The sequence below is a fragment of the Salvelinus namaycush genome, unplaced genomic scaffold (assembly GCF_016432855.1).
Source record: "Salvelinus namaycush isolate Seneca unplaced genomic scaffold, SaNama_1.0 Scaffold221, whole genome shotgun sequence".
In the NCBI taxonomy this organism is placed as follows: domain Eukaryota; kingdom Metazoa; phylum Chordata; class Actinopteri; order Salmoniformes; family Salmonidae; genus Salvelinus; species Salvelinus namaycush.
This window is the reverse complement of record NW_024059020.1, coordinates 8,942-153,120: the sequence shown is the minus strand read 5'-3', so window position 1 is coordinate 153,120 and position 144,179 is coordinate 8,942. Positions and strand designations below refer to the sequence as shown.

At 41.8% G+C, this 144,179-nt stretch overlaps 2 protein-coding genes across 2 annotated transcripts; one reads left to right on the top strand and one right to left on the bottom strand.

Annotated features, from left to right (window-relative positions):
• Positions 1 to 77,709: 77,709 nt before the first annotated feature.
• On the top strand, positions 77,710 to 118,030 carry LOC120038476 (transcription factor AP-2-delta-like). Its single transcript, XM_038984208.1, has 8 exons — positions 77,710 to 77,748; positions 78,333 to 78,842; positions 82,669 to 82,729; positions 93,606 to 93,771; positions 96,608 to 96,726; positions 99,015 to 99,156; positions 99,245 to 99,358; positions 117,820 to 118,030. Exons 1-8 carry the CDS (start codon positions 77,710 to 77,712, stop codon positions 118,028 to 118,030), a joined length of 1,362 nt encoding a protein of 453 aa, XP_038840136.1.
• A 10,774-nt stretch (positions 118,031 to 128,804) lies between these two features.
• Positions 128,805 to 136,091, bottom strand: LOC120038475 (proline-rich extensin-like protein EPR1). The gene is made up of 2 exons (XM_038984207.1): positions 135,617 to 136,091; positions 128,805 to 130,369 (listed from the first exon to the last, which is right to left on the bottom strand). The coding sequence occupies exons 1-2, from the start codon at positions 136,089 to 136,091 to the stop codon at positions 128,805 to 128,807; spliced, it is 2,040 nt and encodes a 679-aa protein (XP_038840135.1).
• Positions 136,092 to 144,179: the final 8,088 nt, after the last annotated feature.

The window sequence follows — 144,179 nt, the reverse complement described above, 5'->3', positions numbered from 1 at the left end:
ATAGACCTGGAAAGTATGACAGAACTTTGCAGGCTATCTCTGCAGTAGATTGCAACTCCTCCCCCTTTGGCAGTTCTATCTTGACGGAAAGTGTTATAGTTGGGTATGGAAATCTCAGAATTTTTGGTTGCCTTCCTAAGCCAGGATTTAGACACGACAAGGACATCAGGGTTGGCAGAGTGTGCTAAAGCAGTGAGTAAAACAATCTTAGGGAGGAGGCTTCTGATGTTGACATGCATGAAACCAAGGCTTTTTCGATCACAGGAGTCAACAAATGAGGGTGCCTGGGGACATGCAGGGCCTGGGTTTACCTCCACATCACCCGAGGAACAGAGGAGTAGTAGGATGAGGGTGCGGCTAAAGGCTCTCAAAACTGGTCGCCTAGAGCGTTGGGGACAAGGAATAAAAGGAGCAGATTTATGGGCGTGGTAGAATATATTCAGGGCATAATGTGCAGACAGGGGTATGGTGGGGTGCGGGTACAGCGGAGGTAAGCCCAGGCACTGGGTGATGATAAGAGAGGTTGTATCTCTGGACATGCTGGTTATAATGGGTGAGGTCACCGCATGTGTGGGAGGTGGGACAAAGGAGGTATCAGAGGTATTAGGTGTGGAACTACGGGCTCCATTGTGAACTGAAACAATGATAACTAACCGAACAACAGTATACAAGGCATATTGATATTCGAGAGAGACATATAGTAAGGCATAAAGTAATCGCAGGTCTTGATTGGGAGAGCTAGCTAAAACAACAGGTGAGACAACAGCAGCTAGTCAGCTAACACAACAACAGCAGGTAAAATGGTGATGACTAGGCAGAGAGGGTCGGATTAACTACACACAGAGCCTGAGTTCACGGCTGGGGCCGACAGATAAACACAAATAAACAGAATGGAGTACCGTGATTAATGGACAGTCCAGCAGGCATCAGCTATGTAGCCAAGTGATCATAGTGTCCAGGGGGGAGCAGTGGATGGAGCAGGGAAGCCGTCACCACGCTAGCACGCGGCGTTTAAAGTTAGTAGCCCGGGGGTGGTCTGCTCGGTTGAGGGCACAGCGGATGGAGTATTCGTCGGCAGACCAGACATGGTGGTGCGGCGGGGCGCCGTGTCGACAGAGAATCCAAGCCAGATGGCGAAAGAGGTATTGTAGAATTTTGTTTGTTAACTGGTGCTAGCTTCGTGGCAGTGGCGTTAGGGGATAGCTTCGGTACTGGGTGCCACGGAGGGTGCAAGCTAGCTGTGAGCTAGCCAGCTGCAAGCTGTGAGCTAGCTAGCTGCTAGCTAGCTGCAAGCTAGCTGTGAGGATCAGAAGTAGTGGCTCAGGGATTACGGCAGGAATCCGGCGTTGTTGTGGAGAGACAGTCCGATGCTGGTAGATTGGCGAGTAACATCCAGGCTAAGAACAGGGCTGGTGTCTGTGCAGAAGGTAAAAGTGACTAAATAGCTTGTAGCTGATTAGCTGGTTAGCTACTGGAGGTTCTTGAATGTGTTCCAAAGTTAAAAATAATAGCGATTCCGTATCACGTTGGGTGAGGCAGGTTACCGGAAGGTATAATCGAATTAAAAATCGAAAAGAGATAGATTTTTTTTTTTTTATATATATACAAAAAATACGAAAAATACAAAAGTACACGGGAGGACGGACAAAACACGCCTACACTGCTACGCCATCTTGGATCGACTTGAGTTCTTTGGTCAGATTAGGTGAGTGTCCAAAATAGCTCCGGACATTCTGGTGAATCGATGCTACATATTCACAATGTATAACCACGGTTTGCAGCTCTAAATATGCACATTTTCGAACAAAACATAAGTGTATTGTACAACCTGATGTTATAAGACTGTCATCTGATGAAGTTGGTCAAGGTTAATGATTAATTTTATATCTTTTGCTGGTTTTTGCGAATGCTATCTATGCGGTGAATGAATGCGGTTGTGTGTTTGGCTATTGTAGTAAGCTAATATAATGCTATATTGTGTTTTCGCTGTAAAACACTTAAAAAATCAGAAATATTGGCTGGATTCACAACATTTACATTTACATTTAAGTCATTTAGCAGACGCTCTTATCCAGAGCGACTTACAAGTACATACATTCATACTTTTTTTTTTTTGTAGATGTTTATCTTTCATTTGCTGTACACCATGTATTTTTCATAAATGTTTTATGATGAGTATTTAGGTATTTCACGTTGCGCTCTGTAATTATTCTGGCTGCTTTGGTGATATTTTTGATGGTAGCTGCAATGTAAAACTATAATTTATACCTCAAATATGCACATTTTCGAACAAAACATAAATTTATTGTATAACATGTTATAAGACTGTCATCTGATGAAGTTGTTTCTTGGTTAGTGACTAATTATATCTATATTTGGTCGGTTTTGTGATAGCTACCAATGCGGTAGAAACATGGTGAAAATATGCGGTTGAGTCTTTGGCTATTGTGGTTAGCTAATAGAAATACATATTGTGTTTTCGCTGTAAAACATTTTAAAAATCGGAAATGATGGCTGGATTCACAAGATGTTTATCTTTCATTTGCTGTATTGGACTTGTGATTTCATGATATTTATATGCTATTATTTACTTGTGGCGCTATGCTAGGCTATGCTAGTCAGCTTTTACTGATGAGGATGCTCCCGGATCCGGGATGGGTGTTAAGTAAAGGTTAAATCATCCACAGCATCCTATCTGTATGTTTGGCTGTTCTTGGTCATTTGAAAGATGATGCAGCAACAATAAAAAACAGAAAACGTATGTTTATTTCCTTGTATTTTCTTCTACCAGATCTAGTGTGTTATATTCTCCTACATTCAATTCACATTTCCACAAAATTCAGAGTGTTTCCTTTCAAATGATACCAAGAATATACATATCCTTGGTTCTGGGCCTGAGCTACAGGCAGTTAGATTAGGGTATGTCTTTAGGCGGAAATTGAGAAGAAGGGGAGGTACCCCAAAGAAGTTAAAGTGGCTAGTGATACATGTTTGATCAATTTCCATTATTAAAGTGAGCTGGAGTTGAGTCAGTATGTTGGCATTAACAGTCTGATGGCTTTGAGATAGAAGCTGTTTTTCAGTCTCTCGGTCCCTGCTTTGATGCACCTGTACTGACCTCGCCTTCTGGATGATAGCGGGGTGAACAGGCAGTGGCTCGGGTGGTTGTTGTCCTTGATGATCTTTATGGCCTTCCTGTGACATCGGGTGGTGTAGGTGTCCTGGAGGGCAGGTAGTTTGCCCCCAGTGATGCGTTGTGCAGACCTCACTACCCTCTGGAGAGCCTTACGGTTGTGGGCGGAGCAGTTGCCGTACCAGGCGGTGATACAGCCCGACAGGATGCTCTCGATTGTACATCTGTAGTAGTTTGCGAGTGCTTTTGGTGACAAGCCGAATTTCTTCAGCCTCCTGAGGTTGAAGAGGCGCTGCTGCGCCTTCTTCAAAACGCTGTCTGTGTGGGTGGACCAATTCAGTTTGTCCGTGATGTGTACGCCGAGGAACTTAAAACTTACTACCCTCTCCACTACTGTCCCGTCGATGTGGATAGGGGGGTGCTCTCTCTGCTGTTTCCTGAAGTCCGCAATCATCTCCTTTGTTTTGTTGACGTTGAGTGTGAGGCTATTTTCCTGACACCACACTCCGAGGGCCCTCACCTCCTCCCTGTAGGCCGTCTCGTCGTTGTTGGTAATCAAGCCTACCACTGTAGTGTCGTCCGCAAACTTGATGATTGAGTTGGAGGCGTGCATGGCCACGCAGTCGTGGGTGAACAGGGAGTACAGGAGAGGGCTCAGAACGCACCCTTGTGGGGCCCCAGTGTTGAGGATCAACGGGGTGGAGATGTTGTTACCTACCCTCACCACCTGGGGGCGGCCCGTCAGGAAGTCCAGTACCCAGTTGCACAGGGTGGGGTCGAGACCCAGGGTCCCAAGCTTGATGACGAGTTCGGAGGGTACTATGGTGTTAAATGCTGAGCTGTAGTCGATGAACAGCATTCTCACATAGGTATTCCTCTTGTCCAGATGGGTTAGGGCAGTGTGCAGTGTGGTTGCGATTGCGTCGTCTGTGGACCTATTGGGTCGGTAAGCAAATTGGAGTGGGTCTAGGGTGTCAGGTAGGGTGATATGGTCCTTGACTAGTCTCTCAAAACACTTCATGATGACGGAAGTGAGTGCTACGGGGCTGTAGTCGTTTAGCTCAGTTACCTTAGCTTTCTTGGGAACAGGAACAATGGTGGCACTCTTGAAGCATGTGGGAACAGCAGACTGGGATAAGGATTGATTGAATATGTCCGTAAACACACCAGCCAGCTGGTCTGCGCATGCTCTGAGGATGCGGCTGGGGATACCGTCTGGGCCTGCAGCCTTGCGAGGGTTAACACGTTTAAATGTTTTACTCACGTCGGCTGCAGTGAAGGAGAGTCCGCAGGTTTTGGTAGCGGGCCGTGTCAGTGGCACTGTAGTGTCCTCAAAACGAGCAAAGAAGTTATTTAGTCTGTCTGGGAGCAAGACATCCTGGTCCGTGACGGGGCTGGTTTTCTTTTTGTAATCCGTGATTGACTGTAGACCCTGCCACATACCTCTTGCGTCTGAGCCGTTGAATTGCAACTCTACTTTGTCTCTATACTGACGCTTAGCTTGTTTGATTGCCTTGCGGAGGGAATAGCTACACTGTTTGTATTCGGTCATGGGGGGTACGACATCGCCGATGCACTTTCTAATGAACTCGCTCACCGAATCAGCGTATTCGTCAATGTTGTTGTTTGACGCAATGCAAAACATATCCCAATCCACGTGATCGAAGCAGTCTTGAAGCATGGAATCAGATTGGTCGGACCAGCGTTGAACAGACCTGAGCGCGGGGACTTCTTGTTTTAGTTTCTGTCTGTATGCTGGAAGCAACAAAATGGAGTCGTGGTCAGCTTTTCTGAAAGGAGGGTGGGGGAGGGCCTTATATGCGTCGCGGAAGTTATAATAACAATGATCCAGGGTTGTACCAGCCTTGGTTGCGCAATCGATATGCTGATAGAATTTAGGGAGTCTTGTTTTCAGATTAGCCTTGTTAAAATCCCCAGCTACAATGAATGCAGCCTCAGGATATGTGGTTTCCAGTATACATAGAGTCAAGTAAAGTATGTAGTCATGTAGTTGGTATAAAAGTTTGTATAACAGTTGGTATGTAGTTTGTATAGCAGTTGGTATCAGTTGGTATGTATTTATGTAGTTTGTGTAACAGTTGGTATGTAGTTATGTAGTTGTTATAACAGTTGGTAGAACAGTTGGTATGTAGTTATGTAGTTGGTATAACAGTTGCTATGTAGTTATGTAGTTGGTATAACAGTTGGTATGTAGTTATGTAGTTGGTATAACAGTTGGTATGTAGTCATAAACGACCTCCCGGGTGGCGCAGTGGTCTAGGGTTCACGCCCAGGCTCTGTCGCAGCCGGCCGCAACCGGGAGGTCCGTGGGGCGACGCACAATTGGCATAGCGTCGTCCGGGTTAGGGAGGGTTTGGCCGGTAGGGATACCCTTGTCTCAGTATGTAAATGTAATAAAAATGTATGCACTCTACTGTAAGTCGCTCTGGATAAGAGCGTCTGCTAAATGACTAAAATGTAAATGTAAATAAAGTTTTTATAACAGTTGGTATAACATTTGATTTATAGTGTCGTGGAAAGTCTACACATGGGACACTGATGTCGATCTTAAAGAATCATTGTTTATTAACAGTTAACTGGACGAACAACAAACGTAATCCTCCATGGTCTTTCAGGAGCTCTCCAGTCCCTTCAGATCTCTGTTGACACGTTTTATAGGCATAGTTCATAAGGTTGGTTCCGGCATGTGTCTGGCACCATCTCCAATGTTAATTTATAGGTCATATTCTGGGTGTTCTGCCAGATTACATTTTAAAGTTAGCATTAGATTTCAGCTTCTACTGTTGAAGTTGAAAGTTTACATACACTTATGTTGAAGTCATTAAAACTCATTTTTCAACCACTCCACAAATTTCTTATTCACAAACTATAGTTTTGGCAAGTCGGTTAGGACATCTACTTTGTGCATGACACAAGTAATTTTTCCAACATTTGTTTACAGACAGATTATTTCAGTTATAATTTATTGTATCACAATTCCAGTGGGTCATAAGTTTACATACCCTAAGTTGACTGTGCCTTTGAACAGCTTGGAAAATTCCAGAAAATGATGTCATGGCTTTAGAATCTTCTGATAGCCTAATAGACATAATTTGAGTCAATTGGAGGTGTACCTGTGGATGTATTTCAAGGCCTACCTTCAAACTCAGTGCCTCTTTGCTTGAAATCATAGGAAAATCAAAAGAAATCAACCAAGACCTCAGAAAAAAAAATGGACATCTCCACAAGTCTGGTTCAGCCTAGGGAGCAATTTCCAAACGCCTGAAGGTTCCACGTTCATCTGTACAAACAATAGTACGCAAGTATAAACACCATTGGACCACTCAGCTGTCATACCGCTCAGGAAGGAGACGCATTCTGTCTCCTAGAGAGGAACGTACTTTGGTGCGAAAAGTGCAAATCAATCGCAGAACAACAGCAAAGGACCTTGTGAAGATGCTGGAGGAAACGGGTACAAAGTATCTATATCCACAGTAAAATGAGTCCTACATCGACATAACATGAACGGCCGCTCAGCAAGGAAGAAGCCACTGCTCCAAAACCACCATAAAAAAGCCAGACTACGGTTTGCAACTGCACATGGGGACAAAGATCATACTTTTTGGAGAAATGTCCTCTGGTCTGATGAAATAAAAATAGAACTGTTTGGCCACAATGACCATCATTATGTTTGGAGGAAAAAGGGGGACGCTTGCAAGCCTAAAAACACCATCCCAACCGTGAAGCACGGGGGTGGCAGCATCATGTTGTGGGGGTGCTTTGCTGCAGGAGGGACTGGTGCACTTCACAAAATAGATGGCATCATGAAGTAGGAAAATGATGTGGATATATTGAATCAACACCTTAAGACATCAGTCAGGAAGTTAAAGCCTGGTCGCAAATGGGTCTTCCAAATGGACAATGACCCCAAGCATACTTCCAAAGCTGTGGCAAAATGGCTTAAGGACAACAAAGTCAAGGTATTGGAGTGGCCATCACAAAGCCCTGACCTCAATCCTATAGAACATTTGTGGGCTGAACTGAAAAAGCGTGTGCGAGCAAGGAAAACTACAAACCTGACTCAGTTACACCAGCTCTGTCAAGAGGAATAGGCCAAAATTCACCCATATTTGTGGGAAGCTTGTGGAAGGCTACCCGAAACGTTTATCCCAATTTAAACAATTGAAATGCAATGCTACCAAATACTAATGGAGTCGATGTAAACTTCTGACCCACTGGGAATGTGATGAAAGAAATAAAAGCTGAAATAAATTATTCTCTCTACTATTATTCTGACATTTCAAATTCTTAAAATAAAGTGGTAATCCTAACTGACCTAAAACAGGGATTTTTACTAGGATTAAATGTCAGGAATTATGAAAAACTGTGTTTAAATGTATTTGGCTAAGGTGTATGTAAACTTCCAACTTCAACTGTACATCAAAACACATCATTATAATAAATCATAATAAAGGTTATACTTTTGGTAATGGGAGTGAATCTTATTTCATTCATAATCATCATAATACAGCAAAAATCTACAATCGAAGTAGTAAGTTAACAATATCAATGCATAAAACCACATACACTTACAAACCCTTCATTTTGGGTTGTATAATCCAATTTCTAAAACCATGGCTTAAGAATTTGGCGTTCATATAGTTACATATGCTTCATTACACAATTAAATGTATGGATTCTGGCAATGACAGCTTTTAGCACGAGTGGCTTGTTAATGAGATATTGGTATCTCAATGCATTTCTAGTCTAAATTACTTATTACATTTCGCAGTGTGCAAACCACCGCAATCAACCTGATACCCCAAAGAAATTATTTTGGACAAGCTTAAATCCATTACGGGCATGGTTGACCATCCCCCTCACTCCCAGCACTCATTCTTCTGGAGTTTCAGTTTGTCCTCCCAATGGAACATGTTCAAAGTGGATGGCCCTTGAAAATGTCCTGATTTTTCTCTCCTGCGAAAAACTGTCCTTTACAGTCTATTATGTCTTTCCCATTTTCCTACGAGTACACCAACAGCATGAGAGAAGTTTGCCCGGGATCTCTCTCCATGCTCACTCCACGTGGACTCATGTCACTCCTGAGAGAAAAGAAATGAGAGAAATGGCAGTTGATAGCTTCGACAGGATGTTGTGTACAGGTTGCTGGCACGGACTCAGGTCTCATGGTAGAAATGGTGAAGGACCATAGTGAACATTATTTCAGTGGTTAGAGGGGGTGAGGTTCTGTTCTCGGCCAAATTATTCCTTCCGTGCATCTACTAGATAGTGTGTCAGGACTATCATTAAATGTGAAGACTGTTATTTTATCAAATCAATTCTCTAGGTGTAATTATTGTTACGTGATTAAACTAATCATGTAAACTTTAATTTACCTGGAATTTGGGGCACCACAGATTTTTTTTGAGAATCTCTATTTCCCGAATTGACTCTTCAGACATTTGCATATCTTATCGAGTACAGTCTTCTATTAATGATTATTAATCTTTACCTTCCTTTAGTCTCATTCCAAATGTCAAATTCTTGGTTATCTGCACGAACCCAAGCATAAATTATGAATCAGTGATATACAAATTGGCTTATTTATTTTTTAACTAACTTAGTCAATAGATAGATATTGGTTAGATATTGGTTACTAACACAATGCGTTGATAACATGATAGAAAGGTCCCTAGTGGGCTAAGCCGATATGACGGCTTGGTAAACAAAGGAAAGGCATGGGCACTGAGAAAGAGCGGGAGAACAGAATGGATAACTACACTCATAGAAATTGCTAATACTTTACATGAACGACCGTTCATTTGAAAATAAATTGCAATTTACATATTTACAAGTGTATGTCTTGCTGTCTCTCTCTGTGGTCGCTGGTCCATCTGCTGGAGAGAGTTGACAGAAAAGTATTTTGTTGTGTTTCCCTGATAATCAAAGTCGTAGGTGATTAGAATGGATACTTCAGAGTACCATTCCGGAATGTTCTTAGATAGATGTTAGATAGATGTTTCGGTGGTTGTTGGTATTCTCGTTCTAGGTTTACGTAATTTCTAGCTGCAGACTAATATTTTGTCGTCTAGAATTTCTCACTTATTCTGTAGTGATCGATAGTCTCAGAGTTTAACATTTTCCAACCGTGTAGCCAATGCTCCACGTGGTATGGTCTTCAGATCTTGTAGTTTTAAACAATTCCACATGTAGCTTCAGCTGCATGTTTTCTGGTCTTAGTAATTCAACCATTTGTAACCTTAGCTTACACTGTGGTTTGCGTGGTCTCGTGTGAATTGCGTCACGGGGCTCTTATACTTGTGTAGAAAAGGGCTGGTCTATGACGCTAACGTAATGTCTATGCTCACGTGGGCGTGCTTACTGCCTTGGTTAACTTTATATGAAAACCGAGATTTTCTCAATTTAGAAGGTTAACATCACATTACATCTTTTCACAAATAGTTTCATGTTTAATCACATACGTTTCACAATATTTAGATAATAACCTGACAGCTGGGAAATGTACACTTTAAGAGATACAGTTCTGTGTGTTTCCTGTCCTTCATGAGATCACCATATGAAACACACTCGTCATAACTGTCCCTTAATTGTCCATGGACAATTCCCACATTCTCAAAAATAGAAATATTGTTTAATCCACCAATTTTGGGGATTAGGATTTGAAAAAAGAGAAAATCTTTGTACCACTGTGAAATCCTCTCTCCCCAAATTGCATGTCCAAAGGGGGAGAGGGTCCCTTCCAGGAATTTAGGACCTGTCGTTAAGTCATAAAACCTTGGGGAGAGAGAGAGAGAGAGAGATTTTTATATATATATACATATATATATATATTTAGGGCATTTCTGATTCAGGAAATCCAGACAAATTATTTACTGTATGACAAATGATTCACTGTATGGCAAATTATTGTTACAACCAATATTTTAATACAAATGACTAAGACAAATGTCAAAGAGAATATCAACACAAAGTTGAAAACATTTTTTTCCCCCCAAATTGTTTTAAACTGCCCTATCATCTCACTGCAAGGTTGTAGGGTCTGGGAGTCAGAGGACTAATCCTTATGGAGAAATTCCGACCATCCATCAGACCCAATCTGGTGAGATTTGCATTGAAGCCAAAAACTAACATCACAACAACAGCAATACCCATCTTCATATAAATCTAGAGGTCGGGAAACCGTCAATCTATTTGGAGTAACATACATTTTTTCCTTTTACAGGCATGTGAAGAAAATATAGTTGCATATTTACCAAAGGGCCACAGGGGACAAATGACTCACATTGGGATTCATGCGTCCAAAAAAAGGACAATAGAGACAAGTGTCTCTCACTCAGGGACAGCGCTCTCTCTCTGTCCTTCTTGTGGTCTGAATCACTCATAGGGCTGGTGATAAATTATAACTTCTTCCTAATTATTAGTGTTTCCATATTACATTTAAATGTCACCCAATATTCTTAGCCTTTCTAGTAAGGGTGATCAGGCCTCACCAGAAAGTCAGAACAGAGGTTAGAGGTCATTCAAGCCTATTATGTGAATGTTTCTTTCCCTGTACCGCAGATATTATTTTAATATATTTATAACATTCCAAACATTTTGTGTTTCAGGTTTACATTGGGTTATTCAGTACATCTCTTATCAAGAGAATTTACATTTGTGCAAAAAAACTCTGACAATCGATTCTTCGGAAAATTTCATTAGTGTGCCCTTTAAGGTGCATCCTTTCTAACCCGTGAAAAAGCCACTAAAACCAAAAATAAAAAGACCCCACACAATAAATCAGTATTAACACCACTAGCAAATATTCAATAACAGGTCAAAACAAACAAAATGGCCATGCCTTACATACAGAAGGGAACCATATTGCAAATGTACGGTCCCTTACTAGACGTCCGCGAATGTTTCAAAAATTTGCCGACGGCGGCGGGCCGTGCACCGGGGCCAGTTCTTCCGGGAAGTCATCGAACGAAGTCTCTCGGACATTCGGTTTCCGTTTTATAAATGTTCTAATTTTGGTCATTTTTCCACTGTCCCGGTAAATTCCACCAGATGGCGAATGGAATCTTATTGCAAATGTAAAAAACATCACCATTTACAACATGGCCGTTTCTCCTAAACGGAAAAGACTTCGAACACGAAACTTGGTGAGCATAGGTTTGGACTAATGGGCTGTTAGGCCAGGAACAAGATGGCGTCGAGGCCTCAACGCTTTTTGAGTTAAGGCCATTTTTCTGGGATTAAAGGTCAAAAACAAAAATAGAGCGCTAATTTGACCGCTTCACGTCAAAGTACATGAACCTACATTGTCAGGAAAAAAAGAACCAGTCATTTGTCTTTCGTAATTTAAGAGAAATCATACAATGTACAATTGGTGATGGTCAAAGAAATGTGTTTTTCCCCCCAAAAAGTTACAGATCCAGTTGGGGCGTGTTCAGACGAACCCGTTAACTTCTTATGGCTGCAAGGGGGCAGTATTGAGTAGCTTGGATGAAAGGTGCACAGAGGTGCCCAGAGTAACCCGTTAACTTCTTATGGCTGCAAGGGCAGTATTGAGTAGCTTGGATGAAAGGTGCACAGAGGTGCCCAGAGTAAACGGCCTGCTCCTCAGTCATAGTTTCTAATATTTGCATATTATTATTAGGATAGAAAACACTCTGAAGTTTCTAAAACTGTTTGAATTATGTCTGTGAGTATAACAGAACTCATATGGCAGGCAAAAACCTGAGAAGTTCCACTTCCTGTTTGGATTTTTTCTGAGGGTGGCAGATTTTCAACCAAGCTCCCATTGAAATTACAGCGAGATATGGATGAGTTTTCACTTCCTACGGCTTCCACTAGATGTCAACAGTCAATAGAACATTGTCTGATGACTCTACTGTGAAGGGGGGCCGAAGGAGACAGGAATTAGTCACCACTGGCATCAGGTGACCATGCTTTGACCACGCGCGTTCACGTGATAGGCAGCTCCGTTCCATCGCTCATCTGAAGTCAATGTAATTCTCCGGTTGGAACGTTATTCAAGATGTATGTTAACAACATTCTAAAGATTGATTCAATACATCGTTTGACATGTTTCTACTGACTGTTACGGAACTTTTGGACATTTTGTCACGTTTTAGTGAACGCGCTTTGTGACTTTGGAATTGTTTACCAAACGCGCTAACCAAAGTAGCTAATTGGACATAAATAACGGACATTATCAAACAAATCAAGCATTTATTGTGGACCTGGGATTCCTGGGAGTGCATTCTGATGAAGATCATCAAAGGTAAGGGAATATCTATCATGTAATTTCTGGTTTCTGTTGACTCCAACATGGCGGCTAATTTGACTCTTGTTCTGAGCTCCGTCTCAGATTATTGCATGGTTTCCTTTTCCGTAAAGTTTTTTTGAAATCTGACACAGCGGTTGCATTAAGGAGAGGTATATCTATAATTCCATGTGTATAACTTGTATTATCTTCTACATTTATGATGAGTATTTCTGTTGAAATGATGTGGCTATGCACTATCACTGGATGTTTTTGGAACTAGTGAATGTAACGCGCCAATGTAAACTCCGATTTTTTTATATAAATATGAACTTTATCAAACAAAACATTCATGTATTGTGTAACATAAAGTCCTATGAGTGTCATCTGATGAGATCATCAAAGGTTAGTGATTCATTTTAGCTATATTTCTGCTTTTTGTGACTGCTATCTTTCGCTGGAAAAATGGCTGTGCTTATTGTGGTTTGGTGTGACCTAACATAATCGTTTGTAGTGCTTTTTTGAAATCGGACACTTTGGTGGGATTAACAACAAGATTACCTTTAAAATGGTATAAGAAACATGTACGTATGTCTGAGGAATTTTAATTATGAGATTTCTGTTGTTTTGAATTTGGCGCCCTGCATTTTCACTGGCTGTTGTCATATCATCCCGTTACCTGGATTGCAGCCATAAGAAGTTCTTAAATACATACATCTATGTGTGCCAGTTGCATATTATTATTATTTCTATTGTTACTTGATAAAATAGCTAGTAACCCATTATGCTCGTCAAATGTTACTTTATCTCTAGTAACCCATTATGCTCTTCATATGTTACTTTATCTCTAGTAACCCATTATGCTCTTCAAATGTTACTTTATCTCTAGTAACCCATTATGCTCTTCATATGTTACTTTATCTCTAGTAACCCATTATGCTCTTCAAATGTTACTTTATCTCTAGTAACCCATTATGCTCTTCAAATGTTACTTTATCTCTAGTAACCCATTATGCTCTTCATATGTTACTTTATCTCTAGTAACCCATTATTCTCTTCATATGTTACTTTATCTCTAGTAACCCATGAAACCTGCTTTACACTAGTGTTCTCTAGTAACAGCATATTTGGGAATAGTACTTTCTCCTTTCATATCTCCAGATACATAATAACTTTATACCATCAAACTGCACTGATGAGTCATGTTGTCTTCGTTATCTCTAATGAGTCATGTTAACCTTATTACTAATGAGACGTGTTATCATATTTTTAACTAATGAGACATGTTATCCTCTTGTCAATATAGGGGGTGCTGTTTCAACTTAGTAAAATATCGTTCTCAAATTAAACTGCCTCGTACTCAATTCTTGCTCGTACAATATGCATATTATTATTACTATTGGATAGAAAACACTCTCTAGTTTCTAAAACCGTTTGAATTATTTCTCTGAGTGAAACAGAACTCATTCTGTAGCACATTTCCTGTCAGGGAGTGAGATTTCAGAAATCGAGGTCCCTGTTCTGAGGTCAGTTTATAAGTCCCCATGTAAGCCATCGGGCTACATGCACTGCATACGTCTTCCTCTAGATGTCAGTAAGCGGGGAGAATTTGAATGGAGTGGATTGCGCAATCTGGGACCTTATATAAGACCGTGGAACGGAAGTACCGTCCTTTTCAACGGTGCGCCTGGCGCAAGAAGACATCACAATGGCGTCCTGCAAACGCTTTCGTTTTAGTAGTTCTATATCTCCGGTCATGTTTTTATTCGTTATAAGTGTTAAAGACATCATAAGGTAGTTAATTTAAACCGACTTATAGCAGTTTATAGCAGTTTATTGCGATTTTCTGGGATTTCTTTGTCATGCGCTTTCACGAGTTGGACACCTCTCCAGTTGGTGGCTAACATTAGCGGCTATTTCGACCGGACAAGAGGACATCTTTCAACCCAAAGACGATTGTTCTGGAGAAAGGACACCTTGCCCAAGATTCTGATGGAAGCTCAGCTAATAGTAAGCAGTCTTTATGCTGTTAATTCGTACTTATGTTGACAAATGTAAAATAATAATTCCGCCATGAATTATGGGGCGGTCTCGCTTTAGCGCACGCTGTATTGCGCAGTAACGTTAATTTTAAAAATCTAACTCAGCGATTGCATTAAGAACTAATTTATCTTTCATTTGCTGTCCAACTTGTATTTTTTAGTCAAGTTTATGAATAGTTTTCGATTAGAATAGGTGCCTCTCCAAGATGGCGCCGGACAGATTGCTTGAATTGTTGGCCACTATTCTCAATGATTTGTGCCGCTAAATATGCACATTTTCGAACAAACTCTATATGCATTGTGTAATATGATGTTACAGGACTGTCATCTGATGAAGAATATCAAGGTTAGTCAAAAATTATATATCTTTTGCCTGTTTGTTACGATCGCTAACCTTTGCTGCTGGTAAATGGTGTTGTGTTTCTGGCTATTGTGGTAAGCTAATATAATGCTATATTGTGTTTTCGCTGTAAAACACTTAGAAAATCTGAAATATTGGCTGGATTCACAAGATCTGTGTCTTTCATTTGCTGTGCGCTGTGTATTTTGAAGAAATGTTTTATGATGAGTAATTAGGTAATACACGATGGTCTCTGTAGTTATTCTAGTCGCTTTGGTGAGATTTGTGATGGTGGCTGCAATGGTAAACTATGATTTATACCTGAAATATGCACATTTGTCTAACAAAACATATGCTATACAATAAATAAATACAATAAATATGTTATCAGACTGTCATCTGATGAAGTTGTTTCTTGGTTAGTGGCTATTTATATCTTTATTTGGTCGAATTTGTGATAGCTACTGATGGAGTAAAAAAATGGTGGAGTAAGAAAGTGGTGTCTTTTGCTAACGTGGTTAGCTAATAGATTTACATATTGTGTCTTCCCTGTAAAACATTTTAAAAATAAGAAATGATGGCTGGATTCACAAGATGTGTATCTTTCATCTGGTGTCTTGGACTTGTGATTTAATGATATTTAGATGCTAGTATTTACTTGTGACGCTATGCTAGGCTATGCTAGTCAGCTTTTTTACTGATGGGGGTGCTCCCGGATCCGGGTTTGGGAGGAACTAGAAGTTATCCTCGTTACTAATGAGACATGTTATCCTGTGAGACATGTTACCCTCGATTGAGATCTTGAGACATGTAATCCTCTACCTGTAGATCCGACAGGCGGTGATGGACTTAGGTATTTACATCCACAAGCCCTTCCCCCATGTGCATCTTAACGATTCTAAATGCCTACAATAACAATAACACTCATGCTATTATCAGTCCTTCAGACCACGTAGACTTTTCTATTATTACATCCTATGCACCATATGTATTTTCAACAGTTCTCATGCCTCTACTTCCTATACATATACTATACATACAGTTGAAGTCGGAAGTTTACATACACTTAGGTTGGAGTCATTAAAACTTGTTTTCAACCACTCCACAAATTTCTTATTCACAAACTATAGTTTTGGCAAGTCGGTTAGGACATCTACTTTGTGCATGACACAAGAATTTTTCCAACAATTGATTACAGACAGATTATTTCACTTATAATTTATTGTATCACAATTCCAGTGGGTCAGAAGTTTACATACACTAAGTTGACTGTGCCTTTTAACAGCTTGGAAAATTCCATAAAATGATGTCATGTATACCTGTGGATGTATTTCAAGGCCTACCTTCAAACTCTGTGCCTCTTTGTTTGACATCAAAGGAAATACAAAAGAAATCAGCCAAGACCTCAGAAAAAAAATTGTAGACCAGTCTAGTTCATCCTTGGGAGAAATTTTCAAATGCCTGAAGGTACCACGTTCATCTGTACAGTACGCAAGTATAAAGACCATGGGACCAAGCAACCGTCATACCGCTCAGGAAGGAGACGCGTTCTGTCTCCTAGAGAGGAACGTACTTTGGTGCGAAAAGTGCAAATCAATCCAGAACAACAGCAAAGGACCTTGTGAAGATGCTGGAGGAAACAGGTACAAAAGTATCTATATCCACAGTAAAACGAGTCCTATATCGACATAACCTGAAAAGCCATTCAGCAAGAAAGAGGCCACTGCTCCAAAACCACCATAAAAAAGTCAGACTACGGTTTGCAACTGCACATGGGGACAAAGACCGTACTTTGTGGAGAAATGTCCTCTGGTCTGATGAAACAAAAATATAACTTTTTGGCCACAATGACCATTGTTATGTTTGGAGAAAAAAGGGGGAGGCTTGCAAACCAAAGATCACCATCCCAACCATGAAGCACAGGGGTGGCAGCATCATGTTGTGGGAGTGCTTTGCTGCAGGAGGGACTGGTGCACTTCACAAAATAGATGGCATCATGAGGTAGGAAAATTATGTGGATATATTGAAGCAACATCTTAAGACATCAGTCAGGAAGTTAAAGCCTGGTCGCAAATGGGTCTTCCAAATTGACAATGACCCAAAGCATACTTCCAAAGTTGTGGCAAAATGGCTTAAGAACAACAAAGTCAAGGTATTGGAGTGGCCATCACAAAGCCCTGACCTCAAACCTATAGAAAATTTGTGGGCAGAACTGAAAAAGCTTGTGCGAGCAAGAAGGCCTGCAAACCTGACTCAGTTACACCAGCTCTGTCAGGAGGAATGGGCCAAAATTCACCCAACTTATTGTGGGAAGCTTGTGGAAGGCTACCCGAAACGTTTGACCTAAGTTAAACAATTTTAAAGGCAATGCTACCAAATACTAATTGAGTTCATGTTATCTTCTGACCCACTGGGAATGTGATGAAAGAAATAAAAGCTGAAATAAATCGTTCACTCTAATATTATTCTGACATTTCACATTCTTAAAATGAAGTGGTGATCCTATCTGACCTAAGACAGGACATTTTTACTAGGATTAAATGTCAGGAATTGTGAAAAACTGTGTTTACATGTATTTGGCTAAGGTGTATGTAAACTTCTGACTGTATATAATAACACCTTGTGCTAGTGGTCCCAGACTAGGATGGGCGTTGGTTGACGGAACCCCTAGATAAACTTAAATCATGTTAGAGATCGGAACACTCAGATCTAACACAACTGGAAAACCAAACTCAGCTCACACAGAACTGGAAAACCAAACTCCGCTCACACAGAACTGGAAAACCAAACTCAGCTCACACAGAACTGGAAAACCAAACTCCGCTCACACAGAACTGGAAAACCAATCTCGGCTCACACAGAACTGGAAAACCAAAATCAGCTCAAACAGAACTGGGAAACCAAACTCCGCTCACACAACTGGAAAACCAAACTCCGCTCACAAAGAACTGGAAAACCAAACTCAGCTCACACAGAACTGGAAAACCAAACTCCGCTCACACAGAACTGGAAAACCAAACTCCGCTCACACAGAACTGGAAAACCAAACTCAGCTCACACAGAACTGGAAAACCAAACTCCGCTCACACAGAACTGGAAAACCAAACTCCACTCACACAGAACTGGAAAACCAATCTCGGCTCACACAGAACTGGAAAACCAAAATCAGCTCAAACAGAACTGGGAAACCAAACGCCGCTCACACAACTGGAAAACCAAACTCCGCTCACACAGAACTGGTAAACCAAACTCAGCTCACACAGAACTGGAAAACCAAACTCCGCTCACACAGAACTGGAAAACCAAACTCAGCTCACACAGAACTGGAAAACCAAACTCCGCTCACACAGAACTGGAAAACCAAACTCCGCTCACACAGAACTGGAAAACCAAACTCAGCTCACACAGAACTGGAAAACCAAACTCCGCTCACACAGAACTGGAAAACCAAACTCGGCTCACACAGAACTGGTAAACCAAACTCAGCTCACACAGAACTGGAAAACCAAACTCCGCTCACACAGAACTGGAAAACCAAACTCCGCTCACACAGAACTGGAAAACCAAACTCAGCTCACACAGAACTGGAAAACCAAACTCCGCTCACACAGAACTGGAAAACCAAACTCGGCTCACACAGAACTGGTAAACCAAACTCGGCTCACACAGAACTGTAAAACCAAACTCCGCTCACACAGAACTGGAAAACCAAACTCCACTCACACAGAACTGGAAAACCAATCTCGGCTCACACAGAACTGGAAAACCAAACTCAACTCACACAGAACTGGGAAACCAAACTCCGCTCACACAGAACTGGAAAACCAAACTCCGCTCACACAGAACTGGTAAACAAAACTCAGCTCACACAGAACTGGAAAACCAAACTCCGCTCACACAGAACTGGAAAACCAAACTCCGCTCACACAGAACTGGAAAACAAAACTCAGCTCACAGAACTGGAAAACCAAACTCCGCTCACACAGAACTGGAAAACCAAACTCCGCTCACACAGAACTGGTAAACCAAACTCCGCTCACACAGAACTGGAAAACCAAACTCCGCTCACACAGAACTGGAAAACCAAACTCCGCTCACACAGAACTGGAAAACCAAACTCCGCTCACACAGAACTGGAAAACCAAACTCCGCTCACACAGAACTGGAAAACCAAACTCCGCTCACACAGAACTGGAAAACCAAACTCCGCTCACACAGAACTGGAAAACCAAACTCAGCTCAAGCAGAACTGGATGGGGTATTTATTCACCTCTTTCTAGTCCCCTGACAGCTGTCACTAAGCTACATTTCAATTCTCACATTATTCAAATTTCAATCACCTTATTATCCAAGATTCAATCAATCACCTTATTATCCAAGATTCAATCAATCTGTTTATTATCCAAGATTCAATCAATCAGCTTATTATCCAAGATTCAATCAATCACCTTATTATCCAAGATTCAATCAAACACCTTATTATCCAAGATTTAATCAAACACCTTATTATCCAAGATTCAATCAATCTGTTTATTATCCAAGATTTAATCAATCACCTTATTATCCAAGATTCAATCAATCACCTTATTATCCAAGATTCAATCAATTTGCTTATTATCCAAGATTCAATCAATCTGCTTATTATCCAAGATTTAATCAATCACCTTATTATCCAAGATTCAATCAATCTGTTTATTATCCAAGATTTTATCAATCACCTTATTATCCAAGATTCAATCAATCTGCTTATTATCCAAGATTCAATCAATCACCTTATTATCCAAGATTCAATCAATCTGCTTATTATCCAAGATTCAATCAATCACCTTATTATCCAAGATTCAATCAATCTGCTTATTATCCAAGATTCAATCAATCTGTTTATTATCCAAGATTTAATCAATCACCTTATTATCCAAGATTCAATCAATCTGCTTATTATCCAAGATTCAATCAATCTGTTTATTATCCAAGATTTAATCAATCTGCTTATTATCCAAGATTCAATCAATCTGTTTATTATCCAAGATTCAATCAATCTGCTTATTATCCAAGATTTAATCAATCACCTTATTATCCAAGATTCAATCAATCTGCTTATTATCCAAGATTCAATCAATCACCTTATTATCCAAGATTCAATCAATCACCTTATTATCCAAGATTCAATCAATCTGCTTATTATCCAAGATTCAATCAATCTGCTTATTATCCAAGATTCAATCAAACAACTTATTATCCAAGATTCAATCAATCTGTTTATTATCCAAGATTCAATCAATCACCTTATTATCCAAGATTCAATCAATCTGCTTATTATCCAAGATTCAATCAATCTGTTTATTATCCAAGATTTAATCAAACACCTTATTATCCAAGATTCAATCAATCTGTTTATTATCCAAGATTTAATCAATCTGCTTATTATCCAAGATTCAATCAATCTGTTTATTATCCAAGATTCAATCAATCTGCTTATTATCCAAGATTCAATCAATCTGCTTATTATCCAAGATTCAATCAAACACCTTATTATCCAAGATTCAATCAATCTGTTTATTATCCAAGATTTAATCAATCTGCTTATTATCCAAGATTCAATCAATCTGTTTATTATCCAAGATTCAATCAAACACCTTATTATCCAAGATTCAATCAATCTGTTTATTATCCAAGATTCAATCAATCACTTTATTATCCAAGATTCAATCAATCTGTTTATTATCCAAGATTTAATCAATCTGCTTATTATCCAAGATTCAATCAATCTGCTTATTATCCAAGATTCAATCAAACACCTTATTATCCAAGATTCAATCAATCTGTTTATTATCCAAGATTTAATCAATCACCTTATTATCCAAGATTCAATCAATCTGTTTATTATCCAAGATTTAATCAATCTGCTTATTATCAACATTTCAATCAGCTTAACACATCCTTTCCACTCACACAACTTTCACATCCACATTCATTTAGTACTATTCCCAAACACAGACAGTAATCTCCCTTATTACCCATGTGATTCACATAGAGTACCAGTCGAAAGTTTGGACACACCTACTAATTCAAGGGTTTTTCTTTATTTGTCTATTTTCTACATTGGTGAATAACAGTGGAGACACCAAGACTATGAAATAACACATATGGAATCGTATAGTAAGTCCGAGGTGTCACTGAGTCTGAGGTGCTAAAGGAGCTTCTTAAACCCCAAAAAGACTCTTTCTTTGTTAATGCCCATATCATCACCAAGCCTGTCTCTGACCTTATTAACCTGTCTCTCCATTCTGGGGAGGTTCCCATTGCTTGGAAGGCAGCCATGGTGCGTCCTTTATTTAAAGGGTGAGATCAAGCTGATCCTAACTGTTATAGGCCAATTTCTATTTTGCCCTTTTTATCAAAAGTGTTGGAAAAACTTGTCAATAATCAACTGACTGGCTTTCTTAATGTCTATATGTATTCCCTCAGGTATGCAATATGGTTTCCACTCAGGCTATGGATGTGTCACTGCAACCTTAAAGGTCATAAATGATGTCACCATTGCACTTCATTCTAAGCAATGTGCTGCTATTTTTATTGACTTGGCCAAAGCTTTTGGTACAGTAGACCATTCCATTCTTGTGGGCCGGCTAAGGAGTATTGGTGTCTCTGAGGGGTCTTTCGCCTGCTTTGCTAACTACCTCTCTCAAAGAGTGCAGTGTATAAAGTCAGAACATCTGATATCTCAGCCACTGCCTATCACCAAGGGAGTACCCCAAGGCTCGATCCTAGGCCCCACGCTCTTCTCAATTTACATCAACAACATAGCTCAAGCAGTAGGAAGCTCCCTTATCCATTTATATGTAGATGATACAGTCTTATACTCAGCTGGCCCCTCCCCGGATTTTGTGTTAAACGCTCTACAACAAGGCTTTCTTAGCGTCCAACAAGCTTTCTCTGCCCTCAACCTTGTTCTGAACACCCCCAAAACAAAGCTTTCTTAGCGTCCAACAAGCTTTCTCTGCCCTCAACCTTGTTCTGAACACCTCCTAAACAAAGGTCATGTGGTTTGGTAAGAAGAATGCCCCTTTCCCCACCTGTGTGATTACTACCTTTGAGGGTTTAGAGCTTGAGGTAGTCACCTCATACAATTTTTGGGGAATATGGCTAGACGGTACACTCTCCTTCTTTAAGCACATATCAGAGCTGCAGGCTAAAGTTAAATCTAGACTTGGTTTCCTCTATCGTAATCACTCCTCTTTAACCACAGCTGCCAAACTAACCCTGATTCAGATTACCATTCTACCCATGCTAGATTACGGATACGGAATTTATAGATTGGCAGGTAAGGGTGCTCTCGAGCGGCTAGACGTTCTTTGTTTTCGGCCATCATATTTGCCACCAATGCTCCTTATAGGACACATCACTGCACTTTGTACCATTCTGTATACTGGTCATCTCAGTATACCCGTCGCAAGATCCACTGGTTGATGCTTTTTATAAAACCCTCTTAGGCCTCACTCCCTCCTATCTGAGATACCTACTGCAGTCCTCATCCTCCACATACAACACCTGTTCTGCCAGTCACATTCTGTTGAAGGTCCCCAAAGCACACACATCCCTGGGTCGCTCCTCTTTTCAGTTCGCTGTAGCTAGCGACTGGAAAGAGCTGCAAAAACACTCAAACTGGACAGTTTTATCTCCATATCTTCATTCAAAGACTCAATCATGGACACTCTTACTGACAGTTGTGACTGCTTCGCGTGATGTATTGTTGTCTCTACCTTCTTGCCCTTTGTGCTGTTGTCTGTGCCCAACAATGTTTGTACTAGGTTTTGTGCTGCTGCCATGTTGTGTTGCTACCATGTTGTTGTCGTGTTGTGTTGCTACAATGCTGCATTTTATGTGTTGCTGTCATGCTATGTTGTTGTCTTAGGTCTCTCTTTATGTAGTGTTGTGGTGTCTCTCTTGTCGTGATGTGTGTTTTGTCCTATATATACATATTTGATATTTTTGTCCCAGCCCCCATCCCCACAGAAGGCCTTTTGCCTTCTGGTAGGCCTTCATTGTAAAAAAAAATGTTATTAACTGACTTGCCTATGTCACGTTCCTGACCGGTTTTCTGTTATTTTGTATGTGTTTGACGGTCAGGGCGTGAGTTTGGGTGGGTAGTCTATGTTATGTGTTTCTATGTTGGTTATAGGGTGACCTGATATGGCTCTCAATTAGAGGCAGGTGGTTTTCATTTCCTCTAATTGAGAGCCATATTAAGGTAGGTGTTTTCACATTGATTGTTGTGGGTGGTTGTCTCCTGTGTCAGTGTCTGTGTATGTTACGCCACACGGGACTGTTTCGGTTTGTTTGTTCGTTCGTTCGGTTTATGTAGTCTGTTCCTGTTTCATGCGTTCTTCGTGTCATGTAAGTTCTTATGTTCAGGTGCGTCTACATCGTTTGTTGTTTTGTAGTTTGTTAAAGTGTTTTCGTGTTTTTTTCGTCTTTACTTTAATAAATCATGTCTTATCACAACGCTGCGTCTTGGTTCAATCCATGCTCCTCCTCTTCGGATGAAGAGGAAGAGGAGAATCGTTACAGCCTAGTTAAAGGAAGGTTATACACAATTAAAATAAACTAACCAAAAAAGTGTTAAACAAATCAAAATATATTTTTGACTTTAGAATCTTCAAAATAGCCACCTTTGCCTTGATGATTGCTTTGCACACTCTTGGCATTCTCTCATCCAGCTTTGCCTGGAATGCTTTTCCAACAGTCTTGAAGGAGTTCCTACATACGCTGAGCACTTGTTGGCATCTTTTCCTTCACTGTTGTTCAACTCATCCCAAACCATCTCAATTGGGTTGGGGTCGGGTGATCGTGGAGGCCAGGTTATCTGATGCAGCACTCCATCATTCTCCTTCTTGGTCAAAAAGATTTACACAGTCTGAAGGTGTGTTGGGTCAGAGTCCTGTTGAAAAACAAATGATAGTCCCACTAAGCACAAACCAGATGGGATGACGTATCGCTGCAGAATGCTGTGGTAGCCATGCTGTTTATGTGTACCTTGAAATACATCACAGACAGTGTCACCAGCAAAGCACCCCCACACCATCACACCTCCTCCTCCATGCTTCACGGTGGGAATCACACATGCAGAGATCATCCGTTCACCTACTCTGCGTCTTACAAAGACACGGTGGTTGGAACCAATAATCTCTCATCTGGACTCATCAGACCAAAGGACAGACTTCTACCGGTCTAATGTCCATTGCTCGTGTTTCTTGGCCCAAGAAAGTCTCTTCTTATTATTGGTGTCCTTTAGTAGTGGTTTCTTTGCAGCAATTCGGCCATGAAGGCCTGATTCACATAGTCTCCTCTGAACAGTTTATGTTGAGATGTGTCTGTTACTTGAACTCTGTGAAGCATTTATTTGGGCTGCAATTTCTGAAGCTGGTAACTTTAATTAATTTATCCTCTGCAGCAGAGGTAACTCTGGGTCTTCCATTCTTGTAGCAGTCCTCATGAGAGCCAGTTTCATCATAGTGCTTGATGGGTTTTGCGACTGCACTAGTAGAAACTTTCAAAGTTCTTGAAATGTTCTGCATTGACTGACATTCATGTCTTAAAGTAATGATGGACTGACGTTTCTCTTTGCTTATTTGAGCTGTTCTTGCCATAATATGGACTTGGTCTTTTACCAAATAGGGCTATCTCCTGTATATCACCCCTACCTTGTCACAACACAACTGATTTGCTCAAACGCATTACAAAGGAAAGAAATTCCACAAATTAACTTTTAACAAGGTACACCTGTTAAATGAAATGCATTCCAGGTGACTACGTCATGAAGCTGGTTGAGAGAATGCCAAGAGTGTGCAAAGCTGTCATCAAAGCAAAGGGTGGCTACTTTGAAGAATCTCAAATATAAAATATATTTTGATATGTTTAACACTTTTTTGGTTTCTATATGAAATCAAATCAAAGTTTATTTGTGACATGCGCCAAATACAACCTTATACAGTGAAATTATACTTACAGGCTCTAACCAATAGTGAAAAAAAGGTATTAGGTGAACAATAGGTAAGTAAAGAAATAAAAACAACAGTAAAAAGACAGTGAAAAACAGTAGCGAGGCTACATACAGTAGAGAGGCTATAAAAGTAGCGAGGCTACATACAGACACCGGTTAGTCAGGCTGATTGAGGTAGCATGTGCATGTAGATATGGTTAAAGTGACTATGCATATATGATGAACAGAGAGTAGCAGTAGCGTAAAGAGGGGTTGGCGGGTGGTGGAAAGCAGACACAATGCAGATAGCCCGGTTAGCCAATGTGCGGGAGCACTGGTTGGTCGGGCCAAATGAGGTAGTATGTGCATATGTACATTAATGTATAGTTAAAGTGACTGTGCATATATGATAAACAGACAGTAGCAGCAGCGTAAAAGAGGGGTTGGGGGGCACACAATGCAAATAGTCTGGGTAGCCATTTGATTACCTGTTTAGGAGTCTTATGGCTTGGGGGTAAAAACTGTTGAGAAGCCTTTTTGTCCTAGACTTGGCTCTCCGGTACCACTTGCCATGCGGTAGTAGAGAGAACATTCTATGACTGGGGTGGCTGGGGTCTTAGACAATTTTTAGGGCCCTCCTCTGACACCGCCAGGTGTAGAGGTCCTGGATGGCAGGCAGCTTAGCCCCAGTGATGTACTGGGCCGTACGCACTAAATTAAATCAAATCAAATTTATTTATATAGCCCTTCTTACATCAGCTGATATCTCAAAGTGCTGCAAAGAAACCCAGCCTAAAACCCCAAACAGCAAGCAATGCAGGTGCAGAAGCACGGTGGCTAGGAAAAACTCCCTAGAAAGGCCAAAACCAAGGAAGAAACCTAGAGAGGAACCAGGCTATGAGGGGTGGCCAGTCCTCTTCCTGCTGTGCCGGGTGGAGATTATAACAGAACATGGCCAAGATGTTCAAATGTTCATAAATGACCAGCATGGTCAAATAATGATAATCACAGTAGTTATCGAGGGTGCAGCAAGTCAGCACCTCAGGAGTAAATGTCAGTTGGCTTTTCATAGCCGATCATTAAGAGTATCTCTACCGCTCCTGCTGTCTCTAAAGAGTTGAAAACAGCAGGGCTGGAACAGGTAGCACGTCCGGTGAACAGGTCAGGGTTCCATAGCCGCAGGCAGAACAGTTGAAACTGGAGCAGCAGCACGGCCAGGTGGACTGGGGACAGCAAGGAGTCATCGTGCCAGGTAGTCCCGAGGCATGGTCCTAGGGCTCAGGTCCTCCGAGAGAGAGAAAGAAAGAGAGAAAGAGAGAATTAGAGAGAGCATACTTAAATTCACACAGACACCGGATAAGACAGTAGAAGTACTCCAGATATAACAAACTGACCCTAGCCCCCCGACACATAAACTACTGCAGCATAAATACTGGAGGCTGAGACAGGAGGGGTCAGGAGACACTGTGGCCCCATCCGATGATACCCCCGGACAGGGCCAAACAGGAAGGATATAACCCCACCCACTTTGCCAAAGCACAGCCCCCCACACCACTAGAGGGATAACTTCAACCACCAACTTACCATCCTGAGACAAGGCAGAGTATAGCCCACAAAGATCTCTGCCACGGCACAACCAAAGGGGGGGCACCAACCCAGACAGGAAGATCATGTCAGTGACTCAACCCACTCAAGTGACGCACCCCTCCTAGGGACGGCATGAAAGAGCACCAGTAAGCCAGTGACTCAGCTCCTGTAATAGGGTTAGAGGCAGAGAATCCCAGTGGAGAGAGGGGAACCGGCCAGGCAGAGACAGCAATGGCGGTTCGTTGCTCCAGAGCCTTTCCGTTCACCTTCACACTTCCGGGCTAGACAACACTCAATCATATGACCCACTGAAGAGATGAGTTCCAGTAAAGACTTAAAAGTTGAGACTGAGTCTGCGTCTCTCACATGGGTAGGCAGACCATTCCATAAAAATGGAACTCTATAGGAGAAAGCCCCGTCTCCAGCTGTTTGCTTAGAAATTCTATGTAAATTGGAAAGATAGGTAGGAGCAAGTCCATGTAATGCTTTGTAGGTTTGCAGTAAAACCTTGAAATCAGCCCTTGCCTTAACAGGAAGCCAGTGTAGGGAGGCTAGCACTGGAGTAATATGATCAAATTTTTTGGTTCTAGTCAGGATTCTAGCAGCCGTATTTAGCACTAACTGAAGTTTATTTAGTGCTTTATCCGGGTAGCCGGAAAGTAGAGCATTGCAGTAGTCTAACCTAGAAGTAACAAAAGCATGGATACATTTTTCTGCATCATTTTTGGACAGAAAGTTTCTGATTTTTGCAATGTTACGTAGATGGAAAAAAGCTGTCCTTGAAACAGTCTTGATATGTTCGTCAAAAGAGAGATCAGGGTCCAGAGTAACACCGAGGTCCTTCACAGTTTTATTTGAGACGACTTTACATACATAAGGGACATCTGAGACGGGAGCCGTATGGTCGGTGAAGAAAGTCCCATTGCAAATGTACGGTCCCTTACCTGACGTCCGGCGACGTTTCAGAAAATCGCGGACGGCGTCGGGCCGGGGGCGGCGGAGAGATCTTTCAGGAAGTCACCGAAAAAAACGTCTCGGACTTTCGGTTTCCGTTTTATAAAAATGACAAATTTTTGACTTTTTTCTGCATTCTCGAAAATTCCCACAAGAGGGAAAATAAATCATATTGCAAGCGCACGAGCACGTGGCAAACGAGCGCGGCCTTTTCTCCTAAACTGAAAATATTTCGAAGACGAAACTCGGCGAGCGTAGGTTTGGAGTAATGGGCAGTTGGCCCCGAACGAGATGGCGTCGAGACCTCGGCGCTTTTTGAGTTATGGCCATTTTTCTGGGATTAAAGGGTTAAAACGCAAGTAGGGTGCTAATTTGACCGCTTCATGTCAAAGTACATAAGCATACGGTGTCAGGAAAAAAAGAACCAGCCATTTATCTATCGTAATTTAAGAGAAATCGTACATTGACCATTTGGTGATGTTCACAAAAAGGATTTTTTTTCTCCAAAAAATTCACAGATCCAGTTGCAGTTTGTTCAGACGAACATTTTTAAAGTGGGTCTCGAAGCTCTGCGAGAATTCTGTGATTTTATGTGATTTTATGAAATAACACACACTCATTTAACCCTCTTTAAATAAGTCAGTTCTTAACATAAAGACTTAAAACTCAATATTATATAAGAGCCTACCCCAAGGAGGGTATGTGTTCACTTTCAGCTTCCTATGTCAACTGGAAGTACCTTAAAATGGTGCCATAGGGTCAGGTTTGAAGGGTAATAAGGTCAGATCTTTTCAAAACTTCACTTGTGTGATTAGACAACCCTCATGAACTGTAATCAGTCATTTTTCCCAACAGATGTCAAAGAAAAGCTCTCTCACACAAACACACACACACAAAAAGGAAGGATGGAGTGAAAAAGTACGGTGCTTAAAGACACACAAAGCCTGCAATGGCATTACTATTATCTCCAGGCCGTGCCGAGTTCAACGAGATGCCCCGCTTGACCGTAGCTCGCTCGGTCTGAGCGCAGCGACCGTTACAAGAAGACGGACACGAATGACCCTTTGACCTCAATATCAATTTTATTTGCTTTTGGGAGACAGAGAGAGAACCGTTAAGGTTAGAAGCACAATTTCACCTCAGGAACAATCCTAAGGTCCTCCCGATCTGTGCAAGCCTAACCTTGACCTTGTGGCATTAACCCTTCACAGTTAAAAGAAGGTGTTTTCATCAAACAGTTTACAATGACATGTCTCCCCATTGGAATACATTGACTGCACCTCTAAATTCAACCTGAAGCCTATGTGGGTTATGAATGTCTTATGAACCTGTCTTTGATGTCAGTCCATTAGGCCACCATGAGGTCTACCTGTGTCGATTCTAAGCTTCCTGGAGCAACCGGAAGTGGTTAAAATCACCCTAAAAGTGTTTGCAATATCCAACCTGCATTTTGAGAGAAATAGTGCATTCAACCCTATGTAAATCAGTCAATTTTTAACATACAGACTTAAAACTCAGGATTCTGTAACAACATACTCCAGTGAGTATATGTGTTTACTTTCAGCTTCCTGTGCCAACCGGAAGTGCCATAATTGGTGTCAAATGGGCTGTTTCGAAGGGTTAAAAATGTCAAATCTTTCCAAAACTTCATATGTGTGAATAGACAACCCTCCTGAACTGTAAATCAGTCATTCATCCCATCAGATTTCAATAAAAAAATTACACAACCACACAGAAATGATGGAAGGACACACTGAGGGGCTAAGAGGCAGACAGTGCATGTAGTAGTTACTTTTGTTCAAACTTTTAAAGAACCGTCAGACCTAGAGTTCTGAAACTTTACAAACCTGTTCTAGACCTCAGGTCGATTGTGCACGGTGAGTTATGTGGCTCTAGAAGGTTCTCGGACCGATAAAAAGCCTTGTGTATTTGCAATGTTTTCAATTCATTTTGAGCTCAACGAAACTGGCGACATTTAGAAAACGTCCCAGAGTCTCAAGACTAGGTGCATTGAAACCGGCTCGGCCCATAGAGACGGACCCCAACGATTCTGTCCGATTGCTCATTCAAGCACCCCGTAGCAAGGCAATGAAAAAAGTGGAATTTCAGCACCAATTAGGGTTTTGCTCGGGCACCGAATGACCTATCGAGCCGAAACTTGGGATTCGAGGTCGCCTCACATAGGGCTAAACATAATGTGAGAACTGGACCCGCAGCTAGAACATAACTACGTATTATTTGTTTTATTATGGTTTAAAGAGAAGGCGATGTGAATTTTGGCCGTTCACTTTTGCATTTCTAAAGTATTTAAGAGAATGCACATTACATTTGCAATATGATGTGATGTTTTTCACTGTTGAAGCACATTGCAAATGCACGTTACATTTGCAATATGATGTGATTTTTTTCATATTGCAAATGTAACGTGCATTCTTTAAATACTTTAGAAATACAAAAGTGAACGTCCTGATGACCTCAGGATGGCCGGGCAGTGATAGTGGTTCCTCTCCATCGCTCGTTGCGTGAAATTTCATCATGTCGATTTTGGTGATGGTACCCTCCCGTTGAAACATATTGCAAATGCACAAAAGTCGACTAGCAAGTCAACTAGCAAGTGTCAACAAAAGTCAACTAGCAAGTGTCCATCAGTCAATTGGATATTTTCAGACACCAAACTGATACCATCTGACTCCAAACTCACTTTTTCCAACTCCTTTAGAAGCCAACTATCACATATTTCAGAGCAGGCCCGAAATTCACAGCGCCTTCCATGAATGCACCAAAATAGCATTCTGAAATCACCACTAAAATGACATCACCATATTCTCCAGGCCGTGCCGAGTTCAACGGGATGCCCCGCTTGACCGTAGCTCACTCGGTCTGAGCGCAGCGACCGTTACAAGAGAACAGACCCAAATGACCCTTTGACCTCAATGTCAATTTTCTTTGATTTTGGGACACAGAGTGAGAACCGTTAAGGTTAGAAACACAATTTCACCTCAGGAATGTTCTTAAGGTCCTCCCGATCTGTGCAAGCCTAACCTTGACCTTGTGGCATTAACCCTTGACAGTTAAAAGAAGGTGTTTACATCAAACAGTTTACAATGACATTTCGCCCAATAGGAATACATTGACTGCTCCCCTAAATTCAACCTGAAGCCTATGTGGGTTATGAATGTCTTATGAACCTGTCTTTGATAACAATCCATCAGGCCACTATGAGGTCTACCTGTGTTGATTTTAAGCTACCTAGACCAACCGGAAGTGGTTAAAATCACCCTAAAAAGTGTCCAGATATACATGACTTGTAATTTTGAAAATCACTGCATTCAACCCTATGTAGATCAGTCAATTCTTAACGTATAGACTTAAAACTCAGGATTCTGTAACAGCATACCCCAATCAAGATATGTATTTACCTATAGCTTCCTGTGCCAACCGGAAGTGCCTTAAAATGGTGTCATGGGTGCTGTTTCGAAGGGTTAAAAAGGTCAGAACTTTTCAAAACTTCATTTGTGTGATTAGACAACCCTCATGAACTGTAAATCAGTCATTTCTCTAAACAGATGTCAAATAAACGCTCTCTCTCACACACAAACACACACACAAGGCAATGATGGAGTGAAAAAGTACGGTGCTTAACGACACACAAAGCCTGCAATGGCATTACTATTATCTCCAGGCCGTGCCGAGTTCAACGAGATGCCCCGCTTGACCGTAGCTCGCTCGGTCTGAGCGCAGCGACCGTTACAAGAAGATGGACACAAATTACCCTTTGACCTCAATGTCAATTTTATTTGCTTTTGGGAGACAGAGAGAGAACCGTTAAGGTTAGAAACACAATTTGACCTCAGGAATGTTCGGTCCTCCCGATCTGTGCAAGCCTATCCTTGAGCTTGTGGCATTAACCCTTAACAGTTAAAAGAAGGTGTTTACATCAAACAGTTGACAATGACATTTCGCCCCATAGGAATACATTGACTGCACCTCTAAATTCAACCTGAAGCCTATGTGGGTTATGAATGTCTTATGAACCTGTCTTTTATATCAGTCCATCAGGCCACCATGAGGTCTACCTGTGTCGATTCTAAGCTTCCTGGAGCAACCGGAAGTGGTTAAATCACCCTAAAAGTGTTTGCCATACCCAACCTGCAGTTTGAGAGAAATAGTGCATTCAACCCTATGTAAATCAGTCAATTTTTAACATACAGACATAAAACTCAGGATTCTGTAAAAGCCTACTCCAGTAATGATATGTGTTTACTTTTAGCTTCCTGTGCAAACCGGAAGTGCCTTAATTGGTGTCAAATGGGCTGTTTCAAAGGGTTAAAAATGTCAAATCTTTCCAAAACCTCATATATGTGAATAGACAACCCTCCTGAACTGTAAATCAGTCATTCATCCCATCAGATTTCAACAAAAAAAATACACACCCACACAGAAATGATGGAGGGACACACTGAGGGGCTAAGAGGCAGACAGTGCCTGTAGTAGTTACTTTTGTTCCAACTTTTAAAGAACCGTCAGACCTAGAGTTCTGAAACTTTACAAACCTGTTCTAGACCTCAGGTCGATTGTGCACGGTGAGTTATGTGGCTCTAGAAGGTTCTCGGACCAATAAAAAGCCTTGTGTATTTGCAATGTTTTCAATTCATTTTGAGCTCAACGAAACTGGCGACATTTAGAAAAGTCCCAGAGTCTCAAGACTAGGTGCATTGAAACCGGCTAGGCCCATAGAGACGGACCCCAACGATTCTGTCCGATTGCTCATTCAAGCACCCCGTAGCAAGGCATGGAAAAAAGTGGATTTTCAGCACCAATTAGGGTTTTGCTCGGGCACCGAATGACCTATCGAGCCGAAACTTGGGATTCCAGGTCGCCTCACATAGGGCTAAACATAATGTGAATATTGGACCCGCAGCTAGAACATAACTACGTATTATTTGTTTTATTATGGTTTAAATGGAAGGCGCTGTGAATTTTGGGCCTGCTCTATAATATGTGATAGTTGGCTTCTAAAGGAGTTGGTAAAAGTGAGTTTGGTGTCAGATGGTATCAGTTTGGTGTCTGAATATATCTAATTGACTGATGGACACCGACTTGCTAGTTGACTTTTGTGCATTTGCAATATGTTTCAACGGGAGGGTACCATCACCAAAAGCGACATGATGAAATTTCAAGCAACGAGCGATGGAAAGTAACCACTATCACTGCCCGGCCATCCTGAGGTCATCAGGCCGTTCACTTTTGCATTTCTAAAGTATTTAAGAGAAGGCACGTTACATTTGCAATATGATGTGATGTTTTTCACTGTTGAAGCACATTGCAAATGCACGTTAGATTTGCAATATGATGTGATGTTGAATCATATTGCAAATGTAACGTGCATTCTTTAAATACTTTAGAAATACAAAAGTGAACGTCCTGATGACCTCAGGATGGCCGGGCAGTGATAGTGGTTCCTCTCCATCGCTCGTTGTGTTAAATTTCATCATGTCGCTTTTTGTGATGGTACCCCCCTGTTGAAACATATTGCAAATGCACAAAAGTCAACTAGCAAGTCGGTGTCCATCAGTCAATTAGATATATTCAGACACCAAACTGATACCATCTGACACCAAACTCACTGTTGGTGAGTTTTTTGTATTTCTAAAGTATTTAAAGAATGCACGTTACACACAACAGTGTGTGTTACATTTGCAATATGATTCAACACATCATTCTGCAAACGTAACAGTGTGTGTTACATTTGCAATATGATTCAACACATCATATTGCAAACGTAACACTGTGTGTTATGTTTGCAATATGATTCAACACATCATATTGCAAACGTAACAGTGTGTGTTATGTTTGCAATATGATTCAACAGTGTGTTATGTTTGCAATATGATGTGATGTTTTTCACTGTTGAATCATATGCAAATGTAACGTGCATTCTTTAAATAAACCCTATGTGGGTTATGAATGTCTTATGAACCTGTCTTCAATGACAATCCATCAAGCCACTATGAGGTCTACCTGTGTTGATTCTAAGCTTCCTGGAGCAACCGGAAGTGATAAAATCACCCTAAAAGTGTTTTGCCATACCCAACCAGCAGTTTGTGATATATAGTGCATTTAACCCTGTGTAAATCAGTCAGTTCTTAACGTATAGACTTAAGACTCAGGATTCTGTAAAAGCATACCCCGATCAGGATAGGTATTTACTTATAGCTTCCTGTGCCAACCGGAAGTGCCTTAAAATGGGGTCATAGGTGCTGTTTCAAAGGGTTAAAAAAGTCAGATCTTTCCAAAACTTTAAGTGTGTGATTAGGCAACCTTCATGAACTGTAAATCAGTCATTTCTCTAAACAGATGTCAAAGAAAAGCTCACACACACACACACACACAGACACACACAGCAAGGATGGAGTCAGAAAAAAAAAAAAGTCCGAAAATATTCAGTTTTTTTTTCTGGAAAATATTTTATGTTTTTTCTTCTCGAGTCAATGGCCTGAGTGATTTAAAATTTCGTGCACCTGGTATTTTTTTGGGGTTACCAGGTGCCATGGTTGAAATTGCTTTTAGGGGGCATCCAGACTTCCATACCCGCTCTGGGAGCACTATTCTACGGCCAAAAATCAATGTGTGCTGGCCTGAGTGATTTATGGAGGTTTTCAAAAAAAGTCAGAAAATATTCTGTTTTTTCTTCTGGAATTTTTGTTTTGTTTTTTCTTCTCGAGTCAATGGGGGTCCGGCCTAAGTGATTTATGGAGGTTTCCAAAAAAAGTCAAAAAATATTCTATGTTTCATGTTTTGGGTTTACCAGGCGTCATTTTTCAAAACGGTTTTAAATGCTTTTAGGTGTCATCCAGACGTCCATGCCCGCTATGGGAGCACTATACAAATGCCCAAAACATATTCCTTAAGTACAAGTAAACATTTCAAAAAAATTATGATAAAAAATGTGACTAAAGTATTTTCATACAGTTCTCATACATGTGTAATTGACCTAAAAATCGAAAGAATTTCAAAAAACGGTCCAGAAAGCACTTTTTTAAAGGGGGTTATACGTTTTTTCCAAATTTTTGACATTTTTGACTTTTGACTTTTGACTTCCTATGAAATCACATTCCAAATGCACAAAACATATTCCTTAAGTACAAATAAACATTTATAAAAAATTATGATAATAAAATGTGACTAAAGTATTTTCATACAGTTCTTATACATGTCTAATTGACCTAAAAATCGAAATAATTTCGAAAAACGGTCCAGAAAGCACTTTTTTAAAGGGGGTGATGAGTTTTTTCCAAATTTTTGACATTTTTGACTTTTGACTTTTGACTTCCTATGAAATCACATTCCAAATGCACAAAACATATTCCTTAAGTTCAAATAAAATTTCAAAAAAAATTATGTTAATAAAATTTGACAAAATTATTTTCATACAGTTCTTACACATGTGTAATTGACATAAAACTCGAAAGAATTTCGAAAAACGGTCCAGAAAGCACTTTTTTAAGGTGGTGATAAGTTTTTGCCAAAACTTTCAAAATTTCAAAATGTTACTCTTGGGTCTTGACTTGCGTTACAATAAGCCTATGAAAAATTAGGATAGAACGCAGTCGCCCACTATAGGATTTTTGGAGTGTTACACAGCTCATTTGCAAGATGGCATTTGCCATCAACTTTGGATGAAACACCGCCAGAAATAGTGTATTTGTCCATCGTGTATATGCTGCGCCCGGTGCCAATAACTTGCCATGTTATTTTGTACAATTGGGGGGGGACTTCCCTTACAACCATCAAGATTAATTGTCAGATTCAACAGAAGATCTCTTTTTTTCTTGGGACCTAGAACAAGCATCTCTGTTTTGTCTGAGTTTAAAAGTAGAACGTTTTCAGCCATCCACTTCCTTATGTCTGAAACACAGGCTTCTAGCGAGGACAATTTTGGGGCTTCACCATGTTTCATTGAAATGTACAGCTGTGTGTTATCCGCATAGCAGTGAAAGTTAACATTATGTTTTCGAATGACATCCCCAAGAGGTAAAATATATAGTGAAAGTATACAATATTTTTTTTGATATACTCAAAGGACCATTATTAGCTTGTTTTAACCACTCCTATATAAATGATAGATTATCAGACACGCAACAAGAAGGTGTGATATCATTATTACTGAAACAGGACCCAAGTGGTATATATAAAGATCCAGTCCATTTAAAAAATTGGAGACCTCTTACACTTCAGTGTTGTGATGCAAAAATCCTAGCAAAATGCTTGGCGCATAGAATAAAAAAAGTTTTGTCAGATATTATTCATCCTAATCAGACAGGTTTTTTACATGGACGATACATTGGAGATAATATAAGGCAAGTACTGGAAACAATAGAACACTATGAAATATCGGGGACACCAGGCCTGGTTTTCATAGCTGATTTTGAAAAGGCTTTTGATAAAGTACGACTGGAGTTTATATATAAATGCCTAGAATATTTCAATTTTGGGGAATCTCTTATAAAATGGGTTAAAATTATGTATAGTAACCCTAGGTGTAAAATAGTAAATAATGGCTACATCTCAGAAAGTTTTAAACTATCTAGAGGAGTAAAACAAGGTTGTCCACTATCGGCATATCTATTTATTATTGCCATCGAAATGTTAGCTGTTAAAATTAGATCAAACATTAATATTAAGGGATTAGAAATCCAGGACCTAAAAACTAAGGTGTCATTGTACGCTGATGATTCATGTTTTCTTTTAAAACCACAACTAGAGTCTCTCCACGGCCTCTTAGAGGATCTAGATACATTTGCTATCCTCTCTGGATTAAAACCAAAATTATGATAAATGTACCATATTACGTATTGGATCACTAAAAAATACACATTTTACATTGCCATGTAGTTTACCAATTAAATGGTCTGACGGAGATGTGGACATACTCGGTATATAAATCCCAAAAGAAAGAAATGATCTCACTCCAATACATTTTTATAGAAAGTTAGCAAAAATAGATAAGATCTTGCTACCATGGAAAGGAAAATACCTGTCTATTTGTGGGAAAATCACCCTGATTAACTCTTTAATCATATCACAGTTTACCTATTTGCTTATGGTTTTGCCTACACCTAGTGACCTGCTTTTTAAATTATATGAACAAAAAATATTCCATTTTATTTGGAACGGCAAGCCAGATAAAATTAAAAGGGCCTATTTATATAACGAATATGAATTCGGAGGGCAGAAATGATTAAATATTAAAGCGTTAGACCTCTCACTAAAGGCATCAGTCATACAAAAGTTATACTTAAATCCAAACTGGTTCTCTAGTAAATTGATAAGAATGTCTCATCCTATGTTCAAGAAGGGCCTTTTTCCCTTTATTCAGATTACACCTGCTCACTTTCGGTTGTTTGAAAAGGAAATAATCTCCAAAATATCTTTATTTTTTAAACAAACCTTAGAAAGTTGGTTGCAATTTCAGTTTAATCCACCTGAAAGGACGGAACAAATAGTACAACAAATATTGTGGTTAAATTCAAATATAGTAATTGATAAAAAAAACTGTATTTATCGAAGAAATGTTTAAAAAATGTATAATTTTTGTGAATGATATCATAAATAGGACTGGTGGAGTAATGTCACACATGCAGCTAACACAGACATATGGAAATGTCTGCTCTACCCAAAATTACAACCAATTAATTGCAGCATTACCACAAAAAATGGAAGAGGCAAGTAGAAGGGGAAAAAAGTAAGGAACTTGTATGTCGGCCCTATATTAAAGAACATAAATGGTTAAAGAAAAGTGTGATAAATAAAAACATATACCAATTTAATTTAAGGACCAAAAAACTGACAGCTGTGCCATATAAATTGCAAAATAGTTGGGAAGAGATTTTTGATGTACCCATTCCATGGCACATGGTTTATGAATTGATACGCAAAACAACGCCGGATTCAAAACTTCGAATTTTTCAATTTAAATTACTGTACAAAATTCTTGCAACTAATAGAATGTTATATATATGGGGGATACAATCTTCCCAGCTCTGCAGATTCTGCTGTGAGGAGGCAGAGTCACTAGATCATTTATTTTGGTATTGTCCGTATGTAGCTCGTTTTTGGTCACAGGTCCAGGAATGGCTGAAGAATTGCAACATTTGCGTAGAACTAACGCTACAGATAGCAATACTGGGGGATTTGAAAAGCCATAGTCAATCAATCAATAATATAATAATTATTTTAGCAAAAAATTTTATTTTTAATTTACAATCCGTGGAAGCTGTGAGAATAGGAAGATTCAAATCTTTTGTGAAGCATCACAGCACAGTTGAAAAATATATGGCAAATAAAAATCCGAAATGGATGATGTTGGAAGATAGATGGGAAGGGTTGAGTGGAGCTGAAGGGTGGGACTAATAACAAGATAAACAATGTAGGGCATACGGGATTTGTGAAATGTGTATAGGGGCGGAGCTTTTGTGAAATAGCACAGTTACAAGTGGAAATCAAACTGGATGGACAACAGAAATAGAGGAAGGACTAAGAACAAACAAGAGAGAACTATTATAAAGTAGACTGTGTCTGTAAAATGTGTATAAGATGTATAAATTGAAGGTAAAAACAGAAATGTTTATCAGTTTACTCCAATTGGGGGATCGGTGGTAGGGTTTGCGGGGAATAATAATAAAGGTATATTCTTTAAAAAAGTATGTATGTCTATATAGGTATGTGTATGTATATATGTGTATATGTATGCATACGTGTATGGATATATATATTTACCCCAAAAAATATGGGGGATTGGAAATGATGCAGACGATTACATTGGAAGCAACATTCTTTCCGCAATATTAAGCTGATCCACCCCTAAAAAAAAAAGAAAAAAAAGAAGAAAAAAAGAAAAAGAAAAATATATATATATAGTGAAAACAGTAGTGGTCCTAAAACGGAACCTTGAGGAACACCGAAATGTACAGTTGATTTGTCAGAGGACAAACCATTCACAGAGACAAACTGATATCTTTCCGACAGATAAGATCTAAACCAGGCCAGAACTTGTCCGTGTAGACCAATTTGGGTTTCCAATCTCTCCAAAAGAATGTGGTGATCGATGGTATCAAAGGCAGCACTAAGATCTAGGAGCACGAGGACAGATGCAGAGCCTCGGTCTGACGCCATTAAAAGGTCATTTACCACCTTCAGAAGTGCAGTCTCAGTGCTATGATGGGGTCTAAAACCAGACTGAAGCATTTCGTATACATTGTTTGTCTTAAGGAAGGCAGTGAGTTGCTGCGCAACAGCTTTTTCTAAAATTTTTGAGAGGAATGGAAGATTCGATATAGGCAGATAGTTTTTTATATTTTCTGGGTCATGGTTTGGCTTTTTCAAGAGAGGCTTTATTACTGCCACTTTTAGTGAGTTTGGTACACATCCGGTGGATAGAGAGCCGTTTATTATGTTCAACATAGGAGGGCCAAGCACAGGCAGCAGCTCTTTCAGTAGTTTATTTGGAATAGGGTCCAGTATGCAGCTCAAGAGATATAGTACTAAAACACTTAATTGTCTCTCTTGATCCTAGGTCCTGGCAGAGTTGTGCAGACTCAGGACAGCTGAGCTTTGGAGGAATACGCAGATTTAAAGAGGAGTCCGTAATTTGCTTTCTAATGATCATGATCTTTTCCTCAAAGAAGTTCATGAATTTATTACTGCTGAAGTGAAAGCGATCCTCACTTGGGGAATGCTGCTTTTTAGTTAGCTTTGCGACAGTATAAAAAAAAAATATTGGATTGTTCTTATTTTCCTCAATTAAGTTGGAGAAATAGGATGATCGAGCAGCAGTAAGGGCTCTTCGATACTGCACGGTACTGTCTTTCCAAGCTAGTCGGAAGACTTCCAGTTTGGTGTGGCGCCATTTCCGTTCCAATTTTCTGAAAGCTTGCTTCAGAGCTTGGGTATTTTCTGTATACCAGGGAGCTAGTTTCTTATGACAAATGTTTTTCGTTTTTAGGGGTGCAACTGCATCTAGGGTATTGCGCAAGGTTAAATTGAGTTCCTCAGTTAGGTGGTTAACTGATTTTTGTCCTCTGACATCCTTGGGTAGGCAGAGGGAGCCTGGAAGGGCATCAAGGAATCTTTGTGTTGTCTGAGAATTTATAGCACGACTTTTGATGCTCCTTGGTTGGGGTCTGAGCAGATTATTTGTTGCGATTGCAAACGTAATAAAATGGTGGTCCGATAGTCCAGGATTATGAGGAAAAACATTAGATCTACAACATTTATTCCATGGGACAAAACTAGGTCCAGAGTATGACTGTGACAGTGAGTAGGTCCAGAGGCATGTTGGACAAAACCCACTGAGTCGATGATGGCTCCGAAAGCCTTTTGGAGTGAGTCTGTGGACTTTTCAATGTGAATATTAAAATCACCAAAAATTTGAATATTATCTGCTATGACTACAAGGTCCAATAGAAATTCAGGGAACTCAGTGAGGAACGCTGTATATGGCCCAGGAGGCCTGTAAACAGTAGCTATAACAAGTGATTGAGTACGCTGCATAGATTTCATGACTAGAAGCTCAAAAGACGAAAACTTCTTTTTTTTTTTTGTAAATTGAAATTTGCTATCGTAAATGTTAGCAACACCTCCGCCTTTGCGGGATGCATGGGGGATATAGTCACTAGTGTAACCAGGAGGTGAAGCCTCATTTAACACAGTAAATTCATCAGGCTTAAGCCATGTTTCAGTCAGGCCAATCACATCAAGATTATGATCAGTGATTAGTTCATTGACTATAACTGCCTTTGAAGTGAGGGATCTAACATTACGTACCCCTATTTTGAGATGTGAGGTATCACGATCTCTTTCAATAATGGCAGGAATAGAGGAGGTCTTTATCCTAGTGAGATTGCTGAGGCGAACACCGCCATGTTTAGTTTTGCCCAACCTAGGTCGAGGCACAGACACGGTCTCAATGGGGATAGCTGAGCTGACTACACTGACTGTGCTAGTGGCAGACTCCACTAAGCTGGCAGGCTGGCTAACAGCCTGCTGCCTGGCCTGCACCCTATTTCATTGTGGAGCTAGAGGAGTTAGAGCCCTGTCTATGTTGGTAGATAAGATGAGAGCACCCCTCCAGCTAGGATGGAGTCCGTCACTCCTCAGCAGGCCAGGCTTGGTCCTGTTTGTGGGTGAGTCCCAGAAAGAGGGGCAATTATCTACAAATTCTATCTTTTGGGAGGGGCAGAAAACAGTTTTCAACCAGCGATTGAGTTGTGAGACTGCTGTAGAGCTCATCACTCCCCCTAACTGGGAGGGGGCCAGAGACTCTGCTGTAGAGCTCATCACTCCCCCTAACTGGGAGGGGGCCAGAGTCAATTACTCGATGCCGACACATCTTTCTAGCTGATTTACACGCTGAAGCTATGTTGTGCTTGGTGACCTCTGACTGTTTCATCCTAACATCGTTGGTGCCGACGTGGATAACAATATCTCTATACTCTCTACACTCACCATTTTTATCCTTAGCCAGCACTATCTTCAGATTAGCCTTAACGTCGGTAGCCCTGCCCCCTGGTAAACAGTGTATGATCGCTGGATGATTCGTTTTAAGTCTAATACTGCGGGTAATGGAGTCGCCAATGACTATGGTTTTCAATTTGTCAGAGCTAATGGTGGGAAGCTTCGGCATCTCAGACCCCGTAACGGGAGGAGTAAAGACAAGAGAAGGCTCGGCCTCAGACTCCTACTCACTGCTTAATGGGGAAAACCGGTTGAAAGTTTCTGTCGGCTGAATGAGCAATACCGGTTGAGCATTCCTGCAGCATTTCCCTCCAGACGCCATGAGAAAGTTGTCCGGCTGCGGGGACTGTGCGAGGGGATTTATACTACTATCTGTACTTACTGGTGGCACAGACGCTGTTTCATCCTTTCCTACACTGAAATTACCCTTGCCTAACGATTGCGTCTGAAGCTGGGCTTGCAGCACAACTAACCTCGCCGTAAGGCGATCGTTCTCCTGTATATTATGAGTACAGAAACTGCAATTAGAAGGCATCATGTTAATGTTACTATTTAGCTTCGGTTGTTGGAGGTAAGGCAATAAATAGGCCGTAGTGGCGAAGTAATTCCAATTTAGCAAATAACTTCTTATGGCTGAAGGGGCAGTATTGAGTAGCTTGGATGAAAGGTGCACAGAGGTGTCCAGAGTAAATGGCCTGCTCCTATGTCATAGTTGCTAATATATGCATATTGTTATTAGTATTGGATAGAAAACACTCTGAAGTTTCTAAAACTGTTTGAATTATGTCTGTGAGTATCACAGAACTCATATGGCAGGCAAAAACCTGAGAAGTTCCACTTCCTGTTTGGATATTTTCTGGGGGTGCCAGATTTTCAACCAAGCTCTCATTGAAAATACAGAGAGATATGGATGGGTTTTCACTTCCTACGGCTTTCACTAGATGTCAACAGTCAATAGAACTTTGTCTGATGACTCTAATGTGAAGGGGGGCCGAAGGAGACAGGAATGAGTAATCACTTCCATGAGGTGCCCACGCATTGAACTGGCGCGTTCATGTGAGAGTGAGCTCCGTTCCATCGGTCAATTGAAGTCGATATAATTCTCCGGTTGGAACGTTATTCAAGATGTATGTTACCAACATTCTAAAGATTGATTCAGTACATCGTTTGACATGTTTCTACTGACTGTAACGGAACTTTTGGACATTTCGTCACGTTATAGGGGACACGCTTTGAGACTTTGGTTAGGTCGTTTGGTAAACAATTCGAAAGTAGCTAATTGAACATAAATAACGGACATTATCGAACAAATCAAGCATTTATTGTGGACCTGGGATTCCTAGGACTGCATTCTGATGAAGTTCATCAAAGGTAAGGAAACATTTATCATGTATTTTCTGGTTTCTGTTGAGTCCAACATGGCGGCTAATTTGGCTATTGTTCTGAGCTCCGTCTCAGATTATTGCATGGTTTATTTTTCCGTAAAGTTTTTTTGAAATCTGACACAGCGGTTGCATTAAGGAGAGGTATATCTATAATTCCATGTGTATAACTTGTATTATCATCGACATTTATGATGAGTATTTCTGTTGAAACGATGTGGCTATGCAAAATCACTTGATGTTTTTGCAACTAGTGAATCTAACGCGACAATGTAAACTCCGATTTTTTGATATAAATATATATATGTTTTATCAAACATGCATGTAACATGAAGTCCTATGAGTGTCATCTGATGAAGATAATCAAAGGTTAGTGATTAATTGTATCTATATTTCTGGTTTTTGTGAAAGCTATCTTTCGCTGTAAAAATGGCTGTGCTTATTGTGGTTTTGTGGTGACCTAACATAATCGTTTGTAGTGCTTTCACTGAAAAGCCTATTTGAAATCGGACACTTTGGTGGGATTAACAACAAGATTACCTTTAAAATGATATAAGACATATGAATGTCTGAGGAATTTTAATTATGAGATTTCTGTTTTTTGAATTTGGTGCCGTGCACTGTCACTGGCTGTTGTCATATCATCCCGGTGACGGGATTGTAGCCATAAGAAGTTAAACACTGGAGTGATAGATGTGCAGAAGATAAATGTGCAAGTAAAGCAAAGGAGCAAAAAATAATAACAGTTTGGGGATGAGGTAGTTGGATGAGCTATTTACAGATGTGGTATGTACAGGTGCAATGATCTGTGAGCTGCTCTGACAGCTGATGTTTAAAGTTAGAGAGGGAGATATGAGCTTCAGTGATTTTTGCAATTCGTTCCAGTCATTGACAGCAAAGAACTGGAAGGAAAGGCGGCCAAAGCAGGAATAGGCTCGAATTCACAGTAGCTATTACTGCAAAAAAATGCCATTCTGTTGTTTGAGGAGAGCTCCTAACAGCAAAAAGTTATTTCACCGCGATAGGTTTGATAAATTCACCTCTGAAGGTGAAATGTGTACTTACGTTCTGAAATCTTGCTCTGATTTATCATCCAAAGGGTCCCAGAGATAACATGAAGTGTCATTTTGTTAGATAAATCCTCTTCGGGCTAGGGGGCGGTATTTTCACGTCCGGATGAAAAGCGTGCCCAAAGTAAACTGCCTGCTACTCAGGCCCAGAAGCTAGGATATGCATATAATTGGTGGATTTGGATAGAAAACACTCAAAAGTTTTATCTATCTAAGTTTTTATGTCTGTGAGTATAACAGAACTTATTTGGCAGGCGAAACCCCGAGGACAAACCATCCAGGAATTTTTGTTTTGAGGTGACTGTGTTTTCAATTAGGTTTCTATGTGAATGTAGATTTCTGAGGCATCTGGTTGCAGTTCCTATGGCTTCCACTAGATGTCAACAGTCTTTAGGAATTGGTTGATGTTTTTCTTTTGAGTAATGAAGAAGTAGCCCTTTCCTTTCTGGGTGTATAGCCAAGTGGACTGTTTTGTTTGGGGCGCGTCACCTGGAGCTCGCTACACTTTCATTTTATCCGCTATTGAACACAGTTTTTCCCGTCTTAAATTTGATTAATTATTTACGTTTTAAAATACCTAAAGTTGGATTAGGAAAGTTGTTTGAAATGTTTGGACAAAGTTTACAGGTAACTTACTAGATAATTTGTAGTCATGTTGGGCGAGTTGGAACCTGTGTTTTTCTGAATCAAACGCGCCAAATAAATTGACATTTTGGAGATATAACGACAGAATTTATCGAACAAAATGACCATTTGTGATGTTTATGGGACATTTTGGAGTGCCAACAGAAGAAGATCTTCAAAGGTAAGGCATGAATTATAGCGTTATTTCTGAGTTTTGTGTCGCATCTGGCGGGTTGAAATATGATTGTCATGTGTTTGTATGATGGGGTGCTGTCCTCAGATAATCGCATGGTCTGCTTTCGCCGTAAAGCCTTTTTGAAATCTGACACGGTGGCTGGATTAACAAGAAGTTAAGCTTTAATTTGGTGTATTGCACTTGTGATTGTATGAAAGTAAAATATTTCTAATAATTTTTTTTAAATTTCGCGATCTGCAATTTCACCGGATGTTGTCGAAACGCCCTAGCCGTAACAGGATAAAATCCTTTTTCATATCCTATAAAGGTCCATATAGAATGCACGATCGATTTTGTATTTCCACTCGTTCAATTTGCAAAGAAAGGAATCTGTGAAAATCTAACCCTAAACGTTGATTCAACCAGTCAAATCACGTTCGTATTTATTCCTCAGAGATCCTAGAACGTAACCAGACTTCACTATATCATTAGGAGTGTAGTATATCCAAAAGGACACCATATTTGGTCAGAGAGCGACGCCTTCATGGCACGCTGATGACGCAGGCAGTCTTCACTTGAACGACTAACTTAGTCAAATAAGCACCAATTGGGGTCAAACAATGCTAGCTAGATAGCCAATGAGCTGGGCTTTACGGGAGTAGCCGGAAACCATGTATCTGTTGTAAAATGTAGCTACTAACCTTGTACGACAGCATGCCTTTTCATTTTGGACAAAAATGATAAGAATATTCAGTTATGAAGTTATGAAAGCTGGTTGTTTTGCAAATGTTGAACTTATAGTATGGCTACTAATACTTGGAAAGCTAAATCAAAGTCCAAGTATACAGATTTGACGACATTCTTGCAGAAAATTTTTATATGAATGGGAATGTCTCCCTCACGATTTTCCCAAATGTACCTGGGAACTTCACACTAAAAGTCTTGTAGTTCGCTCATACCTCAAGTTATTAAAACTTTGCACATGCACTGCTGCCATCTTGTGGACACTATCGGAATTACAACCAGAGTGATGGCTGGAAGTGGGACCTTTCTGTTGCTTTTCAAAGATGGTGGTAATTCTGATAGTGTCCACAAGGTGGTAAGATTTTGTCTTTGTATTTTATTCTACCAGATCTATTGTGTTATATTCTCCTACATTCAATTCACATTTCCAGAAACTTCAAAGTTTTGCCTTTCAAATGGTACCAATAATATGCATATCCTTGCTTCAGGGCCTGAGCTACAGGCAGTTAGATTTGGATATGTCATTTAGGCGAAATTTAATAGAAGGGGGCTATCCCCCTAGTTATGTAGTTAGTATGTATATTAGGTTAGTTATTTAGTTGGTATAACATTGTGTGTGTAGTTATGTAGTTGTTATAACAGTTAGTGTGTAGTTACATAGTTGGTATAAAACAGTTGGTGTATATTTATGTATCTACTTATAAAACAGTTGGTGTATATTTATGTATCTACTTGGTATAGTTATTCTTATCAGTTGGTATGGAGCTATGTCATTGGTATAACAGTTGGTATAACTTCTTATGGCTGGGGGCAGTATTGAGTAGCTTGGATGAATAAAGTGTGGATTCGGATAGAAAACACTCTGGAGTTTCTAAAACTGTTTGAATGATGTCTGTGAGTATAACAGAAGTCATATGGCAGGCAAAAACCTGAGAAAAAATCCAACCAGGAAGTGGGAAATCTGAGGTTTGTAGGTTTCAAGTCTTTGCCTATCCAATATACAGTGTCTATGGGGTCATATTGCACTTCCTAAGGCTTCCACTAGATGTCAACAGACTTTAGAACCTTGTTTGAGGCTTTTATTGTGAACGGGGAGAGAATGAGAGCTGTTTCAACCAGATGTCTGGCAGAGTGCCATGAGCTCACTCAGGCGTGCGCCCGTGAGAGGTAGCTGCGTTCCTTTTCCTTTCGAAAGACAAAGGAATTCTCCGGTTGAAACATTGTTGAAGATTTATGTTAAAAACATCCTAAAAATTGATTCTATACATCGTTTGACATGTTTCTATGTGAATCTAGAAACATGTCTTCACCGTTAACTCGGACACCTGCCAGCCTCAGCTCAGTAAATACCTGCCAGTCTGCAGAGCGCGATATCAACCCAAAGCATATCGGACTGCTTTTTCTCTACCACGGATTCCTACTGCAAGCCTTGAACCTTAACACGGGATCATTGCAATTAGCTAGCTGCAATCCGAGTGGTTACTCCTGGCTAACGTCTCTGTCCCGAAGCAAGCACCAGTTAGCCTTAACTTCTTCTGGCTGCAGGGGCAGTATTGAGTAGCTCTGATAAAAGGTGCCCATTTCAAACGGCCTCGTACTCAATTCTTGCTCGTACAATATGCATATTATTATTACTATTGGATAGAAAACACTCTCTAGTTTCTAAAACCGTTTGAATTATATCTGTGAGTAAAACAGAACTCATTTGGCACAAACTTCCTGACCAGGAAGTGGAAAGTCTGAAAACTATGCTCTGTTCTAGGTCCTGCCTATAAATGGGCATGATACGTATTAGTATACATGCACGTCATACACCTTCCCCTAGATGTCAAGAGGCAGTGAGAGAAGAAATGGAGTGTTTATCTTGGTCTGAGGTGGAATAAATCCTCTTGGAATGACGTGTCACCCATTTCCTGTTTTCAGGAAGGCGCGAGAAGGAACCGGGGATTGCCTTCTGAAAAGCTGTCGTTATAGCCTACTATCTCCGGCTTTGATTTTATTTGATACATGTCACAATATCATCGTAAAGTATGTTTTTTCAATATAGTTTTATTAGATTATTGAAATTTATTCGGGACGTTAGGCGTGTTGCGTTGTGTGCCTTTGTTCAGGAAGGAGAGCTTCGCGCCACTTGGCTAGTGCGCTTGCTAATTCAAGAGGGAAAAAGGACGTTCTAAATCCAAACAACAATTGTTCTTGACAAAGGACCTCTTGTACAACATTCTGATGGAAGATCAGCAAAAGTAGGACCCATTTTATGATGCTATTTCATATATCTGTCGAACTGTGTACTATTAGTTTTGCGCCCAGGTTTTGGGCACTCGCTCGCCATAACGTAAGCCTTATGTCGTAATGAAGTTATTTTTAGAATTCTAACACTGCGATTACATTAAGAACTAGTGTATCTATCATTTCCTATACAACATGTATTTTTTAGTAATGTTTATGAATAGTTATTTGGTCAGAATATGTGAGAGTCAGAAAAATATCCGGACGTTCTGGGAAAAAGATGCTACCTTAGCACAATGTGTAACCACTGATTTCAGCTCTAAATATGCACATTTTAGTATGTTATAAGACTGTCATCTGATGAAGTTGTTTCTTGGTTAGTTTGGTTGGTTCTTGGTTAGTTAGGTTGGCTTTGTGCATGCTACCTGTGCTGTGAAAAATGTCTGTCCTTTTTTGTATTTGGTGGTGAGCTAACATAAATATACGTGGTGTTTTCGCTGTAAAACATTTTAAAAATCGGCCATGTTGGCTGGATTCACAAGATGTTTATCTTTCAAATGCTGTATTGGACTTGTTAATGTGTGAAAGTTAAATATAAAAAATATAAAAAATAAATAAATTGAATTTCAGTGGAATGTGGGAGGAGTTCCGCTAGCGGAACGCCTCGGCCAGACAGGTTAACCTGTTGAGGATAGAGGGCGCTATTTACACTTTGGGGGAAAATCGTGCCCAATTTAAATGGCCTCGTACTCTATTCTTGCTCGTACAATATGCATATTATTATTACTATTGGATAGAAAACACTCTCTAGTTTCTAAAACCGTTTGAATTTTGTCTGTGAGTAAAACAGAACTCATTTGGCAGCACACTTTCTGACCAGGAAGTGGAAAGTCTGAAAATGATGCTCTGTTCAAGGGCCTGCCTATAAATGGGCATGATACGTATGAGTATACATGCACGTCATACACCTTCCCCTAGATGTCAAGATGAAGTGAGAGAAAAAATGAAGTGTTTATCTTGGTCTGAGGTGGAATATATCCTCTTGGCACGACGAGTCATCCATTTCCTGTTTTCTGGAGAGCGCGAAGGTGGACCTGGAATTGCCTTCTGAAAAGCCGTCGTTATAGGCGACTACTATCTCCGGCTTTGATTTTATTTGATACATGTCACAATATCATCGTAAAGTATGTTTTTTCAATATAGTTTTATTAGATTTTTGAAATTTATTCGGGACGTTAGGCGTGTTGCGTTGTTTGCCTTTGTTCAGAAAGGAGAGCTTCGAGCCACTTGGCCAGTGTGCTTGCTAATTCAAGAGGGAAAAACGATGTTCTAAATCCAAACAACGACTGTTCTGGACAAAGGACCCCTTGTCCAACATTCTGATGGAAGATCACCAAAAGTAGGACCCATTTTGTGATGCTATTTCATATATCTGTCGAACTGTATACTAGTAGTTTTGCGCCCAGAAGTGGGCACACTTTCGGCCAGACAGGCATGTTAACATCAAAAGCCTCCTCCCTAAGTGTGTTTTATTCACTGCTTTAGCACACTCCGCCAACCCAGATGTCCTAGCCATGTCTGGCTTAGGAATGCCACCAAAAATCCTGAAATTTCCATCCCCAACTACAACATTTTCTGACAAGATAGAACTACCAAAGGGGGCAGAGTTGCAATCTACTGCAGAGATAGCCTGCAGAGTTCTGTCACACTATCCAGGTCTGTGCCCCAAAAATTCGAGCTTCTAATTTTAAAAATCCACCTTTCCAGAAACAAGTCTCTCAACGTTGCCACTTATTATAGACCCCCCTCATTCCCCAGCTGTGCCCTGGACACCATATGTGAATTGATTGCCCCCCATCTATCTTCAGAGTTCGTACTGTTAGGTGACCTAAACTGGGATATGCTTAACACCCCAGCCATCCTACAATCTCAGCTAGATGCCTTCAATCTCACACAAATTATCAAGGAACCTACCAGGTACAACCCTAAATCCGTAACCATGGGCACCCTCTTAGATACCATCCAGACCAACTTGCCCTCTAAATACACCTCTGCCGTCTTCAACCAGGATCTCAGCGATCACTGCCTCATTAGCTGCGTCCGTTAAGGGTCCGTGGTCAAACGACCACCCCTCATCACTGTCAAACGCTCCCTAAAACCCTTCAGCGAGCAGGCCTTTCTAATCGACCTGACCCGGGTATCCTGGAAGGATATTGACCTCATCCCGTCAGTAGAGCATGCCTGGCTGCTCTTTAAAAGTCCTTCCCTCACCATTCAGAAATGTAGAACTAAGAACAGATATAGCCCTTGGTTCACCCCAGACTTGACTGCCCTTGACCGTCACAAAAACATCCTGTGGCGTTCTGCATTAGCATCGAATAGCTCCCGCGATATGTAACTTTTCAGGGAAGTCAGGAACCAATATACACTGGCAGTTAGGAAAGCTAAGGCTAGCTTGTTCAAACAGAAATTTGCATCCTGTAGCACTAATTCCCAAAAGTTTTGGGACACCGTGGAGTCCATGGAGAATAAAACCACCTCCTCCCAACTGCCCACTGCACTTAGGCTAGGATAAACTGTCACCAGCGATAAGTCTATGATAATCGATCATTTCAATAAGCATTTTTTTACGGCTGGCCATGCTTTACACCTGGCTACCCCAACCCCGGCCAACAGCTCTGCATCCAGTGCAGCAACTTCCCCAAGCCAGACCCCCGCCCCTGCTTCTCCTTCACCCAAATCCAGACAGCTGAGGTTCTGAAAGAGCTGCAAAATCTGGATCGCTACAAATCAGCTAGGATAGACTATCTGAATCCTCTCTTTCTAAAATGATCATCCGAAATTGTTGCAACTCCTATTACTAGCCTGTTCAACTTCTCTTTCGTATTGTCTGAGATCCCTAAAGATTGGAAAGCTGCAGCGGGCATCTCTCTCTTCAAAGGGGGAGACACACTAGACCCAAACTGTTACAGACCTATATCTATCCAAAAATAGCCTCCAACACTCTACTCAGGAAACTGGATGTAGTCTATCACAGTGCCAATTCCTTTTGTCACCAAAGCCCCATATACTACCCACCACTGCGACCTGTATGCTCTCATTGGCTGGCCCTCGTTACATGTTCGTTGCCAAACCCACTGGCTTCAGGTCATCTACAAGTCTTTGCTAGGTTAAGCCCTGCCTTATCTCAGCTCACTGGTCACCATAGCAGCACCCACCCGTAGCATGCGCTCCAGCATCTATTTTTCACTGGTCATTCCCAAAGCCAACACTTCCTTTTTCCGCCTGTCCTTCCAGTTCTCTGCTGCCAATGACTGGAACGAATTGCAAAAATCATTGAAGCTGGAGACTTATATCTCCCTCTCTAACTTAAGCATCAGTTGTCAGAGCAGCTTACCGATAACTGCACCTGTACACAGCCAATATGTAAATAGCACACCCAACTACCTCATCCCCATATTGTTATTTATCTTCTTGCTCTTTTGCACCCCAGTATCTCTACTTGCACATCATCATCTGCACATCTATCACTCCAGTATTAATGCTAAATTGTAAATAATTCACCTTTATGGCCTATCTATGTACATTTGCACACAATGTACAAAGATTTTTCTATTTTGTTATTGACTGTACGTTTGTTTATGTGTAACTCTGTGTTGTTGTTTTTGTTGCACTGCTTTGCTTTATCTTGGCCAGGTCGCAGTTGTAAATGAGAACTTGTTCTCAACTGGCCTACAGTGGGGCAAAAAAGTATTTAGTCAGCCACCAATTGTGCAAGTTCTCCCACTTAAAAAGATGAGAGAGGCCTGTAATTTTCATCATAGGTACACTTCAACTATGACAGACAAAATGAGAAAAAACATTCCAGAAAATCACATTGTAGGATTTTTTATGAATTTATTTGCAAATTATGGTGGAAAATAAGTATTTGGTCACCTACAAACAAGCAAGATTTCTGGCTCTCACAGACCTGTAACTTCTTCTTTAAGAGGCTCCTCTGTCCTCCACTCGTTACCTGTATTAATGGCACCTGTTTGAACTTGTTATCAGTATAAAAGACACCTGTCCACAACCTCAAACAGTCACACTCCAAACTCCACTATGGCCAAGACCAAAGAGCTGTCAAAGGACACCAGAAACAAAATTGTAGACCTGCACCAGGCTGGGAAGACTGAATCTGCAATGGGTAAGCAGCTTGGTTTGAAGAAATCAACTGTGGGAGCAATTATTAGGAAATGGAAGACTTACAAGTGTCACGAATCCCGCTTCCTGAGTCTGGGTTTGCCTGTGTGTCTGTCCTGGAGTGTGTTTCAGGTGTCCTGGAACGCACCCTGTCTGGTTGCCGGGCGAATTAGCTCATTGGGAGATTGATTTCACCCGCACCTGTTTCCCGTCAGTAATCTGCACACCTGTCCTGATCATCATCTCTACCCTTCAAAAGCTCTGAATTGACTTCCATTTCCTGCCGTTTCGTTAGCCATGAACAGTTTGTTGTGCCTGAGTACCAGACTCCAGTTGGATAGAATTTGTTTTGTTGTTTTCATTTACGTATTGCTTGCCTTGAACTTACCTCCGTTTGTTTTGTCTTCAGTTACTCACCTGGATCATTCACTCCATTCCCGCCTGGTTGACAGAGGATTCTGCTACTACATTGGTTTCACCTATTTCCTCTCATCTACTCACCACCGCTGCCCGCTACGCCATCTGGATATATCTACCTTTTCACATTTCACTGTAAATAAATACTCACCTTCTTCCTACGCTCCTTGTCCTGGTCTGCTTCTGGGTTCGATCTTGAAAGATCGTGACAGAACGATCCGGCCAGTAATGAACCCAGCGGACCTGGACTCCGTTTGCCATGCCATTACCCTGCAGGAGAAGAAATTGGGACAACACAATACGGCGCTACAGGAGATAGCGAGTTCGATCCAGAATTTATCTGCTAGCTTGACACAAGTCCAGGATCAGCTCAGTTTGCAGGTGATTCATTCACCACCGGTTTCACCCATCTCACCTGCCGTGTCTGAAGCGGTTCCATTTCGTGAACCCAAGGTACCGACGCCTGATAAATATGAAGGGGATTTGGGAAAATGCCGTTCGTTTCTTATGCAGTGTGGGTTAGTGTTTGATCTACAGCCCCATTCTTACGCCACTGACAAGGCTAGGATAGCCTTGGTTATTGAACTGTTGCGTGGAAGAGCTCTGGAATGGGCTTCAGCCGTTTGGGAACGACAGGGAACCTGCACGGCTTCATATCAGGAGTTCACGGGAGAGATGAGGAAGCTTTTTGATCATCCAGTCCGAGGTAAGGACGCAGCTAAACGTTTGTTCTCTCTTCGCCAAGGAGATCGCAGTGTGGCAGATTTTATGATTGAGTTCAGGACATTGGCTGTGGAGAGTGGTTGGAATGAGGAGTCACTACAAGCGGTTTTTTACAAGGGGTTGTCAGATGAACTTAAGGATGAGCTGATTTCTTATCCAGAGCCTAGTGACTTAGACAGCTTGGTCGCTTTATCTATTCGGGTTGATAATAGAGTCCGAGAGAGAAGGAGGGAGAAGCAGTGGGGTCTATCCAATCAATCTGTAACTCGGTTACCATTCGGTTCAGGAGGTGAACCAGGACGTATTGATCGTTATTCTCCACACGGGATTAGTGGAGGAGTCTTGCCACCAGATTCTGAACCAATGCAAGTGGGGCGACACGGGCTAACTAAGGAGGAGCGCCAACGTAGACGTGAGACCAATAGCTCTTTCTACTGTGGTAGATCGGGACATTACAACTCCGCTTGTCCACAGCGCCCGTTAAACTGCCCGGCTCGCTAAATTTGGGAGGAATTTTAGCGAGCCAGTTTCAATCTCTCAAGGATCTTGTCAGACCCCGTTTTCCTGCGACCCTTATGAATAAGGATCAGAGTTTTGACCTGAACGCTTTTATCGATTCAGGTGCCGATGGCAACTTTATGGATGCCGACTTGGTGGAACAGCTGGGGCTTTCCAAGGAGCAATTGCCGGAAGCCATTGAAGCAACCACTCTGAACGGCAGTAGTCTGGCACGGATCACTATGAGGACTGAACCGGTTAAGATGTTGGTGTCGGGAAATCATTCAGAGTTTATCTCTTTCTTCATTTTGTCCTCGCCCCATGTTCCTCTGGTTCTTGGTTACCCCTGGCTGAAGGAACACAATCCCTCGTTTGATTGGGTGACAGGGAAGGTAACTAGTTGGAACATTGAGTGTCATGCTAACTGCCTTAGGACTGCCTGTTCTCCTGCTGTTTCCAGTCAGGTCAGTGACTCTGCTCCTCCTGATTTGTCCCTGGTTCCAGAAACATATCACGAGTTGGGTGAGGTATTCAGTAAACAGAAGGCTCTGTCTCTTCCTCCCCACCGACCTTATGATTGTGCGATTAATCTGTTTCCTGGATCTGCCTTTCCCAAGGGACGGTTATACAGTATCTCTCGACCGGAACGTGAGGCCTTGGAGACCTACATCAAGGAGTCTCTAGCTACAGGTCTCATTCGGCCATCGTCATCACCTTTGGGAGCAGGATTTTTTTTTGTGAGCAAGAAGGATGGTTCTCTTCGACCGTGTATTGATTATCGGGGTTTGAATGAGATTACGGTTAAGAACAAGTATCCCCTGCCCTTGATGAGCTCGGCTTTCGATTCCTTACAGGGTGCTACGGTTTTTACGAAGCTTGATTTACGTAATGCTTATCATTTGGTTCGGATCAAGGAGGGGGACGAGTGGTTGACTGGGTTCAATACTCCGATGGGACATTTTGAGTACCAGGTGATGCCGTTTGGACTGACCAACGCTCCGGCGGTGTTCCAAAGTATGGTGAATGACGTTTTGAGAGATATGATTGGTATTTTTGTGTTCGTTTACCTGGATGATATCCTCATCTTCTCAAAGGAGCTTTCTAGCCACGTTCTGCATGTCAAGCAGGTCCTGCAGCGGTTATTGGAGAACCGTCTGTTCGTGAAGGCGGAGAAGTGTGATTTTCACGCCCATACAACGTCCTTCCTCGGGTACATCATATCCAGGGGAGAGATCAAGATGGACCAAGAGAAGGTTCGGGCGGTTCGGGATTGGGTCCAGCCCGGTACAAGATTGCAGCTCCAGAGATTCCTGGGGTTTGCGAATTTTTATCGGAGGTTTATCCGTGACTACAGCCGGGTGGCTGCACCTTTAACTGCCCTGACGTCTTGCACCAGAAAGTTCTGTTGGACTCCTGAGGCAGACCGAGCATTTCTGGACTTGAAGAGCCGATTCACCAACGCCCCGATTCTCTCTCAACCTGACACTTCCCGTCAGTTCGTTGTGGAAGTGGATGCTTCTGATGTGGGTGTGGGCGCCATCCTGTCCCAGCGTAGCTCCACTGACGGTAAACTCCATCCCTGCGCTTTCTACTCTGGTCGTCTTTCTCCAGCTGAAAGAAACTACGATGTGGGTAACCGGGAGCTTCTCGCTGTGAAGCTTGCCTTGGAGGAGTGGCGGCACTGGTTGGAGGGAGCGGAGCAACCGTTTGTGGTCTGGACTGACCACAAGAATCTGGCTTACGTACAATCGGCTAAACGTCTCAACGCCCGTCAGGCTAGGTGGGCCTTGTTTTTTGGACGTTTCAATTTTTCCCTGACGTTCCGACCTGGGTCTAAGAACGGGAAGGCGGACGCCCTGTCCCGGATGTTCTCTAAGACGGAGGAGAGTGGGGTCAAGACTGAGACGATTCTTCCCCAGAATGTTGTCGTGGGAGCCGTTACATGGAGGATAGAGGAGGATGTGATGGCGGCCCTTCGGACGCAGCCCGGCCCCGGTAACGGTCCACCCGGTCGGTTGTTCGTACCCGAGTCGGTCCGTTCTGCTGTCCTTCAGTGGTCCCACGCCAGCAAGATAGCTTGTCACCCTGGCGTTGCTCGGACTATGGCACTACTGCGCAGACGTTTTTGGTGGCCTGCCATGGGAGAAGATACCCGGAGGTTTGTTGCCGCATGTCCTGTTTGTGCCCAGAACAAGAGTACCAATCGGCCCAGCTCTGGGCTTCTTCACCCCCTACCTATTCCTCGGCGACCTTGGTCGCATCTGGCCCTGGATTTTGTCACGGGATTGCCCCCTTCTGTTGGGAACACGGTCATTCTGACCATTGTGGACAGATTCAGCAAGTTTGCTCATTTTGTTCCTCTCTCCAAGCTTCCATCGGCTACGGAGACGTCCGAGATCCTGGTCAGGGAGGTTTTCAGGGTTCACGGATTGCCCAGTGACATTGTGTCTGACCGTGGTCCTCAGTTTACCTCTGCTGTCTGGAAATCCTTCTGTTTGGCCATTGGAGCTACAGTCAGTCTCACTTCTGGATTTCACCCACAATCTAATGGTCAAGCGGAGAGAGCCAACCAGAAGATGGAGTCCACGCTGCGTTGTCTTGTCTCCTCTGATCCCACCTCTTGGTCATCTCAATTACCCTGGGTTGAGTATGCCCATAATACCCTTCCTTCATCTGCCACTGGGATGTCCCCCTTCCAATGCCTTTACGGATACCAACCTCCTTTGTTTCCTTCTCAGGAGAGGGATCTCTCGGTTCCCTCTGTCCAGACCCATATTCGTCGTTGCCACCGGACCTGGCATCGGGCCAGGAAGGCTCTCCTTAGAGTTTCTGACCGGTATCAGATACAGGCGAACCGTCGCCGTATTCCTGCCCCAGCTTATACGGTTGGAGATAAGGTTTGGTTGGCTACACGGGATCTTCCTCTACGGACGGAGTCAAGGAAGTTGTCACCTAAGTTCATTGGTCCGTTTGTAGTGGAGAGAATCATAAATCCTGTGGTGGTTCGACTCAAGTTGCCTGCAACACTTAGAGTGCATCCCACTTTTCATGTCTCCTGTCTCAAGCCGGTTCACCTCAGTCCTCTGTTGCCTCCTCCTCCTCGGATGATCGGAGGTGGTCCTGTCTACACGGTGCGCCGCATCATGGACTCCAGACGGCGGGGTCGAGGGTACCAGTTTCTAGTGGACTGGGAAGGATATGGTCCAGAGGAGAGGAGTTGGATTCCTCGGCGACAGATTCTGGATGACGACCTGATTCGTGACTTCTACCGACTCCATCCTGGCGCTCCAGGTAGTCCGCCCGGTGGCGTTCGTCGGAGGGGGGGTACTGTCACGAATCCCGCTTCCTGAGTCTGGGTTTGCCTGTGTGTCTGTCCTGGAGTGTGTTTCAGGTGTCCTGGAACGCACCCTGTCTGGTTGCCGGGCGAATTAGCTCATTGGGAGATTGATTTCACCCGCACCTGTTTCCCGTCAGTAATCTGCACACCTGTCCTGATCATCATCTCTACCCTTCAAAAGCTCTGACCTGACTTCCATTCCCTGCCGGATCGTTAGCCATGAACAGTATGTTGTGCCTGAGTACAAGACTCCAGTTGGATAGAATTTGTTTTGTTGTTTTCATTTACGTATTGCTTGCCTTGAACTTACCTCCGTTTGTTTTGTCTTCAGTTACTCACCTGGATCATTCACTCCATTCCCGCCTGGTTGACAGAGGATTCTGCTACTACATTAGATTCACCTATTTCCTCTCATCTACTCACCACCGCTGCCCGCTACGCCATCTGGATATATCTACCTTTTCACATTTCACTGTAAATAAATACTCCTTCTTCCTACGCTCCTTGTCCTGGTCTGCTTCTGGGTTCGATCTTGAAAGATCGTGACAACAAGACCACTGACAATCTCCCTCGATCTGGGGCTCCACGCAAGATCTCACCCCATGGGGTCAAAATGATCACAAGAACGGTGAGCAAAAATCCCAGAACCACACGGGGGGACCTAGTGAATGACCTGCAGAGAGCTGGGACCAAAGTAACAAAGCCTACCATCAGTAACACACTACGCCTTCAGGGACTCAAATCCTGCAGTGCCAGATGTGTCCCCCTGCTTAAGCCAGTACATGTCCAGGCCCGTCTGAAGTTTGCTAGAGAGCATTTGGATGATCCAGAAGAAGATTGGGAGAATGTCATATGGTCAGATGAAACCAAAATAGAACTTTTTGCTAAAAACTCAACTCGTCATGTTTGGGGGACAAAGATGCTGAGTTGCATCCAAAGAACACCATACCTACTGTGAAGCATGGGGGTGGAAACATCATGCTTTGGGGCTGTTTTTCTGCAAAGGGACCAGGACGACTGATCCGTGTAAAGGAAAGAATGAATGGGGCCATGTATCGTGAGATTTTGAGTGAAAACCTCCTTCCATCAGCAAGGGCATTGAAGATGAAACGTGGCTGGGTCTTTCAGCATGACAATGATCCCAAACACACCGCCCGGGCAACGAAGGAGTGGCTTCGTAAGAAGCATTTCAAGGTCCTGGAGTGGCCTAGCCAGTCTCCAGATCTCAACCCCATAGAAAATCTTTGGAGGGAGTTGAAAGTCCGTGTTGCCCAGCAACAGCCCCAAAACATCACTGCTCTAGAAGAGATCTGCATGGAGGAATGGGCCAAAATACCAGCAACAGTGTGTGAAAACCTTGTGAAGACTTACAGAAAACGTTTGACCTCTGTCATTGCCAACAAAGGGTATATAACAAAGTATTGAGATAAACTTTTGTTATTGACCAAATACTTATTTTCCACCATAATTTGCAAATAAATTCATTAAAAATCCTACAATGTGATTTTCTGGATTTTTTTCTTCTCATTTGTCTGTCATAGTTGAAGTGTACCTATGATGAAAATTACAGGCCTCTCTCATCTTTTTAAGTGGGAGAACTTGCACAATTGGTGGCTGACTAAATACTTTTTTGCCCCACTGTACCTGGTTAAATAAAGGTGAAATAAAATAAAATTAACATCGACGGGGCTGTATTGGAGCGGGTCGAGAGTTAAGTTCCTTAATGTCCACATCACTAACGAACTATCATGGTCCAAGCACACCAAGACAGTCATGAAGAAGGCACGACAACATATTTTCCCCCTCAGGAGACTGAAAATATTTGACATGGGTCCACAGATCCTCAAAAAGTTCTACAGCTGCACCATCGAGAGCATCCTGAACAGTTGCATCGCCGCCTGGTATGGCAACTGCTCAGCATTTGACCGTAAGGCGCTACAGAGGGCAGTGCGTACAGCCCTGTACATGTACTGGGGCCAGGCTTCCTGCCATCCAGGAACTATATAATAGGCAGTGTCAGAGGAAAGCCCATAAAATTGTCAGAGACTAACTAATAGTTGTTATAACAGTTGGTATGTAGTTAAATAGTTGTTATAACTATTGGTGTGTGGTTATGTAGTTTGTAGAACAGTTGGTATGTAGTTAAATAGTTGGTATAACCGTTGGTCTGTAGTTAAATAGTTGGTATAACTATTGGTGTGTGGTTATGTAGTTGGTATAACAGTTGCCATGTAGTTATGTAGTTGTTATAACAGTTGGTATGTATTTATGTAGTTGGTATAACAGTTGGTCTGTAGTTAAATAGTTGGTATAACAGTTGGTCTGTAGTTAAATAGTTGGTATAACTATTGGTGTGTGGTTATGTAGTTGGTATAACAGTTGGTATGTAGTTATGTAGATGGTAGAATAGTTTGATGTAGTTATGCAGCTAGTTGGTATAACAGTTGGTATGTATTTATGTAGTTGGTATAACAGTTGGTATGTATTTATGTAGTTGGTATAACAGTTGGTATGTATTTATGTAGTTGGTAGAACAGTTGCCATGTAGTTATGTAGTTGGTATAACAGTTGCTATGTATTTATGTAGTTGGTATAACAGTTGCCATGTAGTTATGTAGTTGGTATAACAGTTGGTATAACAGTTGCCATGTAGTTATGTAGTTGGTATAACAGTTGGTATGTATTTATGTAGTTGGTAGAACAGTTGGTATGTATTTATGTAGTTGGTAGAACAGTTGGTATGTATTTATGTAGTTTGTATAACAGATGCAATGTTTTTATGTAGTTGGAAAAACAGATGCAATGTATTTATGTAGTTGGTATAACAGATGGTATGTAGTTATGTAGTTGGTATAACAGTTGGTATGTATTTATGTAGTTGGTATAACAGTTGGTATGTATTTATGTAGTTGGTATAACAGTTTGTATGTATTTATGTAGTTGGCATAACAGTTGGTATAACAGTTGCCATGTAGTTATGTAGTTGGTATAACAGTTGGTCTGTAGTTATATAGTTGGTATAACAGTTGGTATAACAGTTGGTATGTATTTATGTAGTTGGTATAACAGTTGGTATGTATTTATGTAGTTAGTATAACAGTTGGTATGTAGTTATGTAGCTGGTATAACAGTTGGTATAACAGTTGGTCTGTAGTTAAATAGTTGGTATAACAGTTGGTCTGTAGTTAAATAATTGGTATAACAGTTGGTCTGTAGTTAAATAGTTGGTATAACTATTGGTGTGTGGTTATGTAGTTGGTATAACAGTTGCTATGTAGTTATGTAGTTGGTATAACAGTTGCCATTTAGTTATGTAGTTGGTAGAATAGTTTGATGTAGTTATGCAGCTAGTTGGTATAACAGTTGCTATGTATTTATGTAGTTGGTATAACAGTTGGTATGTAGTTTTGTAGTTGGTATAACAGTTGCCATGTAGTTATGTAGTTGGTATAACAGTTGCCATGTAGTTATGTAGTTGGTATAACAGTTGCCATTTATTTTTGTAGTTGGTATAACAGTTGCCATGTAGTTATGTAGTTGGTATAACATTTGGTATGTATTTATGTAGTTGGTAGAACAGTTGGTATGTATTTATGTAGTTGGTATAACAGTTGGTATGTATTTATGTAGTTGGTATAACAGTTGCCATGTAGTTATGTAGTTGGTATAAAAGTTGGTATGTAGTTATGTAGTTTGTAGAACAGTTGGTATGTATTTATGTAGTTGGTATAACAGTTGGTATGTATTTATGTAGTTGGTATAACAGTTGCCATGTATTTATGTAGTTGGTAGAACAGTTGGTATGTATTTATGTAGTTGGTATAACAGTTGCCATGTAGTTATGTAGTTGGTATAACAGTTGCCATGTAGTTATGTAGTTGGTATAACAGTTGGTATGCATTTATGTAGTTGGTATAACAGTTGGTATGTAGTTATGTAGTTGGTATAACAGTTGGTATTTAGTTATGTAGTTGGTATAACAGTTGGTATGTATTTATGTAGTTGGTATAACAGTTGGTATGTATTTATGTAGTTGGTATAACAGTTGGTATAACAGTTGGTATAACAGTTGGTATGTATTTATGTAGTTGGTATAACAGTTGGTATAACAGTTGGTATGTAGTTATGTAGTTGGTATAACAGTTGGTATAACAGTTGCTATGTATTTATGTAGTTGGTATAACAGTTGGTATGTATTTATGTAGTTGGTATAACAGTTGCTATGTATTTATGTAGTTGGTATAACAGATGGTATGTATTTATGTAGTTGGTATAACAGTTGCTATGTATTTATGTAGTTGGTATAACAGATGGTATGTAGTTATGTAGCTGGTATAACAGTTGGTATGTATTTATGTAGTTGGTATAACAGTTGGTTTGTATTTATGTAGTTGGTATAACAGTTGGTATGTATTTATGTAGTTGGTATAACAGTTGGTATGTATTTATGTAGTTGGTATAACAGTTGGTATAACAGTTGGTATAACAGTTGGTATGTATTTATGTAGTTGGTATAACAGTTGGTATAACAGTTGGTATAACAGTTGCTATGTATTTATGTAGTTGGTATAACAGTTGGTATGTATTTATGTAGTTGGTATAACAGTTGCTATGTATTTATGTAGTTGGTATAACAGATGGTATGTAGTTATGTAGCTGGTATAACAGTTGGTATGTATTTATGTAGTTGGTATAACATTCGCCATGTAGTTATGTAGTTGGTATAACAGATGGTATGTATTTATGTAGTTGGTATAACAGTTGCTATGTATTTATGTAGTTGGTATAACATTCGCCATGTAGTTATGTAGTTGGTATAACAGTTGGTATGTATTTATGTAGTTGGTATAACAGTTGGTATGTATTTATGTAGTTGGTATAACAGTTGCTATGTATTTATGTAGTTGGTATAACATTCGCCATGTAGTTATGTAGTTGGTATAACAGTTGGTATGTATTTATGTAGTTGGTATAACAGTTGGTATGTATTTATGTAGTTGGTATAACAGTTGGTATGTATTTATGTAGTTGGTTGAACAGTTGGTATGTATTTATGTAGTTGGTATAACAGTTGGTATGTATTTATGTAGTTGGTAGAACAGTTGCCATGTAGTTATGTAGTTGGTATAACAGTTGGTATGTAGTTATGTAGTTGGTGTAACAGTTGGTATGTCAAGAACTTCCGGGTTGGAGCGAGTAGTCGCACTTCGCTTCGCTCCACAGGTAATATTACATTTCATTACAGTACAGGCCATTTCATTACAGTACAACGGTTTGATTTGTTTGATCTGAGCAATTTTTCTTAGCTAGCTACATAGCCGTCTTTGTATCAAAGATAATTGTGTAGTTTAGAGTAATTATCGAGGTTAGCTAGCCAGCTATTTTTGTCCTTCTAACGTAGTCAACACTGCTAGCTAGCCAGCTAGCCAACTTCTACCGAATAGCAGCACTGTAGAAACTATTACATTACAACGGAACGACTTGATTAGTTTAGTGTTAGCTAGCTACATAGTTGTCTTTGCTGTCTTTGTATCTAGATAATTGTGTAGTTTAGAGTAATTATCGAGGTTAGCTAGCCAGCTATTTTCGTCCGCCGCGCCGCGCCACCGTTCTCCTACCTAGTCAACAACTGCTAGCTAGCTAGTCAACTTCTACCGACTAGCAGCACTGTAGAAACTAATACATCACAACGGAACGATTTGATTAGTGTAGTGTTAGCTAGCTACATAGTTGTCTTTGCTGTCTTTGTATCTAAGATAATTGTGTAGTTTAGAGTAATTATCGAGGTTAGCTAGCCAGCTATTTTCGTCCGCCGCGCCGCGCCACCGTTCTCCTACTAAGTCAACAACTGCTAGCTAGCTAGTCAACTTCTACCGACTAGCAGCACTGTAGAAACTAATAATACATTACAACGGAACGATTTGATTAGTGTAGTGTTAGCTAGCTACATAGTTGTCTTTGCTGTCTTTGTATCTAAGATAATTGTGTAGTTTAGAGTAATTATCGAGGTTAGCTAGCCAGCTATTTTCGTCGCCGCGCCACCGTTCTCCTACCTAGTCAACAACTGCTAGCTAGCTAGTCAACTTCTACCGACTAGCAGCACTGTAGAAACTAATAATACACTACAACGGAACGATTTGATTAGTGTAGTGTTAGCTAGATACATAGTTGTCTTTGCTGTCTTTGTATCTAAGATAATTGTGTAGTTTAGAGTAATTATCGAGGTTATCGAGGTTACCTAGCCAGTTATCGAGGTTACCTAGCCAGCTACACTTTCAAACAAAGTCAACAACGCAGCCACTGCTAGCTAGCCTACTTCACCAGCCAGCAGTACTGTATCATTTTAATCATTTTTAGTCAATAAGATTTTTGCAACGTAAGCTTAACTTTCTGAACATTCGAGACGTGTAGTCCACTTGTCATTCCAATCTCCTTTGCATTAGCGTAGCCTCTTCTGTAGCCTGTCAACTATGTGTCTGTCTATCCCTGTTCTCTCCTCTCTGCACAGACCATACAAACGCTTCACACCGCGTGGCTGCTGCCACTCTAACCTGGTGGTCCCAGCGCGCACGACCCACGTGGAGTTTCAGGTCTCCGGCAGCCTCTGGAACTGCCGATCTGCGGCCAACAAGGCAGAGTTCATCTCAGCCTATGCTTCCCTCCAGTCCCTCGACTTCTTGGCACTGACGGAAACATGGATTACCACAGATAACACTGCTACTCCTACTGCTCTCTCCTCGTCTGCCCACGTGTTCTCGCACACCCCGAGAGCTTCTGGTCAGCGGGGTGGTGGCACTGGGATCCTCATCTCTCCCAAGTGGACATTCTCTCTTTCTCCCCTGACCCATCTGTCTATCGCCTCCTTTGAATTCCATGCTGTCACAGTTACCAGCCCTTTCAAGCTTAACATCCTTATCATTTATCGCCCTCCAGGTTCCCTTGGAGAGTTCATCAATGAGCTTGACTCCTTGATAAGTTCCTTTCCTGAGGATGGCTCACCTCACAGTTCTGGGTGACTTTAACCTCCCCACGTCTACCTTTGACTCATTCCTCTCTGCCTCCTTCTTTCCACTCCTCTCCTCTTTTGACCTCACCCTCTCACCTTCCCCCCCTACTCACAAGGCAGGCAATACGCTTGACCTCATCTTTACTAGATGCTGTTCTTCCACTAATCTCATTGCAACTCCCCTCCAAGTCTCCGACCACTACCTTGTATCCTTTTCCCTCTCGCTCTCATCCAACACTTCCCACTCTGCCCTACTCGGATGGTATCGCGCCGTCCCAACCTTCGCTCTCTCTCCCCCGCTACTCTCTCCTCTTCCATCCTATCATCTCTTCCCTCTGCTCAAACCTTCCCCAACCTATCTCCTGATTCTGCCTCCTCAACCCTCCTCTCCTCCCTTTCTGCATCCTTTGACTCTCTATGTCCCCTATCCTCCAGGCCGGCTCGGTCCTCCCCTCCTGCTCCGTGGCTCGACGACTCATTGCGAGCTCACAGAACAGGGCTCCGGGCAGCCGAGCGGAAATGGAGGAAAACTCGCCTCCCTGCGGACCTGGCATCCTTTCACTCCCTCCTCTCTACATTTTCCTCTTCTGTCTCTGCTGCTAAAGCCACTTTCTACCACTCTAAATTCCAAGCATCTGCCTCTAACCCTAGGAAGCTCTTTGCCACCTTCTCCTCCCTCCTGAATCCTCCTCCCCCTCCCCCCCCCTCCTCCCTCTCTGCGGATGACTTCGTCAACCATTTTGAAAAGAAGGTCGACGACATCCGATCCTCGTTTGCTAAGTCAAACGACACCGCTGGTTCTGCTCACACTGCCCTACCCTGTGCTTTGACCTCTTTCTCCCCTCTCTCTCCAGATGAAATCTCGCGCCTTGTGACGGCCGGCCGCCCAACAACCTGCCCGCTTGACCCTATCCCCTCCTCTCTTCTCCAGACCATTTCCGGAGACCTTCTCCCTTACCTCACCTCGCTCATCAACTCATCCTTGACCGCTGGCTACGTCCCTTCCGTCTTCAAGAGAGCGAGAGTTGCACCCCTTCTGAAAAAACCTACACTCGATCCCTCCGATGTCAACAACTACAGACCAGTATCCCTTCTTTCTTTTCTCTCCAAAACTCTTGAACGTGCCGTCCTTGGCCAGCTCTCCTGCTATCTTTCTCAGAATGACCTTCTTGATCCAAATCAGTCAGGTTTCAAGACTAGTCATTCAACTGAGACTGCTCTTCTCTGTGTCACGGAGGCGCTCCGCACTGCTAAAGCTAACTCTCTCTCCTCTGCTCTCATCCTTCTAGACCTATCGGCTGCCTTTGATACTGTGAACCATCAGATCCTCCTCTCCACCCTCTCCGAGTTGGGCATCTCCGGCGCGGCCCACGCTTGGATTGCGTCCTACCTGACAGGTCGCTCCTACCAGGTGGCGTGGCGAGAATCTTTCTCCGCACCACGTGCTCTCACCACTGGTGTCCCCCAGGGCTCTGTTCTAGGCCCTCTCCTATTCTCGCTATACACCAAGTCACTTGGCTCTGTCATATCCTCACATGGTCTCTCCTATCATTGCTATGCAGACGACACACAATTAATCTTCTCCTTTCCCCCTTCTGATAACCAGGTGGCGAATCGCATCTCTGCATGTCTGGCAGACATATCAGTGTGGATGACGGATCACCACCTCAAGCTGAACCTCGGCAAGACGGAGCTGCTCTTCCTCCCGGGGAAGGACTGCCCGTTCCATGATCTCGCCATCACGGTTGACAACTCCATTGTGTCCTCCTCCCAGAGTGCTAAGAACCTTGGAGTGATCCTGGACAACACCCTGTCGTTCTCAACTAACATCAAGGCGGTGACCCGTTCCTGTAGGTTCATGCTCTACAACATTCGCAGAGTACGACCCTGCCTCACACAGGAAGCGGCGCAGGTCCTAATCCAGGCACTTGTCATCTCCCGTCTGGATTACTGCAACTCGCTGTTGGCTGGGCTCCCTGCCTGTGCCATTAAACCCCTACAACTCATCCAGAACGCCGCAGCCCGTCTGGTGTTCAACCTTCCCAAGTTCTCTCACGTCACCCCGCTCCTCCGCTCTCTCCACTGGCTTCCAGTTGAAGCTCGCATCCGCTACAAGACCATGGTGCTTGCCTACGGAGCTGTGAGGGGAACGGCACCTCCGTACCTTCAGGCTCTGATCAGGCCCTACACCCAAACAAGGGCACTGCGTTCATCCACCTCTGGCCTGCTCACCTCCCTACCTCTGAGGAAGTACAGTTCCCGCTCAGCCCAGTCAAAACTGTTCGCTGCTCTGGCACCCCAATGGTGGAACAAACTCCCTCACGACGCCAGGTCAGCGGAGTCAATCACCACCTTCCGGAGACGCCTGAAACCCCACCTCTTTAAGGAATACCTAGGATAGGATAAAGTAATCCTTCTACCCCCCCCCCCCCCCCCCCCCCCCTTAAAAGATTTAGATGCACTATTGTAAAGTGGTTGTTCCACTGGATATCATAAGGTGAATGCACCAATTTGTAAGACGCTCTGGATAAGAGCATCTGCAAAATGACTTAAATGTAATGTAAATGTATGTATTTATGTAGTTGGTATAACAGTTGCCATGTATTTATGTAGTTGGTATAACAGTTGCTATGTATTTATGTAGTTGGTATAACAGTTGCCATGTAGTTATGTAGTTGGTATAACAGTTGGTATGTATTTATGTAGTTGGTATAACAGTTGGTATGTAGTTATGTAGTTGGTAGAACAGTTGGTATAACAGTTGCCATGTAGTTATGTAATTGGTATAACAGTTGCCATGTAGTTATGTAGTTGGTATAACAGTTGGTATGTATTTATGTAGTTTGTATAACAGTTGTTTTGTATTTATGTAGTTGGTATAACAGTTGGTATGTAGTTATGTAGCTGGTATAACAGTTGGTATAACAGTTGGTCTGTAGTTAAATAGTTGGTATAACTATTGGTGTGTGGTTATGTAGTTGGTATAACAGTTGCTATGTAGTTATATAGTTTGTAGAATAGTTTGATGTAGTTATGCAGCTAGTTGGTATAACAGTTGGTATGTATTTATGTAGTTGGTAGAACAGTTGGTATAACAGTTGCCATGAAGTTATGTAGCTGGTATAACAGTTGCCATGTATTTATGTAGTTGGTATAACAGTTGGTATGTATTTATGTAGTTGGTATAACAGTTGGTATGTATTTATGTAGTTGGTATAACAGTTGGTATGTATTTATGTAGTTGGTATAACAGTTGGTATGTATTTATGTAGTTGGTAGAATAGGTGGTATGTATTTATTTAGTTGGTATAACAGTTGGTATAACAGTTGGTATGTATTTATGTAGTTGGTAGAACAGTTGGTATGTAGTTATGTAGTTGGTAGAACAGTTGGTATGTATTTATGTAGTTGGTATAACAGTTCCTATAAATTTATGTAGTTGGTATAACAGTTGGTATGTATTTATGTAGTTGGTATAACAGTTGGTATGTATTTATGTAGTTGGTATAACAGTTGCCATGTAGTTATGTAGTTGGTATAACAGTTGGTATGTAGTTATGTAGTTTGTATAACAGTTGGTATGTATTTATGTAGTTGGTATAACAGTTGGTATAACAGTTGCCATGTAGTTATGTAGTTTGTATAACAGTTGGTATGTATTTATGTAGTTGGTATAACAGTTGGTATAACAGTTGGTATGTATTTATGTAGTTGGTATAACAGTTGCCATGTAGTTATGTAGTTGGTATAACAGTTACCATGTAGTTATGTAGTTGGTATAACAGTTGGTATGTATTTATGTAGTTGGTATAACAGTTGGTATGAAGTTATGTAGCTGGTATAACAGTTGGTATAACAGTTGGTCTGTAGTTAAAAAGTTGGTATAACTATAGGTGTGTCGTTATGTAGTTGGTATAACAGTTGGTATGTAGTTATGTAGTTGGTTTAACAGCTGGTATAACAGTTGGTATGTAGTTATGTAGTTGGTAGAACAGTTGGTATGTATTTATGTAGATGGTATAACAGTTGGTATGTATTTATGTAGTTGGTATAACAGTTGCCATGTATTTATGTAGTTGGTATAACATTTTGCTATGTAGTTATGTAGTTGGTATAACAGTTACCATGTAGTTATGTAGCTGGTATAACAGTTGCTATGTATTTATGTAGTTGGTATAACAGTTGCCATGTATTTATGTAGTTGGTATAACAGTTGGTATGTAGTTATGTAGTTGGTATAACAGTTGGTATGTATTTATGTAGTTGGTATAACAGTTGGTATGTAGTTATGTAGTTGGTAAAACAGTTGCCATGTATTTATGTAGTTGGTATAACAGTTGGTATAACAGTTGCCATGTAGTTATGTAGCTGGTATAACAGTTGCTATGTATTTATGTAGTTGGTATAACAGTTGCCATGTATTTATGTAGTTGGTATAACAGTTGGTATGTATTTATGTAGTTGGTATAACAGTTGGTTTGTATTTATGTAGTTGGTATAACAGTTGGTATAACAGTTGGTATAACAGTTGGTATAACAGTTGCCATGTAGTTATGTAGTTGGTATAACAGTTGCCATGTAGTTATGTAGTTGGTATAACAGTTGCCATGTAGTTATGTAGTTGGTATAACAGATGGTATAACAGTTGGTATGTAGTTATGTAGTTGGTATAACAGATGGTATAACAGTTGGTATGTAGTTATGTAGTTGGTATAACAGTTGGTATAACAGTTGCCATGTAGTTATGTAGTTGGTATAACAGTTGCCATGTAGTTATGTAGTTGGTATAACAGATGGTATAACAGTTGGTATGTAGTTATGTAGTTGGTATAACAGTTGGTATAACAGTTGGTATGTATTTATTTAGTTGGTATAACAGTTGGTATGTATTTATGTAGTTGGTATAACAGTTGGTATGTATTTATGTAGTTGGTATAACAGTTGGTATGTAGTTATGTAGTTGGTATAACAGATGGTATGTATTTATTTAGTTGGTATAACAGTTGGTATGTATTTATGTAGTTGGTATAACAGTTGGTATAACAGTTGGTATGTAGTTATGTAGTTGGTATAACAGTTGGTATAACAGTTGGTATGTAGTTATGTAGTTGGTATAACAGATGGTATAACAGTTGCCTGTCACGTTCTGACCTTAGTTTTGTTGTTATGTCTTTGTTTTAGTATGGTCAGGGCATGAGTTGGGTGGGTAGTCTATGTTCCTTTTTCTATGTTATTCTGTTTCTATGTGTTTGGCCTAATATGGTTCTCAATCAGAGGCAGGTGTCAGTCGTTGTCTCTGATTGGGAGCCATATTTAGGTAGCCTGTTTGTCATTGTGTGTTGTGGGTGATTGTTCCTGTGTCTGTGTTTTCACCATACGGGACTGTTTCGTTTTCGTTCGTTCACTTTGTTGTTTTTGTTCTGTGTTCTATTTCTTTATTAAAATATGAACACTTACCACGCTGCGCATTGGTCCTCTGATCCTTCCTACTACTCCTCCTCAGAAGAGGAGGAAGACGAGCGTTACACTGCCATGTAGTTATGTAGTTGGTATAACAGTTGCCATGTAGTTATGTAGTTGGTATAAAAGTTGGTATGTAGTTGGTATAACAGTTGGTATGTAGTTATGTAGTTGGTAAAACAGTTTCTATGTAGTTATGTAGTTGGTATAACAGTTTCTATGTAGTTATGTAGTTGGTATAACAGTTGGTATGTATGTATGTAGTTGGTATAACAGTTGGTATAACAGTTGGTATAACAGTTGGTATAACAGTTGGTATAACAGTTGGTATGTAGTTATGTAGTTGGTATAACAGTTGGTATAACAGTTGGTATGTAGTTATGTAGTTGGTATAACAGTTGGTATGTATTTATGTAGTTGGTATAACAGTTGGTATAACAGTTGGTATGTAGTTATGTAGTTGGTATAACAGTTGGTATAACAGTTGGTTTAACAGTTGGTATGTAGTTATGTAGTTGGTATAACAGTTGGTATGTATTTATGTAGTTGGTATAACAGTTGGTATAACAGTTGGTATGTAGTTATGTAGTTGGTATAACAGTTGGTATGTATTTATGTAGTTGGTATAACAGTTGGTATAACAGTTGGTATGTAGTTATGTAGTTGGTATAACAGTTGGTATAACAGTTGGTATGTATTTATGTAGTTGGTATAACAGTTGGTATAACAGTTGGTATGTAGTTATGTAGTTGGTATAACAGTTGGTATAACAGTTGGTATGTAGTTATGTAGTTGGTATAACAGTTGGTATGTATTTATGTAGTTGGTATAACAGTTGGTATAACAGTTGGTATGTAGTTATGTAGTTGGTATAACAGTTGGTATGTATTTATGTAGTTGGTATAACAGTTGGTATAACAGTTGGTATGTAGTTATGTAGTTGGTATAACAGTTGGTATGTATTTATGTAGTTGGTATAACAGTTGGTATAACAGTTGGTATGTAGTTATGTAGTTGGTATAACAGTTGGTATAACAGTTGGTATGTATTTATGTAGTTGGTATAACAGTTGGTATAACAGTTGGTATGTAGTTATGTAGTTGGTATAACAGTTGGTATAACAGTTGGTATGTAGTTATGTAGTTGGTATAACAGTTGGTATGTATTTATGTAGTTGGTATAACAGTTGGTATAACAGTTGGTATGTAGTTATGTAGTTGGTATAACAGTTGGTATAACAGTTGGTTTAACAGTTGGTATGTAGTTATGTAGTTGGTATAACAGTTGGTATGTATTTATGTAGTTGGTATAACAGTTGGTATAACAGTTGGTATGTAGTTATGTAGTTGGTATAACAGTTGGTATAACAGTTGGTATGTATTTATGTAGTTGGTATAACAGTTGCTATGTATTTATGTAGTTGGTATAACAGTTGCTATGTATTTATGTAGTTGGTATAACAGTTGGTATGTATTTATGTAGTTGGTATAACAGTTGGTATGTATTTATGTAGTTGGTATAACAGTTGCTATGTATTTATGTAGTTGGTATAACAGTTGCTATGTATTTATGTAGTTGGTATAACAGTTGCTATGTAGTTATGTAGTTGGTATAACAGTTGGTATGTATTTATGTAGTTGGTATAACAGTTGGTATGTATTTATGTAGTTGGTATAACAGTTGGTATAACAGTTGGTATAACAGTTGGTATGTAGTTATGTAGTTGGTATAACAGTTGGTATGTATTTATGTAGTTGGTATAACAGTTGGTATAACAGTTGCTATGTAGTTATGTAGTTGGTATAACAGATGGTATGTATTTATGTAGTTGGTATAACAGTTGCTATGTAGTTATGTAGTTGGTATAACAGTTGGTATGTATTTATGTAGTTGGTATAACAGTTGGTATGTAGTTATGTAGTTGGTATAACAGTTGGTATGTATTTATGTAGTTGGTATAACAGTTGGTATAACAGTTGCCATGTAGTTATGTAGTTGGTAGAACAGTTGGTATGTATTTATGTAGTTGGTATAACAGTTGGTATGTAGTTATGTAGTTGGTATAACAGTTGGTATGTATTTATGTAGTTGGTATAACAGTTGGTATAACAGTTGCTATGTAGTTATGTAGTTGGTATAACAGTTGGTGTGTATTTATGTAGTTGGTATAACAGTTGGTATAACAGTTGCTATGTAGTTATGTAGTTGGTATAACAGTTGGTATGTATTTATGTAGTTGTTATAACAGTTGGTATAACAGTTGCCATGTAGTTATGTAGTTGGTATAACAGATGGTATGTATTTATGTAGTTGGTATAACAGTTGCTATGTAGTTATGTAGTTGGTATAACAGTTGCCATGTAGTTATGTAGTTGGTAGAACAGTTGGTATGTATTTATGTAGTTGGTATAACAGTTGGTATGTATTCATGTAGTTGGTATAACAGTTGGTATAACAGTTGCTATGTATTTATGTAGTTGGTATAACAGTTGGTATAACAGTTGCTATGTATTTATGTAGTTGGTATAACAGTTGGTATGTAGTTATGTAGTTGGTATAACAGTTGGTATATAGTTATGTAGTTGGTATAACAGTTGGTATGTATTTATGTAGTTGGTATAACAGTTGCTATGTATTTATGTAGTTGGTATAACAGTTGGTATGTAGTTATGTAGTTGGTATAACAGTTGGTATAACAGTTGGTATGTATTTATGTAGTTGGTATAACAGTTGGTATGTATTTATGTAGTTGGTATATCAGTTGGTTTAACAGTTGGTATGTAGTTCTGTAGTTAGTGTCCTGCTACCAAACCCCAAGGTAGACACAACCACAAACTATGGAGGAATAAATGCCTTGCTTAGGGGCACAACGGCAGAAGGTGGTACCTAGAATCTGACACCAGCATCTTTATTTACCTGGGCTGACATGCAAACCTTTTAATCGACCTCGGGACCTTCTGTTTTCTTTTGTCCTTTCTGAACAACTATCTATAGCCTGTTGATGGACTATTAAAGGGATGGTTTTTGTAACTGACGAAAAAAACAAAAGAGAATGTTTGTATAAACATGTTGAATCAACATGATTTAAAACTGATTGGATTTGCAAAAAGTCATCAATGCAAGGTAATTTCGTCTTTTTTCACCCAACTGTTAACCTAATACAATGACGTGGTGAAATAATTTGTTGATTTCACCTTGAATTCACATTAGTTGACAACTCAACCAAGTGTAAATAAAAACTATATGTTGAACTGACGTCTGTGCCCAGTGGGGTTTTATATCAATGTGTTATTTGGGCCGATTTAACCAGGACATTCCCAATTTCCCATGAAGTCCTTTATTATTACATCAACAGGCTATAGATCCAGATTCATGACTAGCCTAATGGCTGATGTCTGATCAATTCAATTTGATCAAATTAATTTCATCTCAGCATTATCATTTATGAAAATGCGTAAAAAGTTTTAAATCTGTAACCAACAAATCAATTCAACTTGGACCGGCTGTTGCATGTCTGTTGGCGTCTGAGTGGGAGCAAGCAGATCGGCCTTTTTCTGCACTCTTTTGTTCTTTTTCGCAGCTGGCACGTGTCTGGTCTGAAAGGACTGAATGGGGCAGTAATTAAATTAACAATGAACAACAACTCTGTTAATGATGTAGACAAACGGTTAGTGATACCAGTAGTTTGTTGTTAATGAAGTAGACAAATATTCATGATACCAGTAGCTTGTAGCCCGGATGTTATCTTGTTTCTGATGTCTGATGTTGTTCTCCCGTATTTAGCGTCGTTATTGTTAGTAATTGTATTGTGTTACTTTTCAATTTTTACTTTAGTTTATTTAGTAAATATTTTCTTAACTCTATTTCTTGAACTGCATTGTTGATTAAGGGCTTGTAAGTAAGCATTTCACTGTAAGGTCTACACCTGTTGTATTCGGCGCATGTGACAAATGCAATACAATTTTATTTTATTGTATTTTATTTGAATAAAGTGAGATCCCTGGTCTCCGGGATGACTTCAGAGCCCTCAGATACAGTACTGTGACAAGGCCGTGACCGGCTGGCTGCCCAGGCTTACTGGCAGCTCCTTATAACAACTGCATGATGGCGTTAAGGTTATGAGACTATAACTGAGGGGTAGCCTATGGGTGAGGGTGCTGGTGAAGGGTGAGGGTATGCTGCTAGTAGGGTTTGGAGTTTCAATAGGCCTAGCTAGCCTGGATGAGGGTCAGGAACCAAGACATATTTTCATGGTTTGGACTAAATCTAAGGCACTTTGATAACTAACGATTAATCTAGGCATACTGCATTGAGGGAGCGCGCTCATACTAAACTGTGTAGCCTTTGATTTGATTTCTTAATTCAAATAATAAAACATCCTAACTACAAATAAAAAGAAGAATCTTCACTACTAATGAGACATTTTTCTCTGTAGGCCTATGTGTTTATATTTGGTCTGTTGGTGTGTGTAAATAATGAATGGCTTATATCGTTACACTAGGCCTACATCCTAATATAAGAAACTCTGGCTGAACGGCTCTGGCCTTGCAGCAACAGGCTTCATTTAAATACTGAACACCTGTTTCCTGCTCCACTCCTAGCGCCCTGTGAAATTAATTTAGTGAAATTTGTAAATAAACCAAGCATTGCCTCTGAATGACCCCCCTCCCTAACATCCCATCACTGGGCTTTGCAGGTCAGGCTAGGATGTTGTCATGGCGGGTTGTTATGTTGCCTAATAATAACTTACACTCTGACCAAGACTCTTACTTGGGCTGGCGCTGCATGCGGTGCAAAGGTAGCCTAATGGACTCTTGTGGCCATATGAACCCGGTGTCTGACTTAGTTTACAACTTCGCCACATGGACATAACAGTCCACAGCACAACACAGTCCTCAAACACACTGTTCAATACAACACATTAATATACAATCTATAGGCCTACAAAGGCGTTAATACATCGTTAAAAATAGCCTACCCTACAAATTATTCATTTAAAATCTATTTTTAAATCTGTATTATTTTTATTTGATTGTAATTGCTGTCTTTTTTTACGTATTTCTAGCATAGTAATTCTACTTGTATGGTAGGCTTATTGTATGGTAATGTGTAGTTCCCGCCAGTGTTGATATTGTTGATAGACCACATTTTTTACCTATTGCTGATATCATTTTAACCTGATTTAACCATAAAAAATGTATATGTTGAAATGTGGATTAATTTGTAGGCTACTGTCTCTGTCACCTGAATACAAATATGCCTGAATAAATACATTCAGCATAGTTAAATAAACTTGCCTAGTTACATAAAAAATGTAATAATAATAACACATACCCTAATCATGTGCAGCATTTCCAGGCTTCCTTAATAACTTAACTTCCTGCTGGAAACTGAAACAACACAGTTTCAGTCTGAAACGTCAGTAGGCCCCTCCTATTTAGATATAAAGGGAAGAAGAGAGGAGAAAGGATGTCGAGATGAAGCCATGTACCATTCCTATTTTATAAATCTATTTGAATTGGGACAGATACAAGCAAGTTAACATATTGACAAAACTAAGGCTGCTCCAAAGCCTGCAAAAATATGGTTCAACTGTATGTTCAGCTCGGCCTATAGGCGTTTACCAAGTGTTTTCCACTAAACCAATCTATTTGATTAGTGGTCTGTAAATGTTTCGTTCACGTGAGGATTTCGATTAAATTCCAGTCCCAATGGAAGGAAGCATAGAGGTTTTAGCAACAAAACAACTCAAGAGTTGAAAGACAAGTTCATAATAGTGTCTCATCTCAGTGAGAACATTCAGCCGCTTTCACATTCAGCCGCGTCTTTATCACGCTCCAATAAAATTGGTGACATTTTCTTTCAAGTAATGTTGACCCATAAAATTAAAGTTCTTAAAATGTCACTTTAATGCCTAAAGTAAGGGTATTTAGTGTATTTATCACAAATAGTATAGGCTAGTATATTTATCAAAAAGAGTATAGGCTAGTATATTTATTTGAAGAGTAGAGACTAGTATATTTATCACGAAGAGTAGAGACTAGTATATGTATCATGAAGAGTATAGGCTAGTATAAGTATCATATAGTAGGCCTATAGGTTAGTATATATATCATTCAATGGTTGTAAATGTATTCATGTCAGACGGAATTGATCGCTTATGAGATGATTTACGGTTCAACCTCAATGGGATGTTGATAGGCATGGTTAACTGTATTAGCCGATAGATAACACTGTAATAGTTATTATAGTTTTACCTAGTAGTATAGTGTTATAGTAGTTTATTTTACAGTAGCCGATATGTTATGAGTTGAGCCTGTATGTCGGACTGTTCATTTCTCTGCAGCTGAGATTCTGAGAGTTGGAGCTCAAGTCTCTCCGAGCCTTGCGAAGCAGCAGATGGAGCCGGTCCAGGCTCGATCTCACTGCGCATCTGGCGCTGCGCTTCCCGCCCTGTCCGTGAGGCTGCTCCAGGAGCTAAGCCCTATTAGCACCGTCTACTACGCAACTGGTGCCTCGCGCACACACAGCGCGCTCTGCCGGGTGGAAAGCTTAATCCTCACATGCGACAACTGGCCTTCAATCGCGCGGAGGTTTCGTCAAGCCTCGAGGCAAAACAATCGAATTACTTAATTTGCTCATGGACATGAGGGCCTTGAGAACTTTATATTTAAAAAAAAAAAAAAAAAAAACATTTATTAAACCGTGCATAATGTGTGCGTTTCATTATCTTGTTTTGTGGTTGTAAATTCTCATTTGATGATGATATATTTTAGAAGAGATGTAGAATAATATTGTTGAGATGAGAGAGTGTTGTGGTGGTTATTTAGTGATAAGGCCTGAGACCTGCAGGAACAGATGGAGAAATAGTGTGTTAATTCAAGACTAAGAGTCAATAACGGCGTCTAACTGGCCTGCCTATCTGTCGGTCTGTCTGTAGCAGCGTCTGTGGTGACTGGTTATTATAATGACACAGTCTGCACTCTGCACATTAATATCACATCGTTACAGTTTAAACAATAACCGGTTGTTTCAGTTAAACATTGATCAACATGTCCGTGTTCCTGTTGGGCAGCCGGTTTCGATAGTGGAGTGGGCGGATGGGTTTAGGGGTCTAGACGCTCCCGGAGTAATTGCGATAATTTGGGTTAAATAATTAGGCTTTAGGCTTTAAAACACTTTAAAAGCACCGTCCTGCCCTCACGTTGACTCACGTTCTGTTCTCCCTCCCTCCATCCCTCCCTCTCTGTGTGTGTACGTGTGTACGTGTGTGTGTGCGTGTGTGTGTGTGTGTGTGTGTGTGTGTGTGTGTGTGTGTGTGTGTGTGTGTGTGTGTGTGTGTGTGTGTGTGTGTGTGTGTGTTGGTGTGTCTGAATGTGTTATATCTGACAGACTGGCAGAGTAGTTCAGTACTGAGGCCGACAGAGAGAGCTGCAGGGCCTGACCGGAAGCACAGCCTTCTTCTGTCGTTTCACATTTCTATTTTCCTCTCTACCCTCCGGAGCCGGCAGGCCCTTGCTCTCAATCTCTCTCTCTCTACCCGCCCGTTACCCGTCTAACCAGCTCAGGACCACCCTGTGGGCACGCGCCCAGGTGAGTGCGGGTGGTTCGGATCATCATACTGACCGCCGTGTCTCACGCTGATTTCCCGTTCCTGGTCAGTGTCGCCAGCTGACCTTCGTGCACGCCCCGCCTGTCACACAATGGAGTCAGAGTCTTGTAGCGGTCTGCTCGAGGGCAAGATGGCAGAGGCAGAGGACACTTCCTCTCAGCGCGTGAGCACGGGTTGAAGCGGCTCGATCCAAACCGACAAAAGAGACTGAGTTTGTGTCCACGTTTCCCTCACGAGCTGCAACCCTATCGCCCTTCTGCATGAGCGGAAACACACAAACTTCTCCTGGTAATATCACAAAGCCTCAACAATTTACTGTGAAACTACATTTTTTTTGCCCATAAATGTACGTTATAAATGTGCACGATCCATTCACGACATAAAATAAAAGCAATGAGGTTACTTTCTCAAAGAAAATCCAGTGCTGTTAGCAGAAATTATTCCCTGATTATTCTCATTATTTCTCTCCACGAAATGAACTTCCTCCCTGGTATACATACACTCATTGCATAGCCTATTTATAATTTCGATCGAAACAAAATATTGTCGCTTAATTCCAAATACATCTGGAGCAGACGTTACTGTTTAATATGGGGTCTATTTGATTTAAAAACAAGGATAATAAAATACTAGTAATAATAATAATAATAAAGGCAGTACATAAGTCTATAATAATATATAACAATGATATTAATTACACAATAATAACGGTAATAATGAAAATAAAACAATAATAATAATAATAATAATAATGGTAGTAGTAGTAATAATCATTTTCTTAATAGAGAGTTGTTAATGTGCACGGCAATCAAGTGCTCTGTTTGAAAAAACAAAATAGCCTTACATCAAATTACATTTAGTTCAATAGATGAGAAAATATTCTAAAACGAAAATACATGTTTATTTAATAATGATAGCCTATATAAACGAGAGGGGATGTTTTGAAATCAACTCACATTTTTGTTGAAAATCCGATTCGTTTTGTAATAGCCTAGGTTTAAGCCATGTGGGTAAAACGAAGAAAGCAAACCGTCTGAAAATACAAACGAGCAAAAAGAAAATGTCCACAAAAATGGTAAAACATTTTGAAAGTGTCGGTTCCTTATTAGGGAAGATACAATATTTATTCCTTGTCTCCTGGGATGGAAGCAGCTAGCTCGTCTATTGTCCTCCATCCATTCCTCAGTGCTGATGCTTATTTTTCTAACTATATTATCAGGGGACCACCGACGACATCACAACAGAAATACCCTGCAAGTACAAAATCTGTGCGCCAGCCGGTGTGATGGTACAGAGGGAAAACGCTCGTGTTCCACCAGCTATCCGCGGCTCCGTGCAGGGACTTTTTCCACTTCTCTCGGTTTGGGGATTTTAACGGAAAGCATTTGTTCGATCAGGAGGGGAAGCTGGTTAGCGGAGCAACACCATGTCAGCCACGTTCCCCGGTTTGGTCCATGATGCCGAGGTATTTATTTATCATCACTCTTCATTATCAATAACATTTAGGAATATAATCTACCAGTTATAGTAACCACACCTGTTTGATACATGCATATTTAAATCGTTGTGATGCGTCTCCAGAAAGCAAAGCTTCCCTGGGTAATGGGAGAGGACTGGCTACGGGAAACTGGAGATATGTATTTTATTTGTGTGAAGAGTGAGGGAATAAAATGAGGGAGGCAGATGAGGCTTGTGTGTGTAAACCGGTAACGGGTGTGATTAGAACATTTAGGGCGGAACACTGGTGGCTCACTCTACTTACCTGCCACCCAGCGCGCGTTCAGAGCTGAGACCCAAATAATAATAGAACAGCACGCGCTCTAAAACGCTGCACTGAAAATGACAGATACCGTGTACAACGCACACACACACACTGGGGGCTTGTGCTGCTGTGCGTACCCCTCCCAGGCTCATGGAATCACATTTTCTTCGTGTTTTTTCTAAGAGCTTTGAGTGTTTGAGTTTGAGGTGTTAAAAGAGAGAGAGCGGTAAAGAGAGGGAGATGGTAAATGAAATGACACCGCTGATATTTTCCTTTATTCCTCTCAGATACGTCATGACGGGTCCAACAGTTACCGTCTGATGCAGCTAGGTTGCCTTGAGAGCGTCGCCAACTCCTCCGTGGCTTATAGCTCGTCCTCGCCGCTCACAGCCTACCCCGCGGCGGCTACGGAGTTCGCCTCGCCCTACTTCTCCACCAACCACCAGTACACCCCCCTGCACCACCAGTCCTTCCACTATGACTTCCAGCACTCCCACCCAGCCGTGGGCCCAGAGGCGTACGGCCTCAACTCTCTCCACTCCGGGCAGTACTACCAGCAGATTCACCATGCGACCCATGGAGACACAGACTTCATCAACCTGCACAGCGCCCGTGCACTTAAGTCCTCGTGCCTGGACGAGCAGCAGCGGCGCGAGCTGGGCTGCTTGGACGCATACCGGCGCCATGACCTGTCTTTGATGACGTCACACGGTGGGCAGTACGGCATGCACCACGACCAGAGGCTGCTGCCTGCAGCCGGTCTGGGGCTCCCTCCCCCCGGGGCGGATGACCTGCAGGTACCCCCTCTCCTCTTCTCTCTCCTCTCCTCCACTGTTGTCATCCTGATCAAACACCAACAATTCACCCAACATCCATACTGGCTATAGTGCACCACAAAGTTTAATTTCAGACCCTAAATACTAAACCCTAGGCCCTATTTCCTAAAGCCTAGCCACTATCTCCTAAACCCTAGCTCCTAACTCCTAAACCCTAACTCTTGTCACTCTCGGAGTCCGTCTGTCTGTCTGCCCCGTTCCAAACACAGAGACACGAGTGTATCTCTGCTCTCTCACGCGCTGCAGACCTCCAGTTATTCTGAGTAGGACGAGGAGGGTTCAGTCAAAATAACAGAATATTCCATGAATGAATGTGACATTAGGCTGATATTACATTAGATGGAGAAGAATTAAAAGATGAAGTAATCTAGAATACAATTGAATAGAATAAACTCTGCATTAAAACAGTTAATGTGAGAAATTCACTCCCATTATGCAGTCCACCCTCTATTTTACTCTAAATGCACGTGACCTATATTTTACATATTATTTTCGATGTAAAGAAATGGTGTGTGTGTGTCCGGCTGGCGAGGCGGTGAAAAGACGCTGGTTCTCTCTTCTCTTCTGAAAGCGGATTAAGGGATTGGAGTTCAGGGCACAATGGGCTGCTCGGGCACCGTAAAGCACCGTAGTTTATCCAATTACCGTTTTAATGTCAATCAACGTGTTCTTTATGCAGCGACATCTGAGCCGCGGCTCTGGTTAAACACACTGCTGCGCTGGACAGAACGACCAGTTAAACACGGTGCACGAGACAGAAATATCTCCTTTAAAACACGTTGCATCATTCCTTTCTCAATTTTACAACCAAACTGGTAAAATACCAGAAGTAATTCAACTGCTAGGATACCAGAAGTAATTCAACTACTAGGATACCAGAAGTAATTCAACTACTAGGATACCAGAAGTAATTCAACTACTAGGATACCAGAAGTAATTCAACTACTAGGATACCAGAAGTAATTCAACTACTAGGATACCAGAAGTAATTCAAGTAATTCAATAGGTAGAATACCTGAAGAAATTAATCTGCTAGACCTAGATATATATTTACTTGACTAATAGTACTAATATAGGGATATTTGCTAACTACTTGTTTGTGGTATTAATATAGGATAATAACTAGTTATTTAATAATATGTATATAGGGCTATATGATAACTTGTTGAATAGTAATTTTAATATAGGGCTATATGATAACTTGTTGAATAGTAATTTTAATATAGGGCTATATGATAACTTGTTGAATAATAATTTTAATAGCATAGCATAGTAAAATAGTCTGCTGATAAGATCTGTAATAATAATAATAATAATAATCACAATAATAACAAAACCATAATAACAATAATAACAACAACAACTATAATAATAACCATAATAACAACAATAATAACAACAACAACTATAATAATAACCATAATAACAACAATAATAACAACAACAACTATAATAATAACCATAATAACAACAATAATAACAACAACAACTATAATAATAACCATAATAATAACAATAATAACAACAACAACTATAATAATAACCATAATAACAACAATAATAACAACAACAACTATAATAATAACCATAATAAGAACAATAATAACAACAACAACTATAATAATAACCATAATAATAACAATAATAACAACAACAACTATAATAATAACCATAATAATAACAATAATAACAACAACAACTATAATAATAACCATAATAACAACAATAATAACAACAACAACTATAATAATAACCATAATAACAACAATAATAACAACAACAACTATAATAATAACCATAATAACAACAATAATAACAACAACAACTATAATAATAACCATAATAACAACAATAATAACAACAACAACTATAATAATAACCATAATAATAACAATAATAACAACAACAACTATAATAATAACCATAATAAGAACAATAATAACAACAACAACTATAATAATAACCATAATAACAACAATAATAACAACAACAACTATAATAATAACCATAATAACAACAATAATAACAACAACAACTATAATAATAACCATAATAACAACAATAATAACAACAACAACTATAATAATAACCATAATAAGAACAATAATAACAACAACAACTATAATAATAACCATAATAAGAACAATAATAACAACAACAACTATAATAATAACCATAATAACAACAATAATAACAACAACAACTATAATAATAACCATAATAAGAACAATAATAACAACAACAACTATAATAATAACCATAATAACAACAATAATAACAACAACAACTATAATAATAACCATAATAACAACAATAATAACAACAACAACTATAATAATAACCATAATAACAACAATAATAACAACAACAACTATAATAATAACCATAATAACAACAATAATAACAACAACAACTATAATAATAACCATAATAAGAACAATAATAACAACAACAACTATAATAATAACCATAATAATAACCATAATAAGAACAATAATAACAACAACAACTATAATAATAACCATAATAAGAACAATAATAACAACAACAACTATAATAATAACCATAATAATAACAATAATAACAACAACAACTATAATAATAACCATAATAACAACAATAATAACAACAACAACTATAATAATAACCATAATAAGAACAATAATAACAACAACTATAATAATAACCATAATAAGAACAATAATAATAATAATAAGGAAGGTATTCTAGATCCAACAGCCTACCATGTCTTTCTCTGTTGTGAATGTTCTCTTATTTAGGCTATTATGATGGTGATGAGGATAAAAGTTATTATTATTCTGATTATTCAGATTCTGATTATTATTATAGATACTAAGAATCTTTTTTTTATTTAGATGTTAATATCTTTCAATATGTCACCATCATTACCACTTTCATTATGTAGATTGCTATCAGACCTTTGAGTGGCGTGTTGATAAGAAGGGTAGCCACACACACACACACACACACACACACACACACACACACACACACACACACACACACACACACACACACACACACACACACACACACACACACACACACACACACACACACACACACAAATGCACAAACACGAGCGAGCTTCGACCTTCTTTAGAAAATAAAGGCACGTGAACCTGAGTAGAACAGATGCAGTCTGTCTCGTGCAGCACATCGCATTTTTGAGCGCCTAAAGAGATTTCCATGCTCAACAAAAGAGCTGCCACACCTTTCCCCCGTCAGGCTCCCTAACTCTTTCTCCTGTTAGACACTTAATGTATGCGAGACCTCTGCGTTTTGTATATTGATTTTATAATCACTTTAGCTTCGGAGTAAAAATGTTCTATACAGCCTAGTTTGTTAAAAAGACTTACACGGCCTCTTCCGTGTGGCGCGAGAAAGACAGCCGAGTGTTTATTTTAATCAGGGTTGTGTCTGCACCCCAGCCGCTCGCGGTTCACACCGGGGATTAACGGGGTTCTTCTCAATAACAGCTCATGTTCCTCAGTCGTTCGGATGACATCACTGATATCACCATGTGTAACAGGTTCCACATCTGTGATTAGGATCGGTTATAAGCGGTAACAACAGGTAGGCGCAGGTGCCAAAACACACACACACACAACTGTGGGCTGGGCTGAGCGTTCTCGTCCATCCTGAGGTTGACGCACTGCGCCAAGCTCGTGTGTGTGTGTTTCTTGATTCTGATTCTTGATTGTTTATCACCGGACCCTGTATTATTATTATTATTATTATTATTATTAATATGACGCTGTTTCAGGGCTCCGTGGAGGCGCAGTGCGGGCTTGTGCTCAATGGCCAAGGCGGCATCATCCGAAGAGGTAAGACACACCTTACACACACACCTTAAAACCCACATTAACATGAATACCCATCTCCTTCCCTGTCTGGTCAAATTAATTATCGAAAAGACAAGATGGAAGCATTATCTAAATCAAGGGAAAATATATTTTTGTTGAACTAGACAATTTTATGACACACCACTGTACTATTTTTCATTTTTCTCTCAGTTTGCGTTTAAAATGATTAAATTAGGATGTCACGTCAATCCAGAGAATTCTACCACTATGCCTCAAGCTGTAATGTCGGCTTTAATTGACGCTATCAGTGCACCTTCCATCATTCTCCTAACCAACTCTATTATCAAAATTAACAATGAAAGAAGAAACCCAAATCAATATGGCCTAACAATGATAAAAATGACAACAACAATAATAATAATAATAACAGGAATAATAATAATACATATAACAATAAGTTATAGTAAGGGTTATAAAAACAGAAATAATAGGTTAGAATTACTATTGCAATAACAGTAATACTAGTAACAATAATAACAGTAATACTAGTAACAATAGTAATAGTAATAATAGTAATAATAGTAACAATAGTAACAATAATAACAGTAATATTAGTAACAATAATAACAGTAATATTAGTAACAATAGTAACAATAATAACAGTAATATTAGTAACAATAGTAATAGTAATAATAGTAACAATAATAACAGTAATATTAGTAACAATAGTAACAATAATAACAGTAATAATAGTAACAATAATAACAGTAACAACAATAACCGTAATAATAATAGTTATAATAACAGTAATAATAATAGTTATAGTAACCGTAACAATAATAGTTATAGTAACCGCAATAATAACAGTTATAATAACAGTAATAATAATAGTTATAGTAACCGCAATAATAATAGTTGTAATAACAGTAATAATAACAGTTGTAATAAGAGTAATAATAACAGTTATAATAACAGTAATAATAACAGTTATAGTAATCATAATAATAATAGTTATAGTAACCGTAATAATAATAGTTATAGTAACCGCAATAATAACAGTTATAATAACAGTAATAATAACAGTTATAATAACAGTAATAATAATAGTTATAGTAACCGCAATAATAATAGTTGTAATAACAGTAATAATAACAGTTATAATAAGAGTAATAATAATAGTTATAGTAACAGTAATAATAACAGTTATAATAACAGTAATAATAATAGTTGTAATAACCGTAATAATAACAGTTATAATAATAGTAATAATAATAGTTATAGTAACAGTAATAATAACAGTTATAATAACAGTAATAATAACAGTTATAATAACAGTAATAATAACAGTTATAATAACAGTAATAATAACAGTTTTAATAACAGTAATAATAACAGTAATAATAAAGGTAATAATAATGACACTAATAATAGCAATAATAATAATAACAGTAATCGGAGTAATATTAATAACAGAAATAATAATAGTTATAATAACACAAATAATGACAGTAATAATAACAATATTAATAATAATTCTAACAGTTATAATGATAGTCGTTTGGTAATTTCATTGTTTGGCAGGCACAGTAATAACATAATTTATTTTTTATGTAATTTCATTGTGTTGGCTTTCACAGTAATAACATAATTTATTTTTTATGTAATTTCATTGTGTTGGCCTTCACAGTTGTAACTGCAGGATGTTTTGATGTTATTTCATTATGTTGAGCTTCACAGTAATACAGAAGGATGTTTTAATGTAATTAGTGAAAACTTATGGCTGTTTTTATTATTTGTTATCTTTGACAAATTGGAAATTAACTGTATAATGAAATATAGCCTAAGGGTGTAGAAATAGATCATTAGAACTCTGACATGTTATTCCTGCTGATTTGAATCCACTAGGCTGTTGACTTTTCCATTTGTTTGTGTGGTAAAGTAAATTAAATGTAAATTAAAAACAAAAATTATAACATTTAAATAAAAACTTTTAGCTAGAGCTAAAAGGACAACAAAAATGAAACGGCTTTCCGGTATTTTTACCGCATCACTTTCTGTTGATGTGAAAGAAGCAAAGAAGGCGTTATTATTCCGTTATTCTCGAGCTATAAACACGTGTAATTTTTCACCGAGCAGTCTGTGTCTAGTAGTTAATGTTTCATAAATCAAATCAAATCAACGTTTATTTGTCACGTGCGCCGAATACACCTGGTGTAGACCTTACAGTGAAATGCTTTCTTATAGTCCCTAAGCAATAGTGCTAAAAAGCTATTAGGTTAACAATAGGTAGGTTAAGAAATAAAATAACAGTAAATAGATAGGCTGTATACAGTAGCGAGTCTATAACAGTAGCATAAACTGTCTAGGTGTGTGTGTGTATATATGTGTGTGTGTGCTACTCTGTCTAGGTGGGGGTTTTGAGGGGGGGGGGGGGTTCTGGAAGCTTGATGCGGGAATCTCTCCGCTATCACTTTTGGTTAATGGTGTGTAGGATTTAGCCGCGAGCTCCACTGCTCCAACCATCACAACCAATAATCTTTGCTTTACCTCGCGCACCCGTATCGATAGCTTCTCTCGCCTCGGGCGGCCGCTTTGATATGCTAATGCCGCGCGGCCCGAATTCAGCTGAGATCATATTAATGTTGTTCTTTCTGACGCCGGCTTTGGCGCCATGAATATTCACACAACCTTTTTCAAAAGAAATGTCTCCAGAAACGCGGCTCCTACTTAGAGCAGTGTCTGTGTTTTAATCACCAGTATCCCGCCAAGCCTTCAGCATCTGATCAAGCTTATCACCCTCCACGTGCACGCACCCTCTCTCAGACTGCTGCTGGGTTTGTGTGGGCTGTGCTGTCTTGTGACAGGTGCTATAAACATTGTGGTTAAAATAGGAGGAGAATGACATTTGGCCCATGTCTCATTTTCTTTAATTTTCGTGGTAAACTTGTAAAAGGCGCTTGATTCCGAGTGTGATCCCGCCGCTGCCCGAGGCTACTCTCCGCTGCTTAAATAGAGCTATCGCCTCTGGGCCCACGCGCTCCACCGTACTATCGGCAATAGCTCCTTTTCCATTGCCCGTGGCAACATAAAATACAAACTACTTTGATTCAAAACATTTTTGGAGGAATTACTATGATGTGAACTCACAGCTTTCAGAGATGTGAGCCTGACTGACATGCCAGGCCGGAAACTGTCACACAGCCGGAATTCACACACACAAACGCACACACACGTACACGTTAGCCTATGACCATATTTAATCCTGTATCAAGTAGTGAACGACTATGGCTGGATTTGCAAGCCTTATTTAAATTAGAGTTAATCAATGTCTGTGTTCTCATTGATCCAACCTCCCCGTTACCCTGATGTGTTGTCAGTCCAACCTCCCTGTTACCCTGATGTGTTGTCAGTCCAACCTCCCCGTTACCCTGATGTGTTGTCAGTCCAACCTCCCCGTTACCCTGATGTGTTGTCAGTCCAACCTCCCCGTTACCCTGATGTGTTGTCAGTCCAACCTCCCTGTTACCCTGATGTGTTGTCAGTCCAACCTCCCTGTTACCCTGATGTGTTGTCAGTCCAACCTCCCCGTTACCCTGATGTGTTGTCAGTCCAACCTCCCCGTTACCCTGATGTGTTGTCAGTCTAACCTCCCCGTTACCCTGATGTGTTGTCAGTCCAACCTCCCCGTTACCCTGATGTGTTGTCAGTCCAACCTCCCTGTTACCCTGATGTGTTGTCAGTCCAACCTCCCTGTTACCCTGATGTGTTGTCAGTCCAACCTCCCTGTTACCCTGATGTGTTGTCAGTCCAACCTCCCTGTTACCCTGATGTGTTGTCAGTCCAACCTCCCTGTTACCCTGATGTGTTGTCAGTCCAACCTCCCTGTTACCCTGATGTGTTGTCAGTCCAACCTCCCTGTTACCCTGATGTGTTGTCAGTCCAACCTCCCTGTTACCCTGATGTGTTGTCAGTCCAACCTCCCTGTTACCCTGATGTGTTGTCAGTCCAACCTCCCTGTTACCCTGATGTGTTGTCAGTCCAACCTCCCCGTTACCCTGATGTGTTGTCAGTCCAACCTCCCTGTTACCCTGATGTGTTGTCAGTCCAACCTCCCTGTTACCCTGATGTGTTGTCAGTCCAACCTCCCTGTTACCCTGATGTGTTGTCAGTCCAACCTCCCTGTTACCCTGATGTGTTGTCAGTCCAACCTCCCTGTTACCCTGATGTGTTGTCAGTCCAACCTCCCTGTTACCCTGATGTGTTGTCAGTCCAACCTCCCTGTTACCCTGATGTGTTGTCAGTCCAACCTCCCCGTTACCCTGATGTGTTGTCAGTCCAACCTCCCTGTTACCCTGATGTGTTGTCAGTCCAACCTCCCTGTTACCCTGATGTGTTGTCAGTCCAACCTCCCTGTTACCCTGATGTGTTGTCAGTCCAACCTCCCTGTTACCCTGATGTGTTGTCAGTCCAACCTCCCTGTTACCCTGATGTGTTGTCAGTCCAACCTCCCCATTACCCTGATGTGTTGTCAGTCCAACCTCCCTGTTAAACTGATGTGTTGTCAGTCCAACCTCCCTGTTACCCTGATGTGTTGTCAGTCCAACCTCCCTGTTACCCTGATGTGTTGTCAGTCCAACCTCCCTGTTACCCTGATGTGTTGTCAGTCCAACCTCCCCGTTACCCTGATGTGTTGTCAGTCCAACCTCCCTGTTACCCTGATGTGTTGTCAGTCCAACCTCCCCATTACCCTGATGTGTTGTCAGTCCAACCTCCCTGTTAAACTGATGTGTTGTCAGTCCAACCTCCCTGTTACCCTGATGTGTTGTCAGTCCAACCTCCCTGTTACCCTGATGTGTTGTCAGTCCAACCTCCCCATTACCCTGATGTGTTGTCAGTCCAACCTCCCTGTTAAACTGATGTGTTGTCAGTCCAACCTCCCTGTTACCCTGATGTGTTGTCAGTCCAACCTCCCTGTTACCCTGATGTGTTGTCAGTCCAACCTCCCCATTACCCTGATGTGTTGTCAGTCCAACCTCCCTGTTAAACTGATGTGTTGTCAGTCCAACCTCCCTGTTACCCTGATGTGTTGTCAGTCCAACCTCCCTGTTACCCTGATGTGTTGTCAGTCCAACCTCCCTGTTACCCTGATGTGTTGTCAGTCCAACCTCCCCGTTACCCTGATGTGTTGTCAGTCCAACCTCCCTGTTACCCTGATGTGTTGTCAGTCCAACCTCCCCATTACCCTGATGTGTTGTCAGTCCAACCTCCCTGTTAAACTGATGTGTTGTCAGTCCAACCTCCCTGTTACCCTGATGTGTTGTCAGTCCAACCTCCCTGTTACCCTGATGTGTTGTCAGTCCAACCTCCCCGTTACCCTGATGTGTTGTCAGTCCAACCTCCCTGTTACCCTGATGTGTTGTCAGTCCAACCTCCCTGTTACCCTGATGTGTTGTCAGTCCAACCTCCCTGTTACCCTGATGTGTTGTCAGTCCAACCTCCCCGTTACCCTGATGTGTTGTCAGTCCAACCTCCCTGTTACCCTGATGTGTTGTCAGTCCAACCTCCCCGTTACCCTGATGTGTTGTCAGTCCAACCTCCCTGTTACCCTGATGTGTTGTCAGTCCAACCTCCCCGTTACCCTGATGTGTTGTCAGTCCAACCTCCCCGTTACCCTGATGTGTTGTCAGTCCAACCTCCCTGTTACCCTGATGTGTTGTCAGTCCAACCTCCCCGTTACCCTGATGTGTTGTCAGTCCAACCTCCCTGTTACCCTGATGTGTTGTCAGTCCAACCTCCCTGTTACCCTGATGTGTTGTCAGTCCAACCTCCCTGTTACCCTGATGTGTTGTCAGTCCAACCTCCCTGTTACCCTGATGTGTTGTAAGTCCAACCTCCCCGTTACCCTGATGTGTTGTCAGTCCAACCTCCCTGTTACCCTGATGTGTTGTCAGTCCAACCTCCCCGTTACCCTGATGTGTTGTCAGTCCAACCTCCCTGTTACCCTGATGTGTTGTCAGTCCAACCTCCCCGTTATCCTGATGTGTTGTCAGTCCAACCTCCCTGTTACCCTGATGTGTTGTCAGTCCAACCTCCCCGTTACCCTGATGTGTTGTCAGTCCAACCTCCCTGTTACCCTGATGTGTTGTCAGTCCAACCTCCCCGTTACCCTGATGTGTTGTCAGTCCAACCTCCCTGTTACCCTGATGCTATGCCTCCCAGACTGTAAGCAGCTGCTAGGGTTGGTTTGTGTTTGTATTTATTCGGGAACATCAATCTTTTAACCTTGTCTAATAAAACGACACATTTTTAATGGTGGGCAAGCGTTGCGCCTTTTCTTTTCCAATGGTATTTATCAGGGATTCCCGTGAGCTGCTGCCAAGGTAGCAGCTACTCTTCCTGGAGTTTATTATGGATTCCCATGAGCTGCTGCCAAGGTAGCAGCTACTCTCCCTGGGGTTTATCAGGGATTCCCATGAGCTGCTGCCAAGGTAGCAGCTACTCTTCCTGGGGTTTATTATGGATTCCCATGAGCTGCTGCCAAGGCAGCAGATACTCTTCCTGGGGTTTATTATGGATCCCCATTAGTTCCTGCCAAGACAGCAGCTACTCTTCCTGGGGTTTATTATGGATTCCCATGAGCTGCTGCCAAGGTAGCAGCTACTCTTCCTGGGGTTTATTATGGATCCCCATTAGTTCCTGACAAAGCAGCAGCTACTCTTCCTGGGGTTTATTATGGATCCCCATTAGTTCCTGCCAAGGCAGCAGCTACTCTTCCTGGGGTTTATTAAGGATCCCCATTAGTTCCTGCCAAGGCAGCAGCTACTCTTCCTGGGGTATATTATGGATCCCCATTAGTTCCTGCCAAGGCAGCAGCTACTCTTCCTGGGGTTTATTATGGATCCCCATTAGTTCCTGCCAAGGCAGCAGCTACTCTTCCTGGGGTTTATTATGGATCCCCATTAGTTCCTGCCAAGGTAGCAGCTACTCTTCCTGGGGTTTATTATGGATCCCCATTAGTTCCTGCCAAGGCAGCAGCTACTCTTCCTGGGGTTTATTATGGATCCCCATTAGTTCCTGACAAGGCAGCAGCTACTCTTCCTGGGGTTTATTATGGATACCCATTAGTTCCTGACAAGGCAGCAGCTACTCTTCCTGGGGTTTATTATGGATCCCCATTAGTTCCTGTCAAGGCAGCAGCTACTCTTGCTGGGGTTTATTATGGATCCCCATTAGTTCCTGTCAAGGCAGCAGCTACTCTTCCTGGGTTTATTATGGATCCCCATTAGTTCCTGCCAAGACAGCAGCTACTCTTCCTGGGGTTTATTATGGATCCCAATTAGTTCCTGTCAAGGCAGCAGCTACTCTTCCTGGGGTTTATTATGGATCCCCATTAGTTCCTGCCAAGACAGCAGCTACTCTACCTGGGGTTTATTATGGATCCCCATTAGTTCCTACCAAGGCAGCAGCTACTCTTCCTGGGGTTTATTATGGATCCCGATTAGTTCCTGCCAAGACAGCAGCTACTCTTCCTGGGCTCCAATGTGTTTGGGTTACTTACATTACATATACAACAAAATATACAAATGTACATCATATCAAATTATTACACCACTACATATATGCAATATAAATGTATAATACCACCAAACAACAATATTACAATGAACGCGTGTGTAGATTGTGTGTGTGTATGTGTGTGTCTGTACCTGTTAGTGTGTCTCTTCCCAGTCCCCGCTGTTCCATAAGGTGTATTTTTATCTGTTTTGACAATCTGATTCTACTGCTGCATCAGTTACTTGATGTGGAATAGAGTTCCATGTCGCCATGGCTCTATGTAGTAATGTGCGCCTCCCATAGTCTGTTCTGGACTTGGGGACTGTGAAGAGACCTCTGGTGGCATGTCTTGTGGGGTATACATGGGTGTCTGAGCTGTGTGCCAGTAGTTCAAACAGACAGCTCAGTGCTTTCAACATGTCAATACCTCTCACAAATAACAAGTAGTGATGAAGTCAATCTCTCTTACACTTTGTTCCATGAGAGATTGACATGCATATTATTAATGTTAGCTCCCCGTATACATTTAAGGGCCAGCCGTGCTGCCCTGTTCTGAAATCCCTCTTTGTGGCACCTGACCACATGACTGAACAGTATTCCAGGTGCGACAAACTAGGGCCTGTAGGACCTGCCTTGTTGGTAGTGCTGTTAAACCTCTCTGGGATAGCGGGACGGTAGCGTCCCACCTGGCCAATAGCCAGGGAAAATGTAGAGCGCCAAATTAAAAAAAATTATATAAGATCAAACTTTCATTAAATCACACATATAAGATATCAAATTAAAGCTACACTCGTTGTGAATCCAGCCAACATGTCAGATTTCAAAAAGGCTTTTCGGCGAAAGCATAAGATGCTATTATCTGATGATAGCACAATGTCAACAAAGAGAATGTAGCATATTTCAACCATGCGCTACTCAAGACGCAGATATAAAATATAAAACATGCATTACCTTTGACGAGATTGTTTTGTTGACACTCCAATATGTCCCATAAACATCACAAATGGTCCTTTTGTTCGATTAATTCCGTCCATATATGTCCAAATTGTCCACTTATTTGTCCCGTTTGATCCAGAAAAAACAGCTTCCACTTTGAAGAACGTCACTACAAAATATCTAAAAAATTACCTCTAAACTTTGCCAAAACATTTCAAACTACTTTTGTAGTACAACTTAAGGTATTTGTAAACGTTAATAATCGATCAAATTGAAGACGGGTCTATCTGTTTTCAATACAGGAGGACAACAAACTAATGCTACTTTTCAAGTCTTGCGCAACTCTCAAACAGTACACATGACGTTACTCTACTTCCTGATGGCCTTCTTCTTCATTGCACAAATGAATATCCTCAACCTATTTCCTGAGACTGGTGACATCCAGTGGAAGCAGTAGGAACTGAGAACAGGGTGATCAGAAATTTTGTATTCCAATGAAACCTCATTGAACAGACAGTGACATAAAAAAATAAATGGTTAGTCCTCAGGGTTTTGCCTGCTACATAAGTTCTGTTATACTCACAGATATGTTTCAAACAGTTTTAGAAACTTCAGAGTGTTTTCTATCCAAATCTACTAATAATATGCATATCTTATATTCTGGGGATGAGTAGAAGGAAGTTGAAATTGGGCACGCTATTTTTCCCAAAGTGAAAACTCTGCCCCCTCTCCTAGAGAAGGCAGAGCAGTGCTTTATTATGGACAGACTTCTCCCCATCTTAGCTACTGTTGTATCAACATGTTTTGACCATGACAGTTCACAATCCAGGGTAACTCAGGTGGAATAGTCACCTCAACTTGCTCAATTTCCACCTTATGCATTACAAGATATAGTTGAGGTTTAGGGTTAAGTGAATGATTTGTCCCAAATACAAAGCTTTAAGTTTTTGAAATATTTAGGACTAACTTATACCTTACCACCCATTCTAAAACTAACTGCAGCTCTTTGTTAAGTGTTGCAGTCGCTGTAGTAGCTGACGTGTATAGTGTTGAGTCATCCGCATACATAGACACACTGGCCTTACTCAAAGCCAGTGGCATGTTGTTAGTAAAGATTGAAAAAAGTATGGAGCCTAGACAGCTGCCCTGGGAATTCCTGATTCTACCTGGATTACGTGGGAGAGGCTTCCATTACCCTTTCTGGCGCAGGGGTCCCACCTCGACAACATCCGGTGAAATTGCAGAGCGCCAAATTAAAAATACAGAAAATGTAATATTAAACCTTCATGATAATACAAGTGTCATACATGATTCTTTAGCTTAGAATCTTGGCAATCTAACCGCATCGTAGGATTTCAAAAAGGCTTTACGGCGAAAGCACAGCATTCGATGATCTGAGGTCAGCGCCCCACTCCAGCATATTATTCAAACAAGCACAGGCATCACAAAATCCCAAATAGCAATAAAATAAGTAACTTACCTTTGAAGATCTTCCTCTGATCGCATTCACAAGAGTCCCAGGAACACAATGAATGGCCATTTTGTTCGATAAATTCCTTCTTTATATCCCAAATAGTCCGTTTAGTAGGCGTCATTGAGTTCAGTAATCCACCCGTTCAGAATGCAGACATAAGAGTTCCAAAAGTTACCAGTAATATTTATCCAAACAAATCAAATGACATTTCTAATTCATTATTAGGTGTTCTAATATCTAAATAAACGATAATATTTCATACAGAGCGAACTACTTTCAATAGGAAAGAAAAATAACGTAGCGTGCTCCCTCGGTCACGTGCGCAATGAGACTAGTTTTGCCATGGGACTTCCTGAGGAGAAACAACTATTCCTCGCTGGTTTTTCAGAATACAAGCCTGAAACCATGTATAAAGACTGTTGACTTCTAGTGGAAGTCATAGGAACTGCTATTTGGGAGGCGGAAGTCTTTGGTTTCAATAGCTTAAGCTTGGAATTAGCTGGAAGGTCAACAGAAAAAGAATTGGATCTCCTAACTCTCCCCTAACCTCCCCTAACCCCACCAACTACCCCTTAACCTCCTAACTCTCCCCTAACCTCCCCTAACCCCACCAACTACCCCTTAACCTCCTAACTCTCCCCTTACCTCCCCTAACCCCACCAACTACCCCTTAACCTCCTAACTCTCCCCTAACCTCCCCTAACCCCACCAACTACCCCTTAACCTCCTAACTCTCCCCTTACCTCCCCTAACCCCACCAACTACCCCTTAACCTCCTAACTCTCCCCTAACCTCCCCTAACCCCACCAACTACCCCTTAAGGGGTAGTTAGTGGGGTTAGGAGAGGTTAGCACATAGGGTCATTGGAGGGGGGTTAGGTCCTTGAACCCTATATGTTACTAGTGTTAACATGTGTATATGTGTTCTATCTAGGAGGTACCTGTGTGGTGAACCCTACAGATCTGTTCTGCTCTGTCCCCGGCCGTCTGTCCCTCCTGAGCTCAACCTCCAAATATAAAGTCACCATCGCTGAGGTTAAGAGACGCCTCTCGCCTCCAGAGTGTCTCAACGCCTCACTTCTGGGAGGAATATTACGCAGGTACAGACACACACACACTGGCACACGGACATGCAGACACACACAAACAAACACGCGCACACACACACACTCACACGCTCACACACTCAATAGTACTAAACATTTTGAAGCTAAACATTTATATAATTTTCAAAGACTCAAATGATAACAAAAACATGAATAATGGAGTACTGATATTAGCCAATAGAAACACATTGAATAACAGATAGTCCTTACTGTTATTAGCCAATAGAAACACATTGAATAACAGATAGTCCTTACTGCTATTAGCCAATAGAAACACATTGAATAACAGATAGTCCTTACTGCTATTAGCCAATAGAAACACATTGAATAACAGATTGTCCTTACTGCTATTAGCCAATAGAAACACATTGAATAACAGATAGTCCTTACTGCTATTAGCCAATAGAAACACATTGAATAACAGATAGTCCTTACTGCTATTAGCCAATAGAAACACATTGAATAACAGATAGTCCTTACTGCTATTAGCCAATAGAAACACATTGAATAACAGACAGTCCTTACTGCTATTAGCCAATAGAAACACATTGAATAACAGATAGTCCTTACTGCTATTAGCCAATAGAAACACATTGAATAACAGATAGTCCTTACTGCTATTAGCCAATAGAAACACATTGAATAACAGAGAGTCCTTACTGCTATTAGCCAATAGAAACACATTGAATAACAGACAGTCCTTACTGCTATTAGCCAATAGAAACACATTGAATAACAGATAGTCCTTACTGCTATTAGCCAATAGAAACACATTGAATAACAGAGTGTCCTTACTGCTATTAGCCAATAGAAACACATTGAACAACAGATTTGCTACATGGAACAACAGTCCCCCAATAGTTTTTAAGTGTCTCTCCTATATCTGATAGATATAAGAAAGATCAGGAAACATGTTTTTTTTCACATGAATTTAACCCTTTATTTTTGACAATAAACAGTCTCCATATATACTTCCATTCATTTTGTCAACTGATACCGGGGGACCTTCAGAAGAATCCAGTGAGGCTGGGGGGATCCTAGAGCAAAACAAACCCCTACCTTTCTACAGGGGGTCATATTAGTGTGTACCTTTCTACAGGGGGTCATATTAGTGTGTACCTTCTACAGGGGGTCATATTAGTGTGTACCTTTCTACAGGGGGTCATATTAGTGTGTACCTTTCTACAGGGGGTCATATTAGTGTGTACCTTTCTACAGGGGGTCATATTAGTGTGTACCTTTCTACAGGGGGTCATATTAGTGTGTACCTTCTACAGGGGGTCATATTAGTGTGTACCTTTCTACAGGGGGTCATATTAGTGTGTACCTTCTACAGGGGGTCATATTAGTGTGTACCTTCTACAGGGGGTCATATTAGTGTGTACCTTTCTACAGGGGGTCATATTAGTGTGTACCTTCTACAGGGGGTCATATTAGTGTGTACCTTCTACAGGGGGTCATATTAGTGTGTACCTTCTACAGGGGGTCATATTAGTGTGTACCTTCTACAGGGGGTCATATTAGTGTGTACCTTCTACAGGGGGTCATATTAGTGTGTACCTTCTACAGGGGGTCATATTAGTGTGTACCTTCTACAGGGGGTCATATTAGTGTGTACCTTCTACAGGGGGTCATATTAGTGTGTACCTTTCTACAGGGGGTCATATTAGTGTGTACCTTCTACAGGGGGTCATATTAGTGTGTACCTTCTACAGGGGGTCATATTAGTGTGTACCTTCTACAGGGGGTCATATTAGTGTGTACCTTCTACAGGGGGTCATATTAGTGTGTACCTTTCTACAGGGGGTCATATTAGTGTGTACCTTTCTACAGGGGGTCATATTAGTGTGCACCTTCTACAGGGGGTCATATTAGTGTGTACCTTTCTACAGGGGGTCATATTAGTGTGTACCTTTCTACAGGGGGTCATATTAGTGTGTACCTTTCTACAGGGGGTCATATTAGTGTGTACCTTCTACAGGGGGTCATATTAGTGTGTACCTTTCTACAGGGGGTCATATTAGTGTGTACCTTTCTACAGAGGGTCATATTAGTGTGTACCTTCTACAGGGGGTCATATTAGTGTGTACCTTCTACAGGGGGTCATATTAGTGTGTACCTTCTACAGGGGGTCATATTAGTGGGTACCTTTCTACAGGGGGTCATATTAGTGTGTACCTTTCTACAGGGGGTCATATTAGTGTGTACCTTTCTACAGGGGGTCATATTAGTGTGTACCTTCTACAGGGGGTCATATTAGTGTGTACCTTTCTACAGGGGGTCATATTAGTGTGTACCTTTCTACAGGGGGTCATATTAGTGTGTACCTTTCTACAGGGGGTCATATTAGTGTGTACCATCTACAGGGGGTCATATTAGTGTGTACCTTTCTACAGGGGGTCATATTAGTGTGTACCTTTCTACAGGGGGTCATATTAGTGTGTACCTTCTACAGGGGGTCATATTAGTGTGTACCTTTCTACAGGGGGTCATATTAGTGTGTACCTTCTACAGGGGGTCATATTAGTGTGTACCTTTCTACAGGGGGTCATATTAGTGTGTACCTTTCTACAGGGGGTCATATTAGTGTGTACCTTTCTACAGGGGGTCATATTAGTGTGTACCTTTCTACAGGGGGTCATATTAGTGTGTACCTTTCTACAGGGGGTCATATTAGTGTGTACCTTTCTACAGGGGGTCATATTAGTGTGTACCTTCTACAGGGGGTAATATTAGTGTGTACCTTTCTACAGGGGGTCATATTAGTGTGTAGCGTAACGAGATGATAGTATATTTTATTTTATTGCTGTGATAATGTATTTTAATGCAGAGCTAAGTCTAAGAATGGTGGTCGTTGTCTGAGGGAAAAGTTAGATCGACTGGGACTCAACCTGCCAGCTGGACGGAGAAAAGCTGCCAACGTTACACTCCTCACCTCTCTGGTGGAAGGTAGGAATAACTCCTCCCTCTATTATTCTACACCTATTAAAACTCACCTCTGTAACGGAATTCCTCCTCCTCTTCATACGAAGAGGAGGAGTAGTGATTCGACCAAAATGCAGCGTGGTTATTTGACATAATGATTTATTAAACAAGACGAAGACGAAACGAAATACACTTGATAAACTACAAAACAAATAAACGATGTAGACAGACCTGGACACGAACTTACATATAACGTGAAGAACGCATGAACAGGAAACAGACTACATACAAAACGAACGAACGAACGATACCGAAACAGTCCCGTGTGGCGTAACATACAGACACTGACACAGGAGACAACCACCCACAAACAAACAATGTGACACCACCTACCTTAATATGATTCTCAATCAGAGGAGATGAAAACCACCTGCCTCTAATTGAGAACCATATCAGGTACCCATTAAACCAACATAGAAACACAAAACATAGACTGCCCACCCAAACTCACGTCCTGACCAACTAACACATACAAAACTAACAGAAAACAGGTCAGGAACGTGACAACCTCTCTGGTGGAAGGTAGGAATAACTCCTCCCTCTATCAATCTACACCTATTAAAACTCACCTCTCTGGTGGAAGGTAGGAATAACTCCTCCCTCTATTAACCTACACCTATTAAAACTCACCTCTCTGGTGGAAGGTAGGAATAACTCATCCCTCTATTAACCTACACCTTCTAATAAAATGAATTCCCCTGTCGATCTACACCTTCTAGGAAAACTCACCCCTCTATCAATCTACACCTAATAAAACTCATCCCTCTATCAATATACACCTTTCAAAAAATCATCCCTCTATGAATCTAAACCTAATAAAACACATCCCTCTATCAATCTACACTGTCTATTAAAACGTATCTCTACATCAATCTACACCTTCTAATACAAAGAATCCCTCTATAAACCTATACCTCCTATGAAAACTCATCCCTCTATCAATATACAACTCCTATTAAAACTCATCCCTCTATCCATCTAGACACAATAAAACTCATCCCTCTATCAAATTTGTCATAATAAAACGAATCCCTATACCAATCTACACCTTCTAAGAAAACTCATCCCTCTATCAATCACGACCTCCTAATAAAACTCATTCCTATATCAATCTACACCTCCTAATACAAGTCACACCTCTATAAATCTACACCTAATACAACTCAGCCCTTTATCAATTTACACCTTCTATGAAAGGTCATCCTTCTATTAATCTACACCATCGAATAGAACTCACACCTCTATTAATCTACACCTCCTAAAACAGCTGATTCCTCATGCAATCTACACATCCTAATAAATTTCATCTCTCCATCAATCACGACCTCCTAATAAAACTCATCCCACAATCAATCTACACCTTCTTACAATTAGCATCACTTTATCAATTTACACCTTCTAAAAACATCATCCCTCTATCAGTCTACACCTTCTAATAAAACTCATCCCTCTATCAATCTACTCCTAATAAAACTCATCCTTCCATCAATCTACACCAAATGAACCTCATCCCATATACAATCTACACCTCCTAATAAAACTCATCCCTCAATCAATTTAGACCTCCTTATAAAACTCATCCCTCTATCAATATGGTCCTCCTAATAAAACTTGTCCCTCAATCAATCTACACCTCCTAATAATCCTCATCCCTCTATCAATCTACACCTTCCAATAAAACTCATCCCTCTATCAATTTGGACCTCCTAATAAAAACACATCCCTCTATCAATCTACACCTAATAAAACACATCCTTCTATCAATCTACACCTAATAAAACACATCCCTCTATCAATCTACACCTAATAAAACACATCCTTCTATCAATCTACACCTAATAAAACACATCCCTCTATCAGTCCACACCTCATAAACACATCCCTCTATCAGTCCACACCTCATAAACCCATCCCTCTATCAGTCCACACCTCATAAACCCATCCCTCTATCAGTCCACACCTCATAAACCCATCCCTCTCTCAATCTCAACCTTCTCATAAAACTCATCACTCTATCAATCTGCACCTAATAAAATCCATCCCTCTATCAGTCTACAGCTAATAAAACTCATCCATCTATCAATCTACACCTTTTAATAAAACTCATACTTCTGTCAGTATACACCTAATAAAACTCATCCCTCTATCAATCTACACCTAATAAAAAACATCACTTTATAAATCTTCCCCTAGTAAAACTCAACCTTCTATCAATCTTCTCCTCCTAATTAAACATGTTTGTGTTTGTGTAGGTGAGGCGCTCCACCTGGCTAGAGACTTTGGTTATACATGTGAGACAGAGTTTCCTACCAAGGCAGCAGGAGAACACCTAGCCAGACAACACAATGAACCCAAGGAGACCAGCGGACGCAAGAAGATGGTGCTGGCCACCAAGTAAGACAAACACACACACACACACACACACATATTGAACTCTTAACCTCTAACCCCTAACCTCTTACCTTTGCTCTTTGACATTTAGACAAATCTGTAAAGAGTTCCAGGACCTGTTGAGTCAGGACCGTTCTCCTCTTGGCTCCTCCAGACCCACACCTATACTGGACCTGGATATACAGAGACACCTCACACACTTCAGGTACACGCACGCACGCATGCACACACTCACACACGCACGCACGCACGCACGCACGCACGCACGCACGCACGCACGCACGCACGCACGCACGCACGCACGCACGCACACACACACACACACACACACACACACACACAATCTTCAGCTGTTCTGAGCTGCACTTCATAATGTCATTTGACCCCACATGAATCATGACAGTATCAGCCCAGGGGACTGACTCACAGCCTCGGGAAGCAACCTGGTGATATCCTGAACTTTGACCCCACATGAACCATGACAGTATCAGTCCCCGGTGACTCACTGACAGCCTTAGGAAGCAACCTGGTGATATCCTGAACTTTGACCCCAGGAAAACACAACGCCCCAGGTACAGATATATGCCTCACCATTGAACTCCCTATCACAATAGCCAGAATGATCCGTCCTCTGCCGTTTCTGGCTATGGCGAGGCCAGAGCCAGAAATCACCTGAGATGAGGGCTGCTGAGACGCCAGCTGTGTGCCGGACACAACAGCCAAAGGGACAGAGCTCCGATCCAGAGAGCATGGCCCAGCGGAGGGGGGCTGCGGTGGTCCAGGCTGTGCCCAGGCAGTTGATTGACTAGGACAGGGAGAGGTAGCTGGTGGGACATCCACTGCCATAGATGGAATACCCAAGTCCCCGGCAGAAGACAGCTGGTACAGGGGCTCAAAGCTATTTGAAAGTCTTAAATCCAGATGAGGGGGAGGAAGGGAGCCGCACAGAGAACAATTCTTCTACATCTTTCTGGTTCCAACACGCAGCAATTTACGCTCACCTGGAGTCCAACAATGAGCAGCCATTTACACTCACCTGGAGTCCAACAATGAGCAGCCATTTACACTCACCTGGAGTCCAACAATGAGCAGCCATTTACACTCACCTGGAGTCCAACAATGAGCAGCCATTTACACTCACCTGGAGTCCAACAATGAGCAGACATTTACACTCACCTGGAGTACAACAATGAGCAGCCATTTACACTCACCTGGAGTCCACCAATGAGCAGACATTTACGCTCACCTGGAGTCCAACAATGAGCAGCCATTTACACTCACCTGGAGTCCAACAATGAGCAGCCATTTACACTCACCTGGAGTCCAACAATGAGCAGCCATTTACACTCACCTGGAGTCCAACAATGAGCAGACATTTACACTCACCTGAGGTCCAACAATGAGCAGACATTTACACTCACCTGGAGTCCAACAATGAGCAGCCATTTACACTCACCTGGAGTCCAACAATGAGCAGACATTTACACTCACCTGGAGTCCAACAATGAGCAGACATTTACACTCACCTGGAGTCCAACAATGAGCAGACATTTACACTCACCTGGAGTCCAACAATGAGCAGCCATTTACCCTCACCTGGAGTCCAACAATGAGCAGACATTTACACTCACCTGGAGTCCAACAATGAGCAGCCATTTACGCTCACCTGGAGTCCAACAATGAGCATCCATTTACACTCACCTGGAGTCCAACAATGAGCAGCCATTTACGCTCACCTGGAGTCCAACAATGAGCAGACATTTACACTCACCTGGAGTCCAACAATGAGCATCCATTTACACTCACCTGGAGTCCATCAATGAGCAGCCATTTACGCTCACCTGGAGTCCAACAATGAGCAGACATTTACACTCACCTGGAGTCCAACAATGAGCAGCCATTTACACTCACCTGGAGTCCAACAATGAGCAGACATTTACACTCACCTGGAGTCCAACAATGAGCAGACATTTACACTCACCTGGAGTCCAACAATGAGCAGACATTTACACTCACCTGGAGTCCAACAATGAGCAGCCATTTACCCTCACCTGGAGTCCAACAATGAGCAGACATTTACACTCACCTGGAGTCCAACAATGAGCAGCCATTTACGCTCACCTGGAGTCCAACAATGAGCATCCATTTACACTCACCTGGAGTCCAACAATGAGCAGCCATTTACGCTCACCTGGAGTCCAACAATGAGCAGCCATTTACCCTCACCTGGAGTCAAACAATGAGCAGCATTTTCTGGTTCAAGCTAGTAGAGGGGTGCAGTTTGTGGAAATTTATCATAGTCCAGGAAGGCCCCATTATGACCCTTTTGGATGTTTTGATAGGAAGCATTTAAAGATGCCGATAGTCTCATAGAATCCTTATTCAGTTCAAGGCGCTTGGTCAAATGTATAATAATAATCCTTTCTTTAGCTGCATCAAGTTCCATCGGATCGTGACAACAACGAATATGTGGCAGATTATACATTTAATAGCACACGACACCCCAGCAGATTGAAATTAGTTTTGGCAGCTGCACGCCAACAGTCCAAGGGAACAAACATTTTCCGGCTCCACCGCGGACAACTGTGTTGTTTGTCTTTCGTTGAATGTGAAGAGCGAGAGAGAAGCGCAGGGGGCGGGTGATGTCTGGGTCAGTTGTCAGTGGCAGGTAGCCGGCTGTTCAATTGCTATGCACCGGCCCGGCTGCGTGTTCGGTGTAGCCTCTCAGAGCTGATCCAGTGTCTGTGTTCTGGGTGCTTTGCTGCAGGAGGGACTGGTGCACTTCACAAAATAGATGGCATCATGAGGAAGTAAAATTATGTGGATATATTAAAGCAACATCTCAAGACATCAGTCAGGAAGTTAATAACACCCATCCCGGATCCGGGAGCATCCTCATCAGTTAAAGCTGACTAGCATAGCCTAGCATAGCGCCACAAGTAAATAATAGCATATAAATATCATGAAATCACAAGTCCAATATAGCAAATGAAAGATAAACATCTTGTGAATCCAGCCATCATTTCTGATTTTTAAAATGTTTTACAGCGAAAACACAATATGTATTTCTATTAGCTAACCACAATAGCCAACGACTCAACCGCATATTTTCACCATTTTTCTACCGCATAGGTAGCTATCACAAAACCGACCAAATAGAGATATAATTAGTCACTAACCAAGAAACAACTTCATCAGATGACAGTCTTATAACATGTTATACAATACATGTATGTTTTGTTCGAAAATGTGCATATTTGAGGTATAAATCATAGTTTTACATTACAGCTACCATCAAAAATATCACCAAAGCAGCCAGAATAATTACAGAGAGCAACGTGAAATACCTAAATACTCATCATAAAACATTTATGAAAAATACATGGTGTACAGCAAATGAAAGATAAACATCTTGTGAATCCAGCCAATATTTCCGATTTTTTAAGTGTTTTACAGCGAAAACACAATATAGCATTATATTAGCTTACCACAATAGCCAAACACACAACCGCATTTATTCACCGCATAGATAGCATTCGCAAAAACCAGCAAAAGATATAAAATTAATCACTAACCTTGACCAACTTCATCAGATGACAGTCTTATAACATGAGGTTATACAATACACTTATGTTTTGTTCGAAAATGTGCATATTTAGAGCTGCAAACCGTGGTTATACATTGTGAATATGTAGCATCGATTCACCAGAATGTCCGGAGCTAGTTTGGACAGTCACCTAATCTGACCAAAGAACTCATCATAAACTTTACATAAAAATACTTGTGGTATGGCAAATGAAAGATTCACTGGTTCTTAATGCAACCGCCGTGTTAGATTTTTAAAAATAACTTTCCCATAACAAACAGCTTGCGTTATTGCAAGACAGCGCCCGCCAAAACAGCAGAGAATAGGAATAACATTTTCCACAGAAATACGAAATAACATCATAAATTGTTCTTACTTTTGTTGAGCTTCCATCAGAATCTTGTACAAGGAGTCCTAGGTCGAGGATAAATCGTTGTTTGGTTTTAGAATGTCCTTTTCTCCTGTCGAATTCGTGCCACAATGCTAGCCAATGTTGATGACGTTCCCAGTTTCTCTCGACGCAAAGAACGGAAAACTCCAAAAGTCCCATTAAACGTTGAATAAACTGATGAAACTCGGTTGAAAAAACCTACTTTATGATGTTTTTCTAATATGTATAAAATAAAAACAGAGCCGGAGATATTAGCCGTGTATACCGAACGCTTTTCAGAAGCCAATGGCGAGCTCCGCCTCGCGCCTTGGTAGACAAAGGAAATTCCTGACCTGCCACTCCAAAGGCTCTTGTTCGACCTCAGATCAAGCTAGACACCCCATTCCACCTTCCACTGCCTGTTGACATCTAGTGGAAGGCGTATGAAGTGCATGCATATCGATAAATATTAGGCAATTGAATAGGCAGGCCCTGGAACAGAGCATCGTTTTCAGATTTTTCACTTCCTATATGGAAGTTTGCTGCAAAATGAGTTCTGTTTTACTCACAGATATAATTCAAACAGTTTTAGACACTTGAGAGTGTTTTCTATCCAATAGTAATAATAATATGCATATTGTACGATCTAGAATAGAGTACGAGGCAGTTTAATTTGGGCACGATTTTTTCCAAAGTGAAAACAGCGTCCCCCTATTGACAAGAAGTTTTAAAGCTTGGTCGCAAATGGGTCTTCCAAATGGACAATGACCCCAAGCATACTTCCAAAGTTGTGTCTTAAGGACAACAAAGTCAAGGTATTGGAGTGGCCATCACAAAGCCTTGACCTCAATCCTATAGAAAATTTGTGGGCAGAACTGAAAACGCGTGTGCGAGCAAGGAGGCTGACAAACCTGATTCAGAAGAAATAATTCTCTCTACTATTATTCTGACATTTCACATTCTTAAAGTAAAGTGGTGCTTCTAATTGACCTAAGACAGGGAATTTTTACTAGGATTAAATGTCAGGAATTGTGAAAAACTGAGATTTAATGTATTTGGCTAAGGTGTATGTAAACTTTCGACTTCAACTGTATATAGCGTAAACACAGTGCAAACATAGTTTATATATAGTGTCTATATGGTGTCTATATAGTATATTTATAATGTTTATGGTGTCTATATAGTGCATATATAGCATCTATATTGTGTCCATATCGTGTATATAGTGTTAATATAGTGTATATAGAGTGTATATATAGTGTCTTTGTAGTTTATTTATGGTGTCTTTATAATGTCTATATTGTGTCTCTATAGAATATAGTATATAGTATATATATATATATATATATATATATATATATATATATATATATATATATATATATACACTACCCTTCAAAAGTTTGGGGTCACTTAGAAATGTCCTTTTTTTTGAAAGAAAAGCACATTTATTTGTCCATTAATATAACATCAAATTGATCAGAAATACAGTGTAGACATCGTTAATGCTGTAAATGACTATTGTAGCTGGAAACGGCAGATGTTTTATGCCATATCTACATAGGCGTACAGAGACCCATTATCAGCAACCATCACTGCTGTGTTCAAATGACACGCTGTGTTAGCTAATCCAAGTTTATAATTTTAAAAGGCTAATTGATCATTAGAAAACCCTTTTGCAATTATATTAGCAGAGCTGAAAACTGTTGTCCTGATTAAAGAAGCAATAAAACTGGCCTTTAGACTAGTTGAGTATCTGGAGCATCAGCATTTGTGGGTTCGATTACAGGCTCAAAATGGCCAGAAACAAAGTACTTTCTTCTGAAACTCGTCAGTCTGTTCTTGTTCTGAGAAATGAAGGCTATTCCATGCGAGAAATTGCCAAGAATTGCCAAGAAAATCTCGTACAACGCTGTATACTTCTCCCTTCACAGAACAGCGCAAACTGGCTCTAACCAGAATAGAAAGAGGAATGGGAGGCCCCGGTGCACAACTGAGCAAGAGGACAAGTACATTAGAGTGTCTAGTTTGAAAAAACAGATGCCTCACAAGTCCTCAACTGGCAGCTTCATTAAATAGTACCCACAAAACACCAGTCTCAACATCAACAGTGAAGATGCGACTCCAGGATGCTGGCCTTCTAAGCAGAGTTGCAGAGAAAAAGCCATATCTCAGACTGGCCAATAAAAAGAAAAGATTAAGATGGGCAAAAGAACACAGACATTGGACAGAGAAAGAGTGGAAAAAAAGTATTATGGACAGACTAATCTAAGTTTGAGGTGTTCAGATCACAAAGAAGAACATTCGTGAGATGCAGAAAAAATGAAAAGTTGCTGGAGGAGTCCTTAACCTCTACTTCCTCAGAAACCCGGGTCCGGGAGCACCCCCACCAGTAAAAAAGCTGACTAGCATAGGCTAGCATAGCGTCACAAGTAAATAGTAGCATCTAAATATCATTAAATCACAAGTCCAAGACACCAGATGAAAGATACACATCTTGGTAATCAAGCCATCATTTCTGATTTTTAAAATGTTTTACAGGGAAGACACAATATGTAAATCTATTAGCTAACCACGTTAGCAAAATACACCAGTTTTTTTACTCCACCAGTTTTTTACTCCATCAGTAGCTATCACAAATTCGACCAAATAAAGATATAAATAGCCACTAACCAAGAAACAAATTCATCAGATGACAGTCTGATAACATATTTATTGTATAGCATATGTTTTGTTAGAAAAATGTGCATATTTCAGGTATAAATCATAGTTTTACATTGCAGCCACCATCACAACTCGACTAGAATAACTACAGAGAGCAACGTGTATTACCTAATTACTCATCATAAAACATTTCTTAAAAATACACAGCGTACAGCAATTGAAAGACACAGATCTTGTGAATCCAGACAATATTTCAGATTTTCTAAGTGTTTTACAGCGAAAACACAATATAGCGTTATATTAGCTTAGCACAGTAGCAAACCAAACAACAGCATTGATTCCAGCCAAACATAGCGATAACGTATTCACCACCAAAATATATTAATTTTCACTAACCTTCTCAGAATTCTTCAGATGACAGTCCTGTAACATCATATTACACAATGCATATAGAGTTTGTTCGAAAATGTGCATATTTAGCGGCACAAATCGTGCTTATACAATGAAAATAGTGTCCAAATACTCAAGCAATCTGTCCGGCGCCATCTTGGAAAGACACCTATTCTTATCGAAAACTATTCATAAACTTGACTAAAAAAATACAGGTTGGACAGCAATTGAAAGACAAATTAGTTCTTAATGCAATCGCTGAATTACATTTTTAAAATTAACGTTACTGTGCAATACAGGGTACAATACAGGGTGCGATAACGCAAGGCTACACGGCAAATAATGGCGTCTTATGCATTTTACTTTTTCAACAGAACAACGAATTATCAGCATAAATAGTTCTTACTATTAGCTGAACTCCCATCAGAATCTTGGGAAAGGTGTCCTTTGTCCAAAATAATCGTTGCTGGGTTGGAGAATGTTTCCTTCCACGTTGCAATTAGCAGTACACAATGGCATGCGAGAGAGAGATACCCAACTCAATACAACGTCAGAAAATGAAATGCCCGAAAATCGCAATATACTGACATAAACTGATATAAATCGGTTTAAAATAACAAGATTATGATGTCTTTAAAGCCTATATCGAATAAAAACAGAGCCGGATATATCTAGGAGCTAAAACCAGAGCTTCTAAAACGACATGCCAAGACCCTCTCTGCGTCAGCGCGAAGATCCAAAAGGGTGGACACATCGATTCCAATCAATTTATAGACTTTCGGCTCTGCGTAGAGACTCCATTTCAAGGCCCTCTATTCGCTGACACCCAGGGGAAGGCGTATGCAGTGCATCTCAACCAATAGAAGACAGGCAAAGTTATACACAGGTCTGGGAACAGGTTTGGAAAAATCTGCATTCTCAACTCCACATAGGGAAATTGCTCTAAGTCGAGTTCTGTTTCACTTACAGACATAATTCAAACGGTTTTAGAAACTAGAGAGTGTTTTCTATCCAATAGTAATAATAATATGCATATTGTACGAGCAAGAATTGAGTACGAGGCAGTTTAATTTGGGAACACCAAGAAAAAAATAGTGCTAACAGCTCCCCCTATTGACAAGAAGTTTTAACGCCATCTGTCAAGCATGGTGGAGGTAATGTGATGGTCTGGGGGTGCTTTACTGGTGGTAAAGTGGGAGATTTGTACAGGGTAAAAGGGATCTTGAAGAAGGAAGGCTATCACTCCATTTTGCAACGCCATGCCATACCCTGTGGATGGCGCTTAATTGGAGCCAATTTCCTCCTACAACAGGACAATGGCCCAAAGCACAGCTCCAAACTATGCAATAACTACTTAGGGAAGAAGCAGTCAGCTGGTATTCTGTCTATAATGGAGTGGCCAACACAGTCACCAGATCTCAACCCTATTGAGCTGTTGTGGGAGCAGCTTGACCGTATGGTACGTAAGAAGTGCCCATCAAGCCAATCCAACTTGTGGGAGGTGCTTCAGGAAGCATGGGGTGAAATCTCTTCAGATTACCTCAACAAATTGACAACTCGAATGCCAAAGGTCTGCAAGGCTGTAATTGCTGAAAATGGAGGATTCTTTGAAGAAAGCAAAGTTTGAAGGACACAATTATTATTTCAATTAAAAATCATTATTTATAACCTTGTCAACGTCTTGACTATATTTCCTATTCATTTTGCAACACATTTCATGTTAGTTTTCATGGAAAACAAGGACATTTCTAAGTGACCCAAAACTTTTGAACGGTAGTGTATATATATATATATATATATATATATATATCTAGTGCTTATATTGGGTCTCAATAATATACATATTGTGTGTCTATATAACGTCTATATAATGTCTATATAGTGTGTATACAGTGTATATATGGTGTGAATAGTGTCTACATATTGTCCGTATAGTAAATATAGTGTTTATATTGTGTCTATATGGTGTATATAGAGTATATGTTGCATATATAGTGTATATGTAGAGTATATATTGTCTATATAGTTTATATAGTATCTATATAGTGTATATATAGAGTATATGTTGACTATATAGCTGATATCATGTTTATTTGGTGTATATAGTATATTAAGTGCATATATAGTGTATATATATATATATTCGCTATATAGTGCCTATATAATGTATATATAGTGTAAACATAGTGTATATATATTGTATATATAATGTACATATAGTATTTATATAGTATCCTTATAATGTACATATAGTGTAAACATAGTGTATATATAGTGTCTATATAATGTACATATAGTATTTATATAGTGTCTATATAGTGGCAAAATAATGTACATATAGTGTAAACATAGTGTATATATAGTGTCTATATAATGTACATATAGTGTCTATATAGTGTCCTTATAATGTACATATAGTCCTTATATAGTGGCTAAATAATCTATATTTAGTGTAAACATAGTGTGTATACATAGTGTCTTTATAGTGTCTCTATAATGTACATAAAGTCTTTATATAGTGTGTAAATAGTGTCTATATAGTGTATATAGTGTCTATATAGTGTCCACATAGTATATATAGTGTTTATATAGTGTGTATATACAGTAGAGTGTATAGTGTCCATATAGTCTATATAGTCTTTATATCGTGTATATATACAGTAGAGTGTATAGTGTCTATATAGTGTCCATATAGTCTATATAGTGTATATAGTGTATATATAGTGTCCATATAGTCTATATAGTGTTTATATAGTGTATATATACAGTAGAGTGTATAGTGTCCATATAGTCTATATAGTGTTTATATCGTGTATAAATACAGTAGAGTGTATAGTGTCTATATAGTGTCCATATAGTCTATATAGTGTATATAGTGTGTATATATAGTGTCCATATAGTCTATATAGTGTTTATATCGTGTATATATACAGTAGAGTGTATAGTGTCTATATAGTGTCCATATAGTCTATATAGTGTATATAGTGTGTATATATAGTGTCCATATAGTCTATATAGTGTTTATATAGTGTATATATACACAGTAGAGTGTATAGTGTATATATAGTGTCCATATAGTCTATATAGTGTCCATATAGTTTATATATACAGTAGAGTGTATAGTGTCCATATAGTCTATATAGTGTATATAGTGTATATATAGTGTCCATATAGTCTATATAGTGTTTATATAGTGTATATATACAGTAGAGTGTATAGTGTCCATATAGTCTATATAGTGTTTATATCTTGTATATATACAGTAGAGTGTATAGTGTCCATATAGTCTATATAGTGTATATAGTGTATATATAGTGTCCATATAGTCTATATAGTGTTTATATAGTGTATATATACAGTAGAGTGTATAGTGTCCATATAGTCTATATAGTGTTTATATCGTGTATATATACAGTAGAGTGTATAGTGTCTATATAGTGTCCATATAGTCTATATAGTGTGTATAGTGTGTATATATAGTGTCCATATAGTGTTTATATCGTGTAAATATACAGTAGAGTGTATAGTGTCTATATAGTGTCCATATAGTCTATATAGTGTATATAGTGTGTATATATAGTGTCCATATAGTCTATATAGTGTTTATATAGTGTATATATACAGTAGAGTGTATAGTGTCTATATAGTGTCCATATAGTCTATATTGTGTATTTAGTGTCCACATAGTATATATAGTGTATATAGTGTATATATAGTATCCATATAGTCTATATAGTGTTTATATCGTGTATATATACAGTAGAGTGTATAGTGTCCATATAGTCTATATAGTGTTTATATCGTGTATATATACAGTAGAGTGTATAGTGTCTATATAGTGTCCATATAGTCTATATAGTGTGTAAATAGTGTCTATATAGTGTATATAGTGTATATATAGTGTCCATATAGTATATATAGTGTTTATATAGTGTATATATACAGTAGAGTGTATAGTGTCTATATAGTCTATATAGTGTATATAGTGTATATATAGTGTCCATATAGTCTATATAGTGTATATAGTGTATATATAGTGCCCATATAGTCTATATAGTGTTTATATAGTGTATATATACAGTAGAGTGTATAGTGTCTATATAGTCTATATAGTGTTTATATCGTGTATATATACAGTAGAGTGTATAGTGTCCATATAGTCTATATAGTGTATATAGTGTATATATAGTGTCCATATAGTCTATATAGTGTGTATATATAGTGTCCATATAGTATATATAGTGTTTATATAGTGTATATATACAGTAGAGTGTATAGTGTCCATATAGTCTATATAGTGTGTATATATAGTGTCCATATAGTCTATATAGTGTGTATATATAGTGTCCATATAGTATATATAGTGTTTATATAGTGTATATATACAGTAGAGTGTATAGTGTCTATATAGTGTCCATATAGTCTATATAGTGTGTATATATAGTGTCCATATAGTCTATATAGTGTGTATATATAGTGTCCATATAGTCTATATAGTGTGTATATATAGTGTCCATATAGTATATATAGTGTTTATATAGTGTATATATACAGTAGAGTGTATAGTGTCTATATAGTGCATGTAGTGTATGAAGTATATTAGGTGCATATAAAATTTATATGGTGTTTATTGTGAATATAGTGTATATATAGTGTCTATAAAATGCCTATATACAGTGTATATATAGTCTGTACATAGTGTATAAATATTGTCTATGTAGTGTGTATATAGTGAATATATAGTGTGTACAGTGTCGATATAGTGGCTATATAATATATATATATATAGTGTATTTATAGTGTATATATATTATATATATAGTGTATATATAATGTGTATAAAGTTTATATATAGTGTCTATATAGTGTATATATGTATATAGTGTCTCTATATAGTGTATATAGTGAATATATAATGTCTATAAAGTGTATATATTGAGTCTGTATAGCGCCTATATAATGTATATATAGTGTAAATGTAGTGCATATATAGTGTATTCATAGTGTATATGTATTATATATAGTGTATATATAATGTGTATAAAGTTTATATATAGTGTCTATATAGTGTATATAGGTCTATATAGTGTCTATATAGTGTATATATGGTGGCTATATAGTGACTATATAATGTATAAATAGTGTAACCAGTGTATATATAGATTATACATAGTTTCTACATTTTGTACATATAGTGTCTATATACTGTAGATAATATCTATATAGAGTATTATTATTGTATATAGTGTCTATTTAGTATATATATAATGTCCATATTGTGTATATAGTGTCTAAATAGTGTATATACAGATATACAGTACCAGTCAAAAATTTGGACACATCTACTCGTTCAAATGTTTTTCTTTATTTGTACTTTTTTCTACATTGTAGAATAATAGTGAAGACATCAAAACTATGAAATAACACATATGGAATCATGTAGTAACCAACAAAGTGTTAAACAAATCACCCTTTGCCTTGATGACAGCTTTGCACACTCTTGGCATTCTCTCAACCACCTTTTCTTGGAAGGCTTTTCCAACAGTCTTGAAGGAGTTCCTACATATGCTGAGCACTTGTTGGCTGCTTTTCCTTCACTCTTGCATCCTGTAGCACAAACTCAAGAAAGTTCTGGGACACCGTAAAGTCCATGGAGAATAAGAGCACCTCCTCCCAGCTGCACACTGCACTGAGGCTAGGAAACACTGTCACCACCGATAAATCCACTATAATGGAGAATTTCAATAAGCATTTTTCTACGGCTGGCCATGCTTTCCACCTGGCTACCCCTACCCCGATCAACAGCCCTGCACCCCCCACAGCAACTCGCCCAAGCCTCCCCCATTTCTCCTTCACCCAAATCCAGATAGCTGATGTTCTGAAAGAGCTGCAAAATCTGGACCCCTACAACTCAGCCTGGCTAGACAATCTGGACCCTCTCTTTCTAAAATTATCTGCCGAAATTGTTGCAAACCATATTATTAGACTGTTCAACCTCTTTTTCGTATTGTCTAATATTCCAAAAGATTTGAAAGCTGCCGTGATCATCCCCCTCTTCAAAGGGGGAGACACTAGACCCAAATTGCTACAGACCTATATCTATCCTACCCTGCCTTTCCAAGATCTTCGAAAGCCAAGTTAACAAACAGATTACCGACCATTTCGAATCCCACCGTACCTCCGCTATGCAGTCTGGTTTCAGAGCTGGTCATGGGTGCACTTCAGCCACGCTCAAGGTCCTAAACGATATCATAACCGGCATCGATAAGACATTACTGTGCAGCCGTATTCATCGACCTGGCCAAGGCTTTCGACTCTGTCAATCACCACATTCTTATCGGCAGACTCAACAGCCTTGGTTTCTCAAATGACTGCCTCGCCTGGTTCACCAACTACATCTCTGATAGAGTTCAGTGTGTCAAATTGGAGGGCCTGTTGTCTGGACCTCTGGCAGTCTCTATGGGGGTGCCACAGGGTTCAATTCTCGGGTCGACTCTCTTCTCTGTATACATCAATGATGTCGCTCTTGCTGCTGGTGATTCTCTGATCCACCTCTACGCAGACGAAACCATTCTGTATACTTCTGGCCCTTCTTTGGACACTGTGTTAACTAACCTCCAGACGACCTTCAATGCCATACAACTCTCCTTCCGTGGCCTCCAACTGCAAGTAAAACTAAATGCATGCTCTTCAACCGATTGCTGCCCGCACCTGTCCGCCCGTCCAGCATCACTACTCTGGACGGTTCTGACTTAGAATATGTGGACAACTACAAATACCTAGGTGTCTGGTTAGACTGTAAACTCTCCTTCCAGACTCACATTAAGCATCTCCAATCCAAAATTAAATCTAGACTCGGCTTCCTATTTCACAACAAAGCATCCTTCACTCATGCTGCCAAACATACCCTTGTAAAACTGACCACCCTACCGAACCTCGACTTCGGCGATGTCATTTACAAAATAGCCTCCAACACTCACTCAACAAATTGGATGCAGTCTATCACAGTGCCATCCGTTTTGTCACCAAAGCCCCATGTACTACCCACCACTGCGACCTGTACGCTCTCGTTGGCTGGCCCTCGCTTCAAACTCGTCGCCAAACCCACTGGCTCCAGGTCATCTACCAGTCTTTGCTAGGTACATCCCCGCCTTATCTCAGCTCACTGGTCACCATAGCAGCACCCATCCGTATCACACGCTCCAGCAGGTATATCTCACTGGTCACCCCCCAAGCCAATTCCTACTTTGGCCGCCTTTCCTTCCAGTTCTCTGCTGCCAATGACTGGAACGAACTGCAAAAATCACTGAAGCTGGAGACTCTTATCTCCCTCACTAGCTTTAAGCACCAGCTGTCAGAGCAGCTCACAGATCATTGCACCTGTACATAGCCCATCTGTAAATAGCCCATCCAACTACCTCATCCACATACTTTATTTATTTATTTATCTTGCTCCTTTGCACCCCAGTATCTCTACTTGCACATTCATCTTCTGCACATCTATCACGCCAGTGTTTAAAAGGTATATTGTAATTACTTCGCCACCATGGCCTATTTATTGCCTTACCTCCCTTATCTTACCTCTTTTGCACACACTGTATATATACTTTTTCTACTGTATTATTGACTGTATGTTTGTTTATTCCATGTGTAACTTTGTGTTGTTGTATGTGTCGAACTGCTTTGCTTTATCTTGGCCAGGTCGAAGTTGTAAATGAGAACTTGTTCTCAACTAGCCTACCTGGTTAAATAAAGGTGAAATAAAAATAAATAAACTCCGTGGTCCAACTCATCCCAAACCATCTCAATTGGGTTGAGGTCGGGTGAATGTAGAGGGCAGGTCATCTGATGCAGCACTCATCACTCTCCTTCTTGGTCAAATAGCCCTTACACAGCCTGGAGGTGTGTTGGGTCATTGTCCTGTTAAAAACCAAATGATAGTCCCACTAAGAGCAAACTGGATGGGATGGCGTATTGCTGCATTATGCTGTGGTAGCCATGCAGGTTAATTGTGCCTTAAATTAAAAATAAATCACAGACAGTGTCACCATCAAAGCACCCCCACACCATCACACCTCCTTCTCCATGCATCACGGTGGGAACCACACATGCGGAGGTCATCCGTTCACCTACTCTGCGTCTCACAATGACACGGCGGTTGGAACCAGAAATATCAAGTTTGGACTCATCAGACCAAAGAACAGATTTCCACCTGTCTAATGTCCATTGCTCGTGTTTCTTGGCCCAAGCAAATCTCTTCTTCTTATTGGTGTCCTTTAGTGGTTTCTTTGCAGCAATTCGGCCATGAAGGCCTGATTCACGCAGTCTCCTCTGAATAGTTGATGTTGAGATGTGTCCGTTACTTTTAATTGGCCTGCAATTTCTGAGACTGGTAACTCTAATGAACTTATCCTCTGCAGCAGAGGTAACTCTGGGTCTTCCTTTCCTGTGTTGGTCCTCATGAGAGCCAGTTTCATCATTGTGCTTGATGTTTTTTGCGACTGCACTTGAAGAAACTTTCAATGTTCTTGACATTTTCCGGATTGACTGGCCTTCTTGTCTTAAAGTAATGATGGACTGTCATTTCTCTTTGCTTATTTGACCTGTTCTTGCCATAATATGGACTTGGTCTTTTGTCAAATAGGGCTATCTTCTGTATATCACCCCTACCTTGTCACAACACAACTGATTGGCTCAAACGCATTAAGTGACAAAGCGCCACTGGAACGGAGTCAGGTCAGCCTTGTTGAATTGTTTGGGTTAAGATATAATTCAAACTGAAAATGGATCCTTGACATGATAAAAAAATGTTTGACTTCAAATGAAATCTTTGAAAGTAAAGGAGTGGTGTGACAAAATAAAAATGAACAGGTTTTTATTCAGGACACAAAAAAAATCTAATGACATGAAACATGTACAACCCTGTTACACGTGTCCAGAATAGGGATGTTTCTCAACGGAAGGAGGTCATTTACAAAAAACGGTTGTTTCAGTCAATATGGAACATTTCAAGAAATTTGAGAGTTTCTTCAAGTGCAGTCACAAAACCATCAAGCGTTATGATGAAACTGGCTTTCATGAGGACCGCCACAGGAAAGTAAGACCCAGAGTTACCTCTGCTGCAGAGGATACATTTATTAGAGTTAACTGCACTTCAGAACGCAGCACAAATAAATGCTTCACAGAGTTCAAGTAACAGACACATCTCAACATCAACTGTTCAGAGGAGACTGTGTGAATCAGGCCTTCATGGTCGAATTGCTGCAAAGAAACCACTACTAAAGGACACCAATAAGAAGAAGAGATTTGCTTGGGCCAAGAGCAATGGACATTAGACAGGTGGAAATCTGTTCTTTGGTCTGATGAGTTCAAACTTGAGATTTCTGTTTCCAACCGTCATTGTGAGATACAGAGTAGGTGAACGGATGATCTCCACATGTTTGGTTCCCACGTGAAGCACGGAGGAGGTATGATGGTGTGCCGGTGCTTTAATGATGACACTGTCTGTGATGTATTTAGAATTCAAGCCGTGATACGCCATCCCATCTGGTTTTCGCTTAGTGGGACTATCATTTGTTTTTCAACAGGACAATGACTCAACACACCTCCAGGCTGTGTAAGGGATATTTGACCAAGGAGAGAGTGCTGTATCAGATGACCTGGCCTCCACAATCACCCGACCTCAACCCAATTGAGATGGGTTGGGATGAGTTGGACCGCAGGGAGGAAAAGCAGCCAACAAGTGCTCAGCATATGTGGGAACTCCTTCAAGACTGGTGGAAAAGCATTCCAGGTGAAGCTGGTTTAGAGATTGGCAAGAGTGTGCAAAGCTGTCATCATAGCAAACGGTGGTTACATTGAATAATGTAAAATATATTTTGATTTCATCAACACTTTTTTAGTTACTACATGATTCCATATGTGTCATTTCATAGTTTATGTCTTCACTATTATTCTGCAATGTAGAAAATAGTACAAATAAAGAAAAACCCTTGAATCAGTAGGTGTGTCCAAACTTTTGACTGGTACTGTATATCTGTAGTGTCTGTATAGTATATTTATAATGTCTGTAGTGTATTTATAATGTCTATATAGTGTATATTGTGTCTATATAGTATATTTATAATGTGTATATTGTGTCTATATAATGTACATTTTGTCTGTATAGTGTACAGGGCATTCGGAAAGTATTTAGGCCTTATTCTAAAATAGATTAAATAAAAAAACATCCTCATCAATCTACACACAGTACCCCATAATGACAAAGCGAAAACAGGATGGAAGAAATTTTTGCAAATGTATTGAAAGTAAAAAACACAATTACCTTTATTACAGCAGTATTCAGATCCTTTGCTATGAGACTCGAAATTGAGCTCATGTGCATCCTGTTTCCATTGATCATCCTTGAGATGTTTCTACAACTTGAATGGAGTCCACGTGTGGAAAATTACATTGATTAGACACGATCTGGAAAGGCACACAACTGTCTATATAAGGTACCACAGTTGACAGTGCATGTCAGAGCAAAAACCAATCCATGAGGTCGAAAGAATTGTCCGTAGGGCTCCGAGACAGGATTGTGTCGAGGCACAGATCTGGGGAAGGGTACCAAAACATTTCTTCAGCGTTGAAGGTCCCCAAGAACACAGTGGCCTCCATCATTCTTAAATGGAAGAAGTTTGGAACCACCAAGACTCTTCCTAGAGGAGTAGAAGGGCCTTGGTCAGGAAGGTGACCAAGAACCCGATGGTCACTCTGATAGAGAAACTTGTTTCAAATGGTCTGAGAGTCCTTTAGGAGCCTTTTGGCAAACTCCAAGCTTGCTATCATCTGCCTTTTACTGAGGAGTGGCTTCCGTCTGGCCCCTCTACCATAAGGTCCTTATTGGTGGAGTGCTGCAGAGATGGTTGTCCTTCTGGAAGGTTCTCCCATCGCCACAAAGAAACTCTGGAGCTCTGTCAGAGTGAACATCGGGTTCTTGGTCGCCTCCCTGACGGCCAGCTCTAGGAACAGCCTTAGCGGTTCCAAACATTTTACATTTAAATATAATGGAGGCCACTGTGTTCTTGGGGACAGTCAATGCAGCATTTTTTTTTTGGTACCCTTCCCCAGATGTGCCTTGACACAATCCTGTCTCGGAGCTCTACAGACAATTCCTTCGACCACATGGCTTGGTTTTTGCTCTGACATGCACTGTCAACTGTGGGACCTTATATATGTGCCCATTTCCAAATCATGTCCAATCAATTGATTTTACCACAGGTGGACTCCAACCAAGTTGTAGAAACATCTTAAGGACGATCAATGGAAACGGGATGCACCTGAGCTCAATTTTGAGTCTCATAGCAAAGGGTCTGGATACTTATGTAAATAAGAATTTATTTTTTTGATTTTTAATACATTTGCAAAAGAAATCTAAAAATGTGTTTTTGCTGTGTCATTATGGGCTATTGTGTGTAGATTGAGGAGAAAAATGTATTTAATACATTTTAGAATAAGGTTGTAACGTAATAAAATGTGGAAAATGGGAAGTGGTCTGAAAATTTTCAGAATGCACTGTGTAGTGTATATATAGTGTGTATATAGTGTATATATAATGTATATAAGTGTATATTTGTAGTGTATATTTATGTCTTCATGTGTTTGTGTTCTCCAGTCTGATCACCCATGGATTCGGGACTCCGGCAGTGTGCGCGGCTCTCAGCACCTTCCAGACCGTTCTAAGTGAGATGCTCAACTTCCTGGATAAACATTCTGCCACCGGGAACCCTGGGAAAACCTCTGGTCAGGAGACGGACAAGACCGGAACTGTCCGGAAAACCAGCGAGCTGCTCAATAAAGACGGCAAAGCTGAAAAGACAGAGTAGCCCTTTCCCTGTGCAGTGTACGTGCCTGTGTGTGATCCCTGGGAGGAGGAACTCATCTCTGTGGAGACTGACAGAGACATTTATTCATTCTGAACAACAGGAAGTAGGGACTTCTGGTCAGCGCCATCTGGGAGTCAACGGGAGAGGAGCGGGGTACACATGTACACACATACGCACACATACACACAGAACGTTCTCCCTCTAGTCTCCACCTGAACAGTGCAATTAATGCCATTATTATGTTTACCGTTTTAGAACCAAGAGACTGGGTTCACTATGTTGGTGAGAGTGTGAGACTGGGTTCACTATGTTGGGGAGAGTGTGAGACTGGGTTCACTATGTTGGGGAGAGTGTGAGACTGGGTTCACTATGTTGGGGAGAGTGTGAGACTGGGTTCACTATGTTGGGGAGAGTGTGAGACTGGGTTCACTATGTTGGTGAGAGTGTGAGACTGGGTTCACTATGTTGGAGAGAGTGTGAGACTGGGTTCACTATGTTGGGGAGAGTGTGAGACTGGGTTCACTATGTTGGGGAGAGTGTGAGACTGGGTTCACTATGTTGGGGAGAGTGTGAGACTGGGTTCACTATGTTGGTGAGAGTGTGAGACTGGGTTCACTATGTTGGGGAGAGTGTGAGACTGGGTTCACTATGTTGGTGAGAGTGTGAGACTGGGTTCACTATGTTGGGGAGAGTGTGAGACTGGGTTCACTATGTTGGTGAGAGTGTGAGACTGGGTTCACTATGTTGGTGAGAGTGTGAGACTGGGTTCACTATGTTGGGGAGAGTGTGAGACTGGGTTCACTATGTTGGGGAGAGTGTGAGACTGGGTTCACTATGTTGGGGAGAGTGTGAGACTGGGTTCACTATGTTGGTGAGAGTGTGAGACTGGGTTCACTATGTTGGGGAGAGTGTGAGACTGGGTTCACTATGTTGGTGAGAGTGTGAGACTGGGTTCACTATGTTGGGGAGAGTGTGAGACTGGGTTCACTATGTTGGTGAGAGTGTGAGACTGGGTTCACTATGTTGGGGAGAGTGTGAGACTGGGTTCACTATGTTGGGGAGAGTGTGAGACTGGGTTCACTATGTTGGGGAGAGTGTGAGACTGGGTTCACTATGTTGGGGAGAGTGTGAGACTGGGTTCACTATGTTGGTGAGAGTGTGAGACTGGGTTCACTATGTTGGGGAGAGTGTGAGACTGGGTTCACTATGTTGGTGAGAGTGTGAGACTGGGTTCACTATGTTGGGGAGAGTGTGAGACTGGGTTCACTATGTTGGTGAGAGTGTGAGACTGGGTTCACTATGTTGGGGAGAGTGTGAGACTGGGTTCACTATGTTGGGGAGAGTGTGAGACTGGGTTCACTATGTTGGGGAGAGTGTGAGACTGGGTTCACTATGTTGGGGAGAGTGTGAGACTGGGTTCACTATGTTGGTGAGAGTGTGAGACTGGGTTCACTATGTTGGTGAGAGTGTGAGACTGGGTTCACTATGTTGGTGAGAGTGTGAGACTGGGTTCACTATGTTGGTGAGAGTGTGAGACTGGGTTCACTATGTTGGTGAGAGTGTGAGACTGGGTTCACTATGTTGGTGAGAGTGTGTGTGTGTGTGTGTTCATGTGCCTGTGCTTGTGCTTGTGTGTGTGCCTGTGCGTGCGTGCCTGCGAGTCCAGATTTCTGAGACTGAGATTTTTGTAAAGGTGACTATTCAGTTGCCATGGAAACATTTTGTTGTGCATGTCTATCTTTGTACACTCCCCAGAACTACAATTACGATACAAGCTCTTTGACCCTTCATAAACATTTGTATAGATATATATATAAATATTTAAATAACTTTTCTTGTAGGCTTTGAATTACATATACTGTATGTTAAAACCATACCTTCTAAATTACCTGTGTTCAATAAAAACTATTGATACATGTTCCTTCCTACTAGTTCCTGTGTAGTGTGTGGGTCAATCAATCAATCAACCAATACACACACACGCACATAATTGCATACAACAAAATATACATGAATATGTTGAGGTATCGTATAATAACAGATCCTGGATGTGAATCCCTCTGTTAGAATAAAAACAGTTGATTGAATACTCATCGGAAGAACTTCTGAAAAGGACAAACATGAAGAATGAAGACCTGACAGCAGTTCCCCAGGAGAAAGCTAGATAGCGCGATTTTTGCAAATTAAAATAAATAAAATGAAATATGACATTTACTTAAAGTATTCAGACCCTTTAGTCAGCACTTTGTTGATGCACCTTTGGCAGCAATTACAGCCTTGAGTCTTCTTGGGTATGACGCTACAAGCTTGACACACCTGTATATGGGAAGGTTCTCCCATTCTTCTCTGCAGATCCTCTCAAGCTCTGTCAGGTTGGATGGAGAGCGTTGCTGTAAAGCTTTTTTCAGGTTTCTCCAGAGATGTTCAATCGGGTTCAAATCCAGGCTCTGGCTGGGCCAATCAAGGACATTCAGAGACTTGTCCGGAAGCCACTCTTGCGTTGTCTTGGCTGTGTGCTTAGGGTCGTTGTCCTGTTGGAAGGTGAACCTTTGCTCCAGTCTGAGGTCCTGAGCGCTCTTGAGAAGGTTTTCATCAAGGATTGCTATACTTTCCTCTGTTCATCTTTTCCTCAATCTTGACTAGTCTCCCAGTCCATGCTGCTGCAAAACATCTCCACAGCATGATGCTGCCACCACCATGCTTCACCGTAGGGATGGTGCCTGGTTTCCTCCAGACGTGACGCTTGGCAATCAGGCCAAAGAGTTCAATCTTGGTTTCATCAGACCAGAGAATCATGTGCCTTTTACTGAGGAGTGGCTTCCGTCTGGCCACTCTACCATAAAGCCCTGATTGGTGGAGTGCTGTGGAGATGGTTGTCCTTCTGGAAGGTTCTTCCATCTCCACAGAGGAACTCTAGAGCTCTGTCAGAGTGACCATCGGGTTCTTTGTCACCTCCCTGACCAAGGGCCTTCTCCCCCGATTGCTCAGTTTGGCCGGGTGGCCAGCTCTAGGAAGAGTCTTGGTGGTTCCGAACTTCTTCCATTTAAGAATGATGGAGGCCACTATATTCTTGGGAACCTTCAATGCCACAGAACATTTTTTTTGGTACCCTTCCCCAGATCTGTGCCTCGACACAATCCTGTCTCAGAGCTCTATGGACAATTCCTTCAACCTCATGGCTTGGTTTTTGCTCTGACATGCACTGTCAACTGTGGGACCTTATATTGACAGGTGTGTGTCTTTCCAAATCATGTCCAATCCATTGAATTTACCACAGGTGGACTCCAGTCAAGGTATTTCTGTTTATTAATTTTTTTAATCTGCAAAATGTCTCAGAAACTGTTTTCACTTTGTCAGTATGGGGTATTGTGAGTAGATTGTGGAGGATTTTTTTATTTATTTAGTCCATATTAGAATAAGGCTGTAACGTAACAAAATGTGGAAAAAGTCAAGGGATCTGAATACTTTTTATTTATTTTTATTTTTTAAAATTTTACCCCCTTTTCTCCCCAATTTTTGTGGTATCCAATCGCTAGTAATTACTATCTTGTCTCATCGCTACAACGCCCGTACGGGCTCGGGAGAGACGAAGGTCGAAAGCCATGCGTCCTCCGAAGCACAACCCAACCAAGCCACACTGCTTCTTAACACAGCGCGCCTCCAACCCGGAAGCCAGCCGCACCAATGTGTCGGAGGAAACACCGTGCACCTGGCCCCCTCGGTTAGCACGCACTGCGCCCGGCCCGCCACAGGAGTCGCTGGAGCGCGATGAGACAAGGATATCCCTACCGGCCAAACCCGGACGATGCTAGGCCAATTGTGCGTCGCCCCACGGACCTCCCGGTCGCGGCCGGCTGCGACAGAGCCTGGGCGCGAACCCAGAGACTCTGGTGGCGCAGATAGCGCTGCGATGCAGTGCCCTAGACCACTGCGCCACCCGGGGGCCGGTCTAAATACTTTTTGAAGGCACTGTAGATAGATAGATAGCATTCTACCTAATAGATATTTAGTCCTTGTTTTATTTTGGAAACCTCTGTGTTTGGTTGTGTCATAAAGTCAGTAAGGTACAACTCTGACTTTATAGACTGGAAACTATGTAAACTGGAAACCACACATCCTGAGGCTGCATTCATTGTAGCTGGGGATTTTAACAAGGCTAATCTGAAAACAAGACTCCCTAAATTCTATCAGCATATCGATTGCGCAACCAGGGCTGGTAAAACCCTGGATCATTGTTATTCTAACTTCCGCGACGCATATAAGGGCCTCCCCCGCCCTCCTTTCGGAAAAGCTGACCACGACTCCATTTTGTTGCTTCCAGCCTACAAACAGAAACTAAAACAAGAAGCTCCCGCTCTCAGGTCTGTTCAACGCTGGTCCGACCAATCTGATTCCACGCTTCAAGACTGCTTCGATCACGTAGATTGGGATATGTTCCGCATTGCGTCCAACAACAACATTGACGAATACGCTGATTCGGTGAGCGAGTTCATTAGAAAGTGCATCGGAGACGTTATACCCACAGCAACGATTAAAACATTCCCAAACCAGAAACCGTGGATTGATGGCAGCATTCGCGCGAAACTGAAAGCGCGAAATACTGCTTTTAACCAAGGCAAGGCGACCGGAAACATGACCGAATACAAACAGTGTAGCTATTCCCTCCACAAGGCAATCAAACAAGCTAAGTGCCAGTATAGAGACAAAGTAGAATCGCAATTCAACGGCTCAGACACAAGAGGTATGTGGCAGGGTCTACAGTCAATCACGGATTACAAAAAGAAAACCAGCCCCGTCGCGGACCAGGATGTCTTGCTCCCAGACAGACTAAATAACTTTTTTGCTCGCTTTGAGGACAATACAGTGCCACTGACAAGGCCCGCTACCAAAACCTGCGGGCTCTCCTTCACTGCAGCCGAGGTGAGTAAAACATTTAAACGTGTTAACCCTCGCAAGGCTGCAGGACCAGACGGCATTCCCAGCCGGGTCCTCAGAGCATGCGCAGACCAGCTGGCTGGTGTGTTTACGGACATATTCAATCAATCCTTATCCCAGTCTGATGTTCCCACATGCTTCAAGAGGGCCACCATTGTTCCTGTTCCCAAGAAAGCTAAGGTAACTGAGCTAAACGACTACAGCCCCGTAGCACTCACTTCCGTCATCATGAAGTGCTTTGAGAGACTAGTCAAGGACCATATCACCTCCACCCTACCTGACACCCTAGACCCACTCCAATTTGCATACCGACACAATAGGTCCACAGACGACGCAATCGCAACCACACTGCACACTGCCCTAACCCATCTGGACAAGAGGAATACCTATGTGAGAATGCTGTTCATCGACTACAGCCCAGCATTTAACACCATAGTACCCTCCAAACTCGTCATCAAGCTCAAGACCCCGGGTCTCGACCCCGCCCTGTGCAACTGGGTACTAGACTTCCTGACGGGCCGCCCCCAGGTGGTGAGGGTAGGTAACAACATCTCCACCCCGCTGATCCTCAACACTGGGGCCCCACAAGGGTGCGTTCTGAGCCCTCTCCTGTACTCCCTGTTCACCCACGACTGCGTGGCCATGCACGCCTCCAACTCAATCATCAAGTTTGCGGACGACACTACAGTGGTAGGCTTGATTACCAACAACGACGAGACGGCCTACAGGGAGGAGGTGAGGGCCCTCGGAGTGTGGTGTCAGGAAAATAACCTCACACTCAACGTCAACAAAACAAAGGAGATGATTGTGGACTTCAGGAAACAGCAGAGAGAGCACCCCCCTATCCACATCGACGGGACAGTAGTGGAGAGTGTAGTAAGTTTTAAGTTCCTCGGCGTACACATCACGGACAAATTGAATTGGTCCACCCACACAGACAGCGTTGTGAAGAAGGCGCAGCAGCGCCTCTTCGACCTCAGGTGGCTGAAGAAATTCGGCTTGTCACCAAAAGCACTCACAAACTTCTACAGATGCACAATTGAGAGCATCCTGTCGGGCTGTATCACCGCCTGGTACGGCAACTGCTCCGCCCACAACCGTAAGGCTCTCCAGAGGGTAGTGAGGTCTGCACAACGCATCACCGGGGGCAAACTACCTGCCCTCCAGGACACCTACACCACCCGATGTCACAGGAAGGCAATAAAGATCATCAAGAACAACAACCACCCGAGCCACTGCCTGTTCACCCCGCTATCATCCAGAAGGCGAGGTCAGTACAGGTGCATCAAAGCAGGGACCAAGAGACTGAAAAACAGCTTCTATCTCAAGACCATCAGACTGTTAAACAGCCACCACTAACATTTAGTGGCTGCTGCCAACATACTGACTCAACTCCAGCCACTTTAATAATAGGAATTGATGGAAATTTATGTAAAAATGTATCACTAGCCACTTTAAACAATGCCACTTAATATAATGTTTACATACCCTACATTACTCATCTCATATGTATATACTGTACTCTATATCATCTACTGCATCTTGCCATCTTTATGTAATACATGTATCACTAGCCACTTTAAAGCGGGTTAGGGTTAGGGTTAGTAGGCGAGGGTCTAGTAGCTCAGATCGTTGGGAGTGGAGGTCTGGTAGATCTAGTTGGTGAAGGCAAGGGTCTAGTAGCTCAGATCGTTGGGAGTGGAGGTCTGGTAGATCTAGTTGGTGAAGGCGAGGGTCTAGTAGCTCAGATCGTTGGGAGTGGAGGTCTGTTAGATCTAGTTGGTGAAGGCGAGGGTCTAGTAGCTCAGATCGTTGGGAGTGGAGGTCTGGTAGATCTAGTCGGTGAAGGCGAGGGTCTAGTAACTCAGATCGTTGGGAGTGGAGGTCTGGTAGATCTAGTCGGTGAAGGCGAGGGTCTAGTAGCTCAGATCGTTGGGAGTGGAGATCTGGTAGATCTAGTCGGTGAAGGCGAGGGTCTAGTAGCTCAGATCGTTGGGAGTGGAGGTCTGGTAGATCTAGTCGGTGAAGGCGAGGGTCTAGTAGCTCAGATCGTTGGGAGTGGAGGTCTGGTAGATCTAGTCGGTGAAGGCGAGGGTCTAGTAGCTCAGATCGTTGGGAGTGGAGGTCTGGTAGATCTAGTCGGTGAAGGCGAGGGTCTAGTAACTCAGATCGTTGGGAGTGGAGTTCTGGTAGATCTAGTCGGTGAAGGCGAGGGTCTAGTAGCTCAGATCGTTGGGAGTGGAGGTCTGGTAGATCTAGTCGGTGAAGGCGAGGGTCTAGTAACTCAGATCGTTGGGAGTGGAGGTCTGGTAGATCTAGTCGGTGAAGGCGAGGGTCTAGTAGCTTAGATTGTTGGGAGTGGAGGTCTGGTAGATCTAGTCGGTGAAGGCGAGGGTCTAGTAGCTCAGATCGTTGGGAGTGGAGGTCTGGTAGAGCTAGTCGGTGAAGGCGAGGGTCTAGTAGCTCAGATCGTTGGGAGTGGAGGTCTGGTAGATCTAGTCGGTGAAGGCGAGGGTCTAGTAGCTCAGATCGTTGGGAGTGGAGGTCTGGTAGATCTAGTCGGTGAAGGCGAGGGTCTAGTAACTCAGATCGTTGGGAGTGGAGGTCTGGTAGATCTAGTCGGTAAAGGCGAGGGTCTAGTAGCTCAGATCGTTGGTAGTGGAGGTCTGGTAGATCTAGTCGGTGAAGGCGAGGGTCTAGTAGCTCAGATCGTTGGGAGTGAAGGTCTGGTAGATCTAGTCGGTGAATGCGAGGGTCTAGTAACTCAGATCGTTGGGAGTGGAGGTCTGGTAGATCTAGTCGGTGAAGGCGAGGGTCTAGTAACTCAGATCGTTGGGAGTGGAGGTCTGGTAGATCTAGTCGGTGAAGGCGAGGGTCTAGTAACTCAGATCGTTGGGAGTGGAGGTCTGGTAGATCTAGTCGGTGAAGGCGAGGGTCTAGTAGCTCAGATCGTTGGGAGTGGAGGTCTGGTAGATCTAGTTGGTGAAGGCGAGGGTCTAGTAGCTCAGACCGTTGGGGGTGGAGGTCTGGTAGATCTAGTCGTAGTGGGGTGAGTCTTCTACAGCGGGTCTCTTGCTCTTTGCTGGTATCTGGATGAAGTTCTCTGCTTGAAGTGCTTCACCCAAATGGTGCTGAGCCTGAGATAATGTCCTTTTTTTATAAAGAAAGTGGGTGTGGTCCAGCAGGTGTCGAGGATGCTCATTGGAGCATGATGATGGCATGCCTTGTGCTTGTGCATGTGAGTGGTATGGCCGTTTCGTCCAATCAGATCGCAGTACCTGTAGTGGCCTGCTGGGATGTCCATGTCATCTGGAGGTCAAGTGGTCTGGGATAGAGAGCTAGCTCCATTGATTACAATGGTGAAGGCCTGTATCCTTGTTTCCAATTGCATTGGGCCAGGTTACCTTTCTCTTTTGGGGTCCAAGAGGAGTTGCAGGTAAGAGTCGAAGTCTGTGGGATTAGAAAGAGTCTTTGATGAGGTTCCTAGGTGGTGTAGAAGTCCCTCAACTGGTCCTCCAAAAATGGTCGTCTTCACCTTTGTTCTGCCATAGACCTGTGTGTTAGCGTTAAGGAGCGGTAGGCTCATCATCTCTGGTTTTAAGTGCCATATTAATTTTCTGAGGGTGGCAGGTCCAGGAGGTGTCAGAAGCAAGGGTGTACACTTGGGGGGTTGGAGCCAGCCCCTGTAGAGATCTTTCTGAGGTGTTTTGTGGTCATGGCATGGCTGTCTTTTCTCTCTCTCCCATTGACTTGTATGGGGTGTTGGGAGTGGTTAGCTCTGGTTGTAGTAGGTTCATTTCGATATTAAGTGTGGGCCTTCCCAGGGTCCAAGTGGTGTTTAGGGCAGATGTCCACCTTCCTAGGTAGGTGCTCCTGTAAGGGGGTCCTGTTTGGAGGTGTTAAACTGGTTCATACTTACCTTTGAAGTTGGGTGTCTGTGTTATCGATTCTCCATAGTCTTCCATTGTAGTGGAGGAGAGCGGTGGGCTATACTGTTGTTCTGTTGGTCTTTGCTCCTTGTCTGTGTGGGCCAAAATTCTGAGGCTATAATAGGATGAAGTTTACCCTTGTGGGGTTGTAGTCCACCCATTGCTTCCTTCCTGAGAGGTGTTTTTCTATTTTTCCGCTGTGGTTGAAGTTCAGGTAGTTGTGCTGTGTTATCGGTTTCCCATAGGTATCCATTGTAATGGCAGAGTGGTGGGCTATGTTGACGTGTTGCAGGTCTAAGCTCCTCAGGTACGTGGGTCCGAATCCTGGGGCTATAGGAGGGTGAAGTTTACTCCCTTGGGGTTGTAACCAGTCTGGTGTTTTGTTCCTCCGTGGTGTTTTTCTATTTTTCCGCTGTTGTTGAAGTTGGGTAGTAGTGTGAATTCCGTAGGTTCCAGTGGTGTGCCGTGGGCCTGGGGCCTGGGCCTTCAGTGAGGTACTACACAGTCCCACCCGAATTAATCCACCTCATTATGATGCCATGGCTCTAAACACTATACATTTAGACAGAAACGCAGTATAACCAGGCGTTGCGTCACCTTGAAATTGACAAATTGACATTTTTGGGTAAACAGTGTTTACCCAAAAACATGACACAATCAATGAGTCTTTTCAATATTTCCCTTCACCTTTTCATTGTGCAGCTCCGTTGCCCTGCGCGTTTGTTCTTTGAGCTGTCGATCCACTCCGGTGTCCCCAAAAGTTTTCAAAAGCACCATTGCTTGTTAGTGCCCAGCCGTACTTTGGTGTCTCGTTGCTGCCTTGGTTAGACAACTCAAGTTTGCAAAGCCAGTGTGGCTCCAAACACCAAATCGATCACTTGCAAATAATAGGCATTCCCAGCAGTACAGTTTGCAGTGCTTCTCGGAGCCAAGGAGCCTGTGAGCCATTGCTCGTAGTTGAAACTTTTAAAGTGGCGAGCGAACGAAGCACTTTCCCGCCTGTGACAGGCTTTGTGGCGTCGGGCGACCTCTCCTTACAATGTCTAACTTTTCTTGAAAAGTTCGTCTTGAGAATGGCGTTATAATTATATCCTCGACCAAATCGATATCTTCTCCTCCTTCCGCCATTGTGGGTTGAAAAAACAGCTTAGTAGTACGCGAATTAATTCGTTTATCAAATTCAGTTTCCTAGATCTCCATAGGACCTGCCTCTCAATATTGGTAATCCAATCAAAAGACGTGCACGCACTACGCCTGCTAGCTGGCTCCTGTGTAACACTGGAGCCAGCCAGAAGGCGTACAATAGCCAACTCTAAAGCTGATTGGTTGACACTAAATTTTCATTTCCATTCACTATAAGCTACAAGCGCCCGCACTGTTGATTCTGAAGGCCTGAGGGCAGATTTTAGACCCCTGGCAACACATGATGGCTGAATATGATTGGATAAAAGATCTAACATAAAGACCAGCCCTCCAAATCTCAACCTGGGGCTGGAAGCAGTGCAACCAAGAGGAAAGCTATGAAATGAAGAGTATAACTCTTACTCTGGGGAATAATTTAATACATATTTGTGGGAAAATATATTTAAAAAAAATTATATTCTGATGATGTTTAGGCCAGCAGAGAAGGCCTTGCAGGCCCTGACGGCCCACCACTGGTAGGTTCCATTGTAGCGGTAGGAGTGAAGTGCCGTGTTGCGTTCAAGTAGGAGTTGGATCCTCGTAGGTGCGGGTTTTAGAAACCTGTTGTGTGTGTTACAGCTCCTCTGGTTGTGTGGTAGTAGCTCTGCTCTGGTGTTGGGGATTGTGGTCTCTTTTATCCTGAGTTGGCCTTCCGTTGGTGGTGCTACCCATGCTAGAGGGAATACTTACCTGGGGTTGGCACATAGGTGAGGATAATACTTCCCTTATCAGTCAACCATCCAGGTGCCAAAGTAATCGTTCCAAATACTGTGGTGGTCAAATGTGGGGGTATTTATTAATAGGTGGTTGTGTTTCCTATGTGTTGGTGGAGTGTAGGTGAGGTGGGTGTCTTGCTGTGGTCTCGGTTGGTGTAGGGGGTCGGTGATCTTGTTGTGGTCTCGGTTGGTGTAGGGGGTCGGTGATCTTGTTGTGGTCTCGGTTGGTGTAGGGGGTCGGTGGTCTTGTTGTGGTCTCGGTTGGTGTAGGGGGTCGGTGATCTTGTTGTGTTCTCCGTTGGTGTAGGGGGTCGGTGATCTTGTTGTGGTCTCGGTTGGTGTAGGGGGTCGGTGATCTTGTTGTGGTCTCGGTTGGTGTAGGGGGTCGGTGATCTTGTTGTGTTCTCCGTTGGTGTAGGGGGTCGGTGGTCTTGTTGTTGTCTCGGTTGGTGTAGGGGGTCGGTGATCTTGTTGTGGTCTCGGTTGGTGTAGGGGGTCGGTGGTCTTGTTGTGGTCTCGGTTGGTGTAGGGGGTCGGTGGTCTTGTTGTGGTCTCGGTTGGTGTAGGGGGTCGGTGGTCTTGTTGTTGTCTCGGTTGGTGTAGGGGGTCGGTGATCTTGTTGTGTTCTCCGTTGGTGTAGGGGGTCGGTGGTCTTGTTGTGGTCTCGGTTGGTGTAGGGGGTCGGTGGTCTTGTTGTTGTCTCGGTTGGTGTAGGGGGTCGGTGATCTTGTTGTGGTCTCGGTTGGTGTAGGGGGTCGGTGGTCTTGTTGTGGTCTCGGTTGGTGTAGGGGGTCGGTGATCTTGTTGTGTTCTCCGTTGGTGTAGGGGGTCGGTGGTCTTGTTGTGGTCTCGGTTGGTGTAGGGGGTCGGTGGTCTTGTTGTTGTCTCGGTTGGTGTAGGGGGTCGGTGATCTTGTTGTGGTCTCGGTTGGTGTAGGGGGTCGTTGGTCTTGTTGTGGTCTCGGTTGGTGTAGGGGGTCGGTGATCTTGTTGTGTTCTCCGTTGGTGTAGGGGGTCGGTGATCTTGTTGTGGTCTCCGTTGGTGTAGGGGGTCGGTGGTCTTGTTGTGGTCTCGGTTGGTGTAGGGGGTCAGTGGTCTTGTTGTTGTCTCGGTTGGTGTAGGGGGTCGGTGATCTTGTTGTGTTCTCCGTTGGTGTAGGGGGTCGGTGGTCTTGTTGTGGTCTCGGTTGGTGTAGGGGGTCGGTGGTCTTGTTGTGGTCTCCGTTGGTGTAGGGGGTCGGTGGTCTTGTTGTGGTCTCGGTTGGTGTAGGGGGTCGGTGGTCTTGTTGTTGTCTCGGTTGGTGTAGGGGGTCGGTGGTCTTGTTGTGGTCTCGGTTGGTGTAGGGGGTCGGTGGTCTTGTTGTGGTCTCCGTTGGTGTAGGGGGTCGGTGGTCTTGTTGTTGTCTCGGTTGGTGTAGGGGGTCGGTGGTCTTGTTGTGGTCTCGGTTGGTGTAGGGGGTCGGTGGTCTTGTTGTTGTCTCGGTTGGTGTAGGGGGTCGGTGGTCTTGTTGTGGTCTCGGTTGGTGTAGGGGGTCGGTGGACTTGTTGTGATCTCCGTTGGTGTAGGGGGTCGGTGGTCTTAGGGTTAGGGGTTATGGTTAGGGGTTAGGGGTTAGGGTTAGGGGTTAGGGGTTAGGGTTAGGGGTTAGGGTTAGGGGTTAGGGTTAGGTTTTGAATATAATTGTGTTTCGTTTCAGCTAGTTTGTTTTACGGTGCACAGGCCTATCTCCTGTTTGTCCCTCTTCTGATGATCTGTTATATTAGGTGTAGTACTTAAAAAGGCCCGTAGGTGTCCTCCTAAGATCATAAATTAAACTGAAGTAAGTTCTAAAATGGCTCTTTTTCTGGGTGACAGTGCAGGAGCCGATGTGGTGAAAGATTCATTCAACCATAATGTTGTTAAATATGAACATAAAAGCAATATTGTGCATTTAGTTGGTTTTATTGTTTTATTCTGTTAAAAGAAAGGAAAAACCTAAGAAAAGGAAATGCCAAACTAAAACTGAACCAAACATAAATACATAGATAAAATATAAATAAAACCATGTTCTTCTCCATCGATTTTCCTGTCTGTTAAAACCCATTTTCTAAAACCTCTCGTTCAGGCCATTTGGCGTTATTGTCTGTAGGTGCTGGATCCACTCCCGTTCTACCCTCTTTCGCTGCCCACAGGTCCAGCCTATATGTGACTGTAACCCTGATATGGTAAGGTGGGTGATGGGGTGCTCCTGGAAGTGGGTTATGAGTGCCGTTTGTAGGTGTGCCCTTTTAATGTTATACAGGTGTTGTTTGAGTCTGGTTTCTATGGTGTGTTTGGTTTCTCCAATGTATTGTTTATTGCAGAGTGTGCATGTAATGATATAAATGGCGTTATGGGTGTTCAATGAATAGGATTCTTGTACTGGTGCTGATGTATGGCTGTGTATGTTTGTAATGAACTTTATCTGTCGAAAATGGAAATTGTGAGATTTGGGGTCTTGTGGTGGCTTACTACTGAATCTTGCTTTGGTGAGGAGGTCCTTTAAATTGTTGTTCTTTCTGAATGCTGAAATGATTCTGTATGGTTTGAGTGGTATGTAAGTGTGCTGAACTGTAGAGAAGTTGTGTTTGATTGATTGATGTAGGGATCTGATTCTATGTGAAAATGTGGTTACTAGGGGCATGATAATTGTCTGTTGATTGAGTATTGATGACAAAGGAGAAGAGACAGAGGAAGTGTTGCGGTTTAGTGATTGGTGCAGATCACTCTCCATAGGGGAGTCAGGATTAGGGTGAAGGAGGGAGGTAGGGATTAAGTTAGGATGAGAACCCTGATTAGGGTAATGGTAAACATTAAGGTTAGGCGTGGGGTTTGGGGAGAGGTTAAGGTTAGGCGTGGGGTTTGGGGAGAGGTTAAGGTTAGGCGTGGGGTTTGGGGAGTTAGTAGGGGGGTTGGGAGAGGTTAGGCGTGGGGTTTGGGGAGAGGTTAAGGTTAGGCGTGGGGTTTGGGGAGAGGTTAAGGTTAGGCGTGGGGTTTGGGGAGAGGTTAAGGTTAGGCGTGGGGTTTGGGGAGAGGTTAAGGTTAGGTGTGGGGTTTGGGGAGAGGTTAAGGTTAGGCGTGGGGTTTGGGGAGAGGTTAAGGTTAGGCGTGGGGTTTGGGGAGAGGTTAAGGTTAGGCGTGGGGTTTGGGGAGAGGTTAAGGTTAGGCGTGGGGTTAGGGGAGAGGTTAAGGTTAGGCGTGGGGTTAGGGGAGAGGTTAAGGTTAGGCGTGGGGTTTGGGGAGAGGTTAAGGTTAGGCGTGGGGTTAGGGGAGAGGTTAAGGTTAGGCGTGGGGTTAGGGGAGAGGTTAAGGTTAGGCGTGGGGTTTGGGGAGAGGTTAAGGTTAGGCGTGGGGTTAGGGGAGAGGTTAAGGTTAGGCGTGGGGTTAGGGGAGAGGTTAAGGTTAGGCGTGGGGTTTGGGGAGAGGTTAAGGTTAGGCGTGGGGTTTGGGGAGAGGTTAAGGTTAGGCGTGGGGTTTGGGGAGAGGTTAAGGTTAGGCGTGGGGTTTGGGGAGAGGTTAAGGTTAGGCGTGGGGTTAGGGGAGAGGTTAAGGTTAGGCGTGGGGTTAGGGGAGAGGTTAAGGTTAGGCGTGGGGTTAGGGGAGAGGTTAAGGTTAGGCGTGGGGTTTGGGGAGAGGTTAAGGTTAGGCGTGGGGTTTGGGGAGAGGTTAAGGTTAGGCTTGGGGTTTGGGGAGAGGTTAAGGTTAGGAGTGGAATTGAGGTTAAGGTTAAGAGAGGTGGGTGATTGGATGTGGTCTATGAGTGTTGGATGAATGGGAGGGAGGGCGGCCAATGTGTTATTTTTAATGGTTCTTAAAAATCGTTTTGAATATCCTCTTCTTCTAAGTGCATTGAATAGTGTATTTATTGCATAACCCAGGTCTTGCTTGCAAGATGATATCCTGTAGAACCGTATGATTTGTGATTTTATTATTCCCTTAAATGTATGTGTCACGGTTTTCTAAAGTAGAACCCAGAAGCAGACCAGGACAAGGAGAGTAAGACGAAGGTGAGTATTTATTTACAAGTTTAAATGTAGTGATAGAAAAATCCAAGTGGCGGAGCGTGCAGCGGAGGTGAGTTGATGGGAGTGAATAGGCAGATCCAAGGAAGTAACTGAAGTCACCGACGACCAGGCAGGGATGGGATGAGTGTTCCGGGTGAATGACTGTAGACAGAACAAACGGAGGTAAGTTCAAGGCAAGCAAAACGTACAAAACAACAAAACAAACTCTATCAAGCTGGAGGCTGATACGCTGGCATAACATACTGTTCATGGCTAACGATCCGGCAGGGAATGGATGTCAGGTCAGCGCTTATGAAGTGGAGGGGTGATGATCAGGACCAGGTGTGCAGATAGCTGATGGGATACAGGTGCGGGTAATCAGAGATCTCCCAACTAGCTACGTCGTCCGGCAACCAGACAGGGTGCGTTCCAGGACACCGGAAAAAACACTCCAGGACAGAACACAGGCAAAAACAGACTCAGGAAGCGGGATTCGTGACAGTATGTTTAGGATGGTAACTGTGTTTATGAAGTAAAGCATGTGTGTCTGTTGGTTTGAAGTAGACTCTAGTGTGTAGTGTTTTCTGTGATTGATTGTTATTACTGAAAAAAACTGTTGTGTCTAAGAAGTTGACTTCTTGCGGATGAATTGTGTATTTAACCTTAATGGATGAATGATGACTGTTGAGAATGTTTATAAAATCTGTGAATAATTGGATGTCGTGGGGCCAGGCTCCTATTATGTCGTCTAAAAAGCGATAATAAAAAGTGGGTTGATATGGACACTTGGCCAGTGCCTCTCTCTCCCATTCAGCCATGTATATATTGGCGTAAGCAGGTGCGAATTTTTTGCCCATGGCTGTTCCCTCCACCTGCAGGTAATAGTGATCGTTGAATAAAAAGTCATTGCTAGTCAGGCTGATTTCTAATAATTGTAATATTTCTATGTCCGGTCTAGTGTTGTCTGGGTATCTATTAAAGATATTTCTAATTGCTTGTATTCCTGTTGCTGTATTTATATTAGTGTATAAGCTATCAATATCTATCGTGAATATGTGTGTGTGGGAGGGAACAACTATGGGTCCAATCCTCTCCATAAAGTGGTAAGTGTCCCTGAGAAAGCTGGGGTGCCTGGTGGAGAGAGGGTTAATGTGATGATCTATATATTGCGAAATGTTATAGGATTCACTGTTGCAGTCTGAAACAATTGGTCTGCCAGGGGGAACTTCAAAGGGAATTGTCCATGTCCCCGGTTCCTTGTGTACTTTTAACAGTAAATAGAATAGTCTAGGTCGTGGGGTGTCTGTACCGTAGAGAAAGTCCCGTTGTTTTGCTGTAATGTAGTGTTGGTCATAGAGTCTTTTTATTATTGTCCTTAACTGTGTCTGTGTCTGTGGTTGTATACTGTTTTCTATTCGTTTATAATGTTTGGTGTTTGATAACTGTCTGTTGGCTTCATACATGTATTGATGTTTGTCCAATATTACTATTTTTGAACCTTTATCTGCTGGTTTGATGATTATGTGTGGGTTATTTTTGAGTTTATTGCCTGTCTTTCTATGTGTGAGGTTATCCTCCCTATCAGTGTGCATCTGATGGTTGTGAAGTGTGTTCTTGTCTATTCTGATTAGTCTCCTGATTCTACCATCTATCTGGGAGGTTTTAGGTTCCCAGGTAGATGGTAAAGTAAATGGTTGGTGGTTGTCGTCTGTGTTGTAGTCATAGTAGTCCAACAGTTTAAGTCTTCTGTGATATTTGTGGGTGTCCCTTTGAAGTTCCTCCCAATCAAATTTGTTTGGGCGAAGGATGAATGTTAACCCTCTCTCCAGGAGCTTTACCTGTACTGCTGTGGGTATGAAGGATTTGGAAAGATTCATGATATTAGTTGTTGACTGGTCCACTGCTACCCTAATTGGAGGATCTGCACTGGTTATTAGGGAAGGAAAGAGATTAAGAGAAAGAGTATTTCTATCCAGACTGTGGCTTGTGGTTAATGTAAATTTAACTGTCTGCACCAGTGTTGAAAGATGAGGTCTGCTGTGGTGGATGTCCAGTGTATGAGATCTGTTGTTGTGTGAAATGTGTCTTGTGGAATCTCTACTAGAGTTGGGAAGTTAGTGGTAATGTAAGCGTTGATGAGCTTCAGATTTCTCTTCTGTTGTGGACTAAGAAGAGGTGAATGGCTGATGACAGGAATGTATATTGTTGCGTTTGGAAATGTTTTCTTTGCCTCCTTGTGCATACCTGACAACTGTTTCAGTGATGTGTGGAATGGGTCGTGGTCCTTGTTGCCTCCTTGTGCATACCTGACAACTGTTTCAGTGATGTTAGGAATGGGTCGTGGTCCTTGTTGCCTCCTTGTGCATACCTGACAACTGTTTCAGTGATGTTAGGAATGGGTCGTGGTCCTTGTTGCCTCCTTGTGCATACCTGACAACTGTTTCAGTGATGTGTGGAATGGGTCGTGGTCCTTGTTGCCTCCTTGTGCATACCTGACAACTGTTTCAGTGATGTGTGGAATGGGTCGTGGTCCTTGTTGCCTCCTTGTGCATACCTGACAACTGTTTCAGTGATGTTTGGAATGGGTCGTGATCCTTGTTGCCTCCTTGTGCATACCTGACAACTGTTTCAGTGATGTTTGGAATGGGTCGTGGTCCTTGTTGCCTCCTTGTGCATACCTGACAACTGTTTCAGTGATGTTTGGAATGGGTCGTGGTCCTTGTTGCCTCCTTGTGCATACCTGACAACTGTTTCAGTGATGTGTGGAATGGGTCGTGGTCCTTGTTGCCTCCTTGTGCATACCTGACAACTGTTTCAGTGATGTTTGGAATGGGTCGTGGTCCTTGTTGTTCAGGCCCACCGAGATAACAACAGTCGCTGTGTCTGTATGTATGGGGGTTTTCTCCAGTATCTTTGTGAAATGATAGAATGTTGCCCCTGGGTAACTGTCTACCTGGATGTTGGGGTTATTGAATGGTGGGATCCGGTTGAGGTTTGAGTCTCCTATGATGAGTGTTGGTGTGTGTCCCTCAATGTTCCAATCTGCCACCTTGTAATTCGGCCTAGCCTTGTGATAGAAGGGTTTTTGGGGGGGATGTGTGGGTTTAGGCTGTGGTTGGGGTTGAAGATGGGGTTGTGGTGGGGATGATGGTGGGTATTTTGAGGCGCCAGTTATACAGGGGCCCTGGACAGGCAGAGGCACAGCGATATTTGTTTTTTGTGGGGGTTCGGGTTTGGGAGCTTTGGGGTGTTGCCCATTGTCTTGCCCTTTAGTCATCGTCATATGCCCCTTGAGTTGCCCTGTCCTTGTCTGTACCCCTTTCCTGGCGCCTCCTGTGGGTGAAAGAGGAGCAGATGTAATTATGTCTCTTAGTAATATTGCTACATTACCCTGTGCTCTTTTGCAGTTAGTGTTTTGTTTAATGGGTGTAGCTGTGGGTGTACACGTTTCTGGTTGAATGTTGACTGTGTGGTGAACCTGGGCTATGATAGGAGTGGCTGCTTTGGGAGTAGGGGGACCCATTGGACTTCTCCTTTCCAGTTGTAGGGGTTGCTATTCTTGCCTCTCCTTTTTGATTGGAAAGGGAAGAATCAGTGAGAGTGGATGTTGAGGGTAGGGAGTGAAGATGTGTTTTGGAAAGAGTCTGTATGCGAAGGTTATAGGTTTCACTCAGGGTCGGTTGTTTTCCCAGTGATAGTGTCCGTAGGTATGGCGGTTGTCTTTTTGGCAGGGGGCGAGGTTTTGATAAGGGTGGAAATTCCTCTGCTGAGGAGAGAGGGGGCACTGGGTTTGGAATTGAATGTAGTGTTGTTGGTGGGGAAATTTGTAGTGGGGTGTGTTCTATTACTGGAGGTGTATGTGGTTGGTCTCGTATTGTGTTGGTCTGTATAGTTGTTTGTTGGGGAGAGGAAGAGGCCTGAGGGAGTTTCAAGATGGTTTCGACTCTAATGATGGTGGTGGGTGTCAATTTATGTTTGTATCTCTTATGTGCCCAGCCTATTGCGATTGTCAGTGCCAAAGTGTTGGGTGTGTTTATTTGTTGTGTAATGGTGTAGGTGATTGATCGGTAATGTGTCTGTAGTATGTTCATGTTGTTTTGCATCCACTGGTGTGTGTTCTGTGATAATTTTGTTGTGGTGTAGTCTGTGGGTGAAGATGGTTTGATAAAGTTGGTGACACAATGCACCTGTCTCATCATACCAGTAGGGGATGCATGGTTTTTAAGTGCCTTCTCCACCACCTCCATGTGGTGGGTTGCCTGTATTAATTTAAAGTACCGTTTTGCAGTCTGCCTTGTCTCTTCATCTGGGGGCTCGTATAGGCCAGGCTGTCTGTATGCGTAAGGTTGGGTTTGGGGTTGTGCTATCCTGTCATGTGACTTGGTCTTCAAATTCATTAATGCCTGCATTGTTACAAAACCCTGATGTTAAAATACCTAAATACTACGCTTCCTAGTTAATATAATACAACCAGGTTGTTCTCAGTCGAGGAGGACCGGACAGTGTAAATAAAAAAAGCAGGGCAATACTACATTTAGAATAGAAGATGTGAAGGCCTGAACAGCTACTTTTTGTGCTGCTCAGGACCAGTCCTTACCACCTTGGTATTATGTCGGCCGGGTTCTTGAAATATGGAGGTGGAAATGAGGTTACCGATTGTTTCTTTGCGTTCCAGGGCTGGGGCTGTGATCCGTTGTTCTTTCGCCGTGTTCTTTGTAGGCTGGGTTATTGCGATATGGAGATGGAGATGAGGGTTAGGGTTAGGGTTAGGGGTTAGGGTTAGGTTAGGTTAGGTTAGGTTAGGTTAGGTAAGGTTAGGTAAGGTTAGGTTAGGGTTAGGGGTTAGGGGTTAGGGGTTAGGGTTAGGTTAGGGTTAGGGTTAGGTTTCTAGTTTTGAGTCGGTTGATCCACTTCCATCTCTGACACGTGGAAACCGGAGGGGGGAAGGGAGGGGGTGCACTCCACTCATATGCGCGTAGGCCGGAGGGGTCCGGGCGCGGCCGGCCAAAGCAGTAGGCCCCATAGTTGCCCACTTCTGGATTAACCCGTTGGTTGGGTTAAAAAGCCGTCTGTCCGTAGGGTAGGGGTTAGGGTTAGGTATAGTTTATAGAAAGGTTTAGGGTTAAGGTTAGGGTTAAAGTTAGGTATGGGTTTTAGAATGGTTACGGTTAGGGTTAGGGTTATATATATATATATATATATATATATATATATATATATATATATATATATAAAAAAAGACCAGAATAAGAATTTAAAAATAAGGCTTGGGTTAAAAACCTGGGATTCAGAACTAAGAATAGAGCCCAGGAGCCAAGCTCAGAGCAGTGGTCTAAGAGGTAAGGTTAGGTATGAGGGTATAGAGGTTGAGGTTAGGGTTGGAATTAGGTTTAGGATTTAGGAGCTAGGGGTAAAGGTTAGAGTTCGGGTTGGGGTAACGGTTAACCTCTAACGAGCCTCAACCCCGGATCCGGGATCACCCCCCACCCCCCCCCACACTGATTAGCATCGCTAGCATAGCGTCACAATTAAATAGTAGCATCTAAATATCATTAAATCACAAGTCCAAGCCACCTAATGAAAGATACAGATCTTGTGAATAAAGCCACCATTTCAGATTTTTAAAATGTTTTACAGGGAAGACACAATATGTAAATCTATTAGCTAACCACGTTAGCAAAGGACACGATTTTTTTACTCCCAACAGCTTTTTCCTGCGTCAGTAGCTATCACTAATTCGACTAGATAAAAATATATATAGCCACTAACCAAGAAACAACTTCATAATATGACAGTCTGATAACATATTTATGGTATAGCATAGTTTTTTTTGGGAAAAATGTGCATTTTTCAGGTATAAATCACAGTTCTACATTGCAGCTGCAATCTGAAATAGTGCTGACCCAGCCAGAACAATTACAGAGACCAACGTCATATAACGAATTACTCATCTTAAAACATTTCAGAAAAATACACAGCGTACAGATATTGAAAGCCCAACATCTGGTGAATCCAAACAATATTTCAGATTTATTAAATGTTTTATAACGAAAACAAAATGTAGCGCTAAATTAGCATAGCTATACAAGGCAGATTCGGCTAGGCGCCCACGGTCAGTTCACATGCACAACAGATATGATATAACATCGTAAATTGGGTCTTACTATGGCTGATCTTTCATCAGAATGTTGATCAAAGTGTCCTTTGTCAAGATGAGTCGTTGGTTCCGTTCAGAAATCTTCCTTTCCCACTCCATTTAGCACAGGTACCGGTCGAGTGGCACAGATCTCTCAAATGTAAATAAATTGTGACAACGGAACACCGCAAAACTCCCAAAAAAATTCAAATAATCTGATTAAACTATATTGAAAAAACATACATTACGATGATATGGTCACATGTATCAAACAAAATTCGACACGGAGATAGTTTTCATCCATAACGCCAGCAAAACAGTACACAATCGCAGCTCCAACTCGTGCGAATCAGCAAACCGGAAGTTGTCGGTCACGCCAAAGAAATAGGTCTTATTTCACGTCAGTACCAGATAAACAAAGAATTTCTCCTCTGACGTCCTCTTGACACCCAGAGGAAGGCGAATGAGGTGTGTTTCGGGTCATAGGGGGCACGACCATATATAGGCAGAGCTTTGAAGCCAGCATAACACATCTTGATTTTATGTTCTTGGTCATGGAAAGTGCTGTGAAATGACTTCTGTATCACTCAGAGACAAAATTGAAACGGTTTTAGAAACTAGAGATTGTTTTCTTTCCAATGGTATTATTTATATGCATGTAGTAAGAGCAATAATTGAATAAGAGGCAGTTTAATCTGTTGAGCAAATTATGCTAATGGGAAAATAGCACCCCCTGTATTCTCAAGAAGTTAAGGTCAGGATTAGAGTACAGGTCAGGATTAAATTAGGATCAGGTATGGGGGTCCAAAGGTTAAGGTTAGGCATGGGGATATCGGGGTTAGGGTGGGGAATTAGGGTAGAGTAAAGGTCAGGGTTGAATTAAGATTAGGTATGGGGGTCTAGAAGTTAAGGTTCGGCATGAGGATCTCGGGGTTAGGGTGGGGAATTAGGGTAGAGTAAAGGTCAGGGTTGAATTAAGATTAGGTATGGGGGTCTAGAAGTTAAGGTTCGGCATGAGGATCTCGGGGTTAGGGTGGGGGATTAGGGTAGAGTAAAGGTCAGGGTTGAATTAAGATTAGGTATGGGGGTCTAGAAGTTAAGGTTCGGCATGAGGATCTCGGGGTTAGGGTGGGGAATTAGGGTAGAGTAAAGGTCAGGGTTGAATTAAGATTAGGTATGGGGTCTAGAAGTTAAGGTTAGGCATGAGGATCTCGGGGTTAGGGTGGGGAATTAGGGTAGAGTAAAGGTCAGGGTTGAATTAAGATTAGGTATGGGGGTCTAGAAGTTAAGGTTCGGCATGAGGATCTCGGGGTTAGGGTGGGGAATTAGGGTAGAGTAAAGGTCAGGGTTGAATTAAGATTAGGTATGGGGGTCTAGAAGTTAAGGTTCGGCATGAGGATCTCGGGGTTAGGGTGGGGGATTAGAGTCTGCAAGGAGAACCACCCAATGAACAAACAAATAAATAAATAAATAAAACAATCATAAGTGCTATCAAACAATGGCTAATCAACCATGGACAAATCATCATACCACACTGACATATAAAAGAAAGTGCTTTCAACTCAAGATAAGTGCTATAGAAATATGCAAAAAACACATCTGATAAAATCACGCCACACTAAGGAATCAAAAAATATAAAAATAAGTGCCATCATATTTATAGTCAGTGCTTAAAAAACATAAGAGTGAATTCATAAATAAATAAATAATTAAATATACAAACATTTATAGTGGGTGGCTCTCCCACAATCCCCCCCCCCCCCCCCAAATAACCCGTTTCACTGCAACCGGGAAGACCCCTCCCATCAGGTAAGTAAGCCAAAATAAATCTAATATTTTTCATCTAGGCCCTTAGGCTCTATTGTGTTGGGGCTCCAATACCAAGTTCCTTCCATCCCCTCCCCTTACATGTTTAAATTATCAAGCCAAGAGTTTCAGATCATATTTCCTGTTTCAGATGTCCAGTGTACTGGGTCACGTGGCAATGTGTGGAACCTAAGTTTGCTAATCTCAGGTAAATAGTTGCATTGCTCTAGGATTTTTTGAATAAGTTGATCCAAGAGTAACTGTTGCTGTTTTTCTAGTCTATCTGAATAGTTGATAATGGGCACGTAGAGTATGGCATTCGGAAATTTACTTTCCGGCATTTTCAACAGTTGTTGTAATTGCTTCCAGGAGGTCAACGCCAGCTGTTTTAAACCCCCCGATAGGACCACCTTCTCCACTGTTGGGTGTTGTTCTAATTTTTCTACTACCCCTTTTAAATGGTGGAATGTAGCACCAGGGAAGCTGTCTGCCTGCACTCTAGGGTCAGTAAACCTAGGTATCCGTGAAATATTAGAGTCTCCAATTATAACAATTGGTTTTCTAATTGTAAGTTCCCAATCCCAAATTTTCCTAGTAGAATTTGGGTGCCTAACTGGTTCAAGGCAGGTGGATATAGGCTTCCTGACAGGTAAATTAATCACTGGAGTAGAAGAAACCCCCGGGTGCACCTCAGCTGTGACAAATCCCACTGTTTTACTCTGACCTGGATCAAGAGGAGGCGGCCCCGAAGAGAATAGCAGCGGGAGGACCGGAGCGGCAGCAACGTGGGACTCCCCGGGGGGCTCAGACAAGGAAGTATTCAAGGAAGATTCCGTTTTGTCGTCACTTATCATCATATGTTCATCCCCCTCTCGGGTCCCAAGGGCAGCCCCACACGGGTCCCGCTCCCCTCCAACTCCGGGGACCTCCTGGCCAGAGTCAGATAAAGAGGAAACAGTATTACTACATTGTAAGACAACATTGCTGTATAAAAACCTCTTAGGACTGTGAACAAGAGCAGAGCTCACCTGTGTTTGCTTCCAGATATCAACCCTCCCTGTCACTAACTCTGTGGTCAATGGATCTCCAGCAAGTACTTGGGGTCTAGAGGAATGTGTTTCAGCCGTAACTGAAATAGTTTCCCCCCCCCGGTTTCACTAGATCCAGCTCTAGAGCTGATAGACTGGGAGACCTCCTAGGGGAGCTCCTTTTAGGTCTGTTTTTAGCCCCACCATTAACTTCTTCTGGCTGCAAGCCCGAGGCCGGCCACAATATGACAACAGCCACTTCAAGTGCAGGGCGCGAAATTCAAAATATATTTTTTAGAAATATTTAACTTTCACTCATTAACAAGTCCAATACAGCAAATGAAAGGTACACATCTTGTGAATCCAGTCAACATGTCCGATTTTTAAAATGTTTTACAGCGAAAACAGCACGTATATTTATGTTAGCTCACCACCAAATACAAAAAAGGACAGACATTTTTCACAGCACAGGTAGCATGCACAAAGCCAACCTAACTAACTGTCACGATCGTCTTGCTGTGAGAGATTGGACCAAGGCGCAGCGTGTGCAAAATACATCTTCTTTATTTTAAGAAGAGAGAAAAAACAAACAAGAAACGAACAACTAATCACGAACTAACAAAATAACAAAACTGACGACCGTGAAGCTATAACGACAGATAGAGCTGACACAAACACTACACATAGACAATACAAAAACACATACTTCACCATGTCACACCCTGACCTAACTAAAATAATAATGAAAACAAAGATAACTAAGGCCAGGGTGTGACATAACCCCCCCCTTAAGGTGCGAACTCCGGGCGCACCAGCATAAAGTCTAGGGGAGGGTCTGGGTGGGCGTCTGTCCACGGTGGCGGCTCTGGCACTGGTCGTGGTCCCCACCCCACCATAGTCACTACCCGCTTTCGTAGCCTCCTCCAAATGACCACCCTCCAACTTAACCCCACTGGATTAAGGGGCAGCACCGGACTAAGTGGCAGCACCGGACTAAGGGGCAGTACCGGACTAAGGGGCAGCACCGGACTAAGGGGCAGCACCGGACTAAGGGGCAGCACCGGACTAAGGGGCAGCACCGGACTAAGGGGCAGCACCGGACTAAGGGGCAGCACCAGGATAAGGGGCAGCACCAGGATAAGGGGCAGCACCAGGATAAGGGGCAGCTCCGGACTGAGGGACGGCAGCTCCGGACTGAGGGACGGATCCTGGCTGGATGGCGGATCCTGGCTGGCTGGCTCTGGTGGACCCTGGCTGGCTGGCGGATCCTGGCTGGCTGGCTCTGGCGGATCCTGGCTGGATGACGGCTCTGGCGGATCCTGGCTGGATGACGGCTCTGGCGGATCCTGGCTGAACGGCTCATGGCTGGCTGACGGATCTGGCTGCTCATGGCTGGCTGACGGATCTGGCTGCTCATGGCTGGCTGACGGATCTGGCTGCTCATGGCTGGCTGACGGATCTGGCTGCTCATGGCTGGCTGACGGATCTGGCTGCTCATGGCTGGCTGACGGATCTGGCTGCTCATGTCTGGCGGAAGGCTCTGGCTGATCCTGTCTGGCGGAAGGCTCTGGCTGATCCTGTCTGGCGGAAGGCTCTGGCTGATCCTGTCTGGCGGAAGGCTCTGGCTGATCCTGTCTGGCGGAAGGCTCTGGCTGCTCCTGTCTGGCGGAAGGCTCTGGCGGCTCCTGTCTGGCGGACGGCTCTGAAGGCTCATGGCAGACGGGCGGCTTTGCAGGCTCAGTACAGACGGGTGGCTTTGAAGACTCAGTACAGACGGGCAGTTCATTCGGCGCTTGGCAGACGGACAGTTCAGACAGCGTTGGGCAGACGGGCAGTTCAGGCGCTGTTGGGCAGACGGGCAGTTCAGGCGCCGTTGGGCAGACGGGCAGTTCAGGCGCCGTTGGGCAGACGGGCAGTTCAGGCGCCGTTGGGCAGACGGGTAGTTCAGGCGCCGTTGGGCAGACGGGCAGTTCAGGCGCCGTTGGGCAGACGGCAGACTCTGGCCGGCTGAGACGCACTGTAGGCCTGGTGCGTGGTGCCGGAACTGGAGGTACCGGGCTAAAGACACGCACCTTCAGGCTAGTGCGGGGAGAAGGAACAGGGCATGCTGGACCCTGGGAGCGCACATTAGGCCTAGTGCGTGGTGCCGGAACTGGTGGTACCGGACTGGGGACACGCATCTCAGGGCTAGTGCGGGGAGCAGCAACAGGACGCACAGGACTCTGGGGACACACAGGAGGCTTGGTGCGTGGTGTAGGCACTGGTGGTAAAGGGCTGGAGACACGCACCATAGGGCTAGTGCGTGGAGGAGGCACTGGTGGTACTGGGTTGGGGCGGGGAGGTGGCGCCGGAAATACCGGACCGTGCAGGCGTACTGGCTCCCTTGAGCACTGAG

Coding starts and splice junctions, on each gene's coding strand:
- LOC120038476 (XM_038984208.1), top strand. CDS start 77,710: ATGTCAGCCACGTTCCCCGGTTTGGTCCATGATGCCGAG. Junction 77,749..78,332: donor GTTTGGTCCATGATGCCGAG/GTATTTATTTAT, acceptor TATTCCTCTCAG/ATACGTCATGACGGGTCCAA. Junction 78,843..82,668: donor CCGGGGCGGATGACCTGCAG/GTACCCCCTCTC, acceptor ACGCTGTTTCAG/GGCTCCGTGGAGGCGCAGTG.
- LOC120038475 (XM_038984207.1), bottom strand. CDS start 136,091: ATGACTAAAGGGCAAGACAATGGGCAACACCCCAAAGCTCCCAAACCC. Junction 130,370..135,616: donor ATCACTGAAACAGTTGTCAG/GTATGCACAAGG, acceptor CCTAACCCTAAG/ACCACCGACCCCCTACACCA.